General features: G+C 42.4%; 1 protein-coding gene across 6 annotated transcripts; it reads left to right on the top strand.

Moving 5' to 3' along the window:
* The first annotated feature begins 25978 nt into the window (after positions 1–25978).
* MB21D2 (Mab-21 domain containing 2) lies at positions 25979–131576 on the top strand. Of its 6 annotated transcripts, XM_060099294.1 has the most exons (5): positions 26444–26523; positions 76343–76473; positions 77738–77788; positions 78637–78753; positions 128538–131576. In XM_060099294.1, exon 5 carries the CDS (start codon positions 128540–128542, stop codon positions 129800–129802), a length of 1263 nt encoding a protein of 420 aa, XP_059955277.1. In that variant the 5' UTR covers positions 26444–26523; positions 76343–76473; positions 77738–77788; positions 78637–78753; positions 128538–128539; the 3' UTR covers positions 129803–131576. The 6 variants fall into 6 exon arrangements, with proteins under 6 accessions (XP_059955276.1, XP_059955277.1, XP_059955279.1 ...); XM_060099296.1 differs by lacking the exon at positions 78637–78753; XM_060099297.1 differs by lacking the exons at positions 77738–77788; positions 78637–78753.
* Positions 131577–144179: the final 12603 nt, after the last annotated feature.

Genomic DNA, 144179 nt, shown 5'->3' with positions numbered 1-144179 from the left:
AAAAACTCCCTGATGTTCGCAGCCACACCCTCCTCCCACGCTGACCTCTGCACTTACTGATTTGGTCTTCGTTTCTTCGTTTCTGAGCGAGGGCTTTCTCTAGTTGCGGCAAGCGGAAGCCACCCTTTGTTTTTTTCTTTTTTTGCGGTACGCGGGCCTCTCACTGTCGCGGCCTCTCGCGCCGTGGAGGATGCGCAGGCCCCGCCGCCATGGCTCACGGGCCCAGCCGCTCCGCGGCATGCGGGATCCTCCCGGACCGGGGCACGAACCCATGTCCTATGCATCGGCAGGTGGACTCTCAACCACTGCGCCACCAGGGAAGCCCAGGAGCCACTCTTAATTGCGGTGCGCAGGCCTCTCACTATTGCGGCCTCTCTTGCTGCGGAGCTCCAGACACGCAGGCTCAGTACGGCTCTAGAGCGCAGGCTCGGTAGTTGTGGTGCACGGGCCTAGTTGCTCCGCGGCATGTGGGATCTTCCCAGATCAGAGCTCGAACCCATGTCCCCTGCATTAGCAGGCAGATTCTCAACCACTGCGCCACCAGGGAAGTCCCAGGCTTCTTTTTTTGAGAATGTGATATAAATGGAATCATGCAGCCTAGAAACTTTCAAATGGGCATCTTTCACTCCGTATAATGCCTTTGAGCTTTATCCATGTTGTTGCTTCCCTATCTGTTTCTTTTTACTGCTGAGTAGTTTTCCATTGTATGGATATACTACATTTGTTTATTCACTCTTCTGTTGCAAGAAATTTAGATTATTTTCAGTTTGAGGTGGTTATGAATAGAGTTGTTATAAACATTTATGTACAGATTTTTGTGTGAACATCAGTTTTCATCTCCTTAGGGTAAACACCTAGGAGTGGGGTTGTTGAGTTATATGGTAAGCTTAATCTTATAAGAAACTGCCAAACTATTGTCCAGAATGGCTGTATCATTTTTGCCTTCTCTCCAACAATGCAAGCGAGTTCCAGTTTTTCTACATCGTCATCAAGACTTGGTAGTGTTAGTTGTTTTTGTAAATTTAAAGAAAATTTAGCCATTCTAATAGGTGTGCAATGGTAATCTCATGGCGATTTCATTTTCATTTTCCTATTGCATCCCTTTATATGCTTATTTGTCATGCATATTTCCTCTCTAGCAAAGTGTTTGTTCAAGTTTTTTGCCCATTTTTAAAATTAAATTGTTTTCTTACACTTGAGTTTTAAGAGTTCTTTACTAGTCTACATAAAAGTATTTTGTCAGGGATAAGATTTACAAATATTTTCGTTCATTCACTTGTCTTTCATTATCTTAATAGTGTCTTTCACAAAGTATGAGTTGTTTATTTTGATGAAGTCCAATTTATTTATGTATCGATTTTTTTTTATGGATCATGCGTTTGGTGTCATGTTACGAATGAACTCTCTGACCGAAGGGGCAGGGATAGAGAGAAAGAGAGAGAGAGATTGGAAGATGCTACAGTGCTGGCTTTGAGGATGGAGTAAGGGGGTCACAAGCCAAGGAATCTTTTAGAAGTTGGAAAAGACATGGAAACAGTTTCTTCCCTAGAGCTTCCAGAAACACGGCAACCCTGCTGACACCTTGATTTTAGCCCAGTGAAACCCAGATTTTGACCTCCAGAAACGTAAGATAACACATTTGTGTTATTTTTAACCACAATAAAAAGCACTCTACCTAACTCCAGGTCAAAAAAAATATCCTGACTTCTTCTAAAGGTTTTATAGTTACATGTTTTACATTTAGCTCTACGATTCATTTTGAGTTTTCTTTTGTATCAGGTATGAGGTTTAGGGCAAAGTTCATGTTTCTGCTTATGGATGTCCAATTCTTCCATCATCATTTGTGGAAAAGACCATTCTTTCTTCACTGAATTGCCTTTGGAACTTAGCCAAAATCAGTTGGCCATATTTGTATGGGTGTTTCTGGGCTCTCTGTTTTGTTCCATTGATCAGTGTGCCTATCCTATCACCAGTCTATGCCACACTGTCTTAATTCCTATAGCTTTATAGTAAGTCTTTCTTTAAATCTGGAGCTCTGTGTGATTCTTCAGCCAGTTCCTCTTCTGAGCCAACAAACTGCAAGGCACAGGTGGATCAGACTCGGTGCCCTCCTTTTCTTTGCTGCCTGGAAGGTGTTAATAACATAGTTTTTGGTGTACAAAGGGGTAGAAAAGCAATGTACCTGGCCTTCTTTCCAGCTCAAGAGAGAAGAAAGGCTGCCATCTGCAGCTTTTCCTCTGCCTGAACCACGTGGAAATTCCTGCCAAACACACTCACTACGTATTACACATTGCTGCCATATATTTGTCAAGTGCGCTGTGTTGGGCACCCCTACAGGCTCTGAGGAAGAACAGAAGAACAGGACACACATGGTTCTCCCTCCTGTGAGGTTCATGCCAAATGGTAAATGAATAACAACACGAGAACAACACTGGGTGGCTATTCTCCAAAGAACTGCATTTGGGCCATGCGTAAAAGAGTGACTCAGGTATCTTAGACCACATGGCAGGGGAATGCTTCTCTTGAGAGACCTGAATGACAAGAGAAAATCAAATGGGTGAACATCGAGGGAAAGAGTATTCTGGGCTCTTAGTCTGAAGAGACTTAGGTGAAGACAAGCTTGATGCATTTAAGAAACAGAAGAAATGACTGGTAGAGCTAGGAAGGGGTGAGCCAGGGAGAGAGGTGTAAAATAAGGACTGAGAGGTAACAGAATCAGGTTGAGGAAGGGCTTTGTATCTGAGACAAGAAGTTGGGTTTAACTCTAAGTGCCTTGGGGAGCCATTAGAGAGTTTAAACCAAGATGGGTCGTGTGACCAAAGACAGACCTGGGCTCCCAGACAAACAAATGGGGAAAGGGAGTAGAATGAGTCTCCCCAATCCCCATCCCCACAGAAACATGTTCCCTGCTCACATTAACTTGTTCTCTGTACAAGGGTGATGTGCATGAGATTCTAAAGAAGCCAAGTTCAGGGCTTCGATCCTCATAATTTGCATATCACCATTTCCTAGCCTAGACTGCAAGGGGACTGAGAGGAGAGGGGAGAAGTCAGTCTCTCGCTGAACTGATGACTTGCCAAGGAATCCACTACCGAGGAGATTGGTCCCTGAGTCGGGGACAGGAGGCTGCTGTGTCACAGCCCTATGAAAAGTAGAAACAGAGACCCCTGTTCGTGGGTAGTTGTTTCATCACAGCAACTGCCTCATGGTTTCCAATCTTCAGAAACAGTGAATTATAGGAAATTGGCTTAAAACTGCAGTATAAAAAAGGAAAGACCAGGCTTCCCTGGTGGCGCAGTGGTTGAGAGTCCGCCTGCCGATGCAGGGGACACGGGTTCGTGCCCCGGTCCGGGAGGATCCCACATGCCATGGAGCGGCTGGGCCCATGAGCCACGGCCGCTGAGCCTGCGCGTCCGGAGCCTGTGGTCCACAACGGGAGAGGCCACAACAGGGAGAGGCCCGCGTACCGCAAAAAAAAAAAAAAAAAAAAAAAGAAAGAAAGAAAAGACCTTCGTGGAAGGGTTTTCCAACTATGAAGAGTTATAAGCACTGGATTGAATTTCTGAGCAGAGGTGTGTGCAGAGTCTCCAAGAGACTGTGTCCATTCTGTATATTTAAACTCCACTTTGGATAAATAACCACCTCTGGGGAAACATAAACACAGCACCTCTTCCCCATTATAGAGTCACAATTCCAACTCCATGTCATCTCTTCTACCATCAGGGGGTATATATAATTTTTATAGAGCTATAATCCATGTGATGCTTTCTTCCTAGTGCGGTTTTTTGCTTACCGTTGTTTCACATACATTTTTCCATATAGCGGCACCATCTAAATATGTGCCATTTTACAGAGCTACACAGTGAGGCAGTCGATAAAAATAGCTCATACTTACAAAGTAATTACTATAATGTCAGGCACGGTTCTAATCACTTTACCTATTTTTGCTCATTTAATGTTTCTTCCGTTTAACCCTCCAAGGTGGGTACCATCTATCTTAGCCTGGCTTCAAAAGAAAGTAGAGCCTGAAGCCAAGGGTTCCATAGACTACTTTATTCAGGGTGCAATCCCACGGGAGCAGGGGTGAGGGAAAAGTGAAATGAGGTAAGGAAGCAAGGGGAGTCCATTTGAAGGGGGGTTATCAAGCTGGTTACCATCAAGTGTGATCAATTGCTCCATCTAACAAGACGGTCTTCCCATGAGACCATCCTGCAAAAAGCTGCATAAATTGCATCTCAGACGGTCATGCAGGGGGAGGAAGGAGGAACTGTTTATCCACCAGTTCCTATCTGTCACATGAGACTTTTTATTGCCACACACTTTGGGGTTGGCACATGTCACACTTGAGTATCAGCAGGGAAGCCTCAGGGTAGGTGACAAGAGGCAGGCTTAATGCCTCTTGAGGCATTAAAGGCTTAAGGCTAGGTACTCTGTAGCTTGCCTCCACAAAGTCATGGACTCAGTCAGAGCCTGCATATACCTGGTGGGGCAGCAATGGTGGAATATATAAGGGATTCTCTTATTGCACTGGTTTAGCTGATGGAACACAGAGATTAAGTACCTGCCCTAAACAACTTAGCCAGTAACTGGTAGAGCCACGATTTGAACCCAGAAAGCCAGGCTCTTAACGGTATGTTAAACTAGTTCTTTGATTTGGCGAGATCTGGGTTGCATTTAGCTTTTCACTGAAATGCCTCAGAGCATAACAGAAAGATTCTTGGACAGAAATCTAAGATTCCAACCCTGGCTCAGAACCTTGGATAATCATTTCTCTGTGGGTCTCGGTTTGCTCATATGTTTTGGAAAGAGCTCAGACAGCATGATCTTAGAGGTCTCGAATTCTGAATCACACTCTTCTAAAAATCTTTGAACAAATAATGTTCTTCTTTTAAAATTTACAAATCTTTAGGATGTAAGGATTAGACTACTGGGTCACAGGTTAGGACCATTTGTATGACTCATGGTTTAAATTAGCAGATTGCCTTTGAAAAGAATCTTATCAGTTTAACACATTTACTATATCTTCAGTGGATGAATGTGCCTCTTTCCTTGCCTGATCATCGAGATAAAATAAAATTATATATAAAATATAGAATTTTTGGTGAGTGGATAGATGTGAAGTAGTGTCACTAGATTGCTTTGTTTTCTATTTCTTTAGTGACTAATTAAGCCAAACATGTCTCCAAGTGTTTTTCATGTCATTTCCTCTTGCGTTAATTTACTTTTAGCAAGTCATTTCCCCTCTCTGGGGGATCAGCTTTAATATCTCTCAAATGAGAAGGTCGACTGAGATCTCTAAGGTTGCTTTGAGAAGTAAGTGAGACAATACCTACCAAAGTCCTACTTCAATTCTCCAAAATACATAAGGGAAGGCTTTTCCATCTTCAGCATTTGTACAAGTGTAGAAACCAGTAAGCATGTCCCTTGACCAGACTCTAAGACATGTCTTGGTCAACCAGATCTCTTCTTTCTGGGATGGTTCATATGTTAGTCCTTCCTAAAAGAAGGACAGATGAACTTAAATGACCAGCATGGTGTTTTTTTCCCCCAAATCTGAACAGTTTGTAATATTACTGTATGATGAGAACACATATCAAATGCCTTTCCCAAGGTAGTGGTTATCTGCGTTGGCTAGGACTTATAGTTTTTCTCTAAGCCTAGAGCTTCTGAAACACTTGACACATTTGTTCTGAACTTGTGGTAACCTACTTATTCTAAGTTTCATTCTTTTAGCAGCTGAGATTAAAATGGTCAAAGCAATGAAGTCATTGTTGTCATTCTTTGGAGATTTAAAAGAAATAGGACAACACTCTCAGACACTAGGGGAGTTTGGGGCCTGGGGATTGGGAATCTGCGAGCAGATGACCATGTTTCCATTTTGGGACAGAATTAAAAGAAAAAAAAAAAAAAGCAGGGGCTGATTCTTGAAGAGCTCCAGCCTCCTTTTTCTAAGCCTTTTCCTCCACTCTGCCATGCTCCTCCTCTTCGCTTTTCTCTCCTGTGAAAATCTGTCTTCAGAACTAAACTAGGAGGCAGGAGAGATGGGTTCAAGCCCATTACTGACACTTGATAGAACTGTGGATTTTAGTATATCCCTTCTCTCCACTGAGGGTCAGTTTCTTCATCTGTTCCCATGATTACAGTCCCTTTTTATTGATTATTCATGATCTCCCATCAATTAATATGTAAGATTCTTGAGTTAGATGCAGTACCTTGTTTATCTCTGTGCTACCGACAAAGGCTCACTAAGGAATTTGTCATAGAAAGGTGCTCTCTCCTTGTTAGTATATTGAGTTTTTATAAATCTCTCCTTGACCCTGACAGTGATCACCATCATTCGCTCTAAGACTTACCAGGTGGATTAGTTTCCTAGAGCTGCTGTAACAAATTACCACACAGTTGATGGCTTAAAACAACAGAAATTTATTCTCTCATGGTTCTAGGGGCTAGAAGTCCAAACTCAATGTGTCCACAGAGCTATGCTCTCTGAAAGCTCTAGGGAAGGATCATTCCTTGCCTCTTCCTAGCTATTGATGGTTGCCATGGCCTTCTTCCCTCTGTGTATCTGTCTTTTCATGTCTCCAAATCTCTCTTGTCCTTGTAAGGGCAACAGTCATTGGATTTAGGACCCCACCTAATCCAATATGACCTCATCTTAACTTAATTAGATCTGCAAAGACCTTATTCCAAATAAGGTCACAATCATGGGTGCCAGGTGGATGTGTATTTTGGAGGAACACTATTCAACCCAGCAACTCAGGACATCTCTGTGTCCTTACTCCTCCCATCCCATAGCTTTGGACCTTGTCTCCTGCCCTCATCATGAAGAATCCTTCCCCCAGAATGACCCCTCTTACTGGAGTCATGATGAGCATATTCATTGTTCTCCTTGACAATCGGCTCTCCCTCCTTCGATCCATGTTCCACTGGAGCCTGCTGTCAGACTAACCTCATGAAAAGGACAGTTTGGTTGCCTTTGATTCCCAGCTCAAAACCTTTTTGATGGCCTCCATTACTTATAGCATAGAAGCTGCACTTCCTCAGAAAGACATTCACAGACTTTACCACCTGATGCCAACTCTCCTGTCCTGTCATAACATCACAACTCTCCCCCATGCACAATTCAGATTATCCTTTAGCTCTACCATCTGCCCTTTTCCTCCTCCATCATCATGTCTTTCTCTCCATCTAAAAGCCATTCTCTTGATCACAGGATGTATTATTCCCTTCACTCTTGACAATCTACCTCTTTTCCAAAGTCTACCAAGATCCCCACCCCCAACACCCAGGCAGAATATCACTTCTGCTCCAAACCCCCATAATATTTTGTACATCAATTGACACTTTTTATCCTTACATTATTTATGGTCATGCTATTTCTCTTTTGATTAAAACATGAGCTCTTAAGAACAGAGTTCCTTTCTTATTCCCCAAGTTTCTGGTTCTTTAGGAGAAGACTGTATATTTTGAAGAAAAGAAGGAAAGATTCGAAAGTAATAATTTTCAGAAGGTGCTTTAGGCGGTGTGCAAATATTTCGTATTTCATTAATAGTCAAGCTGATAAAAAATTAAAATGCCATCTTTACTCCTAATTTCAAATTTTCGTATTTATAAAAACAGCTCATTTCTTTATACTAAGCAAATGCTACATATTTTGATTTACCATATAAATATACATTAACACAATGTGTTTCTATCTTATAAGTCAGTTCTGGATAAGATTATTTTTGCATTTAAAAAATTATGAAAACCACTGTAGACTTGGGGCCCTGTATTGCCCTTGGAAATGAAGTATTTGCATTTCCTCTTAGATTCTCTTAATCCCCGGAGCCATAATGATGGTTGAGATTTTTTAATCCTACGTGTGAGATTAAAGAATAGGGATGCTCTAAGGCCAGAGCAGAAACGTAATGGACTTTGGAGTCACAAAGACCGTGACAACTTTGCCATTTATTAACTGTGATTTGTGGGAAATTACTTAACATCCCCAAACCTGGTTTTTTCCTTTTCACATAGAAATGAGCTCTGACTCATAGGGTTGTTGAGAGGATTAAATAATATACCTAAAATGAATAACATATGAGACACTCAATAAATGGTATCTACCTTAATTACAAAGATTAGTTCTGGCAAAAGTTGTCTTTTGTTTGCTTGTTTGTTTTTTTGTTTCTTTTTTTCCTTTGCCTGGTGAAATGCTGCGGTAATTCTAACATCAGCTAAGAAAGTGGATGAGAAGGGTCTTAACCTCTAAATTGCCCTAAGGGAGAGTTAGCTAATGAAAAGCCACAGGAGTGAATTATCTGCTGACTACACCCTTTTGCTGAGGTAAAAATTTACTTTTGTATAGATATCCAGTTGGCTAATTATCTTTTAAAAATCAAATGAGAGCTCTTTCTAAAGTCCTGGTAGTGACCAAGAAAATGTATTAAAGGAAAAGTATCGAATTTTACCCAAGAATCAAGAAGAACTCATTCTGAAATAAAATAAGGACTTGAATATTTAATGTTTGGACTGACTCTGGAATAGATAAAATATTTTCTTGATGTGGTCCCCTCCTTTAAGATTTGGGTGGAAAAGTTTGACAGATGACTCTGGGAAATAGAGAAACCCACTTCCTGAATTAATTTGGATCTTTAAGGGGAAATCAGTGACTGATTTCTTCTCTTACTAGCTGGGTTTCAGGTCGTCTTTTTCTCCTTTCATGAGGCTGCCCTTCTCTATTCTTTTGTGGACATTGGTACCTGTGGATGTTGGAGCCAAGAGTCTGTGTAAGCATATGCTCTGCTCTGTCCTGTAAAGGTCTGACTTCTTAGTCCTAGAGGCTCTTATCCACACAGCCGGCAACATCCATGTGCCTGTGGATGTACTTTCACTTTTATGACCAGAGCATCTGGAAGTATTCATGCACTTATAGGGTTTTTCAGGAACCCTCCCCCTGCTACATGTTTTTTTCTCACAGTAAGTCCTCAGACCCAGGATCTTTTTCATCTTCATTGCCTTAGACCTCAAAGAACTTGTGTCTCTCCCTTTCTAAAGGTTCCCACCACTTCCCACTCTATCCCTTGGACAAACCACCAGAGCTCTGATTTTAAATGTTTTACTACCAAAAAAGAATAGGGAACAGATATTAGCTAAGCAAAATTATTCAGGAAAGATGGAAAGTTTCTGGCATCTTTCAAAGTATGTAGAGCTAGTGTCCAGAGTTAGTGTTGATTTCTAACCCTTTGCTTTCCATCCTTTGCTTTCATTATTCCAATAAATCATGATCCTATTTCCACCCACGGAAATTACCCTGCCACACTTACATTCACACACACACAGAAGCAATCAGACAAAATAGATGTTCCTGGCTGCTATGAGTATACCTTTTGTCTCCAAAAACTCCAGATGGGGCGACTCTAAATTTTCCTAGAAATGGTTGACACAGGGCATTCAGTGCTATGGAGGTGACAAGACTAAAATAACTAGGGGATCAGATTATTTAGAGGGACTTTATTCTGCTCATTCTTATACCCAGATCTCTTACCATCCTGCAAAACCCACCATCAAGTTTGATTTTGAATCAAGCCAGCCCCTCCCTGGTTGTTCTTAAGTTGCCTAGCTTGGTGTCTCTGAGAAGTTTGCTGCTTTTCTCCCACCTTCAAACTGCCAGAGGGTACTTAAATCACCAGCTGAACATGACATATCTTCCTGGTCCACAAATTCTACTCAAAGATAAGGAACTTAAAATTCTATCTTTAGATGAAAATAAACACATGTATGTTGTAAATAGAAAGTAAAATTCTTATATTGGACTTTATGCAATTGCCAATATTCAACCATTTTTGACCTATAAAAATGGCAACTGCATATGGTTTAACCTAACATATTTTAAAGGTAACAAATGGTTTCTTTGGGCTTTATCCTCTGGCCCAGGGATAAAACTTCTCTTTCCATTGACATTAGGGATATTTCAAATAAAAGTTTGAAAAGCAGCATTTTGCACAGCATAATTTATTCAATGATTTTTGGAATATTCAAGGATGGTTGGAATAATTCACTCTAACTCAAAAATGGCTAACTGTCAAACTAATCAACACTGGATTCTGAGAGCAAATGGGAAGTGATAGGTTTCACTTTTTGAATTCTCTGAGAAGCATCAGCTTCTTGAGAGTCCTTCCATCTCTCACCCCACACCAACATTTTCCCTGTTTCTCTTTCACGGGTCTTGTTTGTATAGATCTGTTCAGCTTCTCTCATTTTTTCCCCATTACTCAGAGCCTAAGAATTGATGAAACATAGAGAAATCCACATCACATCTGATGTGTCTCCAGGTGAATCTCTCTCTACACTTTCTCCTGGGAGTGAGGCAAACATAGTATTTTCTTAAAGGACTGAGAGGAGAAACTGTGTTGGAGAAAATAAAATGTCTTTATGAAATGTTGGTAGGGAAGACTGGAGGGTGTCTAGAAAACCTTCACTTATTATTCAAGTCTGCTTCTCATTTGCATTAAAGTTTTAGTCATGTGGTAAGGAATCTCTTTCTCCCCTCTCAACCTCTTTTTTTTTGTGTGTGTGTAGAATGTAAGTATTTAACTGAATGAGATCACCCTTCTAGGTTTGGCATTCCAAGACTCTACAACCTAAGAGCATTCACCCTGTTGGTAAAGCTAAGAACAGTGTAAAAATATATCAGGTGGGCTCACCATCAACAGAGGACATCAGCTGTTGTCTTTGGGGTGGGGTCAACACATTCTTTGTCATATTCTACTGCATATTTTCTTTATGTGCCTAGGTTTCAAGCTATTTTGCAAAGATTTTTAATCCATAATATTCACTAAATGCAAAGGCAAAGAAGGTATTGAAAGTGCTAATAAGAAGAGACACATGATAATTATGTAAATGAGGTAGGGTATATTTAAAATTTTTAAGTGGCATAATTCAAAAGACTGCAGAAAATTTTCTGAAGACAAAGAGCTATTCACAAAGCAGGTGCAAGGATTTGTGTCTACCTGGTCAATCAGCAAGAATCATTAAGAACAACAGAAAGTGACTGATGAACAAAATATCACTTGAGCGTAGGACTCTAGTTTTAGTGGCAATGTGTTTATTCAGAACAGAGAAGGCCATGAGTTCGTAAAAGAATTTAAAGGGGAAGCAGGGTAAACTTGCTGATGAGATCTGTTACAAGCTATGAATAGTGTGTGGGATGAAGGATCTCAGTGAAGAGGGAGGGAGTGTAGGCACCATAACTACTGATGGATTCTCCATACTTAGAGGAATTATCAAGGAAGGAGGTGGCCTGACTCAACAGATTTCCTACATATGAAATAAATTGGTTATTTTTGGAAACAATGTTGAAGGAAAGGTATATCTGTAAGAAGAAGGGAATACTTGGCTTTAAATTTTGAAGATCACACTCACGATTGTATGTGGTAGAAGTGAGGATGTGGATGATAAGTTTAAACCTCTTCTGTATTTGTTAAGGTAAGTTGCTAATTCCTGTTGGTTTAACACAATAAAGGTATATTTCTCACTCATGTAAGAATTCAATGTGGGTGATGCTTGTGGGATGACATTTCAGGTTCAGAGAGCCAGAAGCTCTGTTTCTCATGACTAAGCTCTCCTTTAGATCCTAGAAGCCTCTCCATTCACTTAACAGATAGAGACAGGGGCTCTGGAAAAGGCACGCCCACCTCTTAACCATCCCACCCAGAAGAGACATACATCACTTCCTCATGCTTCCCATTGGCAAGAACTAACCAGATGCCTCCCACTCCAGACGCACAGGAGAAGGAGCAAGAAATATAATCCCAAGCTGGGCATCACTTCCTAGTGACAAACTTACACTATGAAGGAGTCTTTGGGGGTCAATTATCTAGCTTTGCTACACCTACCGATTCAGTTATGAACAAAAATATTTACAACTAACTTTCAGAACCCAACCTATCTATGTATAGAGAAATAGGAAACTTCTGTGGTAGGTACTCAAAAATAGGAGCTATGGGGCTTCCCTGGTGGCGCAGTGGTTGAGAGTCCGCCTGCCGATGCAGGGGACATGGGTTCGTGCCACGGTCTGGGAGGATCCCAAGTGCCACGGAGAGGCTGGGCCCATGAGCCATGGCCGCTGAGCCTGCGTGTCTGGAGGCTGTGCTCCACAACGGGAGAGGCCACAACAGTGAGAGGCCCACGTACTGCAAAAAAAAAAAAAAAAAAAAAAAAAAAAAAAAATCGGAGCTATGTCTCACAGCATTGAATACCTATAAAATGAATGAATAAAAGTAATTTTTAAAGGAACAAACTACAGTTTAAAGAAAAGAGAGGTGCTCTATTTTAGACTGTAAATGTCTTCAAGTCAAGCTTGGGTGATACACGTGTGTGTGTGGGGGGCACAGTATCTCTTCCTTTGAGAAACTACTCCACCCTCACTCTGTAAATATCTTACTCACTTCTTGCAGTTAAAGGAGGTGGGGGAAGGACTGACCAGAGTCACTTCCCTACCTCAGGGCTTGCATGTGACCCAGTCCTGGCCAATCAAGCAGCTTCATCCCTCTGGTCACAGTGAGTTTTCGGAGATGAGCATGTGACCTAAGCTGGGCCAATCAGAGCTCACTTCGGTGCCTTTTCTGCAGAGGCTCTTTCTCTAGGGCCATAATCTCTAAAACCCATGTAAGCCTGGCAGACGTTTTAATATTACATGGAGATAGACTAAGAATGAAGCCAATCGAGAGAGCTGATGACATTATTTGAATGCCTGGACAACCAAGATGTAAGTCCATTACTTGAATTTCCTGTTATATGAGCCAATAAATTTCTCTACTTATACTTTTTCTTACTTTGCTTAATTTGATTTATTTCTGATAGTAAAGCCTTCAGAATAAAAAAAATGTCCTAACTATGACACTTGGTTTGGATTTTTCTTATCTTTTCATCATATTACTATTCTAAACCTTTAATGGCCTCATTAATTGCCCACAAAGCCAAATTAAATCTCTTCTGCTTCATTTTCAGAACCTTCCACAAAAAGTGTTCACCTTCCTAATCCAAGAACATAAACCTTAGAATGCCCAAGCATGTCTTTCTCATATTGACATCTGGTTTTGGTCTGGTATTTTAACCTGTCTCAACCTCTAAAATTCCACTTGTTAGCACAGCTCCTGTGGAAATTATTACTGCTCTGAGTCAGGGACCAGGTCTCACAGACAATGATAGTCAACATCACCATCTACACCCTTACCACTTGCAACAATTCAATTCTTAGTGTGGTACAGAACCTATAAAACACTCAGCAAATACTTGTTGAACTACTTTTCCACAGTGATATTTATTTGGGATGCAGACATTAAAAGTTTGAACAGTCTGCGTTTTTTTTTTTTTTTTCTTTCTGAGAAGGAAGTGACTATCTAAGTAGACAATTTGGTGAGTACATTTACAGCTTGAAAAAGGTGCTGAATTGACTGAAGCCTTCTTGGAGGTTAGCATTAGAGTGACCTTTTTCTTTATTTCATTTTGAACACAGTTATAGCTCAGATAGCAATTCAGAGAGGGTTTCCCAGTAACTTATCTAAGCTGTCTTTTAAACATGAAAAAAGAAATCAAGTTCTCCACTAGGTCATCACATGTTTTGGGAGGCAACCAGGAAGGCAGCCCAGTGTGGTGGTCAAGACCATAGAGTTTTACTGAAGTAGATACAGGTGAAAGTCCAAGTGTGCTGCTTACACAATGTGGCCTTGGACGAGTTACATGATCAATTCAAACCTCAGTTTTCTACCCTGAAAACTGGGAATAATCCAATAACCTTTTATGGAGATCATGAGGCTTGAATGACATGCTGTCTGAGACTCAACAAGAGCTTGGCAATCACTAGCTATTAAGGACAAAGTTGTTGAGGAAATGAAGAGTCACGCAGGTACAGAGAGTGGTTACCACAGGTCTGAAAACTGGACCTCGATCTCCCTTTCTATGAACTCAACTAATTATAGTGTCTATTTAAGGCACTGTAAAGGACCAGACCACTACTGTGGGAAATGCTCCCTCTCTGGAGAACATCAAGAAGAAGTTGCTGGCATTCACCATCCCCTTTCCATTGTTTTATCATTGAAATATTATCCCTCGGTGAATATGCAAGGGAACCCACCTGAATAAACTCAGAGTAAAGTCTCCCAAGGAGGGCAATGGCAGGATTAGAATCCCGGGGTGGAGGGGCTGGATCTCCGCTAACCCCATTGCCACCTGGAACTTCCTGTTCCCAAAGGAATTTCTTGCTAAAGCACTTGTTGCACTCTCCCCACGTGACAGCACTTCCTCCTTTAATGATCAGCTACATGGGCAGCTTTTCCCGCCCAGCTTTGTGGTGTTCTCAAGTCCTGGAAGAAACAGATGCCTCCCCCAGCTGCCACAACCATGCCCACCCCACAGATGGGAGCCTGATCCATCCTGAAGTAACTTTTGACTTTTCATACTCTTCTAGTTCCAATATCAAGCAGGTGAGGCTTCTTATTTTCTACCTACCTCAGCCCTGCGGTTTGTACTTTTCTGAGGCCCTCTACCCTGATGATTGTCTTTGAGAATGTACACTCTTTTCAGGGGATACTCCTCTCTCTATCTGAAAGGATGTGACCTTATCCTGAGACCAGAGTGAAAAACAATAAGCTAAACCTTGTTACAGTAGATTAATACCCACTCTTAAAGGAGAAATTTTATTTAATGAAGACCATCAGTTAGTTAGCGTGATTACCATTTATCTTCACCAAGATGCTCCATGTCTATCTCTCCACACAGCCCTTCTGAAATACACACAGGTACCTTCCTAGACACACAGCTAACCAGGTTATTCATGTGCTGTGGAGGGTTGAACTCTGCCCTCCAAAATGTAATCCAATAGTCTGTGAGGCTATGGTTTGCCTGTCCTACAGGATTGTTGTGGAGATTAGCAATAAGATGATATTGTACACAATAAATCTAAAGCATTGTGTAAATTTAAAGTAATGGGATTCTAAATCTTTAGACACTTTCTGATTCTCCCCACCACTGGAAATAATAGGACATCGTCACAAAACAAATGTCCAGCTATCCACTGAGGAAGTTGAACGTTGATCCCCCTTGAGCGGTCCACACATCTGTGAATATCCACTCCTTGGTGATGTCCATTTATCTAATACCTTTGATCAATAACCTCATTTCTCCCCAGCCTCCCTTTTACTAGCCTCTTTGATAGATTTAATTAAAGTAATACACTTTATGGAGATATGAAACCGGACACTTGATGATGTCACTTCCTGGTTTGGGTCCTCAGCTTCCCCTTCATAAAGCGGAAAGTAGAAGGGGCAGAAGAGGAAGATAGGTCTACTTTGCTTCTGCTCAATTCACCGTGATATGAAACTGAGTAAAGACTTGCTTGGCAAATGTCTGGAATCCTCTAATTCCTATAATTCTCTTAATTTTTAAAAATGTTATACTAGTCTCAAAACCAGACACATTGTTTTGAGTGCCATAAAACCATCATTTTGGGGAACAAACCCATGGCTGGTGAGGTCATTAGTAGAAAACATGAATTCCTAGGTTAGCAAAAAGATGACTGACTTTAATGCAGGGATGGTGGAGCCTGGTAGTGGAGTAAGGCACGGCAATATCTATTTCATAGTGACTTGCTAGACCAACAGCTATTCCTTGAAATAAGGGAGGGGCTTGGGGCATGGAAACGTGCAGGCTGAAAGGAACTGTAACAAGTGGAATATAAAAAGCACACAACTGTGAAATAACAGGAGTCCTGGGTGAACTTGACTTTCTGGTTAACACAGTGGCTCCTATATGTACTTGCTTTCTGCATACCATTCCCCTGACCATGGCAATTTAATTATAGCACAAACCAAGAAATACCCTCGACTGAGTGCCAAAAGCAGTAAGTTTTAATTTTATGATATATAAATCCCTGACCATCTTGTTCAGGGCATCGATCCCTATATGCTCATTGAAAGCTAGGACCTAATAAATTTCTTCCACTTATCAAAGAATAACATGACATTTTCAAAGATAAGTAAATTGAAATAACAAAGATAAAGCATAGTCTCCTTTCTTAGGGATGGTAAAAATCATTTTTGAAGCGTCAACTGTAGCTTCTGAAAGAAAATGGCACTGACTTGTATGTGAAAGTTTTCTGTGTGACTTTGGAGGAGCCTCTTGATCTCTCTGTTTCATCTGCAAATGTTTTAATATCTTTGGAATAAGTACTTGAACAAGTACTGAGTAATCACTAGCTAAATAAAAGAGGTTTTGATGAATGCTCTATATTTCCAGCCCAACTGAACCACTCCATGTTTCTATATACATCACACATTTTCCAGACTCTACACTTTTGCTTTTGCCATTTCTTCCACTAGGAAGTCACCCTCCTGTTTTCCTTGCTCTAATTTTACCCATTCTCTAAGGACAAGGTCAACTGTCTTTTGTGTTTTCAGCTTTTCCCAACTTCTTTACCTAAAAGTACTGTTTCTTTTTCCAGACCCTCAAAGTTAGCACTTGTTCTTTACCTCTCTTATAGATGTATAGAGCTTCATATTTTTATGTATTTATTGAATTAAATGGTTTATGCCCTTACTTCAGAGGGCAGGGACTGTGCATGATGTATCTCAGAACTTGGAATGTGATCAGCACTTAATAGATTTATAGGGTAGATGTGTAATGGTTAGTGTTATGTGTCAGGTTGGCTGGGCCATAGTACCGAATTCTTTTATCAAACACTAATCTAGCTGTTGCTGAGAAAGTATTTTGTAGAAATGGTTAATATCTATAATCAGTTGACTTTAAGTAAAGGAGATTACCCTCAATAATGTGGATGGGCCTTATCGAATTAGTTGAAAGGTCTCAAGGACAAAAATGAAGTTTTCTAGAAGAAATTCTGCCTCAAGACTTCAGGATCAAATTTTGCTTGAGTTTCCAGCCTGCCAGGCTGCCCTACAGATTTAGGACTTGCCTGCTGTACAGATTTTGAGTTTGTTAGTCCTCACAACTGCATAAGCCAATTCTTTGAAATAAATCTCTTTATGTACATATACGCTATTAGCTCCATTTCTCTAGAGAGCCCTGACTGATATAGATAAAGAGGTTACTTGCAGCACAATATATCTAGTTTATCATTTAAATTAAGTGACTTACAAAAAAAATCTCATCTATATCCGTATAGACCGTTATTCTCCAAGTAATATTTTCTACTCAACCTGGAAAAAAATTTAAGTGACTTACATGAACTGTAAGCTCCAAGGGGACACAAATTTTTCCTTTGTTCAATGCTGTATTCCCAGTGCCTAGAACAGTGCCTGACACATAATAGAAGTTCAAGAAATACTTGCTGAAAGAATGAAGGAATAAAAAAGACAGCTTTATGGAAAATACCACTTTTGGCTATGTAGTAGGTTTCAACTTGCCCTTACATACTTTGGCTCCTGTGCTGACGTATATGGCAGAAAAAATCCCAGTCCTGCCATTCGGTGCGCTCCCATAGGCAGTCACATGCATTCTTTGTATCAGTGCATCATCTTCTTTATCTGAATGATTAGGATTTTGATCTGGTAGAATTCTGAACTCCCTCCTACCCTTCTTTAATACCTGTGATTTGCATGCATGGCTATACTATCATTAATTTTGCATCTGTTTTTGTTATCATACACATTGGAATATTATTTATTATGTGATGATTGCTATTTCTTTCATGGCTCGTCATGCTACCATCAATTACTACCTGAAATTTAGAAATTTGCTCTTCTCCAAAGTACCTAAAGAAAACTTCAGCCTAGATTTCTGGGACCAGACTTCTTTTATATCTTGGTTGTAAAGAAATAAAAAGCCTCCTTAAAGCTTTTTGCCAAAACCACAATTACTTGTCTTCAAGCGCTTTATAAACTGGCTCTAAAGGCCCATATATACATTCATCCTGCACCTTAGCTTCAGAACATCAAACCTTTGCTTCTAATTTTAGGGTCAGAAAATTATTTTATAACTGTTTTGCAGCCTCTTGTAAATACTTCCTAGGGTACTTTCTTTGGGTACCTTTGTTTCCTCTCATCTTGAAGGGAAAATTTCCAGAGTCTGAACATACCTGCTGAGCCCTGGCTGGTCCCTCAGAGGCCAGAGGCCATCTATCTGTGCCCCAGGGCCAAGCTGCTGAGTGAGTTTCCACAGTAGGCTTTGCTCTATCCCGCCCCCCAGCAGAGAATAAGAGGCTATTAGCCAAGACATGCCAAGGAGGGGTTCTCCATGCACTTATAGATTCTCCTCTCTTGATTTCAGCTTAATTCTTTTAAAAGCTAGGAACCTCAACAAAATTCTTAGGACGTCCAACTATGGAGTGTCCAACTGTGCAGGGAAAGACTGGGGAAACATAAACAAACAAAATGTGCTAGAAAGTGTACTGAGCACAAGATTGCTTTGCTTGTCTTTTCCTGTCAGAATCACAGTCTCAGAATGTCACACCTGGATGACACCTTATTCTATTCATTTACAATTGAGGAAAAGGAGTTTCAGAGAAGAGGGGAGGATTTTCCTCTGATCATGGAACTAACGGCAAAATCAAGATTCGCATCTGTCTCCTGACTTCTGGCCCTTTGCTTTTATATGAACGTATTTATCCATAACGTGTATCCATATGGCTCCACCACCCCCCGCAAAAATTCTGAGGCACAATAAGGTGCGCCTAACTCACATTCGCAGGGTAGTTTAAGTAGACATGATTCATCAGAAATCAAATAGAGAAAGGGGGCTGTGGGGTTTTTTCTGTTTTTTTTTTTTAATATTTCTTTCCTTTTTCCCCCCTATTTTCTTTTGTTTTTCCACTAGATGATGTAGAAGCACTGGATAATTATTTAAGAGGCTTGAGGGTTTTTTCTTTCTTTCTTTTTTTTTTTTTTTTCTGCTTAGAAACTACTAACAGGGAAAGTAGAACGAGAAGACATGGTCCAGGAAGTATATTTATGGTTGTGTGTGATAATGTTGTCAGAGCTGAAGGAATGTCAGCATTTTCCTTAAATGCCCTCTCTCCAGGTTTGGCAACTTGGAATTTAAAATGAACTTTGGACCACAGCTAAACACGCTGGGTCTCGGACAAAGGGAAACAACTCCTTCTGTTCATGTACTGTGCTGGGCATAGTTGAAGGAAAAAAAAGCCAAGGTTTTCAAATAAACTTGTTACAGTGCAGGGCTTAGAGAATCATTTTTTGACAAGCTTTAGAAAACAAAACAGGCATCATTACCATTCCCTGCTCAATTTTATAGGTCTGCTCGGAGAGCCAGCTTGTATCATTATATGAAGTATGTAAATAAATGTGTTGAAGGAAATCCCTTTCTTTTCTTTTTACTGAGAGCTTCTCTGAATGTGAATTTGGGTGTGGAATTTGTGTTTGATGTGTTGGACAGGTGTCTATACCAACAGAATTTCTTTGTAGGCGGTGGAATGAAATTGCCTACTAGATTGGACAGTAGGAAAGCCAGAAACAACGAAATCCATGGATATTTTAAGCCGAGAAAAAGAAAGACACAATCCTTTCTCTTGGGAACTTATGTGAAAATGGATATAAAACACCTTGTGTTCAGGGTGCAGAATATAGTTCTGTTTTGAGGTGGATCCTTACAGGAAACTAGTTCTCAGTTATTGCATTAACTGAAAAAGTATCACAGTCTTAGGTTCTCAGAACTGAAAGGCACCTCGGGGGTCAAAGCCTATGCTCCTTACCAACTCGGTGACCTCTTCTGGTGTAACCCTGACAGTTGGGTACAGGGCTCTCTGAACACCACCCGTGATGGGGAGTTTACTAATTCAGAAGGCAGCATGTTCTGTGCAGAGCAGCTCACGTGGATAGAAAATGCTTCTGTATCCTGAGCTGGAGCCTGCATTTCTGTAACTGCCACCCATCTCTCCTGGTTCCATCCTCTGTAGCCACCCAGAAATAATATAAATTAATTTCCCCTGTGACACGCTTCATTTAATTGCTCACAGCAAACCAAATCGAACGTCTCTGGTCTTCACTGATAAGGTATTGTGCACCCTTCCCCCGGCGTCAGTACCTGACCCAGCACCCAAGGTACATAAAATGCAGGATATGGATTGGTGTAGCGGACCCAGAGCCTGGCCTTTGGGCAAGTTCAAGGGCTAGATGGGGATGGTGCAGTGTCCAGGGATTGCTAAGAGGGGTCCCACAGTTTCCCCAGAACAGTGGATGAGGTTAAGTGATTTGTAAAGAAATAGGATTTCTAGGGCAATTATTCCATTTGCTTTTCCTTGCCTGATGTGTGGAGGTCAAGTAAACTTAAGGTTCCCCCAAAGAAGGACATATTGAATATTTAGACTTAATTTTTTGTAAGTTATTTTGTCATAAAATTTATTCAACAAAGGGCCTTAGCTCAGACTTTAAAAGACAGAGAAGAAAAGGTTTTGTTTGCCATGATGGAACTTGAGCTTTGGGAGCCAATTGTGTATGCGAAATGCTAGGTAAAGTGTAAAGCTTTCAAAAGCATAAGAGATTGTTGGTGTTTTCCTGGAGGCTCGGTGGTTGCTGATAAGAGAGCCAGGGAGGTTTGAGGGAAAGGATCTGGGTCGTAAATCAAAGACCTGAGTTTGGGGCCTGAGCCAGCCACATGGTTCCTTCATTTACTTTCTCCTTTAGCAAACTTGTATTGAACACTTACTGTGTGCCAGACACACTGGTGATCAAGAGAGACAGTCTCTGCCCACATAGAACGTACACCTTTGTGAGGGAGACAGACAAGTTATGAGGCAGCTACAACGAAGTGGTAGAGTCAAAGGCAATGAGTCTATAAGGAGCCACCAGGACCTACACGGGTGTGGGGAGGGGGCAGAAGAGGTTCAGGAAAAGCCCTTAGCAGGAGATGACGTCTAAATAGAGAGCTGACAGACAACAATTAGATGATTTTACAAACATCACTGTCTCTCTGAACCTCAGTTTGTTATCTCTAAAATTGGAATAATAATCACAATCCGGACCAACCTGCTTTATTCAGTAGGAGGTTGTGAGGATAAACAGATTTATGTGATAAGTGCTTTGAACCGGAAAGTGTTCCATCATTGGAAGGAAGACAATTGTTAATAATTGTTATCAGATATTGTTATCTCCCATCCTAGAGTCCATTTTCTTCTTTCCACAGGTACAGATTTGGCTTCCTGGGGCACAGCAGGAGCAGAGAATAAAAGGACAGATTTGGGTGATTTATATGCAGTTTCTGCACAGTTAGACCACCCAGGCCCCCGGGGCTATTAGGGCACAGGGTTCAAGGAGAGGGTGAAATGAGCCCCCATGAACCATGTGAGTGTCAGAGGGGTGGGGCTTCACTCTGGGGTCACCTTGTTAGAACTAAATAGACTAAGTCATGACTTATCCACCCTGCTCTGGGGACCTCACTAACAATTCACTGGCCTAATCTCACAAGAGGTAAAATTAGCAACTTACCCCAGATGGGGTCATGTGCACCTGAACGACTTTGTGAGATACCCAGGAAATTCAGCTCTAGTCCTGATTACTACCTATTAGTGGCAAAAAGCTGTACCTAAGTAATTCCAAATGTCAGCAATTCCTGATATATCGAAATTTAAACTTTCAAGATCAATGAGTCCATTTTGCCCAAGGGCCACTCTCCTCTTGTTTTTATTACGATTCTGGTCCAATTTCCTAGCATTTTTCACACCCCCTCTGGTGGTCTGGAAACACAAGAAATACTTACTAAATTTGAAGTTAGTATGAGAAATAGAACAGCACTGCCTCTACTATATAGGCAAGCCTCCTCTCCTTTTCTGTGTCCCAGTTCTCCTATCTCAAAGTGAAGGTGGTGGATGGAATTTATCCCCCAAGTCCCTTCTCCTGTCAACATTCCACATGTCTGTGGTGTTTGCCTCTCTTTTTCCTGCCTACATTTTCAAATCATAAGAAGCTCGGGCTACCTCCCCTGGTTAGACTTTTATGAAAATGGAACTGCCCAAGAAGGTCAGATCTTGTAGCCTGGGCTGCTCTCAGACCAGAGAATCTTTGTTTAAAATTATATTTTGTTAATCCATCATGTGGGTGTGGAGCTTGCTATTTTTAATGCATGGGCTGCACAGCCCAGTTATTCATGGCTGAGAGTTTGCCACAGAACTTGAGAGCCATATTTAAAAACAAACAGCCCCAGAGAAGCAAGCAGAAGGCTTCTCTCACAAGCTCATACAATTTGGGTGTGGGAAAGTAAGGGACCAAGTTCTGCCTCTAAGTGGGACAGCAGTTTGGAAAAGCAGTGAATTTCTCTGGTCTGTTTGATGTCACACAAGCAAGTAAAGGAACGACCTACCTTAGTGCTTATTTAGATGGTACACTCCATTGACCTTTCCTGAGTCATCTGTCAAAACTCTAGAAACCTGCACTTTTATTACAAGTCCGAGACACTCTTTAGTATCTTCTAATAATTTTCTCTTTCTCTTTCTCGTCACCTTCCTCTCCATTTCCCTTCCTTCTCTTAGGCCATATAACATACACAGGGAAAAATAAAAGGCACACAAATAGAAACATTTCATTAAACTTAAGCAGAAATACCTACATTTATAAGAACTCAAGTGATTGTTGGGAAACCATAGATAGCTTGCATTGAATATTTAATTGTAGCAAAAATCAACTAAATGTTGACTTCCTGGATGTTGAGAGATGGTATTAATTTGTTCATTCATTCATTCATTCAAACACATTAATTAAGGTCATAAGATGAGCCAGGAAATGTATTAAATGTGGTGTTTACAAAGGTGAAGAGACAGCACTCCCCCTTGAGGAGTTTACAGTCTACTAGGTTAAAAAGTCTCCCAAAAGGGGAGTCTCACTATGAGAACCATCCTGTGACTGGTCATTGGCCCTGTTACTACATTAATTTGGAAGGACGTTAGATGGAAGCTGGCCATGTAAAGTGGTCTGGACCTTCTGAGAGCTTTCATTCTGCTATACAGCCTAATGAAGGGAGGCTATCCAGTCAGTGATGGGTTTTTCTTACAGCTTAAGTAATTCCAATTTGGTGGATGAACCAATCTTTGGCAAAAACAAGACACTTCAAAAGATATCTTTTCTTTTGGTTCTGTGGATTGTGAAGGACATCCAAATCTTTTAAAACTAATTATTTTAAATTAGAAGAGTAATACAAGCACATGTAAAGAATTGTAGAAAGGGAGTAATACAAAGTAACCAGTCATTTATAGGTAATCACTGTTGAAATTTTCTCTCTTTAACTCTTATCTTAGTTACCATTACAACTTCTGCCTATTGATTTATCAACTTTGGGTAACATCTATTGACTCCTCACTATGGGATATGAAGTATTATGTGCAATTGCAATATTATTCACATCCCATCTTCCACAACATTCTCAGTTTTTGTTAGTTATATTTAATTATTACAAAGAATATCTTTGTAATTTTAATACCTCTACTTCTTGATTTATTGAAATTAGACATCTATTTATTTCCTGCTATGTTTTGTTTTCCTGTTTCCTGTTTTGTTTTATGATTATGATGTTTTCGGTATTTAGTTTGTAATTTGATTTAAAAAAATTTAAAACCAAAAAAAAAAAAGTCTCCCAAAAGACCAATTCAGGAAATTACGGTCTGATCCTCTTTCCCTATTTTGCCAATTGGACAAGGGATATTTATATCATCTTATCAGAGTTGTATAAGAGCATATAAAAGGTATTTAGTTTGCTATTCAGGACATTCTCCAAATATATAGACTCACTGAAGGTCAATGATTCTTAGAATTCTGATCTGGCTGATGGAAAGTAAACAGAAAATGTAAAAGAACAGAGAGACCATTTGTTGACTCCCTCATTCAAAACATCCAAAACCCAGGGCTGAGGCACAATAAGGCACAATTCCTGCTAACTACCTGTTTTATCTCTATCAATATAAGTATCACAAGGGAGGAGCATTGCCTCATTCACACTTTTGGAAATTAACAAAGAAAAAGTGTCTTGACTTTTTTGTCTGAATTCTTTCAAACTGTATTAGGTTGGAGGTTGTTGCTTGCATGGGTGAACTAGGATCATTCTGATCCATGAAACGACTGTGCCTCAGCCAGCTGTCTCACAGATGCCTACCATTGATCATGAGAGAAGCACTGACAGATGGGAGTGGATGGATTTGTGTTGGAGTTCCGACCGCTTGCATAGCTTATCCCACTGCCCAGTTAATGGTAATACCCTCTCAGATGAGAAGTCAGGGCAGCATAGCAGACCTGCAAAAGCCAGAGTTTTAAGTAGCTCCCTCATCAGTGCACCAACGTTCATGTGGACATGTATCCTCCCTCTTTAATATTGAGTAGGTAAGGAAGCTTGTTTCGAAGAGAAGGAAACCAAAAGCAAAAGAAATTAACTGGTTATGCCAAAGTTCTTCACTCATCACTTGGTTCAATAAACATTGAGGACCTTCCTGCAGGGACAAATCTGAAGATGAGTAAGATGTAGTTCTTATCCTAGGGAAGCTCATAGTTTGAAACTTGCATTAATGATAAAGTAGGGTCAAAATTCATCAGAGGCATATGAAAGTTTCTGAAAGGGTGCAGTGGAGGTTCTAAGGAGGAAGATGTTGTCATCAGCTTGGGGGAGGGTCTTAGGGAAGGCTTTCAAAAAAGGCATGTTATGGAATTGGCATTGGTATAAAGTTGGGAAGGGAGTAAAGAGGAGAAAAATCCAGGAGGATGTCAATACCCAGATCTGTGTTTTGTAAAAATCACCATGGCAACAATGTGGATAGGTTGGAAAGAGGAAAGATTTAAGTTTATAACAACAATAATAGTAAAAGCTAACATTTAATTAAATGTTTATTATGTCAGTCATTGCACTTAGTGCTTGACCCACTTTATTTAATGTAATCCTTGAAACAACATATGAGACAGGAATTATCATCTCCATTTTATAGGGAAAGGCATGACAGAGCCTGGACGAACAAAAGAGTTTGTATTATTGGCCATGAGAACCCAGGTAAGAAAAGGCTTTTATCTTACATCAGGGACTGTGGGATAGAGATGAGTTGGATTTTGGAGAATTAGGGAGGAAGATAACCTTTTTTTCTAAGAACAAATAGGTCTCCTTAGTGTCTGAGTCAAAAACCTCATAAGCACTGAAAACACCTCTGAGATCCTATTCTGTCTAAAGGACCATGACTTGGTAAAATCTGCCTTGTCAAGTGAGTATGACTCCATCTCAGGAACCATGTCCTTTGGCTTATCCCTGTCCACTGAGATTCTGGCACTCTGCCTGGCAAATAGTGGATGCTCGAATGCTGTATGAGAGAATTTTCACCTGTCATTCAACATTCATTGGAACCTGGGGCAATTCATTGTTCTTCTCCCTCCTCCACACCTACTCTTGAGTTTTCCTATCTTTATATTGGAGGGGGCTGAACCGCATTAAGTCATTGTATGTTAAGTTTAATAGGCTGTTATCCAGGAAAAATTAATTACCTCTGGCAAAGGTTGGGATACTTTAGTGGCTAATGGGCGTGTCTATACGGGACGGGGTGGGCACTGTCTTTTTTTTTGATACGCTTAATCATATCGTATTTGGCAATCTGTGCAGAAACGGCAGAAGATTGGTTTATATTCCTTAAGGCAGGTTCCTTCACCACCTAAAGGCTTTGGAGTTCTAGAGATGTAAACGCTCCCATAGGGATGCCCTCGCCCAGGACACCGCCCTTAAAATCAGACAGAGGAAGGCTCCCTTCATGAACGCGCTTGGCAAGGCAAGCCCTGCCCCGAAAAGGGGTGGAAGTAGAGAAAGAATACGTCTACACCTCTCTCGTCTGCCCGAGTACAGATTGGCAAGTGGCCTAGGCGCTCAGACCTCTGTCGTTTATTTATTTTTCTTTCCACTGGGTGCGCTGTCCCTTTAAATGAGGGACGCTGGTGCTGGCTCCGTAACACCGGAGCCGGCAGCTTGTTGATTTCAGAGCTGGTGAATTTCACATTGTTTCCACTTCACTTTCCTCGCCCGGGGGAGGCTCGGGTTGGCTCCACAACCGCTACCGCAGTTGCCAGCTAGGTCCAGGGGAGGGCAGAGACCTGCAGCATCTGGGCGGGCGTGGGGCCGCAGGGAAGGGTGTCGGGGCCACACACGCACTCTCGCTGCAGTCCAGATCCTTCTGAAGCCCGGACGCCCGGAGCGCACCGAGCCGGAACCGCCCGCCTAGACGCCCGCCCGCCAGCCCGCCCACGGGCCCGGGTCACAGCCAGGGAGCCGGCGAGGGGAGGAGGCCCAGGGGGGCTGGGTGGGGGGGCGGGGTGGGTGCTGCCGCCGCCGCGGAGCTGCTACTCGGCGCGTTTTGTATGAAGATGGCGGCTCCCACCGCCAGCAAGGCAGCCTCCCTGGGCTGTAACAACAAGCCTGCGTTCCCGGAGCTGGATTTCAGGTCGGGAGCTCGGGTGGAGGAATTGAACAAACTCATCCAAGAATTCACGAAGCACGACCAGCGGGAATATGACGACCAGAGAGCACTGGAGATTCACACAGCCAAGGATTTCATCTTTTCCATGCTGGGTAAGGAGGAAAAAGAGGGAGGGAGGGATATGTGTGTGTGGGGGGATGTGTGTGTGTGTGCGTGTGTGTGTGTGTGAGAGAGAGAGAGAGAGAGAGAGAGAGAGAGAGAGATGGGAAGCGGGGTAAAGAACCCATTCCCCCTTCTCGCGCGCTCTTTCCTTCTTGATTTTCTTCCCGGAGCCGCCGGGTGCCTGGGGTATAACCCATCTCTGTTCCGCCTCTTTCCTTCTTTCTCCGCGGCAACCTGAGCTGCCTTCCCTCCCCTCCCTACTACACTTTGTGCCGGGTCCCTTTTCCACCCCAGTTCGCTGGCTCTTTTGTTAATTTCTCACCGACGGGGGGCTGGAAGGCAGGTGAAGTGTTCGTGGTGAAACATCTCACTGTTTGGGGGAAGCCCCTGGAAGCCGCGCGGTCCAGGTGAGAACCGGCTGCGCCTGTCAATTAAGGGATCTGTCTCCAGAGACACGGATCTGCTCCTTCCCAACGCCGAGTCTCGGGTCCTCTCCAGAGCTCGGGGCGCGGAGACAGCCTGGGGCTCTGGCTCGGCGCCCGAGCGACAAGTTGCTCTCTAGTCTCGCTTGCGGCGCGGCGCTGTCAAGCCGGGCCCCCGGTGTCCAAACTTGTTGGGTGTTCCCTGGTAACCCGCTCAAGTAGGCTGGGCGCAGGGAGTTCCTGCAACTTTGATTTGCAAGTAGATTTCCCATTGAAGCGGTCGGAAGCATTTCCGGTGCTTCTCCGGGCTTCTTGCTGAGCTCGGAATTCCTAATTCCCAGATCGAAAATGACCACGCTCAGTGCTCTGACCCCGAGGAGCGCCAACCCCTTCCTCTTTGTGTGCTGTCTATGCACCGGCCGAGAGAGGTGTCCTGGGTTTCGAACCCCGGCGACGTCCGGGTTTAGAATAATGCCGCCCCTCCCACCCCCCAGCCTGGCAACTACAGTTCCTTAACAGATTGTTGAATGTTGTGTAAAGGAAAATAATTGAGTCAGGCCGGGGAGACCGAACCCCTCCCCAGGTGTCCTGTCGTTCGTATTAGTGCTGTGAGTGTCCGCTGCTGGGAGCCTCCCGCGTAGCTTGCGGCTCCACCAGTGCAACTCTGGCTGCATGCAGTACGTGGTCTGGCGGTGAACACTCCGCAGAACTGGGACTCCAGTGTAGCGCTGCCCTACCGCGTGTCTCTGTGCGCTTGACAAATACATTCTTAGGCAATTTTCCGGGTAGTGGGAAATTTAATTGAAAAAGGTCTTGGACCACAGAGGAAGACTGAGGTTTTGCCTTCCTCCTGCCGTCTACTTGGATTTCAGCCGGCTGTCTGCTGTCCTTGCTGGTTCTATTATCGGGTATTACCTCTCGGTTTGCTTCCTCCCCACAGCCCAGGTTGGGGGTAATACAAATTGTACGTGTGCCGGCGGTGGGTAGTAACGCTTTGGGAAGTTGGATGAAGCATGTTAAAACTTGGGGCTGGATTTTACTTTTTGCGCCACACTCCCCAAGTGTGTATGGGGTTGAAAAGCTCTCCGTTGAGAGATTCGACCATTCAACTAATATTGAATTAAATGTGGGGTGTGTGTGTGTGTGTGTGTGCGCGCGCGCGCGCGCGTGTGCGTGTGTGTTTAAATAAATCCCTAACCGTGCGGTGGGAAGCTTACAAGCTTACAAAGCTTTCAGATCTGAAAACCAGCACAGTGATTGTCAGAAGGGTGGGACACACAGAGAAGGCTCAGAGCAGTTACTTAAGTTGCTTAATCATGTCCTTTCTCTTTGACGTATATAATGGAAGTCTGCCATTGTGTTGTTATAGCGCCGGCCTCAATTCCAATGTCACCTGTCCTAGGTCGTTCACTAGGAAAAGGTGCTGGGTCACCATCAGTCAGGATAGTCATGGAACAGAAAATGGGAGGCTGTGGGGAGGGGTAAGTTTAAGTGCCCAGCTCATGAGGAAATCTTGTGCTAACCCCACGGCTGATACACTGATTTCTCAAAGCCTTTACGAAGGGTGAATTATTGCAGGGTGCTTAATTTATTTTGTGTTTAATGTCATGAGTGGCATGGTGTTGACAGGTAAACGAAATTCCCTTTTATTCATTTTTACCCAGTTGATCTTGCAAGAGAAGTCTTTCTTGCCCCCTGGGAATTTGATGTTTCCACCTGCGGGAGAGAAAATTCAGGAGAATGTCGTTTAAGCCTCTTGCCCCTCTGGACACTAGAAGGCAGATGGCGAAATGAGCCTGCCTGTGTGTGGTGCTGCATTCATTTGTGAGTTGCTTGCTTTCCTTTAATGAGGTGCTGGCTGCTCTAGACAAGTGAAGGTTTGGCAACAGCAAGGGTCCCTGTGTGGATTCACTTTTCCTAAAGCGGATTTTCACTTGGCTTGAAAACACAAAATCTCTTTTTGTGCACTTTGTTTCACTTGCCGCAGTCCACAGTCTTTCATGAATATGCGAATGATGTGTCTTAATGACCCTCAGCTTGTTAAGGTGTTAACAGGGGTGGCGCCAGGCCCTTATTTCTGGGAGTTTTTGGGGGGTGGGTGTAAGTCCTCTTGGCTTTGTTCTGCTTCTGTCTGAGCGGCACCTGAGGATTGTCAGCAGCCTGAAAACATTATCCTCTCACACAGAACGAAAGGGCAGAGGAGTTTGCTGCAAACCTCTTTAATGGAGCTGTGGATAACGCTACCTCTGTTTTTAGGCAGCTGACAGGGGCAGCCACTTTCTGTATGAGATTGTTAGCCTGAACTAAAGCCCCCGCCCACCGGCTTCCCAGATTCTTTTTGTTTTATCGGGATTGGAGGCAACTTTACTACGCAGAAGGGCAAAGTTGTGGTAGGCTATTGTCATAAACAATGACCTGTCAGCACCAGGAAACTCCACTGTCCTATCAAAGCAGGGTCTGCATAGGCTGTGGAGTTGATCTGAGCCTGCTACTGGTCACCCAGCTGTCCATGGACTGTCCTGACCTTCTCTGATTGTCCGGAGATTCTGATTCCTTTGGAGGCAGGTATTTGCGGGAGTCATCTAGATTCACTATTTATTTCTCTACACCTTGGTCTTTTAGGAGAATGATTGCTGTTATTATCTAGTTAATATGTGAGAGCCCAGATTGTGGGAGAGGCTGGCAGTGCATAATAAACACCATTTATCAAAATTCAGGGAAATTGCCAGAGTTCATTAATATTTTAATAATATTTGGTATTTGCATAATGTCTCTGCCAGCTCTTTTGTTATCTTCATTCCCTGGTGAGGTCAAATGAAGACTGGTTGTGTCCCCATTGAACAGATGCAGAGCAGGGGTTATGAAGAAGCTAGAAGAGCCAGGAAGAAATAAGAAGTCGCTTCCCCTTCAGTCCAAATGTTTGGTACCATGGTGTGGTCATTAAGTAAGTTATCACTTACTGACTGCCTTCTCTGTGCCAGTAACTTCACACAACCTTAGGAGTGGTATTGCTTTCCCATTACCCAGATGAGGATATTGAAATTTACCAGGGTTAAGAATCATCCAGGGTCCCATGGCTAATAAATGGAAGAGACGTTGCTAAAACTCTCTTGGCCCGATTCTAAGTCTTTTTCTATCAAGAATTGATGTATTAAATCCAGAGGAAGGGCTTTGTTTAAAAAAAATATTGTCTCTTCTTTCAGAAATTTGTCTGCTTTCAGCTGTATCAGGGTAATCCAATCAGCATTTGACATGAGTTCTGGAGCAGTCTGAGTTGGAGTATTTTATTCCATAGAAAGATCATTCATTTGAATTTCAGGTTAAGAAACTGATGGTCATTAGAATAAAATGTTAAAATCTATAGTTCCTGTCTCAGTCTGCCTCTTGCTGGCTAGATGGTCTTAGTTTTTTCATCCATTAAACACAGATAATAGTATTTTCATCTATTAAACATGGAATAATAGTAATGCACTGTTTCAGAATTATGTGTGTGAATATGAAGTTATTTTGTAAACTGAAAAGTTTATTATTTATTTAAAGAAATGGGCATTGTTAGAAAATCTAGTGAACTTACACTGGAATTATTTCTGCAGCTTCCTATCAGAAAGACTATAGAGTATGATTAGAGGTGACCTAGGAGAATATAGGCTCTGGCTGGAGAGGGCAGGATTAATTCCAACCCACATTGCCATTTGTTAAGTTCATACTGTATGCTGGCCCTTGTGCTAGCTACTTTGCATAACTATATTCATGTAATTTTCTTCCAGAAACTTTTTTAAGGATAAATACCATCATGCCTGTTTTAGAGGTGAAGTAGGTGGTATTAATCCCCCTTTAAAGATGAAACACTGAGGCTCAAAGAGGTCAAGTACTTATGCCAAGATCATACGGAGTTTGAGTTTGAACCCAAGTATTCCTGACTCAAAAGCTCATGTTCCTCCCGCTGTGTGGGCAATCAGTTTCTATAGCTCTTGGGCCAGACAACCAAAAAGGCCCCACCTCGTGGGGAATGCTATACTCAGTACCCTGCTTAGCCTGCAGGAGCAGAGATGGTCTCTTTTGCCCTGTCTTTCTTACTTTCATGCATTCAACAAATATTTACTGAATGTTATACTGTTTGTCAAGCAGTATGCAGGGTCCTAAGGATAAAATAATGAGAAAAATCTTTAATTCATATGAGCCTGTGGAGACCCTTCCCTCTTCTGCTTTGCCCATCACCTTTAAGAGAATAGTTTGCTGACTCTTGTCTCCTTTCAGGCACATGGTTGTGGTGTTTCTGAGTGCTGTCGGAACTACCATATTTTTAGGTACTTTCTAGATCTACAGAGTAGGCCATTTTGAAGCCCTGTCTTTCGAGTGTTTGAATGTCACTTTTCCTTAATGAATTCATCCAGCAGTCTTTACTGAGGGGATTTATTGTGAATCTTTGCTTTGTGGGCCTCCAAGTCTTGGTACGTTCCTCAGTGTTCTAGTCACTAATGTGCTGTGGTATCTGTATAATGGACGTCATCTTTGAAGTCCGTTCCAGCTCTGAAAACATTATGCATCTGGGGCAGGGAAGTCCCTCTGAACATTTATTTTTGCTTCTGGTTTGAGTTGGTTTCAATTCTCCCTCCATGGTTCTGGGCGTTTGCTGTCCTTCATGACAGAAGAGCCCTGGAACCACTGATGATCCCTGGTCTTCCTGTGATGCCTTGTTGGGCCACCCATTGGATAATGCATTGCTTGTGATTAGACTGGGTCCCTTTTGTATTCACAGAAATAGTAGAGTCTCTCATGTCAAACTAGGAATTTGTCCTTGAATGTTAGCTCTTTAGATTCTCCTGGAGCTTTTTAACAATTTGGAATCTCTGGTCCTGTTTTAGACCTATTGAATCCGAATCCCTAGAGATCCCCAAACTGGCTGCTCAGCACTCTGACATTCTGTCCCATGTTAGGCCTGGCGTTGTTCATTTCCTGTCCAGTAGAGATGCTTGTGCACACGATGAGCTGATCCCAGTTGACTTTTGAGACTAGAACTGGGCTGCTGTGTCTAATGAGCAGATATGTCTGCTGGCTTCTGGTAGAGCTGGAGTCCTTCCCCCTGGGACAGAGGCAGGGAGGCATAGTGATTGAGATGATTATTAGAATGTTTCCTCTGTGTCAGAGGTTGTAATAGGGTTTCACATCATTGGATGTTTTCCCAAGGACACCATAACCCTTTGAAGTAAAGAAGTATGGAGAACTCTAGGATTAGAAAAATTCAGGAATTTGTCCAAGTTTACTAGCAAGTAAGTGGTATAGTTGAGACTTAACTAAGGTCAGGCTGATGCAAAACTCTTGCTTTCAACAGTGATACTATTCTGCCTTCCAGAGGGGCAGGAGAACTGGATTCTAGCCCCAACTCCTCCAGTTAACTTGCTCTGTGATTTTGGGCAAGTCACTTAACAGACTCTGAGTCTCAGAGTCTGAATATGTAAGTTGGGGCAAATAGTTATACCTACCTCCTGTGTTCAGATGCATTCAGTTCTGAAGATGAAGGTACAAAAAAAGGACATTTCTGAGTTCTAGTAAAGCTCTGTTTTGTACTGTGTGGAATGTGTGTTACCCTAAGTCACCTAACCTTTTCTGGGCCTTTTTTTGGCCCACTTTCCAATTGTAGAAAATACAACGAAGAAAGTAAAATCACCTCCAAATTCTAATTACTGTTAATATTTGATGTACGTTTTTTCTGGACATCTATGTTTATAAAACATGCTTACACCCACTCATACTTACATGCTTACAGTTTTACATACATAATCCTATTGGATATGTGGGGTTTTTTTAAGTAAATTTATCAATGTGCTGTCATCTACTACACTTTTGGAAAGGAGCTATAACCTGTGTTAAGATGTTTTCTTACTTCTTTCATTCATCTTTTATTTCAAAAGAAGATACTGTTCTGGAACTTAGAGCACATTCTGTGGTTTAATGATTGGGGAATGAAGAACCTTCTTGTTGGTGACTTCTGAGGGTTTGGCCTGCCTTTCAATGCCATCTCCTATTTGTGTCTTTGCATGTTCTACATGGTCTCATAACATTACCCGAATTTCTCACTTTCTTCTTTTGCTTGGGCTGTTTTCTCTATCAGGATTTCTTAACCTGGGTCCATGGAAACAAAAAGTTGGAATCTGTGAACTTGATTGGGGAAAAATTACCTCTTTATTTTTATTGACCGCTAACTGCAGTAGCATTTACTTTCATTATAAAAGTAGGTAACAAATCATAGTAGTATTAGCAGTACCTCTGTTTTTTGCTTTTGTTGCCAATAGAAATCACAGATATTTTCACTTCACATTACAGATATTACAGACGTCTCAAAAAGCCATTCACTGCTGCTTTGAAATTATGGTAGATGTTAGACTTGCTGCTAGATTTTATTGACTGCATTAATAAAGAATCACATATGGTACTCTATCACAAATTTGTTTTTTAACTGCATTTTGTGTGGTTTTTTGTTTTTTTTCCGGTACGCGGGCCTCTCACTGTTGTGGCCTCTCCCGTTGCGGAGCACCGGCTCTGGACACGCAGGCTCAGTGGCCATGGCTCACGGGCCCAGCCGCTCCACGGCATGTGGGATCTTCCCAGACCGGGGCACAACCCGTGTCCCCTGCATCAGCAGGCAGACTCTCAACCACTGTGCCACCAGGGAAGCCTGCATTTTGTGTTTTAATACCAATTTTCTTTGAAGTCCTATGTAATTTTATCATTTATTTAAATATACTTGTTTTTTTTGCAGGGGTCGCCAGGCTTTTCTAGCTTGTCAAGACATCTGTGTCACAGAAGCAGTTAAGAGTCTCAGCATTCTGACATCTCATCTCTGCTTTGTTTTCTTCTCCCAGCTCAAATGCCACTTGACTCATGAAGCTTTCCTATATCTCTCCAAGGAGAAAAGAAATTTCCCTTCCCTCTGTGTTCTCCTAACACCTAGTCCCCTTTCATAGCCCTTACCACATGTTCCCCATGCTGTAGGCTAAATAATCCCTGCTCATTTACCTTTGCAGCGCCCGGTGGGCTTATGTAAACAGTAGGTGCCAACAGAGTGTTACGTGACTTCATGCATTTTAAAAGAGCCTTTCTGTGCACAGCTTCTGATTTCAGGCTCTGTTTAAGGCATGAGTACTTTCTGACATTGTCTCTTTATGGTTGCTCCCCTCATTAAGCCATATTCCGTCATCTTCTCTGGAGTCAAGAAAATCTTGATCTGATCTCCTCATGTGGTAGGGGAGTTTTTTCCTAGATTCCAATAATAACATCCTTAAGACTTATCATAGGGCAGTTTAAGAAATGTCCCAATTAATTGCTGTAGCTTGTTGACCAGGAGCAGCAAACCGTGACTTGTGGGAAATTCCCCTTTCTTGTAGACCCTGACTTTTCTTCCCTGGGCATCTGGGGTACTTGCGAACCTCCTGCATTCCCACACTTGGGGCGTTAAAGGATGCATAGGAAGCATAAGTCATCTTTCTCATGAAGGTGTTCCTTGTGCTTATCAGTCAACCTCCAGCTGTTTGGATGCCTATTCTGGAATCCTAACTGCAGCAATTATTTATGATTATAAGCTAATTTGCCATCAATACTTTATCTTTGTGCAGTGCTTTATAGATTCAATACATATTAGCATCTGATATGGTGTGGTATTATTCTTTGGACCAGCCTTTGAGAAAGGAACTAGTAACCCCCATTTACAAATGGGAATACTGAGACTCTGGAAGGTGATATGACTGAGTTGGAGGTTATAGAGTAGGTTGTAGAACAGGACTCAACCCAGATCTTCGGTGTCTTCTGCTCCAGCATATAGCCTGCAAAGAGCTTGTGGCTTTTCTACCCAGATATCTTTCATGGTTGCTGGGGTGAGTCTGTGTTCCCAGACCAGGCAAGGGTAGCAGCTTTCATACCTCTCTGGCTTTTCTACTCTCCACGGGGCCAAGGGTACACAGTGGGTAAGGCTGGCTGAGGGTGGCATGGCTCAGTACATACCCTGTAGGCATGCATTCTTCATGTCTGTTTGTTAGCCTCGCATATCTGAGGGCCTGTGACAGCATTCACAATGGACTTGGGTGACTACTTGCCAGCTGAGTGATCTCTTTAAGGACAGTTCATAATTATGCCATTATGTGAGGCCCTGTCTCCAGGAAACAGCTATCTGTTTTTCGTCCACTTAAGTGCCTTTTCATGAATTCCCTCAGCACAAGATAAAGAGACAGATTACTAGGGACAGTGCTGCTATGAATAAAGCTGGCATGGGGAGCTGTTGTTCAGTTTGTTTATTTTTTTATAGTTTTTTTCCTCAACACAGGAAGACATGATTAATACTTGTGAGTTAAGTCAGTAGTGGGAGTTGGTGTAAGGCTTGTTGAGGTTTTTGTTTCTTCTAATGAGTATTTGAATATCTACAGTGTGCATAGAATTAAGTATTCATTCATTAATTCATAAAATTCATTCAACATATGTTGGAGTGCCTACCATGAACTAATGTAATTACTATGGTGAAGTTACTGTATTGTAAGAGCACAGAGTGGTGAATTAGAGAAGCAAGGTCACTACCTCCATAAGACTTATGTTCTCTGGGGAATTCAACAAGATTTAAGCACATGAATAAATAGGGATGTGTGCTTAAAAAAAAAAAACACAGACCCTTATGATGGAAGGTCACTGGGTAGGATGGAGTGAAGAGTGATAGAGAAGGCCTCTGAAGCAGAGACATTTGAACTGGAAAGATAAGAAGGACCTGGCTACCTGAAGACTGATGGAAGTGTATTCAAGTAGGTAGAACAACATGTGCAAAGGCCCTGGGGTGGGTCCATTTGAAAGCAGCTTTCAAGGCTGCTTAAATTATAGCAAGTCTGATTTGGTCTCTACAAGGAGGAATGGTCTATGTTTGGATTAGGCCCACGGGGGAAGGAATGGGCTGCCTGCCTTGGAATATAGTGAGTTTCCTGCAGGTGGAGGTTTTCCAAGTGGGGCCACCCTTTGGCTAGGCTCTTGTTGATAGCATTCAGGGACTGGTGCAGAGGGGGACAGTGTAGAAAGGTTGGATTACAGGTCCTCAAAAGGCCCTTTGTAGCCATGTGATTCTCTGATTTCACCTCTGATAGCCCTAAGCTAACAACAGTGAATTCTGTATTAGATGGTTTACGCGTCAAACTGCAGTTTTCATGGGAAAATGATAAACTTGTATTTTTTCATCTGGACTTCCACAGTCTACAAAATACTTTCATAAGCATAATCTAGTTTTGACTTCTCACAACAACCCTTTAGAGTAGGTATTATTATTGTCTCTATTTTAACATAGGAAGAAACCCATGGTCAAGAGAAGTAACTCACTCAAGGTCACTGAATGGTTGAGGTGGAATCAAATTGAAATCCTTTGAAGTTCACCCCAAATTCTTTGTATTAGGCTGATTCTAGAAACCTCCCTTAACCACGCCACCTCAGGGTATGGAAGAAGGAGGATTTCTGGTCCCGAGAGAGGCACTGAGGATCGGTAGGAAGAACCAAGCCGATAGACTGCAGGTCTGCACGTGCCCGTTGTCGGTATGCAACTTGGAAGCACTTTTCTAGGCTGCTTCAAGATCACCCTTTTAGCAGCTGCAGCTGTTCCTGATAGCAGCTGCTTGTACGGATGATGCTGTGATTAATAAAGAAATCTCAACAGTTTGTTCTCAACTGTGCCCTTGGTGTGCGCAGCCTGCTTTAACACAGGCTGTGTTTCTGATCTGGAACAACAGAATCCTGCTGGCATATGGTGCCCCAGGGGCTCATAGCCCAGTTGTGAGAAGGGGCGGTCCCTCTAGATCTGAACCAGGGAACCAAAGGCGCACCAGGGACTGGGTGGTAAGGAAAGTGCGTGTGGTGTGCCGCGTGGTAAATGCCAGCTGGTTCTTGATGTCAGAGTCAGGGATGCCGGGCAGTAGGGGGCTGCGCTGGTGAAGGAGATCACCTCTCACCTCCCTTGTAGGTCAAACTGTGGCTGCCAGTTTATCACCTCTGATTTGGAATCTGAGGCCCCAGCGAGGGGGCCATAGTTCATCCGCTACTGTACAGCTAGTTTGGGGGCAGAATCATGGTTAGAGCCCAGGTTTCCCATCTACCTGCTGTGTGTGTTTGTGTGTGTTGGTGTTACTTCTTGCATGCCATTTCCAAATAAATTTTCCCTTTGAATGAAAAACTATCTGTGTAACTGAAAATAATAATAACCACACTCAAATAATGTCTACCATATTCCAAGAATAGTTCTAAGTGCTTTATACTTTATGTACATTATCTAAATTGATCCTAGCAACAACCCTATGAGGAAGGTATTATTCTAATTTACTGATGAGCAATCCAAAGCACAGAGAGATTAAGCAATTTGCCCAAAGTCACAAAACTAGTGGTAGACTGGCAATTTGAACTCAGGAAACCTAGCTTCAGGCAGAAAATAACAAATAACTATGGATCTTTTTTTGCCTCATTAAGAAAAAAAACCTTTCCTCCTGCAAAGTGGAAATCATTGATGGACTACTACAATATATTTTTTAAATTAATTAATTTATTTATTTTTGGCTGCGTTGGGTCTTTGTTGCTGCACGTGGGCTTTCTCTAGTTGCAGTGAGTAGGGACTACTCTTCGTTGTGGTGTGTGGGCTTCTCATTGCAGTGGCTTCTCTTGTTGTGGAGCATGGGCTCTAGGCGCAAGGGCTTCGGTAGTTGTGGCACGTGGGCTCAGTAGTTGTGGCTTGTGGGCTCTAGAGCGCAGGCTCAGTAGTTGTGGCACAAGGGCTTAGTTGCTCCGTGGCATGCGGGATCTTCCTGGACCAGGGATTGAACCCGTGTCCCCTGCATTGGCAGGCAGATTCTTAACCGCTGTGCCACCAGGGAAGTCCTGGAATACTACAATTTTAATGCTGTTAGGAAACTTGGAAGTTAGGTGACCTGAGTTGCTGCCCCCTCCATTTTACAGAAGTGCAAACTGAGGCCCAGAAGGGAAAGGGGACTTGATCATCCTGAACACTGATTTTACTTTTGGGCAGAGTGGAGGTGAGTTAAACGTCTGGCAAGTGACTGCTTCCTGAGAAAGGTGTTTGTACCTAAGACTGTCTACCCAGTAGCATCTGCTCCCTGGGGAGCATCTGCCTGGGTTTAAAGTGAAGGGGAATCCCTTTGAGAGGGCTGTGCTTCTAGATAGGGAACATTTCCCTGCTACAGAGCTGCCTTGTAGTTTGAAGGTTTTTTAAGCTATTAGGTGAAGAATGCTGAATAAATAACCTGGTGGGCACAGTATTTCTGGTGTGTCATGTTTGCTTTTTGTCTTTTGATTGTTCCTTGTCTTTCTCTCTGGTTCCCCCTGCCGCCCACCCTGTGACGTGTGTCCTTTTCTCACACCTCTGCTGTCTACACAGCTTTGAGTATCACAATGAATATTTTTGTCTCTGAACAGTCTGTATCTACGGTAAGAAAGGGGACTGGCTGAGTAGACTGTGGGGCGCTGTGTCCAGCCTGTGTTTGGGAGGAGTTGAAGCTCCATGGGCTAGTAAGACTCCTGGCAATGGATCTTCCTTCTCTGCTGCTGGTCTGAGAACTCAGAGCCTTAGGAGGATTTCGAGAGTTGTAATAGGATTCAAAGAATTATAGAGGAGTTAAGCTAGTGGGGATCTTCCTGAGATCAGTTCATCCACCCCATCATGTCGCTGGTGGGGAAATTTAACCCCACGGTGGACAGTAACTTGCTCAAGGTCAAGCTGGTGGTGGTGATATAATGACTGTATTGGGAAACTCTTCCCTGCTGTTTATCAGGCATTGTTCCTAGTGCTTTGTAATCATTAACCCATGTAATCCTCACAATAATACTGCGATGGTAACAATGCTGCTACCATCCCCCTGCTTTACCTGTAAAGCAACTACATCAGTTAGGTCACTTGCTCAAGCTAGTGAGAGGCTGGATTCAAATCTAGGCAGTTGAGCTCTTAACCCCGTGTACCTTTCCATAACATGAGCGCCATCACCATGCCAGGCGCTGTGCTCGTTGCTGGCATAAAACATGAGGTGATGCTAAACATTGAGGGAGAGGATGGAAGTGAGGGAATAGTGGGCAGAGTGGAGAAGAGGTTGGTTTGATTGTCCGGCGAGCCAGTTGCTAATATGGCTCCTGTTCCAGACTCTTTTCATTCTAACACTTGGCCTTTCTTGGCAGCCCTCAGGACAAGCATTCTTTTGATGCTTGTGGTTTATGTTTATTGAAAGTCCTTTGTGTGAAATACCATCTTATCCATGCCATCTCCTCATTTTGAAAGTAAGAAGGTGTGTCTCAGCTAATTGATTGATTTAAGGCTCTATAAAGGTCAACTGGGCCCTTGATGCTAAGTAAATTAGGGCAAGTCTTATGAAGGTACGGGCTCTGCCCCCCTCTTTCCCCCCATGTCATTCCAGATTTAGAACATTTAATTAGGACATAGTTAATGTAGTCTATCATTGTGGGGGGAATGGGAGCTCATCTTTTTTTCAGTGAAAGGCAGATGCCAAACGTACTCTTAAGACAGTTACTGTGAAATCAAAATTTATAAATCAAATTGGGTTTTAAGTGAACTAAGGGATCTGACTCTTCAGTGCAGTAAGTGACTACTTTTGAAAAGGGAATAATTCTTTAAGTAAAAATTGGATCTAGTTGCCCTGCTTTGTAAGGGCAGATGTTTGTACGTTGACTTGACTTACAGCACTGAAGCACATTGGCTTCATGCTACAAAATCAGTCGTTGGGATGAAATCACTTCTTGAAAATCTGGTGCTCATGATGCAGAGGATTGGAACTGGAATCCTCAGAGAAACCTCATCACCAACCTACTTACTCATTTTTTCCTGGAATAAAATCTCAGGGGAATGGAGCATCCGGGATGGGCAAGCCCATCTGGACAGTGTAGAAACTCATGGGAGAGAATTTTTATCATCTCTGGTTCTTGGGGAGGAGGATGGATGGGAAATGATCTTTCTGAGTATCTTTGTGTCATTCAGGACCAACCTACCTCTGTTCCTGTCTCCTGGGTCCCATCCTCTCTGCTGGCCCAGCTTTCTTCCCTGGGGATTATTTCTGCCCCTTTTATCTGCAGTTTCTCCTTCATTACTGATTCCTTCTTAAACACTCACATGTGCATTCTACATATTCCTTCAACAGAGATCTTTGAGAATTTCTGTGCAACAAGCCCTCTGTGAGCAGTAGGAATACAGTGGGGAACAAACCTTCATATTTGGTTACAAGTCTTAGAAGGAGATGGACAGTGAAAAAAAGTTGTAGGTTATGATTAACGTCCTGAAGGAAATACCAACCAGAACAGAACGTGGTGCTGTGATTTGTCATTCCTTCTCCAACTTGACCTTGTTGACCATTCTCTCCTAAACTCTCTTCCCTTGGCTTCCATCCAGCATACTCTTGCTGGGTTTCTCCGTTTCCTCAATCTCCATGTAGGGGACAGATTTGTATTTCTTTGTCCAGCCCTTGGTGATCCTTCTGTCTTTTCTCCCCTCACACTTTCTCTGATCCTCTCGTAGTATCATTTTCCATCTCTCTTGTTGCCTTCCGAGCCTGTGCCCCAGCCCGGACTTGACTGCCTCTTGGACAAGTCCACTTGGTTGACCCAAAGGTGCCACGAATTGAGTGTCCAAAGTGAAATCTGTCTGTGCTTCAAGCCTGCTCCTCCTGGATCAGCCACACCACCTTTCACCAGTCATAAGACAGGAACTCGGGAATCATCCTGAGCCCCTCTCTTGTCCTCCTACCCCGAAGCTGAAAAGGAACTGAGGCCTGTCCATTCTGCCTCATCCTTTAGGCTCTGTTTTCTTCTCTCCATTCCCACTGTCACCACCTTAGTTAGGGTCACTACTGTCAGTTTCCTGGGTTACTGCAATAATCTCCCTGGGTTTTCTGCTTCCAATCCCTTAAACCCATTCTCCACGCTGAGTCACCTTTTAAATAGGCCTAAACCCTCAGGGACAACCCATCATTCTTCACAGTAAAGTTAAACTGCTTAGCGTGTTTTACAGAGTCTTTGGAGACCCAGCTCCTGCTCACATCTCTGGCTTCACCTCCTGCTACCCCTTCAGTTTCACTGTATGTTTCTTATACACCTGCTTTGAGATGGGCGCTCTGTAAGGTGCTGACACTGCAATCTCTCTTGAAGTAAAAGCCTAAACATTCTGAACAGGATTAGAAGGCCTCAGTGCTCTGTTTCCTAAGGCCTTTTCAAGCCCCATCTCAAACCTCAGATGTCCTCACTCTCTTGGTTTCAGCCATACAGGCCTTTCAGTTCCTTGGAAGTACCATATCCCCACCACTGAGGCCCTTTGCTGGAATGCACCATTCCTCCTCCCACACACCCATGCAACCAACGCCTTAACTTCTACTTCCCTAGATGATCTCAGCTCAATCCAAATGTCACTTCTCGAGGAGGCCTTTCAGGCTAGCCCAGGACAGGTCACATTCTCCTAAACCTGCATTCTATCTTCATAGGTGTCTTAGTTGCACTGATCCGTTATGAGTTTGCTGATGTCTGACGTTTCCCATTGTCATGAAGGCTCAATGATAGCTTATCTCGGACCTATTCTTGCTTGTCTTTTTCTACTTGCCTGAAACACCGTTGTTCAATGAACATTGCTAGTGTGGTTGGCTACTTTGCTTTTGTTCTTGAACTTGAACAGTTAGGTAGAACATAGTTCACAATAGGCATTGAGTTAGTCATTGTGTGCCGAGTTTTAAGGACATACCTTGGTGTGTTCAGGGGACTTCTCTTCCTAGACTCCCACCTCTCTGCAGCTTATAGCCATGGAATTATAAAAATGTACACTTTAGAAATTATCTAGTTCAGTCATTTCCAACCTTTTCTAAACATGAGGGTCTTTTTTTTTTTTTAATTAAAAAATGATGAGGGGCTTCCCTGGTGGCGCAGTGGTTGAGAGTCTGCCTGCCGATGCAGGGGACACGGGTTCGTGCCCCGGTCCGGGAAGATCCCACGTGTCACGGAGCGGCTGAGCCCGTGAGCCACGGCCGCTGAGCCTGCGTGTCCAGAGCCTGTGCTCCGCAACGGGAGAAGCCACAACAGTGAGAGGCCCGCATACCGCAAAAAAAAAAAAAAATGATGAGGATTCAAATGGTAGTGGTTATATTTTTACTATCAGTTTATTGGAGAAAAATGAGTAGTTATAGAAAGCTACTATGAATTTAGCTAACCATGTGAATTACTTTGAATTTTTTCATAATAGTGTCTATATATACTTGAAAAATAGTAGTATGTAGGCTTGAGAGGTAGTGCTTGGTGGGCACATGGATTTCTAGCACCAATAACTCCATGCCCTTGTGGTCCCTTAGTTAGGAACTAGCTTGGTCTCGCCCTTTATTATGCAAATTAACATCAGATTTAGAACTGGTTACTTGTGGGTTTGGTTTCCCCTGTGTGTGTTTGATTTGACCAACATGGTGTTTTTAAATATTTAGAGCAAACATTTAAAAAGTTGGGAGATTTTTCACAAAGCCAGATTTCCAGCTTGAAAAATGAGAAGGACTACATTTATTTCCTGTATGGCCATAATCTGGTACTGAATAGCAGCTGTGTCCTTTAGAGGCACCACACTTTCTCCAGTTTGTCACAGTCCTCACTCCATCTCTGTTGCTATATAGCAAGTTCATGGTAGAATGGGGACTAGAAACCCAGTGACTTCACCTGACGTGAGTGAGTGAGGCCAACTCCATCTCCACAGAGGCTTATGAGCAGAAAGAGCCCTGGGCCCAGAGTCAGGAAACCTGAATCCTTGTCTGCTCGCTGTTACTGTCTAGCTTGGTGACCTTGAACAAGCTACATAACTTCTCTGAACCTCAGTTTTGTAATTTGTCATTTTGTAGTAAATACCTCTTAAGGCTCACCGAGTTGCTGGATCTCGAGACGGAAAGTTGTTTAGTCTAATGGAACATGTTTGTTACTAACTCCCTCATCTTCTCTTTCCTTGTCTTTTTTTTTCCTCTCACTGTTATAGAGGAAACTACCATTTTTTGTTGCACCTTGATGTTCATTTTAGAAATATGAGAAGGGAGCTACTGATTTCTCTCCCCAACCCTTTCTTATCCACATCATGTCTGGAGGCAGCTCTAATCCTTTCATCCCATGCCCTGTGCTCCTGCTGGGGCTCCCATGGCCATAAGCAAGCTCCTGCTTGTGACATCCAAGACACCCCAGAGTTGAAGTCCAAATATCAAAGAATTGGAGCCCACTGATTGCCTGTGGAGATGCTCAGTAACTAGCCAGCTCTGTCATTGCTCACATCTATGAAATACTAACAGGATACCAGGCTAACATGGAGGATTTCATTTTTAGTAGCAATATCCTTGTAGCCAGATTTGTGGAACAAACAAATTTCATTGTTTCAGAGGAACCATACTGGTTATTTTTGTCCTTCTGGATCTGGAAGGGAGAGGAGGCATCAGTACCACAAAAGAGGACATAAATAGGAGTGTCAGCCTCTGAGATTACAAGAAGCAGGGTGATCCTGGAAAACAAAAATGGGGACTTTGGAGTCAGGCAGACCTGAGTCTGTTACTGCATAGCTGTGTGACCTTGACTAGCTTGTGTGACCTTGAGCCAACTAGCCTTTTTGATGCTTTTCTTCATTCATAAAGCAGGGATAAAAGAATGTATTTCATCTTTTAATTTTATACTCAGTTTTAGTTTTTAAGGATTTTGAATAGAATGCCAACTTCATAGGGTTGTTTTAAGGATGAAATTAATGCATGTTTAATATGTTAAATGAGCAACACAGTACACGAAACTGCCCTTCTCTTCCAACTTTTGGCTGAAAATCCTTTTTTACTTCCTTTAGATAGGATTAATGGGTCAGCCTGTGAACAGGGAAGCAGAACATAAAGTTGCCTGAATAAAGGTCTAGTGTACTTCTTTGTGCAAACCTTTTGGTTTAACATTTTACGGAACAGGTAGAGTGGAGCTCCTACTGATTTTTTTTTTTTTTTTAAGTTTTGTAAATAAAAAGCTAGGTTTTCCAGGAAACTAAAAGAAATTTCTTCTGCCTTTATTAGTTTCCCAGACATTTCGAAAAGTGTAGGACTGACCAGCAGGATGCTTACTGTGGCCACCCTGTGAACCCAGCCCGAGGGGCCTTTGGAAGGGGAACAGAACACCCCTTGCTTGGCTGGATTAAAGTAATTGAAGTAAAGCTGAGGTTTTCAATCTGATGCTTATACGAACAATTTTCACTTAGAAGAGAGGGAGATAGTTTAGGGGAGACCTGACTTGGAGATGGTTGGGTTGTGTATTCAGCTGTGGGAGAATGTGGAACTCTCACTCAAAAGTCTGCATATGGAGTTTAAGGTTACACTAATCCTTTTGAGAATTTAGGGTGGTGCTGGAGATTGCGCACCTGCTGGTGAAATGAAGAAGGTGGGCACTAGACCGGAAGTAATGGTATTAAGAAAAGGCATCCCCATTTATACGTCCCTTGAGAAGTGAGGGCCGTGGTGAGATTCCCTAGCAGGTCCCCCAGTCCCTCACCCACCCCCCAGTTCTCTTCATTTCCTGAATCTGTAGGAAATCCCTGTGGCCAGCTGGTTGTGGGGAGAGGGTTGATGAAATTGGATTGATCATGAGTTGGATACCGAGAAGAATCTTTTTTTTTTTTTTTTTTTTTTACTTGAAGTACCCTTGATTTATGGTGTTGTGTTAGTTTCAGGTGTATAGCAAAAGTGATTCAGTTATACATACATACATATTTTTTTCAGACTCTTTTCCATTATAGGTTATTACAAGATATTGAATATACTTCCTTGTGCTATACAGTAGATCCTTGTTGTTTATTTTATATATATTAGTGTGTATCTGTTAATCCCAAACTCCTAATTTAGTCCTCCCTGCCTCTTTCCCCTTTGGTAACCATAAATTTGTGTTCTATGTCTGTGAGTCTGTTTTGTAAATAAGTTCATTTGTATCAATTTTTTTTTTAGATTCTACATGTAAGTGATATGATACTTGCCTTTCTTTGCCTGACTTACTTCACTTAGTATGATAATCTCTAGGTCCATCCATGTTGCTGCAAGAGGCATTATTTTACTCTTTTTAAAGGCTGAGTAATATTCCATTTTGTGTATATACCACACCTTCTTTATCTGTTCTTCTGTCGATGGATGCTTAGGCTGCTTCCATGTCTTGGCTATTGTTAGTAGTGCTGCTATGAACATTGGGGTACATGTATCTTTTCAAATTAGGGTTTTCATTTTTTGTGGATATATGCCCAGGAAGGGGATTGTTGGGTCACATGGTAACTCTATTTTTAGTTTTTTAAGGATACCAAGAAGAATATTGAAGAGACTGAGAAGGGCTTGGAAATGTGCTCCAAGATTTCAGACAAAGAAGAGATTTCTTACCAATCCTTATCTTTCTTATTAGTCTTACCTTTTTGCATTGTGATTGGATGAGAAGAAGCCTAAGGGGGTCTTCCCCTTGAGGGATAGCTGCCTCATGAAATGGGGGCATCTCTGGTCAGAATGCTTGCTCCTGTTGCTCAGGTGGGAGATGGAGGGGTGGGGTGCTGGGTGGAGAGAAGAGGGCTTCTTAAAGAACGGAGAGGTGGAGGTTCATCTCCAGTTTGAGGAATAGAAGGGGAAACTCTAAAAATGTTCTCAGGAAAAAAATTAGACTGTACATTATGGACCATGGGCAACAAGTTTATAAGATTCTGGCAGCTTTTAAATGTTCTTGGGTTTGGTGTTCTATTTACCTGTTGTCTCTCTGTTGTGATGAGAGGTTGAGATCTTCCAGGATGAAAAAGATCATGTATTTGTCTTCAGGGAAACCAGGTAGAGGGTTGGTCAGAAAGCTGGGCGGCACTATGCTGTACTCCAGAATCAGCTGGGGAGAGAAGACCCTGGGCTGGGCTCTGAGAGATGGTCAGCGAAGCCTGCCTCAACAAGGCTAAGGATTGTTGAGGACGTTTCCCAAGCATTGCAGGAAATGGAGTATGGTTTTATATGACCGGCATTGGATATCTCATTCTGTTACTGTGTCTTCATCTTCAGCAAGGCACTTCCTCTCTCCAGCCCTGACTTTCCCCAACTGTCAAATGAAGAAATTGGGCTGCCCTAGTCTGTGATGCTAGGATTCCATAAGTAGAATCATCTCTCTCTTAACTGATACCAAAACTTGCATCAAATAGCTCTACTTTTGAATCCTGGGATAGACATGGAGATTTGCTGCAGTGGTTGGTTTGGGGGCAGTTATTTATTTTTCGAGGGAGTGTCTGGAGGGCAGTTTCTGTTCTCATTTGAGGCAGTCCTGGTGTCATGTCACAGGACACATGGGGAAGCCCAGATCCCCTCCTGAGGCTCTCAGAAGAGTGACTTATAGATTCCAGGGGAGTTTGGCCCCTGTCAGGGTTTGGTCCCTTGGCCCCTTCTGCTGTCAGTGGTACAAAAGCTCAGGGCTTTCTCCTGAGCAGCCTGTGTCATTGCTATGGAAGGCCCCAAGGAGGCAGTTTACACTGAAAGTGACAGCCAAATCTTTTTGTGCAAAGTAAGTAGGACACCAAATGGGAAATTCATCTTCATCTTCTTTAAATACTTCCTGCTCATCTGCTAAGGTTCTAAGTAATACAGTTTCAAAGGTTCAGAGGTGTCTAATATAATTTCCCCCCCACTCTGTACATAATTCTGTGCCCATTGTGTAGCTCTATTAGAAGCACTAGGGTAATTATAGAGCTACTTTCTGCTTTTCAATTGCTGTAACATTAGCCCCAGAGTCTGCCCGGACTGGCCGTATTAATAAGCAATGACTGAAAATTAAAAAGAATTCAACAGAATTTTCTGAGGCTTTCTCCCTCAGAATGTGCTACTACAGGCAGGCAGTGTGGTCCACGGGGATGCACTTTGGGTTAGGAGTTCAGAGGCTCAGTTTCTAAATCTTCATCTGTAAAATGGAGACAAAAGTCTCTGAACTCCGAGTCACTTGTGGGTGACTGGTGGGTGAGGACCAACGAGCCTGTTGGGTGTGAAGGTAGGTACTTTGGAAGCTCATGATGGATCGTACATGTGATAAGCAGTGGGGGTTGTCTGAGCAACAAGGAGCTGCCACTTTCTCATGTGCTTCTTATGTGTGTATTTTGTGGAATAGAAATATTATATTTCATATTTGGGCTAATAGTTGTAATATTTGTTTGACACGGAATAGTGTACAAAGTGCTTTTACCCCCAAACCCTGTGAGGTAAGTAGTTTTGTTTTTTCCCTTCGTACCAACCCAGCAATTAAGGTGTAGATGGGTTAAATAATGTGCCTAAAATCAGATTAAACTATTGGAAAGTAATTTGTTAAAATTTTGCCTTGTGTTCACAGCTTTTGGAGCTTTTCTTTTCTCATGTAGCTCATTTTTACTTCGGGAAGGGCTTCCCATCACCTCTGTAACAATAACAATAGTTGACATTTATTGAAGCTTGGTCTATGCTAGCACATTTTATAGATGGGGAAGGTGAGGCACAGAGAGGTTAAGTAGCTTGCCAAAGGTGACACAGCTCATGTGGAAGACCAATTTGAGCTTTTTCTATACTATTACTACAACTACTAAAAACATTAACATTGACATTTCTTGTTAACTCCTGTCTCTGCCCCTCTCTCACAGTCGATTTGATTTTCAGAATCCCTCTTTTGCTTTTCTCTTACTGATTTGGAAACAGGAAAAGTCAGTGCTTTTCTGACTCTCCTATTAGATTTGTTATTCTAATCCAGATGTTTTATGTCAGCTGTCTGCAGCCTGAATTTTGCTTGTAGACCTACTGTGTTTGGCCCTGATTGTATAAAAAGCAAACACACAGTTGAATTAGATGACAACATCTCAGGTGACTATTTAAAACAAATCTAGTAGCTAGTGGGAAGCAGCACAGGGAGATCAGCTCGGTGCTTTGTGACCACCTAGAGGAGTGGGATAGGGAGGGTGGGAGGGAGACGCAAGAGGGAGGAGATATGTATATGTACAGCTGATTCACTTTGTTATAAAGCAGAAACTAACACACCATTGTAAAGCTTTATACTCCAATAAAGATGTTAAAAAAATTAATAAACAATATAAGGAGAATCCAGAATTCAAAGGTGTAAATTCAAGCATAGAGGTAAAATAAAGGGAGCGAATTGGATAAATTTATTGCTACTGCCTAAATGACCTGCCTTCTATTACCAAAGTCAAAGATTATGTAATAAATCTTTTGTGTAACTAAAAAATAAATAAAACAAATCTAGATTTCTGGTTTCTCATGTAAAATTGTGGCAATATGGGATCTGCTTATCCCCACACTACAAAGGGAGTAGCATCACACTACTCTCTTTAGCCTGGAAATGATCTTCATTTTTTTCTCCCTATCTCCTTTCTCCATCCCCCACCTAACTACTAGACTGAGATCCCTAGGAGTATATACTTTATGCAAGAGAAAAAATAAGTAAATTTTGGCATAGAGATGAAATGCAGTAAGTGTATGTTGGGTTGAATTAAAGTGGGTGGCTTAAGAAATAAGCCTAGTTTGGTAACAGAACATTTGCTATTTGTGAGGTGACTTGTTCTTATGGTACTTTTTGCGCAGGTGGGCATATAGGGCTTAATCTGTTATGTAAGGGAATAAGGGCGCTATCCCTCTCCTTGAAGGTCTGTGACTCATCAAAAGTTTTAAAAGGTCATATACTCAGACCTGCTCTTAATAAAAGTACTTGATTATACTGCCCAGCATTTTGGAAATATGAGGAAACTATTTTCTTTAAAACAAATGGTAGAATTGATGAGTTAAATGAGATAACATATGTGAAAGCCCTTTCTATATTGTTGGGTATGAAACCAATAAGTTATTGGAGACGTTTGGAGAGCATTATCCCCTTATTACCATTTCAAGCTCAAGATAGCCTTTGAAATCTTTGCTCACTGCCACTTTGTCCCTGGCTCAACAAGCCACTTAACCTCTCTGAGCCATTGCCACAAATGTATGTAAATGTGGCTAATGCTATCTCCCTCCTCCCCTTTGCCAGTGCCTGGCAAAGACAAAGTGTTCAATATATATGCTGAATAAGCGAATGAATAACTAAATAAATATGGTGATTTTTGAGACCTCATGCACACATTTTTGCGACCGAGCTAATGCACATAAAGCATCAAGCAGAGTGTCAGCGTATATTAGACAGCTTGCAGTTATTAATTTAGGTTGGTTTTTAAACCTTTCTCCTGCATGCAGGCTTGAAAATGATCTAAATTCTTGGATGAAGGGAGCTGAGGGCTGGCAGGTATGCTGGCAGGCAGGTGACAGGAACCAGAGAGCCCCAACTACATGAGAGACATTGGATAGAGGGAAGCAAACTCATACCTGTGCCAGAGCTTCCCTTGATGCTCTGATCCGTGTCTTTTCCCATCCAGAGCATGCTGCAAGCAAATAATTAGGCACGGGCAAGATGAGTTCAGACGTATGGAAATCTGGACCTGAACATGAAGACTATTGGAAATAAAATGTCAGATCTGGAAGGGCCCTTAACCGTCATCAGGCTGAACACTTTTCTTTTTATGAAAGCTGTGTAGAGATGTGGAGAGAACAAAGAGCAAGGACTTTGGAGTTGGACGGTCCTTGGTCTAAATTTCTGCTTTGCCTTTTCCTATCTAAATGTTAGCATGAGTCTTAACTTCCTTGACCCTCATGGCAATTCACTGGATGTTTGTGAGGTTGAATTAAGTATAAAACATTCTTAGCCCAATGCCTGATGTGTAGTTGGTACCTAAGAAAAATGGCCACCATCCTTGTTATGGAAAAGAAATGGAAGCCCAGAGAGATAGGACTCGTTGGTCAAAGGTACCAGCCATGTGGGTGGAGCTGGTGCTGACACTTCCTGATGTGGGAGTGTGTGGTGGGAAAGGACAGGGTGAAGGGGACGGGGGGAGGGGATGTGGACTTACTATGACCAAGATTGAGTTGCCTCTTTGGGGGAGGGAGCTAAGACAGTAAGTTTAGGACCATCAAGGCAGGACCTTACTCGCCTGTTTGAAATAAAATGGCTCAACCGATTAAGTTGAGCAGGAAGCTTCCAGTGGAACTTTCTATGAGTCAGAAGATGATGTGTGTTTTTTAGTCTAAATAAACCTTTTGTTTCATCTTCCCCTGAGTGGTGTTCTTTTTCTTTGAGGTAAGCTGTTAAGAAATGATGAGAAAATGACCTCTAAAAGTACAGCTTTGAGCATGTCACCATCATTTTTCCTCCACTGAAGACAGTCTTTGAATTTTTATTATTAATATGTTAAAATCTCCATTCTTCCTCTCCCCATTGCTCTGCCTGGATTTGATATTTCTGAGAGGCCTGCACATTCTATAACATAACCACCTGCCATGGGAGATGTGAGGGCGGCCGTTATGACTTCACGCCATGTTCTCATGTCATATATCGTTTTTGCTGAAATTCACTTGTTTCAGAGGTTTTTACAAGATAGCACAATCGGGCCTCCCTGGTGGCGCAGTGGTTGAGAGTCCGCCTGCCGATGCAGGGGATGCGGGTTCGTGCCCCGATCTGGGAGGATCCCATATGCCGCGGAGCGGCTGGGCCCGTGAGCCATGGCCGCTGGGCCTGCGCATCCGGAGCCTGTGCTCCGCAACGGGAGGGGCCACAACAGTGAGAGGCCCGCGTACCGCAAAAAGAAAAAAAAAAAAAAAAAAAAAAAAAGATAGCACAATCACTTGGCTTCATGGCTTTCAGAATTTATGATTCTCTGCAGTCAGGAAGAGGCATGGTTTGCCAACTGTTAACTTCATAGGTAAGGTTTTTTCTTTACTCATTTCTTACAAAACAGACTTTTTCAATACCTAGAAAATTATCTTGCAGGAAGCTCAGGTTGTTTTCCTCCTTCCTGTATTATAAGTACCCATATTTCAAGGCCCAGCCTGAAAACCATCTTAATGGAGACCTCCTTAATCCTCTCGTCAGAAGGATTCCCTCTGCCTCCTCTGAAGAGAATTATAGGATGTGCATGTGTGAGGGGGGAGTGAATAAATAATATTTTAATTTTTCTGCTGGTGACATTCCACTTGTCTGTTTGTTGAAGGCAGGGACGATGTGGATTTCTTCCATACCCTTCCTGTGGCTGGTCCTTGCTCTGCCTGTGTGAATGGTGAGGGAGGGGCGTATTCTGAGTCTTTCCCCTAGACTTTGGATCCCTTGGATCTGGAGTTCAAAGGGCAGAGAGCTAGTGCCTTTTGTGCAACATCATTCCCTGCTGAGAAAAGCAAGAATGAACCTTTTAGAAAAAATATTTGCAAAGAGGCGAGGGATTTAGAAGCTTGTAATTAGATTGCAAAAGACAATGAGTGAAGACAAAGCATTTTAAGTGAAATAATTCATATAAACTGCTCAGTGCTTGCCTAGCACTTAGCAAGCTCTCAGGGAGCTGTGAGATGATATGGTAATGGCTTAATCACATATCATACTGGCTAAAGGAGGGAATCCTCGATTATAAATTATAATCCCTGCCCTCTGGGCATGCCTAGTCTAACAGATAATAGAATAGTCTCTGAGGACCAAAGACTTTGTCCTCAAGTTTACCTGATGACCATAAAACATTAGACAAACTAATTGGATTTTGTGGTAGAATTTTTACAGGTAGAAATTCTTTTTTTTTTTTTTTTTGGTTCTTGAGAGATTGATGGTTGTTTAGGCATGCTTAAATGGATTTTTGTTTCTTTTATCAGATGGAATTTACTAGAGTTTCTAAGATATTTTGCTCTTTTAACCTCACAGCTTGTTAATGATTCCCAAGTCTTGCCTTGGCCTCTGAGCTTTGACTTCTAGAAGTGTTTCTTTGGTTTAGTCATTACTTAATAGATTTAAAAGCAGAAGACTATCAGGGCAGGAAGTTTTCATTGTTACTTAATGAGTTTAGGTGTACAGGACTGGCCCTGAAAAAAACAAACTTGATTCCTGGGATTCTTCTGTTCTTGTCCTGTCCGTTTTGGTGGTTACCACTGGGTAAGTAGTGGTGCCTGGTGCTGGGCTGCAAAGGAGTGGGGAGACCTTGCTCCAGAACAGGGCAGTAGTGTTGGTGCCCTTCTACTCCCCAGAGAAGCAATCTAAATAAAGCTTTGCTGACTTCTCCCCTTGCAAACGCTTGCTGCCTATAAGCCTTGCTACTCAAGGTGTGACCCTTGGACCGGCAGCATCACCTGGGAACTTGTTAGAAATGCAGAATTTCAGGCCCTTCCCTAGGCCTGCTGAATGGAAACCACATTTTAACAAGGTCTCAAGGTGAACCATATGCACATGCATTCAACTTGGAGAGGTACTGTCCATTCTAGAACTACAACAGGTGAAAAAGGTCTCAGAACCATTAGCATTTGAAAAATATGCTGCTTTTAATTTCTACTTAAAAGCAAAACAACTGGTTAAGCAAGCTGGGGGGGGGGGTTGTGGCTGGGCTAAACCCTTATTTAAATTTTCTTATTTTGGAGAACTTCAAAGATATAAAAGCAGGGAGACTAGTAAAATGAATCCCCATTTACCTATCACCTAGCTTCAGTTGTTATCAACTCGGCTGATTTTGTTTCATCAGTAACCCCCATCCTACCCTGGATTATTTTAAAGCAAATCCCAGACATATAATTCTCCCCTAAGGATTTCTTTTTCCTTTTTCAAAATTGAGGGTAAAATATATAGAAAATAAAATTTACTAACTTAACCATTCACAGTTCAATGGTGTTCAGTACTGCATTCATATTTCTGTGCAACCAATCTCGGGAACACTTTCCATCTTGCAAAACTGAAACTTTGTAAACATTAAGCAACATCTTTTGCCTTTTTAACATAGCCACAGTACCATCACACCTCAAAGGATGTTCCATTAATTCCTTAATAGCATCAAATACCCCAGCAGTGTCCAAATTTCCCAGAGTGTAGTTTAGCTTAAAGAAATCAAAGGCATTCAGTTTGGCATCTTCTCTGCATGAAGTTGGTGGCCTAGTTTGCTCAGTGAAGAATCTCGAGACAATGGTGAGAGTGGAGGTTTTTCTCCTTTCCCAACCTGAAGCTGAGTAGGATTTTGTGTGAAGACTTTGTAATTACTAGTCTTATTCTGTTTTCAGGTATCAAGAATTTTGCAGTAAAAAGAGCATGGGACTTTTGAATAAGAAGAATTAAGTGAGAGTCAATCACTGTTTCATAGAATTGGGCAAAATATTTACCCTGTTATCATTTCAGGCACAAGATGACTATGAAAATCGAATTAAATTCTAATACCGTATAGCAATCAGAATGTATGAACTAGAGTCATATTTTCAACATAGGACAATGTCAAAATCATAACGTTTAGAAGAGAAAGTTGCAGAACGGTTTGTACAACAACACTATTTAATGTTCAACAAAAAACAATACTATGCATTGTTTATGATTACACATGGAGTAAAAGCACATGAATACATGCTTGAGAATGACACCTTCACATTTCAGGGTAGGAATCAGCACGCTAAATGGAATGGAATAATCGTATCTGTATTCTCTATTCAAAAATCTGAAGGAAATGTGGCAAAGTATCAAGATTTGCCTGATGGATACATGGGTATTCATGGTATCATCTCTGTTACGTACGTTTGGAAATATTGTAAAAGAAAGACTTTTAAAAAGCTGGTCAATTTATGTACACATATTTTGTAAACTCAAGTACTCAAAAATGTTCATGTGATTTATTGATGCACCCAGCTCATCACAAAAAATTGGATGCTGTGGACAAAAATTATGAAAATGATTTAACTGGTGGGGTTCAAGACAAAAAAAAAGTGAAAAGGGACCACTGTGAAGTGTGGGAAATTTGTCTCAAATTTCCGCTGGTCTTCTGTGCCCTGCCCACCTCGTCTACGTAGATTCTGGTGACGTTCCAAAGAGTTATAATGGTGCGCCAGGGCCATTTTGATTTTATTGGAATTTATAGCTGCTTCTGAGGAAGCTTTGAGGTGGCAAAGTCCCAGCTCTGCCGTGGCCTTGAAAGCATTTTACACTCCCCGAGCCTGCACGTTGCTCTCACTTTCATCTGTTGCTGTCCCAGCCCTAGATAGCACTACTTCTGAGTCCTCTGAGACAGATGGTGTTTTTAAAGATCACTGAGAAAGGGGGCTTCTCGGAGGACTGTTTCATGTTTAATCACCTCTCCCTTGGGAATGGCCTTCCTCACATCCGGGTTTTCCTGCTGTGCGAGTGGAGACCACTGATCAGTGGTCTCATTATAATAATCCTTGCCTAGAGGATGTGATAAAGGTCACAAACTTGATATTTATTCATGAGCAGAGTATAGAACTGAAACTGATCATAGTGGATCTTCTTTCTGGCAGAAAGGAGGAGGATTTGGGCTTTTAAACCAAAATACGTTTGCTGGGGGTGGGAGCAGACACGTTGTTAATTGAGCCACATTGACAAAAATGGTAGAATATGTCTTCCCAAGAGTTTAAATACTGAGCTATTTCTGAGGTTGTCTAGCGGCAAGATCCCTTCGTTGTGGATGTTTTATTGTTAGTAATTAAATGGAGCTTGCAACTGTAGTCTCATTGGTATCTGAAGACAGCCTGAAGGTCTGCCTCCGGTCTAATGTAACCCTTGCTACTATGATTTTATTTGCCTCACAGAACCGATTTTTTTCACTACTTAATCATATTTATTGCTCTTATCTCAACTCTCAAATATGTCTAATCTTCCAGAAACGTATATAATTATCTTTTAAGGGTCAGAATCGTGCCAGATGTAGCAGAAGAATTGCTTCTCGGCTCTTGCATGTCACTAAATCTTCCTGTACCAGGTTTTACCTCTTTGGAGTAGGAATGTTACTCTGTCCTTTCCCATCTCTAAGTGATTCATGGATTTGTCCTCTTATTTAGGTATTCATCAGATGTCTTCTGAGCTCAGAAACGTTCATTTGTTCATTTATTTAATAATTATTGAATGTCAGTTTTGTGCCGAGCAGTAGGGTAGGCGTTAGAGACGTGTAACTGAATGAGGCAGATGATCCTTGCTCTCATGGACCTCAGAGCCTACTCCAATAACATCCTAAAAGGGAGGCAGGGAGTTCTTTTCAGGAATTAGAAACAATGGGAATGATCTTTGCTGGCTCTCAGTCCCTTGAGGTCTCAGTGCTTACAAGGCTAGGATAAAGGGCAAATATCACAGAGAATGACAACTAGACCTCAGTACATTTGGGGACAAGAGCAGATAACATTGATGCCACTTCTTTTTGTCTACATCACATTTATACCTTTCTAGTGATAAAATTCCACAGGATCAAGGTTTTGTCATCCGACTTGGAGGGCTCCCACTGGCCCGTCCTGCCAAGTTTCTGAGAGGCTTCCCTCTGTTTGCCTCCAGAGGTACAGATATGCTTATTAATTTAACCAGTTTGTGACATAAACTTCATCAATTTCTGTAGCAAAGACCTGCTGGAGAGCCTGCTTTTTCTCAGCAGGGTTTTGGTAACTGACAGCTCAGATTTCATGACTGTCAGTACAGTTTTCTTACAGCAAAGATATGCATTTATTTAGGGTATTTGGAGGGTTTGTCAGTTAAATTTAATTTTTCATTTCAAAAAATAGTGGTGTGGGAGAGTGGCTGACATTTCTCTTAGAACCATAAAACACTGGCCTGCAAGGACCTGTAGAGATCTTCCAGCTTCCCCCTTCCCCAGCTAACAGGTGGGGAAACCAAGGTCCAGAGTGGCTGGAAATTAGCCTTTGTTCTCCTGGTGAGTCACTATCGGATCTAGGACTTTTCTCTAGTCTTGGGTTCCTTCTTCTATTATGGTGTTTCTCACTTGGATTCATGGGTGGGATATAGAAGTCCAGAAAGGATGCTTTTGTTTTGAGTTTGCATCTTTGTATCTGTTTACAAAGACAGATGCTTGTTACAGAAAATTCAATTAATACTGAAAGATATTAAGAAGAAAGCAAAAATCCTCTGAAATCCCAGCACCCAGAGATAATTATACTGAACATTTTGGAGATGTTCATATTAGGAACATCCTTCCAGGCAATCCTCTATATAATTGTATACATTTATATCTGTCTTAGTATACAGTTACAGATGTATATAACTCTTTATAATTTTCAGTAAATGGGAAGAGCAACATTTTTTTGCAATTATTTTTCCTTTAATCTGAAAAATGATTATCAACTTATTTTAAATGCAAATGGAAATATTCTCCTATTGGTTTGTATTTTACTCATATTAATATATCCCCAGTAATGTAAATTATATTCTTACTATTCTTAAATTTAATCATAAATATCAAGGCAAGTTATATCTTTGAAGAGGTGGCTGTGAAGAGATGAGCCACTCAGGTCCCCTTTGAGGGAAGGGCTGGCTGACAGTTGCACAGAGCGTGGTCTGCAGACAGCCTTGTGCTAGCTGTCAGCTCTGTGAGGGTCCCCTGGGCTGGGCTGCGCAGAGAGCTGCTCACCCTAGGACATGTCTTCCTGGGGCCACCTGCACTGGGGTAATACCTGGTGACATCAGGCGATAAGGAAAGGAGTATGAAGGCTCCCCAGAAACCAGAACACCCCCTGATAGACTGAGGCTTTGGATGCTTTGCTGCCTCCTCTTCTGCCCAATCCTGCTTCCTCCTCCTCCCCTTACAAGGGTTGACCCCTAATTAACATCTTGAACCCCAAACTCCATCTCAGCTTCTGCTTCTGGAGAACCCAACTTGCAACTGTGGATATTGTCCTCGTAGTAATCATTGATGCAGCAGGAATGCCTACTGCAGCCCCTCCTGGGAGCCAGTGGAATCCTAGGGAGCTCAGGAATCTCCTCATCCTTTCGTCCTCTCCGAGTGAGCTCACCCTCTCACCCCTCCTCAGAGGTTTGCCATTTGAAGAATTTGGCCTTGGGCAAGCTCACTGCTCTGTGGGTTTAAGGGAAAGCTTTAAGGCTTTCTTGCTATGAGGTATTCTCTGCAATAAAGATCTATTTTAATTGTTTATGACATTAGTCAGTTAAAGATTCATCTACTTTGGGGACTTCCCTGGCAGCCCAGTAGTTAGGACTCCCCCTTCCAATGCAGGGGGTGCGGGTTCGATCCCTGGTCGGGGAGCTAGGATCCCACATGCCTCGTGGCCAAAAAACCAAAACATAAAACAGAAACAATATGGTAACAAATTCAATAAAGACTTAAAAAAAAAAAGACTCATCTGCTTTGGGAGAAATTTGTCTAGAACTGTTGAAAGCTCCTGCCTAAGAGTTGATTAAGAAGGGTTTGTTGTTGTTGTTTTTGGTTTTTTTTTTTTTGCCTCCAGCAGATACCCCTTTCTTTAGCTCTCCCCTTCTTCCAACCTGCTGCATGGTGATTGGCTTCCTGTCTTGAGGTTTCCTATTTGCATAATCTCTCCAATCATTCTTTCATTTCTGGGAGAAATTAATAATCTCACTAATCAGCTAGAAAGGAATACGGAGATGGAGGAAGCAGTGAATGCCTTTTCGAGGCCCGATGGGGGTTTGTTCCAGTTACTGCCTTTGCTCAAATGCTGTGTCGTCTTGGTTATTGTTGGGAGCATTCGTGGGCCCCGCCTCTCCATCTTCTTGGGGTCCCCTTGGAGACTTTAATTTCAAGGCTGTTTGTGCTGCCACCCCTTGTGCTGGTGGCATCTGGCTTAAAAAGAGCCACATGTGCTCTGTGGTCCCTTGGAATCTCTCCTTTCTCTTTATTAAATACTACTGGGGGCAGAGAGAGCCGTTCTTGATCTCTCCCCTCCTAACCCCTAAGATACAGTTTTTTTGGCACTTTTAATCTTCAGCCTTAGCCAGCAACTGCTGTGTGCATTTTGGAATCTGTGAATTTTAGGGAGATAAGGAATGCTTGCGGAAGGTTTGGTCACTGCTTCTTTACTACCTATTCTGTCTCTTTTTTCCCCTGGGGTGGGGGGCTGGGGCAGGTGTCCTTTCGTATTTTGCTGACACCATGATCCTCTTCTTCAGCACAAAATGCCCACCATGTGATCAGCGTGCATGTAGCTTGGGCTGAAGAGTGGAAATGGGATTCTCACAGTAAGGCCTGCAAGACACAGTTCATATAAATGCAGACATTCAAAAGCCTCACTTGCCTAACGGATGTTTTTTAAGGCTATTAAAAAGTTAGTTTTTCATGAAAGGGCAGACTAGACCAGAAGATGCTGCTGAGTAAGTCTTTATTCTATAGAAGGTAATAGGCAAAAATCTGGTTTCAAAGAAGTTGTTAAGCTTTCTATTTCTTGTCCAGTTTTCTCTATAGGGGGAGAAAGGTCTATAAAGGCACTCAACCTGTGTCCACCTTTTTAATAACTTAGCCCTGCCACTGAATTTGCCTGGGGGAAGAGAACTTATAAGTAGATGATGCACCATAGCGTCAAAAAGCTTTTTCAAGTCTTTTAGTTCACATTCACCATTTTGGATGTTGAGAGATGGGAAAAAGGGGATGGTAAACATTTGGTTGGGGGACAGTCCCTACCTAATTCCAGGGTTTTTTTCTCCACCATCATGCTGCCTCTCTGCGTTTTTTTTCTTTGGCAACAGTAGGTTTGTGTGAAAAGGGCGTTATGATTTTCTTGGAAACCCTGAATTCCCAACAACTGGTATCTTTGGTCCTTTCAAGTTCTGACAACAAAAATGCCCATCAGAATTTTGACATGGAAATACCTGGAGAGAAAGATGTGTAAAACCTGTGCATCAGTCTGTAATACTTGCATATGAGTAGCCTGGTGTCACTCAGTTGTCACTTATTCTTGTTAATAAAGATGCATTGGCTAGGAGTTTGAGCAAGTATTTGAATAACTACAGATAAGTGTTGTAAAATATGTATGTACAGTATGTAACTACAAATAAACAATGAATATTTGAGTAATTTCAGATGAACAGTGTGGACCATGAGAAGATCTCTGTATGAAGCTTTGTGGGAGGACAGTGAGGGTAAACTCTACCTTTATTCTCACTGACATGGATGGCCGGGGAAGCTTTTGTGGATGAGTTTATATTTGAGATGGGCAGAGCTTGGAGTAGAGAACTGGGAATGGCACTGAAGAAAGGTTCAGATACTGAAAAAGTACATATATCACCTGTTTGGTGGAGGGTACCTAGTTTGAAATGGTTCTGAACACTCAGAATAATTGTCAGACTTCCTTACTTTGAAAGCTTAATTTCAGATTAAAAAAAAAAGTTATGACCTAGATAGTTATGAGTGTTACTTTAAAGATGAGCTTGGAATCATCTGGAATGATTTGAGGGTAATACAGCTTGAGCACAAAATAATAGATGTAGTAATCTCTGAGAATTCATTCCATCTCCTAAATTAGAACTCTGAGAAAATGTTAAGTGTGCAGCCAAGGCCTTTATGGAATCTGTGGGGTCCTGGCTAACATGAATCCTGTGTGGTACAGGGTCTTAGACTTGCCTACAAATCAATTGCTTTTCATCTCCTACTTCTTTCTTCTTTCTCCCTCTTTCTCTTTCATGCATTCATCCATAATCATTTTTAATTACCATGGGCAGACATAGTTCTTGATTCTGGAAATAAGTGATGAGAAAGCCTCTCGAGTTTCACTCATAAAACAGGCTATTGTATTTCTGAATAATAAGCATAAGGTGCTACAAGAGCAACATAGGGAGACCATCTAACCCAGATTTGGAGCCCTAAGGAAGTTTTCAGAGAAAGCTGGAGCCTTAGGGACCAGGAGTAGGAAGTAGCCAGACCAACATGTAGGAAAAATGTGGAAAGGAAGACCGTTCTAACCAGAGGGCGTGTTGTGTTCAGAGGCCATGAGCCCAAGGAAAACGTGGTCCCTGGTGGAGCCGCAAATACCTTAGAATGACTGACAATAGAGGGACAGGAGGAAGTGGCGGGAGTGAGGCTGAGAGTCAACAGGGGCTAGAAAATGTAGAGCCTGTGAACCGACCTCGAAATATAGGGCATTATCCTTAAGATAAAAGGCAACTGAAGGGTTTTTTAAGCAGGGGTGTGAACTGCTCTTTAGGAAGACCACCGTGGCTACCATGTTGATAACAGATTGAATAGACTAACTGAAGAAGACCGGTTAGATGTGTGTTGCAATGGTCCAGGAGAGGGATGATGAGAGCCTGAGCTGGAGTAGGAGCAGCAATTATGGCAAAAACAGGAGAGGGTCAAGAGACAGGGGACTTCCCTGGTGGCTCAGTGGTTGAAAATCCACCTGCCAATGTAGGGGACATGGGTCCGAGCCGTGGTCCAGGAATACCCCACATGCCGTGGAGCAACTAAGCCTGGGCACCACAACTACTGAGCCCTCGCTCTAGAGCCCGTGAGCCACAACTACTGAGCCCGCATGCCACAACTGCTGAAGTCTGCAAGCCTAGAGCCCATGCTCCGCAACAAGAGAAGCCACGCAATGAGAAGCCTGCGCACTGCAACAGAGTAGCCCCTGCTTGCCGCAACTAGGGAAAGCCCGCACGCAGCAACGAAAACCCAATGCAGCCAAAACTAAATAAAATAAGTAAATAAATTTATTTTAAAAAAAAGAGAAAGTGAAACTGATCAGTTGAGGGGGTTTGATGTGGGTGGTAAAGGAGAGGCAGAAATCTAAGGTGATGGCCAGGTTGCTCTCCTGGGCACAAGAATACATGGTGGAGGCATTCACAGCAAAGAAAGAGAGCAAAGGGGAGCAAGGTTTTGTGTGAGATAGAGAGGTTGGCATTGGTCCTATTGAGTTGGCAGTGCCTTGGGAATGTCCTAGTAATTGTATTGACATTCCATCTTTGCCATCAGATGTCCTAACACTCCAGGTAGTGAGCGTAGAATGTCAGAAGTATAGGGACTTCCAAGTTTGGCATGGATCCTCTGATTTTCCACATCAGGGAAGTGGAGTCCAGAGTGGTAGAACAACTTGCTGAGTGTCGGTCACACAGCTACTTACTGATTGATCTGGGCCTAGTATCTTAAGTCTCCAGCATCTGTGTAGAAGTATTTCCACTCTGACTGTAGCATCTGAAAAATGTATAGAAGTAAATAAATGCGTATAACCATGTAGTCCCTTGCTTGGGAAGAACTGCTGGCAGTAAAAATGTGGGCCATTGGGCTTCCCTGGTGGCGCAGTGGTTGAGAGTCCGCCTGCCGATGCAGGGGACGCGGGTTCGTGCCCCAGTCCGGGAGGATCCCACATGCCGCGGAGCAGCTGGGCCTGTGAGCTATGTCCACTGAGCCTGTGCGTCTGGAGCCTGTGCTCCGCAATGGGAGAGGCCAACACAGTGAGAGGCCTGCATACAGCAAAAAAAAAAAAAAAAAAAATGTGGGCCATAAATCCATGTGGGGACTATGCCCTGTTTGCATCTCATTTGCTTCCATCTGCCTTGACTTAACATGATTATGGCAACTTTGTTAGGCAAGTGGTTGCTTAACACAGTGGAAAGTCTTAATTACTCTTTAATGCTATGTGTGGTGGGAAAGTCAACTTTAATGTTTAATCATTTGGCTGTCTCTTATTTTAGTATTCCATTTGTGTACCCATAAAATATATAAATGGATTTTTTTTTACATTTCCCTTCTCATTCCAGATTTCAGTGACACAAAAATATTTTCTTTTTAAAGTATTATTGCTATATAAACACTGCGACTTTAATGAAAAATTAAAAATCCACCCATAGTCTTTCCATAATAACAACAACAAAAAATCAAGCTTTATGTTCTTTTACTTCTTTTCTCTCTACATCCATATGGTAATTCTAATTCATATTCAGTTTTCTGACTTTTTTCTTCCATCAGATATTTTACCATATTGTCCGTTTATCCATTCATTCATTCATTCATTCATTCATCCATCTCTTTGGCAAGCATCTGAGTATCTTCTAAATGCCGGGTCCTCTGCATGGTATTAGGGGATACAGCAGCATCAGTCCTCGCAAAGCTGACATTTGGAGAATAGGGGAATGGTTGGTGGGTAACATATTAATAAGTAACAAAACCTAATAGAAAAAAAAAACTTACAATTGAGTTACTAAACATGGTGCAGGCGGCTGTTTTCATGTTGTAGATGTAACATAACTACTTTCTTGTTGTTCAACATGGTATCAGTCAAGGTCTCAAGAGGAAACAGGTGGCACACCCAAATTAGGGAACACAGAGGAGCGTTTCCTAGAGGGAAATTTACAAAAGTGTGGTCAGCGTGTAGGAAACCCCCAGGGTGGTGCAGTACTCCAGGGCTGGGGACCATAAAGCACATATTTGCCTGAAGGGGCCATAGGAGGAGACATTTTAAATGTAAACATTTAAAAAGCGTCTTCCGGGCTTCCCTGGTGGCGCAGTGGTTAAGAGTCCGCCTGCCGATTCAGGGGGCGCAGGTTCGTACCCCTGTCCGGGAGGATCCCACGTGCCGCGGAGCGGCTAGGCCCGTGAGCCATGGCCGCTGAGCCTGCGCGTCTGGAGCCTGTGCTCCGCAATGGGAGAGGCCACAACAGTGAGAGGCCCACGTACCGCAAAATAAATAAATAAATAAATAAATAAATAAACAAAATAAAAAGCATCTTCCAGTATTGTGCCCAGTGCTGAAGAGAAGGGAAGGAATGTTCTAGGGGAGTCCTCTGCTTCCAGGGAGTGGAGCTCACAGAGCAGGACAGCAGATCAGAGAGCGGTAAGGGAGGGATAACAGGGGAGAGGCACTAAGAGCTGCTTGGTCTCTTCAGCTGTGAAATTGGCTGAATGGTGGGCGTGGGGGGATGGGAAGAGAAGGGAGGGAAGCCTGGGTTGACCTCAGTGGTTCCTTCAGGCAGAGCTTTTCAGATTGGGGCAATGGACGGGTTATAGATGAGGAGGGGGAATGGGCATGGAGGCCTCCTGGGACTGGTGACTTCTGGTCCTGGAAGCCTCTTCCCCTTAACCCCAGTATCATACTCACTCTCTTCTGTGTGCTATGACATGGTGAAGCTGGGAAGTATCCAGGGGCTCCTTGAGTTATTAAGTACTGTCATTCTAGAAATTCTCCCTGTGGTGTCTGAATTTACACCCTTGAGTGCTGGTAACCATTACTCAACTCTAATGTAATCATATCAATACAGTTACTTCCTGTACAGTGGCTTTCCATTGTCGAGATGGGGGGAGGCAGATGGTGCCAGGGGGAAGGGCTTCATTTTGCAGCGAAGCACATAAGCACTGCCCCCCACTCTTGGTGTATAGGACAGGGGTGGGGGGTTGCTTCTTTGGGGTTTGTGTCTTCTAAACTGGTGAATTTCATGCTTGGAGCTTTGCTGAGCATTGCCCGTTTGGGGATCTGTTTGGCTTGGGGAGCTAATCACTTAGGCTGAGCCTCAAGGAAAAGGCAATAGAGGTCAGGATCCAATGGCATGTTTAATAGCTGTGCCTGTGTGTGTGTGTGTGTGTGTGTGTGTGTGTGTGTGCACGCACGCGCGTACCTTTGTCTTTCTGAAAGAGGGAAACCTTGGCTGTGGCCTCTGTTTTCAAAGACATAGTGTGGGATCTTTAATGTTATCAAGTTATTTATTCGTCTATTGTTTTGTTCTCTTTGGCTCTTCTGAAGGAGGGAGAGGGGTTTGTCCAGACATGAGCCTGAAAAGAACCTGGAAACTGATTCTGTGTCTTCATTTCAGCCATCCCTTGACCCACGATTCTTTTCTCTCTATTGAAATGTTTGGCCCTAAAGTCAGAGCTTTGCCCTTTTGATCCAGAGGCCTCCACGGGTGGTGCAGAAGGTTAGCAGTGAGCTCCCCTTTACCTTGGGATACATTTTGGTTTTTTGGTCTCTCTTTATCTTTTTTTATTATTGCCTCAAATCCTTTTTGGAAACAGGTTGAGCAGTAAATGAGTAAATGTTCCTTTATGGAAATCTAAACAGCCAAAAAGCAAGACAAGCATTATTTCCATACTTCAGTATTATGAGACACAAACTTGGATCATGATTATAAGAAAGTGGGTGAAATGTCTGGGATATGTCACAAGATTAGGTCAGCTCTTTGTTTTTCTTTATATCTCAGTACCTTGTGATGTCTCTGTTTAGTACCCAAAGGTATTTCTAGTTACTAAAATGCCTTTTGAACCATCCAATAGAGTCTAACTGATTGCTCTCCCCGTAGAGCTTTGCCCCCATCATGTCACTCCTCTACTTGAAACCTTCCATGGTTCCCATTATCATGAAATTGAAAGTCATCCCTGTCAACGTGTCTTTAGGGACCTCCTGGCCTCTGCCCACTCCCCCAACCTCATCTCATGCCTCTAGCCTCTTCGTGCTCTCCACTCTGGGTTCCTTCAAGGTCCTTTAACCTGGCTCACTTCCTCTTGACTTCAGACCTTGGAACATGCTCTCTCTGCTCTCTCTCTCTCTCTCTCTCTCTCTCTCTCTCTCTCTCTCTCTCTCTCTCTCTCTCTCTCCCCCCTATTCTTCAAGTCTTTCCCTAACCCCATAGATAAGGCTAGATTTTTCGGTTCTATTCCCACATCTGTACCTGTACTTGTCAGCTCTTCTCCATAGAAGATGCTCCCCATGAGGACAGGTTTTGTGTTGTTCTTGGCACCATTGTATGCCTAGCTTCCTTCACAGTGTCTTTTTTTTTTTTTTTGCTGTACGCGGGCTTCTCACTGTTGTGGCCTCTCCCGTTGCGGAGCACAGGCTCCGGACGCGCGGGCTCAGTGGCCATGGCTCACGGGCCCAGCCACTCCGCGGCATGTGGGATCCTCCCGGACTGGGGCACGAACCCGTGTCCCCTGCGTCGGCAGGCGGACTCTCAACCACTGTGCCACCAGGGAAGCCCCACAGTGTCTTTTTGTTGAGAAAAAGGAAGCATGTTTTACAGTAGTCAGGTTTTTTCTGACATTATTAATCCATGTTTAGTAGGTCCCATCACCTCCTAGAGAACGATAATTTTTAATAAGTTAGTACCCTTCCTTTTCCAAAGAACCTGGATACCTTCAATCTGCAAATAGCTGTAACTTTCCATGCTGGGGGACTGTCAGCCTGGGTGGCATGGGCAGAAGGTGGATTGTGTATAGAAGTGACTGACTCCTGAGCGTGCTCACCTTCCCTGTGAATTAAACCTTTATAATTGGAAATTCTTCTTTGTATAATATCCACCGGTGGCCTCATAATAACCTCTGAAAGTTCTTTATCCACATCTTACCACTAAGAGATGCTCCTGGTAACTGAGTAGTGTCTGCTTGAGAAGTCACATTGGATATTTGCTCTGGGGATGGAGATGACCAATTAGGCCACATTGATTAGAAAGAGAGCAGTATGGAGTTATAGAAGGAGACCATTCTGTTTGGAAGTTATATATATATATATATATATATATATATATATATTAATATAAACATTGAAGAGGTACATTTTTTTTTTAATGTTGAGCCTTCTTTTAATTTATTTATTTTTATTTTTGGCTATGTTGGGTCTTCGTTTCTGTGCGAGGGCTTTCTCTAGTTGTGGCAAGCGGGGGCCACTCTTCATCGCGGTGCACGGGCCTCTCACTGTCGCGGCCTCTCGTTGTGGAGCACAGGCTCCAGATGCGCAGGCTCAGTCGTTGTGGCTCACGGGCCTAGTTGCTCTGTGGCATGTGGGATCTTCCCAGACCAGGGCTCGAACCCGTGTCCCCTGCATTAGCAGGCAGATTGTCAACCACTGCGCCACCAGGGAAGCCCTGGAAGTAATATATTTTAACCTAAACAAGGCGTGTGATGAGAAGCTATCCCTGGACCTGCCTGTTTCAATGTGGGTTTTGTATTTTTAAATATAAGGGTAACATGGTCAAAACACCCAACTGATCTAGGGCACTCACTCATTGCCATCACTATGCTGTAAATGTTCTGGTTTATTTACCCATTTTACAGATAAGAAGCTGAGAGTCAGAGGATGTCATTTCTCAGGGAGACTCAGTTGGGGGGATGGAGTTTGAGGTTCAGATCCAGGTTTCCTGACTCATGTTGGGGAAATCCTCTCTGGACACTTGAGAATAAAGGGCAGCCCTGATTGCATGGTTTGGGGATCATTGTGTGCCTGAGCAGTTCTAGGCCAAGATCATCAGATTTGGTTGTATGAATGTATTTCATGATGGCTGTTAACTGGTCTCCTCCAGAAAGTCATTCTGACAAATCTCAGGCCCTTGTTCCACTTGAGCATCATCCATCCAAGTACTATTGCTGTACAATTTATTTTCCTCTGGGAATTGCTTTGCATGCCTCTAATAGAACATGAGTGCTGCAGCCGCCCTGTTTCTTGCTGTTCAGTTCCCTTTCCTTGCTTAGTTCGGCAGTTGTAGACTGTGCTGGTGGCTTCCCAGAGAGCCGTGGTCTTTTCCATTATTCATGATGTTAGTGGCAGGTCGCTTGCTTTGGCCTGTGCAGGCTGGAATAGATCCATTGATGGCAGGGGGTGCAGCTACTGCTCTTTCCTGTGGAACTGGCCATCACCCCAAGTGCAAGCCAAGGTCTAGGGCTATTGGGGTGGGGTTTGCAGAATGAAGCATCTCATCTGGGTAATTGACAGCCTTCACTCTCCCTTGGCACAGCCAGGAAAGCCAACTGTGATTAGAGTCTGGGCAGTGTAAGTCACGTACTATGTTGTGCTTGGGGTTTATTCTAGTGATGTGGGAAACGGGATTTGAGCATCAGACCTCAGCTGGAGCCAGCTTTCGGATTCTGGATCTCTTCCTTCACTGTGTCTTGTCTCCTTCACCACCCAATCCAGCCACATTATTTTTCCTCCTCTTATCCCATTACTAGATCCAGTACATTTATTTTAACAGCTAGTCTGTGGCCTACTTACTCAGTTAGTGTTTTATTAGATGGACACATTTTCAGTTAGTAACATAGTCCCCAAACTCTCTGTTTCATTGCCTCTGTCATTTCCCACTGTGCTTTCTGTGGTAGTTTGCTTAGCTATCCACTAATACCAGTCTGCTGGGTTACCTTCAGTTTTTAATGATTATATGATGTAGTGAATAGCATGGAAGTGTTGCCCTCACAGAATCCCAGGGATGTTCTTCCTAGGATTATTCTCTCCTAAGAAAGAAAGAATTCTTCCTTCCCTCAACATAGCTCAGTCCAATCTTTCATTTTAAAGACCAGAACGTGAGGCCCTGATGTGTTTTAAAATGTTGCCTGTATGACTTGCCCTACTTTATCTACCTCCAAGATGATGTCTTTCTCTGCTACTGATGCCTGATTGGCTAGGAATGGAAGAAAGCAAGGGCCAGCGATACCCCTTTCTCCATTAACTGGCAGTTAGGAATTTCAGCAGTAGCAAAGTGTCAGAAAACTCAACATAAAGTTGCTTAAGCAAAATGTGAATTTATTGACATGCATCACTGACAAGTCCAGGGGTAGGTTGGCTCTACCTGCCTCTTCTGTTTCAAGTTCATGGGGGGAACCTCTGCCTTATTTATGTCTCATTGGCTCTGAGTAAATCAGTTACCCACTCCTGAAGCAATCACTGTCATCAGAGGGATAGATAGGGGGTGGGATTACCCCTGGAGCAACGGAAGGTGAATCCCTTCCTTTTATGTGGACTGAGAGTGGAGAAGGGGTGGTTCCTCAAATGAAAATCTTGTTCCTGGGCTATGGGGAGGATGGACGCAGACAGTGATGGTCCACCATAAACATGCACCCAACCCTTCTAACTTCTGGATTTGGCTGCCCTAGCGAGGATGGGGTAAGAAGTGGAGGACCACCAAGATGCATGAAGGTCACAGAATCAGAGTTGTTCGAGCTGGAAGGGCTTTTATAGGTCTCTGTTTTAGGTACTGGTTGCTGCATGAAAAACTACCCTAAAACCTAGTAGCTTGAAGTAAGGACTTTTGTATTAGACGACTCTGTGAGACAGGAATTCAGACTATACATAGGGGATGGCTTGTAATTGCTCAATGGTTTCTGTACCTCAGTTGAGAGCTGGCCAGACACCTCTCTGCCTTGCTCCTACCAACCTCTCCCCCACCTCTAGTCTTTCTTTGTGACTAGTTTGGCTTATGTCATAGCATGACAGACTCCATGTAAGTCAGGCTTCTTATGTGGAAGATGAAGGTTCCCAGAGAGAATGCTCCAAGAAGCTGAAAGTGGAAGGTGCTAGCTTCCTAAGGCCTGGGCCTGAAAGCCTGCAAAGCATTCTTCCATGGTATTCTGTTGATCAAGTGGTGGCAGAGTCAGCCTAGATTCCAGGAGAGAGGTCCTCTTCCATTCATAGATAAAATAAAACACCTGGGGCTTCCCTGGTGGCGCAGTGGTTGAGAGTCTGCCTGCCGATGCAGGGGACACGGGTTCGTGCCCCGGTCCGGTAGGATCCCACATGCCGCGGAGCGGCTGGGCCCGTGAGCCATGGCCGCTGGGCCTGTGCGTCCGGAGCCTGTGCTCCGCAACGGGAGAGGCCACAACAGTGAGAGGCCCGCATACCGCAAATAAATAAATAAATAAATAAATAAAACACGTGAAGCCCTACAGGAAGCAGTGATTAACCTCATTTCTCAAGAGCCCTCTTTCCAGAAATAACATGGAAACAAACAACAACCTGGACCAAGTCCACACCCTCTCCAGCCAGAATGCCTGCCCTCACCACATTTTGCTGCCTCTCCTTGTGCCATCTGTGAGCCATGGGGCCCAGAGAGGGGGAAGCCAGGGCATAGGGTTTCCTCTCTGCAAATAAGATGCTGACAAAATGCCGCTTGGTGGTCTGGGGAGCCACTTTACATCAGCCTTAGGCCGCTTGGCTCTGCTGGGACTCCTTCCTTAGCCAAGAGCAGGAGCCATGAGCCCCTGAGCCCGTTTGAATTGTGCTGCAGAGGATTCCTTGTTGCATTTTTCCTCCCTGCAAGGGTTGTGGGCGTCGGGTGTGAGGGACTGAGGGTTCCACAGCTTGGCTTATCTGAGCTGCCTTTTCCTCCTTTCACCCCAGCGCTGCTCCCGCTAATTAGCGAGGCACTGACATTCCTGTTTGAGTTAGTCACTTCATAACCTAATATTTCAGTCGTTTCTGGGTTTATCGTCTCCCTGCAACCCCTGGCTTCACACCATCTTGTGTGTACGCGCTCGGGAGAGGAGATGAGGGGGAAGGGGAATGGGTTTCTCCAATCCCTTTGTGTTCTCCCTTCTCTTACGGGAGGAGGGAAAATTTACAACCTTTCTGCACACAGGGTGAGACATCTATTTCTAGGTATGTGGGGCTGGATGAGAAAGATGGTCAGAAAACATAGTTGTGCTTAGTATTTCAGCAATTTCCCAGGAAACCAGTGGGCTCCTCTAAAGATGAGAACCATCTTCTCTCCTTCTGAATGATCTCATACCTAGTATGAGGACAGATTGTTTTTTATATCCTTATGTTTCATGCGATCACCTAAGTGCCTCAAAAGCAGGTGCTGCCTTCATGGAAATGCAAGACAATTAAGTTAGTTCAGAATTCATTTACAACCTGGGGCACCTGGAAAAGAATACATAACAATTCAGGATGATATGAGCATGTGTGTGTGTGCGTGTGTATATGTGCACACGCGCATGTATGCTGAGATGCACTGTGTCTTTAACATTATAGATTAGGCAAAAATAAATCCCTGAAACACACATACTGGGCGATGGGATAGGATGAGGTAAGGAGATTAATTAAATGTAAACTTCATTTATTTCCTTGCATTAATTCCCTTTTTAATCAGAGAGACGTCTTCAAACCAGAAGGTGAGATCTAATTGATGTTCTTTTTGTTTTTCTAATCCTCATAAAGCGACACCACCAGTAGTATTCTCAGTTCTTTCAGGAAGAACGTGATTCTGGTTTATGCTTGTATGTTGCAGCTTTAGTCTGTTTAAATTTAAATTTTGCAGTTACTTTCTTAACTTGAGCATTTGGGAGAAATTCTGAGCCCTGGAAATGAACAATTAGCTTAATAGAGTGATACTTAAGGAAAAGTCCATGAGCACAAGGGTCAATGACTCTGTTCTCAGTTTCTGATGAGTTGATTTCCTCATTACCATTGGTATCAGCAACTTCAAGCAACCTCCCTTGCTTTTTAAAGGAGGCAAATATAGTCATATATTGGACACAGAAGTCATATCTTGAACATAGGAGCATGGCATGGGTGGCAGATCAGGGAAGGGGTTAGAGGGGTCTGCTGGACCAGATCTGCTCCCTGAGCTCTATCGCAGCTACATGCATCCCACATCTTCAATTCCTACTTTACCCTCAAGTCGTTTCTTAAGACACCCACATTCAGAATGTGGAGATGTAGTTATTTTGATGGTATGCATGAAATCCCTCTCACTTATAAGATGGAGGAAAGCAGAACTTGCTCTTTTTGCTCTTCCAGTAGACTCTTCGTGTAAGTTGAGTAGTTTCCGTTTACTCCTGCTGAACCATCCTAGGAGTCTTTTTACATGCTTCAAAAGTCAAATACGTGCTTCCCTGGTGGCGCAGTGGTTGAGAGTCCACCTGCCGATGCAGGGGACACGGGTTCGTGCCCTGGTCTGGGAGGATCCCACATGCCGCAGAGTGGCTAGGCCCATGAGCCATGGCCGCTGAGCCTGCGTGTCCGGAGCCTGCGCTCTGCAGTGGGAGAGGCCACAACAGTGAGAGGCCCGCGTACTGCAAAAAAAAAAAAAAAAAAAAAAAAAAAAGGTCAAATACACAGAGCTATGAAGGCAGGAGCACTCTGGGGTCAGGAGACTGAGGTCTAACCTTGGGGGAGCCTCCAACTTGCAGTTCACCTAACCCCTGGGCTACCTCTTAACCTCATAGATGCTACTCGGCTCCCATGGTTGTTATAGGAATAAAACCCAGTGACACGTGAGAGTGCTCTGGAAGTGGGGAAGCTCTCTACACCAGAGCTTGTATAATTATGTTCTGAGAATGCTCACAGCTGTCATGTGTGACACACTGACATCTTCTTATTCTCCTCCACTATTGAGAAGCAGCTGTTAGTTTCATTTCTGCTTCTCCCATCTCCATATGCCAGAGTGAGGAGAAATGAATGGATTAAAAATCTGGTGGGGGAAACCATCTGATGCGTCTAGCTTTTCATCCATGAGTATTTTAAGTGTTGACATCCCCATTAGAACTACAAGGTGGATATGTATATGTATGGCTGAGTCGCTTTGCTGTGCACCTGAAACTATCACAACATTGTTAATTGGCTGTACTCCAATATAAAAGAAAAAGTTAAAAAAAATAAAACGCTGAAAAAGAAAAAAAAAAAAAAAAAGAACTTCAAGGTGGTATATAACCAGCCATGGGTGAAGGAATCTAGCACTCCAGTTACTCTAAAATGAAACAATAAACATGACATAATGTTCTGGGTGTGAGGGGGGATAATTGAATAGGACTCTTAAAAATTGGAGTCAGGGTTGTCCAAGCACTTGTGAGGTTTCCTAGACTATTTCCTGTACAGGTTAAGATGCTTCCCCATAGCTCTTATTTTTTGTCCCTTCTTAGGCCCTAATCTACCCATATCTGGAGGAGTTAGTCCTCGGCCTTTGTACTGGGCTGTCATGTCTAGAAAGCACTTCCTTATCTGGTTCACCTGGAGAACACCTACTTTTTAAAGATCTAGTGCAGATGTAACCTTTGCAAAAAGTCTTCCCTGCCACCCACTGTCACAGATGACCTTCTACTCTTTTGCTTACCACTGTGTTTATAAATGCCTCTGTTACAGCACCCATCACTGATGTAAAGGCATCTGTCAAGTTACGGTAGAAGGTGGATGGTGAGTTCTCTGAGGGCAGGAATCATGTCTCCTTTTTCCTGTGTCCTCAGGGCTTAGCAGAATTTTTGTCACATGTTAAGCACTCAGTGAATGAGTTTTAAAAAACCCAACTAGGGCTTCCCTGGTGGTGCAGTGGTTGAGAGTCCGACTGCCGATGCAGGGGACACGGGTTCGTGCCCCGGTCTGGGAAGATCCCACATGCAGCGGAGCGGCTGGGCCCGTGAGCTATGGCCGCTGAGACTGCGCGTCCGGAGCCTGCACTCTGCAATGGGAGAGACCACAGCAGTGAGAGGCCCGCATACCGCAAAAAAAAAAAAAAAAAAAAAGAGGCTTCCCTGGTGGCGCAGTGGTTAAGAGTCCGCCTGCCGATGCAGGGGAAACGGGTTCGTGCCCCGGTCTGGGAAGATCCCACATGCCGCGGAGCGGCTGGGCCCGTGAGCCATGGCCGCTGGGCCTGTGCGTCCGGAGCCTGTGCTGCTCAACGGGAGAGGCCACAACAGTGAGAGGCTCACATACCGCAAAAAAAAAAAAAAAAGAAAAAAAAGAAAAAACCCAACTAAACCAGTTTCCTGCCATTCCTTCTGATTCAAAAATTAATGTTACTACTCCATCAAAATTCCCACTTGGAAAACAACTTTCAGTTCCTGAGACATAGATAGAATGTCACCGGGTTCAGGGATTGCTGCGTTTATCAATTCTGAAGGGCTGCAGTAACACATTGTCACAAATTGGGTGGCTTCAAACCAATTTATTCCCTCACAACTCTGGAGGCTAGAATTCTGACATCAAGGAGCTGGCAGGGCCGTGCTCCCTCTGAAGGCCCTAAGGAAAAATCTTTTCCTTGCCTCTTCCTAGCTTCTGGTGGTCGCTGGCCATCCTTAGCATTCCTTGTCTTGCGGCTGCATGATTTCAGTGTGTGCCTCCATCTTAACATGCCATCTTGTCTGTGTGTGTCTGTGTCCAGCTTTCCCTCTGGTCATTGGATTTAGGGCCCACCCTAATTCATAAGGACCTCCTCTTCACTTGATTACATCTGCAATGACCCTATTTCCAAATAAGGGCACGCTCATAGATAAGGGAGTTGGGGGGGTTAGGACCTGATCTTTTTTGCAGGACACAGTTCATCCCAAATTGCACTTTGACCTCTTATGGAATCACGACTCCTTAACTCCTCAGCCTCTTTTCTCAATGGTTGTCCAGCCCCTGCTTCAGTGCCTCTAGCCCTGGGGAGTGACTCTTGCAGAGGCAAATTTTCTATATTTGGGTGGCAGCCTTTGGGGAATTTCTTTCTTTAATGGGGGCCCATTCTCCCTCCCGCCATCTCCATCATTCAGCAATGAGGGTGAACATGGAGTAATAAGCGTCCTCCTCTCGAGGGAGGAGGGAGGGCTTTCAGGCTTTGAAGATGGTGCTCCTGGCTTCCAAGGCTTCTCCTCTTTAAATCTTCCCAGTTTCTTCAAGTCTTCGTCCAGGTATAGTTTCATCACCAAGCTTCCTCCACACTAATGGAACTTCCTATTTGTCGGTGCGTTGGGTGAAATGAAATGAGAATCTTCCAGGTGTAGTGTGGGCACAAATCAAAGCAGACACATCTACTTCCAGAGAATCCAGTTCTGTTCATGCAGCTGCAGTCACACAATCTTAGTGGTCAACACACACCCTTGAAACATTTGAATTATTCTCCGTTGCATGTGGTGCTGCTAAGCTCCGTTCTTCTCATTTAGCATTTTGGCCCCTAGAGCAGGGCCTGGCCCTAGGGTGATTATACTTTTCTCTGCTACACTTGGCCTGTGGCCCCAGCCTATGGAAACAACTGTTATCACAGAGTTGTCATTGCACATTGGATGATAATGTCGGATGATAATGGACTGTGATGGGGGAGGGTGATAGGAGGGGCTGTCACTAGAAATGGGTCTTTGTTAGAGGTCATGGTACTGCTTCTCTGTCCCCAGACAGCTAATCAGAACAGAGCCCAGATATTATTTGGGGCTGTAAGGAGCTTTTCACTGCTTCTCTGATTTGCTACTGAGGTGGCAGACACCTTTCATACCATTAGGTGGGAGGTCTCCTCCCATACTTGGGTGCTATTTGAATGCAAGTAGACTCTGGTGGCCTCAACCCTTTCTATTTGAATGAATTTACACAGATGAATAAATGAGTGCCTTAGGTGGTCAGAGCCAGAAGGAGCTTGGAGGTGATAACCTGAGGGCAGTATAGGGTTTGGATTAAGAACATGAGACTGGGAATCAGGCAGATTCGAAGTCCTGGCTCAGTTAGCAGATATTTGATCCTGTCCAAAATGCTCATAAGACATTTGGTTCATAAAACATTTGGTCCATGCCAAAAGGGTTTTGATATTCGGTCATATTTGGTCCTGTCTAAAATGTCCACGGAGATGGAGACAGTTGATCCACACCCAAAGGTTCTTGATATTTGGTCCTGTCTGAAACCATTTGGCATGGAACAAATATGTTCATGGACGTTTTGGATAGGACCAGCTTTTAAGGACCCTTTGGCGTGGACCTAATGTCTTATGGATGTTTTGGACAGGACCAAATGTCCAGCGAGGCCCGGCTCTCCCTTTTGCCTGTGCGTTTGCAAAAATTATTTTGTTAAATGGGGTTAATAATAGTATCAACTCAGAGGGTTGTTACCATTCAATGAACTAATAGTATCCATTTAATTCTCAGTCAGATGCAGTCAGGAAGGGAAGCTGAGGCCCAAGGAAGCCTAATGATTTGCCCAAGGTCACTTGGTGTGCGCTGCCCCAAAGCAGGAACGAAGTTTCACCTTTTGGTTTTTCGTTTAAGGCACTTTCCTCTAAACCACTCCGGCGCTTCAGAAATCATCAGCTTACGTTATTTATTTACCCATCTGCTTTCGTTTACAGAATAAAGGAAGAGAAATAAAATTGATATCTAAAACCTTCCTCACTAGAACATCAATTGTATCCCTCTGAGTGTCTGTGGATTTATTTCAGGTGTGTTTAGATTACTTGTGGGAAATGGCTGCCTTCTGAGTCAGGGACATAAGTGAAGAAGTTGCCGTAGACGTTGGTAATGTCGCCTGATTGTCCTGAGTGGCTCTAGCAGTGCTGGTTCCTGGGGCGGGCAGGCAGACAGAGCCCAGAGGCTGTCTGTGCCCACTCAGCAGCTGCCTGCATCCTGAGGCCACGTTCTCTCCATTTAATATGCAGTGTGGACTGTATTTTCTCTCAGTTTCCTGTGAATCGGAGAGGTACATTGTGCCAGCTTTCCTAAATTGCCACAATCAATATTCTACTGCCTTTATTTTTTAGGCATGCTAATGACTTTTCTCCTGTTCAGATTTACTTGTTGCCCAAATCAGTCTTTGCAGCGTTAAAAAATATATAAATAAAATCACTAGAAAAGAAAAAAATAAAAAGCCCTTTGCATCCCCTTGAGTTTCTGCCCAGTTTTGTGGCGTGAACCTGAAATGGGGGTGGAAACCAGGGCAGGAGAGGCCCTGGCTGGCCTTTCTGGGCTGGCCAAGGCAGTGTGAAGAGCGAGGCAGCGCTTTGGCTCAGGGAAACACTTGGCCTCGTGAACAACAGCTTGAGGGCCTGTGCTACATTCGGTGGCTTCAAGCATCATTCTCTCCCCTACCCTCCCCGCCTCCCCAGCTGAATTGCTTTTTAACAGGGTCTGTGTGAGATTGGGGCTACCAGAGTGGCCTCCTGAGATTGGGTGGTAGCCTTCCAGCTCTATTTATACAGAATTATGCGTATACACTGTTCCAGACATTTTGGGTTTCCGTGTACGGTATCTCTGCTTTAGTTTTCTTTAACCATCTTGCATTTAGGACAGGGAACCCCTCACTGGTGTGACACTGCTTGCTCCACCTGTAATGTCTACTCTGACACCTGCTCATGTCAGCATCTGTTTTTTTTTTCCTGAATACCGTGCATCATTTCAGGATGAGGGCAAATGATGTTTTCTTCATGAAGCCTCTGATTTCTGTGTTTATTCATTGTTTTCAATAAACATTTCATTGGGTGTCTAATACACGCTTGGTGCTGTGGATGAAACTCTGAGGAAAACGGACAGAGATCACTGCCCATGGCCCTTCCATCCTACGCAGGGGAGAGAGAGAAAAAATGTGTGCATAGGGTGTCAGATGGTGGAGCAGGGATGGGGTTGTCCTTCATCAAATGGTCCAGGAGAGAGGACCTCACTGGGAAGGTGATATTTGAGTTGGGATATGAAGATGGAAATTCTGCCTTCTTCTCTGACCAACCTTCAGGCACTCTCTTAGCTCTGTTGTGGGCAAGGAATCCTTTTGGGGGTGGGGGGAGGAGGGAGAAAGAAAGAAACACGAGAGAGCATGTGCATGTGTCCGTGTGTGCACACACTTGCCACGCTGTCTAGCATTTTGTCTCATGGTGGTTAATAAGTGACTTTCTAGTAAAAATTGATAGCCAGGCTTGTTTTACTGCTGTTCCCAGTGAGGTGCAGTGAGACCTATTCTGTATTGTACAGTATTGTTCAGCGAGGGTCCATGGTCTTTGGTGGTGGGGCTGCCATTGCTGTGTGAGCCCACTACCCAAGAGCCCCTTCCAAAGCCTTAGTTTTCTCAAGCTTAAAATAATGGAGTTGAATAACTGACTTTTTAAGAGCTCTCCTAGATCCATCGTCCATCCATTTTGTGTTATGAAATCCTGGTTCAAGTGTCATCCTGTGTAGGATCCTTTGCGGATGAGTCCAGCTCACAAATTTCTCCGCTCCCTATGCTGTGGTCTGTATCCTGTAAGTAGCATCTGGTGTATCGTCTTCAGCCCTGCGTGTCCTGAGAGCGTGTCTTCTCCAACTAGATTGTGAGTACTTACAAGATAGGTCCAGGAACATATCTTGTCCCATTTATAACCTGCAATAGATGATACTAAATTGAGGGTTAGCTGATTCATAACTTTATCCATTGATCTCCATTATTTATTGAGTGCCTGGAAAATCTGTCAGGCTCTGTGTTAGATCCTGTAAATACTCCTCCTTGAGTCCACTGGAAGTTCACAACATATGAGATGAATAATATTATTGTAAAGCACTTGGTTGTTTTCACAGTGCTTTCACGTCTCTTTTACCCTCTTGGTCTTTAGACATCCCTCTGATCGAGGCAGAACTTATAATATGATGTTATATTTTGTGCCCTTTAATTACAGAAGTGTAATAATATGACTTGGAAAAAAATAGAAAGAGGACAAGCAATTTAAATGGTGCTGGTGACTTGGAGTCTGGAGTCCCACCAGGAGGCAGTGTCCTCAGGGGCAGGAGATGGCAGATGGAGACAGAAGTGTGCGCTCTCCTTTGGCCTCAGGTCCCGTGTGCTCTCATGGTATATGCATTAAGACATGTTGACCCTACCATCTGGGTGAGTGTAGGGATATCCAGGGCTGCTTTTTTTTTTTTCAGTTTTAATATTTTTAATTATTTTTTTAGTTTTTCTTTTAGTTTTAATATTTTTTAAATTGAAGTATAGTTGATTTAAAATATTGTGTTAATTTCTGCTATACAACAAAGTGATTTAGTTATACATAATATATATATATATTCTTTTTAAAATATTCTTGTCCATTATGGTTTATCATAGGATATTGAATATAGGTCTCTGTACTATACAGTAGGACCTTGTTATTTATCCATTCTGTATATAAAAGTTTGCATCTGCTAATCCCAACCTCCCACTCCATCCCTCCCCCAACCCCCTCTGCCTCTGTGAGTCTGTTTCTGTTTCATAGATAGGTTCATTTGTGTCATATTTTAGATTCTACATATAAGTGATATCACATGGCAGTTGTCTTTCTCTTTCTGACTTACTTCACATAGTATGATAATCTTTAGTTGCATCCATGTTGCTGGAAATGGTATTATTTTGTTCCTTTTTATGGCTGAGTAGTATTCCATTATATACACCACATCTTTGTTTTCCATCTGTCGATGGACATTTAGGTTGTTTCCATGTCTTGGCTATTGTGAATAGCGCTGCTGTGAACACAGGGGTGTATGTATCTTTTTCAGTTATAGTTTTGTCTGTATATGTGCAGGGCTGCTTTTAACATATTTGATTTTTGCCCATTGACTTAGGAACCAATATCCTGATGTGATGTATTCCTCCTGCCTTTTCCCACATCACAGGTGAGGAAACTGTCTCAGAGGGAGGAATTTCCCTCCTCTCTCTGCATGAGGGGCAGAGTAAGAATTGATCTCATGCCCTCCTGACTGCAGCCAGGGCTTTTTCCTCTTTAGCCACATTTCTGTAATTCCTCAGCGATAATGGACATGTGGACTAGCAATGCCTATGGGAGGAAATGAGCCCAGGAGCTGGGTAAGATGCACAGACTGGATGGGTTAATCAAAGAGTGGTTTTCCTTTGAGTCTTCAACCAGCTCTGGGCTGCCTCGGGCTCCTCCTGGCCTGGGCTGGAGATGCCTGTTCAGAAATCTGTGGCTGCTTCTCCTCTGGCGTCTAATGAATTCCAACTCACTTTGAATGCTCCCTCGGCTCAACTGCAGTTCTTTAAAGCCCATCTTCCACGTGGAATTGGCAGGTTCATTTAATTGTTTGGGAGCCAGATAAAAACGCTTTGTTCTTTGTTCCTAGGTTATGCCATTTCAGAATATTTCTTCTCCCACAAATTGCTGAGACTGTTCAATTTGGGCTTTCAATCAGTTCTCTCTGAGCAGATCTTTCAATTTATATTCCAAGGCCTGTTCTTTTTGATTACACGTTTAGGCTATCAGTTAGATTTCTTAATTTATTCATATTTCTTTTTGCTTTCTCTTTTCTTCCTTTATGTCTCTTCCATTGTGAAAAGTGTGCAGTCATGGTAGCTGTAATGAAATGCAAATACTTCTTTTTCCTGTTTGCCTGCTGTAGGATATTATTTTTTAATTTATTTTTGCTTAATTTCTTTTCCTTATGTTTTAGGGTGGTGGTAATAACGATGATGACGAATATGACGATGATGTCTTCATTATTTTTAGATATCACGTAGGCAGCAGATTATTAGTGGACAAGAGAAACACCCAGGAAACCATGATTCAGACTTCAGAAAATGTGCCAAGTGCAGTGCCAGGGGCAGGGGTAGAGCTGTGTAAAAGGTAAACTGGATCTCTTTCCTCGTGGTGCTTGGGGTCTGGATTCCCTAGCGTTTCCTCATTTCTCCTGTGAGATAGGCATTGCGATTCTCATTGGACCCATGACGTAACTGAGACGCAGAGTGCTGAAGCGATCTGCACCAGCTCACAGTGTTAAAAAGTCTGGAAGCTGGGGGTTAAAGCCAAGTGAGGAGGCTCCAGAGGTTGTGCTAAAGCAAGGTATCCCACATCTCACCTCAAACCTGCCCTCTCATAAGACGTGGTGGGGGCAGCCCGTCCTGAGTACAATCAGAAGCTCTTCTGATTTCCTTTATTCTGAGCATAGATCTCTGGCGTCTTTGTCTTGCTTTACAACCTCTCCAAAGCTCCATTTTCTATCCATTAAATGGTAGGGGGTGGGGAAGGGGGAGGGCAAGAGAGAGAGGAGGTTAATGTTCAAGAGAATGAGTTCTTGAATCAACAGACCTCACACAGAATCCTGGCACTGCTGCGTTTTGACTCTGATCTTAGAAGCTGGAACCCTAGTTTCCTTATTTGTAAAATGGAAATGATGGTACTTACCTGAAAGGTCATTTGAGGATTTAATTAAAACGCACCCCCCCCCCCAAACACACACACAAAAACAAAACCAGAAACGTAGGTGAAGCATTTAGTATAACGCCCGTCATTTAGCATAGTGTAAAATAAATGTCCGCAGACGTCGTATTTCTGTTGGGGTCCCTTATTCATTGACATAGTCAGTGGGCATTTATTGAACGGCGCTCAGGTTGTAACCCCGATACTATGGTTGTAACCCTTGTGTTGGCCCATCATAGGTACTCAGTAAGGAATTGTAAATAAGACATGGTTACATTTGTGGGGAACTGAAACTTGGTAAGCATCAAACGATAAAAGTCTTATTGCATTAAATGCTACCTTAGTGTGAAAAACCACTTGCCACAGAAGTGCCCTGCAGAGAAAGGAGTGTTGAATTCTGACAGGGTCATGACGGAACAGAATGGCTGTGGAATGGTGTGGAGGTGACAGTCAAGTGGCCTTAAGTGGGAGAGGAGCGGATGTGGGTGTGATTGGTCTAAAGGTCAGGTTGAGGACTTCAGGCTTCACTCAGGTATGCACACATGTATTCATTCATTTGCTTATTTGTTCATTTATTTATATTGGGTTGTGTAGAAGATGGATCAAAGAGCTATACAGTAAGATAAACCAGGTCAGTGGTGATTCAAATAGTCTCGGGGGAGGGATATGTTGAGGGCTGGATTCAGGGTGATAATGGGAAAGAAAAGTAGCTGAGAGAAATCAGAGACGATGAGATGGAAGCACTTTTAAGAGTCTGGATTTCTGAGTGCTCTGGAAAATAGAAACAGGCAAACCCAGAGTAACTTGGAAATGGAATAAGATTGCTACAGGCAGAGAAAATGGGCATCTTGATGAAAGTGACCTGGAGACACCGTCCAGAGAGTCTATGGTGAGGAGTTAATTCTGAAAATCCTAAGGCACAGTTTGAGGATTTGCTGGATGACTGGGCTTCACCTGTTTCTTTATCCATCTTCTAATTATGTCGGCCATATTGACACATTTTCTTTGTTCTAATTGTTTTAAATTTCCTATATGTAGAGCCTTTGGAGTCTGGAAAATGCAAGAAAGAACATTTATTTTTTCTCTCCATCATAAAAGGAAAACACTATTTTCCTTTTCTTATTTGAGACTATAGCGCATTTCCCCTTCCTCTGTTTATTTCCTCCTTAAAAAATTTCTGTGGGGAAAATGACCGCTAGAACGTGTGTATGGGGCAGGTGGCAAGGATGGTTCAGCTGAGCGCTAGAATATATTTAAGAATTCTTCACTGCCCGCGGGTTCCAGAAAAGAAACTGTTGCTTTGAAATATGTGCCAGTTTGTTTCCTATGCATTCTGTCCTTACAACCCTCCTTTCCAGTTCATTTATTTTTGTAGTCATTACATTGATTAAAGGGAGGCAGTATAAATAGGTCTGCATGTTGAAAATTGAGGCTGGGCACGCTGATGGAGGACTCTGATTATGACCCCAACTGAAAGGATGAGATAGGTTCCCCCTCCCCCTCCCCCTTTTTAATCCTGAACTGATGCGTCCAAGTTCTGTTGTTTGATCGTTTCCCCTGTTGACACAACCTGCTTTGACCCTCAGCCTCAGTGAATGAGTGTGTGCTGGCATGACTCCAAATGCCTGGGAGACCAAACTTGGCCCAAGTCGGCCAATCATTCCTCATAGCAGCTCAGTTATTCTAGTCTTTGTTGATGTTTCCTAGAAAATTTTGGCTCCACATTTGTCATCGGTTACTTAGTTTATCTGATGTTTAGTTTGTCTTGCTTTTTGTTGGGGACTTTGAGGGATACGATGATAAGACTTGGGCATAGTTCTGGAGGCCGTAGAGGAGGAAGAGGGGGGATAATGCCCTTTTTCTTTAAAGTGTGCAGTTTAGTGGTTTTAGTCTACTTACAGCATTGTACAGCGATCACCACTCTCTAATTCAAGAACATTTTCATCACCTTGAAAAGAAAGTCCATACCCATGAGCAGTCATTTTCCTTTCCCTCCTCCATAGCAACCCCTGGCAACCACCAAATCTACTTTCTGAATATAGATTTGCCTATTCTAGACATTGCATATAAGTGGTATCATATAACATGTGGCCTTTTGTGTCTGGCTTCTTTCATTTAGCAGGTTTTCAACGTTCATCCATTTCGTAGCACTTCATTTCTTTTTATAGCCAAATAATATTCCATTGTGTAGATATACTTCATTTCGTTTATGGGAGTATCTTGAGTATTTGCTTGGGGTGTTTCTATGTTCACTGTTCCATGAGCTTTGCCTTCTTAAGTTCGTCTGTCCTCACACTTGACCTATGGTAGGTGCACTTGCAATCACCATTGTAAACCTAGTAATTGGCACAGCTAGTAACTGGCAGAGCAGGCTTGTTTTAACTACAGTCTGTGTTCTTAACCCCCACCCGCGTTACAAGTCAGAGGATATGAAGCATTTAAAAGTGATTATAAACATGGAAGAAGGTTGCAAAAGTCTTAAACTGCTGTATGGGTCAGTAGCTCAGAGTCTGGGGTGGCTCATGGTTGGAGGGTGGCTGATACAATGTGTGTTGTACGCTGAATCGTTCTTACATGCCCTTTGGATGATGGTGCACTGTGGATTTAAGTCAGCAAAAGTGATCCAGGCCGCATGGCTGACTCAGGCAATGGGCGGGGCTGAGCCTGAGGTTCTCAGACAGTCTGTGCACGTAGGTGGAGCTGGGGGCAGGCAGGGACAAGCAGCTTTTTCGGTGGAATGTAGAGGAGTACATGCAGGGCTAAGGGTGATGCCTGGCTCACCACACATGTGATGAGTGACGGAGTGAATGAGATACCATGGCTGGGTGCCAGATTGGAGAGCCTTGAACCTCGAATTGAAGAGTCCACGCAGTAGGGCGCCTTGGAAGGTGCTGAACACTGCAGGGATGAGATGCTTGCTTTTTGGGCGGTGTATGTCTTGTCCAAGTCTGTCCATATTTCTGTTACTCTGCTTGAGCTTTTGTCCAACATCTGCCTGGGGTCCTTTCCAGGAGTCCTGTCCAGGTCCTTTCCTGTGGCATTGTAGAGTAAACGCCCTAGGAGATGGAATCTTCAGGCCTAGTCTCTGCCTTAGCAGAGCCTCAGGGAGTCGTTCTGTCATAAAGCACTTCCGTCTCTGGCAATTCAGTTATTCAGACAATATTTGAGGTCCTACTATGCATCAGGAAGTGTTCTAGGCACTTGAGACACACATCATTAAATGAACTGGAGAAGGACTCCCACTCTTTTGGAACTTAAACATTCCAGCAGGGGAAAACAGACAATAAACAATTGACATGATAATAAATTATTTTGTTTTTTATTTATTTAAATTTTTTATTGAAAAAAATTTTTTTTGGCTGTGTTGGGTCTTCGTTGCACGCAACGAAGTTGCGGAGAGCAGGGGCTACTCTTCGTTGCAGTGTACGGGCTTCTCATTGCAGTGGCTTCTCTTGTTGTGGAGTATGGGCTCTAGGTGCGCGGCCTTCAGTAGTTGCAGCATGTGGGCTCAGTAGTTGTGGTTCACGGGCTCTAGAGCGCAGGCTCAGTAGTTGTGGTGCACAGGCTTATTTGCTCCATGGCATGTGGGATCTTCCCGGACCGGGGATCAAACCTGTGTCCCCTGCATTGGCAGGTGGGTTCTTAACCACTGTGCCACCAAGGAAGTCCCATTTTGTTTTTTATTGAATACAGTAAGTGACATGAAAAAAAAGGAAAAGTAGAGCAGGGTAAAAGGCAATGGGAAGAGGTTGCAATTTTGAATAGAGTAAGATGGTGATACTAAAGCAAAAACTAGAAGATTGTTAAAGATGAGCTGTGAGAACATTGGAGAAGAGTCTTCTAGCCAGGGCAGAATTCTAAAGATGTTCAAGGAACAGCAAGGGGCAAGTGTAGCTGGTGTGAGCAGAGCAGAGGAAAGTGGTGGGCAAGCAAGGCTTGTCACCCCTCTGGCCATTGGGAGGACTCCAGCCTTTCCTCTAAGTGGGATGACATTTCAGGACTGAACAGGGGAGTGACACATTTGCACGTGTGCTTTAAAATGACCTCTCTGGCTGCAGCATTGAGAGTCTTATAATGGTATTGAATCTGTAATAACGTTAAGTACACTTCTTTGTGTAGACAGATTAACTACTCAAGAAATAAAAAAATCATAACTGTGGTGGATCCAGATCTTGGGGGATTCTAGAGTTCTCTGTTAGGCTCCCAGGGGCCCTCTGAATACATTTGCTTTTCCTTGTCTGTGGTCATTCAGAGCCTCAAGGGGAAATAACACTTTCTATAGCAGAAGCTTATCCAATGCCATGGTCATGGGGATGGGTTACCCTGCTGCTGGCTGTACATGACCAGGCTTTGGATTTTATTCTAGGAAGATTTGGCAATTAGTACTGAATCACTTGAATACCTTAAGTGTATACTTTAAGAAATAGAGATGTGTATACACACACACACACACACACACACACACACAGAGTATGTAGTTCCTGGATGCTAGTGTATTAAACTGTTGTAGGTTGGCTTATTGCATTTTACAAGGTTTTCTTCAGGTTAGAAATATGAACTCAGAAGTATACTTTTAGTCTGCAAAATAGTGGGTCTGTCACAATCTCAGCTTACTTTGTTTGGAGTAGGAAGTGGGTCAGGAATTATCTCCTATATGAATGGACAGCCTGTTGTGGCATAAGTGTATAATAATATTAAAGTACTGATGTCACTTTTTAAAATCTGGCTTGATATTGGGCCTTCTCTGGGCCAGAATATTTTTGAAGACACCTCCAGTGTTTGAAATTCGTGTATAATTGTTGTATTCCCTTCTCCCCTCCCCGTTAGAGATCTGTGGGATAACTCTTTGGCAAAATGTCAATGCAAATGTTTGTAGAGGTGGGTGAATGAATGAGAAAGCAGAGCAGGCATTTAACTGGAAGGTTGAAAGGAAAATGTCAGTTTTTGTGGGTTAAGCAGTATCTTTGCAGCATATTTGCACTTGACTTCTTCCAGATTGGTCTACATGAAATAACCTCTGTGTTTGCATATAGGAAATATTTGCATAACTTTAAAATATGTGTGTAATGCTGGGTATGTGACCAGATGGACGAGCATTTTTTGGCTGAGACATGTAAACAAGCCGCCGCTAATGTTAATGTCACAGCTGTAGACATAAATATATTTTGGTTGGTTATATTTTATTTTTGGGAGTGTACAGTACTTTGAAACTAAGCCCAAATGAAGTTTCTATTTGAATCTTGTTGATGGAATTTTCATTTGTTTATAAATTTTGCCTGCTCTGACTCAGCTAGAGTATTTCAACCCCATGTTAAATGGATGCAACTGTTTACATTTTTCAGATTGTGTCCAGATAATCATTTCCATCTCTAGATCCCTGGAAGACAGCGCTCTGCAAACAGCTTTAGGATGTTGTAGTCAGTGAAAAGTAAGTTGTCGACTAGGTTGATGGGGTTCTGAGTTTGTAAAAAGTCTGAGCAACTGATTTGCTGCTGTGTTGAACTGGGAATTGTTTGTCCTGCAAGAACTCTGATTTGGGATGTTATGGTGTTCCATTGTTGTATAACCTGGGAATGAAGGAAGATGAAGTACCTACTATGTAACAAGAAACATCCTGTCATGTGCTATCTTATTTAATCCCAGCTCTTCATGAAAATTGATATTATTTCTGTTTCATAATGAGGAAAATTACCCTTTGAGAGACACAATTCCCAAGATGCTTAACTACTAGTTAGTGGCAGAGCCAAGATTTGGAATCAGTTCTAATCTCCTCAAAAACCCCTGTTCTTTTTACTGTCTTTGGTTGACTTAAGGGAGGGAGCAATCTGACGTTTGTCAAGCATGTCCCAAAAGATTGGGTCTGACAGGTCTAATGTTTCTTAATCTCTGGATAATTAAATGAAGAACCTATGCCTTTGCCTGATTGTGAGTTTATTTTCAACCCTTAATCAGCAAAGTAATATTGGGTCTCTGATACCCAATCATCTGGATTCTGTTTTGACAAATAATTGTGCGATTGTCTTGGGGACTAATAGAGCCTTAGGTTCTTTCCAGCTCTGTGACCCTGAGACCGTGAAGACTCAGGAATGGCTTCTCCCAGGGGATTCCCGGAGACTCTGCTTCCATGTGGTTAGTTTTCCCTGCATCTGGGCTCTGGTTGCTACCTCCAAATAAAGGGGTTCAGGGAACCCTGAAATCAGGTCATCTGGGAGAGCCTAAATTAACTGGCATTTAACAAAAACGTTTGTAGGAATCAAGGTCCCATGCACACGGCGGCCTATACCATAGTCTCACAGGCCATTGCCTGAGTTAGGGATGGTGTAATGTGCTTCCTGAGACTAGTAATGAATGAAGTGGTTGGAGTTGCTTTTTCCCTGGCTCTTAATTACATATGGAAAGAAAAACCTTATTCAGTAAATTATGTCATTTGAAGAAAGTGCCAGTCACCCCATAATCCTTTTTTTACAATTCTTTAGGCTTCTCATCACTTAAGTCTGCAACTTCTGAGCTTCCCAAGGAAGTAGGACAATGCATACATGTGTTTCTTTTACTTTTGAATCCTATTTACTTAGCAGTCAAATCTTTGGTGAGAAGAGGATCACTCTTGTTAAGAGGCTGTTAATCACCCATTGTAAAAGTTCCAAGTGAGAACTAAAGGGCCAGAGCTTTAATCTTGTTGCCCTCCCTCTGGAGGAAATGAGGGAAGAGGTTGCCAACTGGCTGGCTGAGGGATGGGAGGCTTGGAGGTAGACTTTCTCCTGCAGATCAAAGGGGGGCTCTTTGCTTATTCAGGCTTCTCTTTTTTAGGCAAAACATGGGCCGTGTGTGAATGGTGTCCTTGTGAAGGAAGAGGCTGGAATGGGGCCCTGGGGTTTAACCTGGGGAAGGGGTCATGCTCGGTGAAGGGTGTTGAAGCATTTCATCTCCCTCTGGGGTCCCCAGCCTGTCGGAATGTGGGAGCTTTGTCACGGAGGCACTTAAACCTCCACCCCGTCTCCCTCAGGGGGTTTTGCTGGCTCCACTTGCCAGAGGAGAGAAATGACAGGGGAGAGATCTGCTGGGGAACAGAAGTGGGTGATGCCATTTTGTTTACCTTCATCACCTGTGTTTCTGGATTGCATGGGCGCTTTGGTATCATGTTAGCAGTGTGGTGTATCTGCCCATCAGTCTTTGAAAGGGCAGGAAAGGGCAAGGCGAGCAGCACCGCGGGGGAGAGATGAATGGAGATTGCCAAAGGTTTTAGGGAAAAGGTGCTGATGTCTCTGAAGTAACCACATGCTTGAGGGCATCCAGCTCACACCAAGGCAAGGAATAGAGAGAGAGTTAATAACATGAGCACTAACTAGCCTTCCAGGGTAACAAAAATTGTCTAAACCCATTCTTTCCAAGGGTTAAACAAACTTGAATGTCGATGGGCATTGTGTATCCAGGCCCAACCATCGCAGAGACTGGGACGAGGTAAAGTGTCTCCTGAGACTTGGCCGGTGGGGAGGACCCCATTCAGGCGGTTTCAGTGTAGGTTTCTGACCAAGGGAGGCACAACTAGAAGGAACACGACTGAGCAGAAATCAAAACCTGGACGACAGCAGCATATTTCATAATCAGCAATGGAGAGCGGTCGCTCCAGAGCTGGGAGGACAGGAGCTCTGGCCCAAATCTGGCAGTTTGGGACTCAGTCTGCAAAGGGGGAGTCCATTTCAGGAGGCCGCTTGTCTGACTCTGCTAGGAGGGTAGCTCCGGCTGCTTACATCCTGGGCTGGGCACTGCGTGAGCACCTTTCTCCCTCAGGCTTCTTGACATGTGGGCAAAGAAGAGGGCATTTATTTCTGTTTAACGGATGAGGAAACCGAGGCTCAGGAAAGTGAAATAACCTGCAGGTTAGGCGGCTGCTAAGTCGCAGAGCCAGGATGGAAATACAGGCGTTCCTTTCCAACGTCTGGAGCTCTTTCTTCCCTGACCCAGCTATAGTTGTTTATATGTATGTACTGTACATGTGCCCTTTGGCAGATTTCACTGTTTCCCAAACAGATGTTTCTCTTTCTGTGACTTTATCAAGCCCAATTTTCAGGAGCAAACATCCCTCCCTCTATTGCTTTTGAACCGAGTAGGATGCTTGGCATCTCTTTGGTCCTGATACGGCATGGTGTTAGCAGAGTTGTCCCTAAGTGGTGATGACAGTCCTGTGTCATCACAGCAGGAGGAGAAGCACAGTTACTGAAGCTGGGTTCTTTGCACCTTCACTCCCTGGAAGGCTAATTGGCATTCTGCTAGGACATGTCAAAGACAGGAAGGAGCTTGCTTTCAGTCCTTGTCTTTTGTAGTTCCCCTGAAAGGACAGCCTTAGTGACAGTTTAGCAAGCTACAGATGGGGCTGATGGAGCCCTGCCCTGTCTGGGGTTGAATAGTGTTACTCCCTTTGTAAAAGAGTCCATGTCTCCCCATTGCCTGAGAGATAAAGTTCACATTTCTCTTGGAATTCCAAGCCTCCCTGTGCACCTGGACTCTCAGTCATCTCCTTCTCAGGCCTCCCTAGAGCCAGCCTTCCAGTGTGCACCATGGCCTTCCCAGACTTTCTGAATGGCCTCTGCCACCACCTCCCCGTTAGGACCCTAACTGCACTCTGAATGTCACCTTCTCCAGTAAGTTTGCTCTCCCCTCACCCTTGATAGTCAGCCTGTGGTTAGTCGGCTACGACCATCTTCTGCCTCCACTAAAGTACCCCAATCCCTGCTTCCATTTGCTCACAGACTCATCTCTACCTCACAGGACCTGGCAGAGTGCCGGGTGTAGGGTAGATGCTCAAAGTGTGCTGAATTGAAGGGTTCAAGTTTTGTTTCTGGGTGGAAGTGAATGTCAGAGCACAGTGCATTCCCTGGAGGCTCGAAGAATCTGCCTTCATCTTCTTCTTCCTGTCCACCATGGGGTGGAAGGAAACGAGAAGAGTGCCGGGCTGGGGGTTAGAGAAACCAGGATGTAGTCCCAATCGACTTTCTAGGCTGCGCGACCTGGGCCAGTAGCTTTAAGTCTCTCTTAAGTCTCTCTCAGCCTCAGTCTCCCTAGCTGTCAAATGGGTGTGGGCCAGATGACCTCCTGCACATGCTAAACCATGTGGGCGTTAGCCTTGTAGGTCTGGGAAGGGATAGCCACGTGTGCTCTTCCCACCATGTGTGGCATGCTGCTCCCTCTCCTCCGGTCCCTTGGAGACTCTGTGAGTCAAAGACAGTCAGCCAAAGGGTGGGGCACCTTTGTCAGCTGTCCTGCTATAATTTCACCAGAATGGCCCTCACCGCTCTCAACATTAGCAGCAGCTTCGGCAGCCTCTGAGTAATTGGATGGTGTCACTTCCCAGAGAACCCCAGGGATCCCACAATGTAAATGTTGTCTGAATCTCCATTGGCATTTTGGTGATTTTTCTCCTGTTACATAGATGAATGAGCAAGATTGATAGTACTAATATTGTTTCTTAGGGCTTTCCTCCTCTGACCTATCGCTGGCGTGAAGGATTGTTTTTGAATTTTCTGAGTGTCACTTACACAGTGTCCTCTTTTATTAGTATTTGACATTATTAAGGATAACAGTGTAATCTGGAGTCCATTCTTGCAGTCGTGGTGACTTAAAAGGAAACAAAGCTTACACATTCACTCTAATTTTGTGTCTAAATCATCTCCAATATTTATGGCATTAATTTCGTAGTGCAATGTGTTGTATGCCAGGACAGCATGTTATATGAATGACTGAGGGATGTGTCCCGTGGTAGTTGTGTCCTCAGGCATGTAACTGACTCTGCACACAGATTAAATGACCGAGTGGAGATTCAGACACCTCAGGCTCTGGCAGACGGCCATGTTTGACATGGTGGACCATGTTCATGATGTATCTCACATTCATTTCTTCTCTCCATTCTTACTTCAGCTGCACTCTAGGGCAGCTCCTTATTTCCTCCCCTGGGGCATTACAGAAGACTCCTGCTTGACTTCCTCGCCTCTGTTTTTTTTTTTTTTTTTTTTTTTTTTTTTTTTATAATGTTGAGCCTTCTTTTAATTTATTTATTTTTATTTTTGGCTGTGTTGGGTCTTCGTTTCCATGCAAGGGCTTTCTCTAGTTGTGGCAAGCGGGGGCCACTCTTCATCGTGGTGCACGGGCCGCTCACTGTTGTGGCCTCCCTTGTTGCGGAGCACAGGCTCCAGACGCGCAGGCTCAGTAGTTGTGGCTCACGGGCCTAGTTGCTCCGCGGCATGTGGGATCCTCCCAGACCAGGGCTCGAACCCGTGTCCCCTGCATTAGCAGGCAGATTCTCAACCACTGTGCCACCAGGGAAGCCCCTTGCCTCTGGTTTTGTGTAGCTAATTCATCTTCTACTACATGCCCACCAGTGGGAACTCTCAGCCCTAGTTACTGCCTAGGCATCTCCTTACTCAAGGATCTGTACTCACCCCTCCACGGTCTGAATTAGAAGTGGCAGATGCCCTGGCTGGCATCCTGTCTCTCTCCACACTGCACGTTGAACCTGTCTGATGCTTTCCTGCCTCTCTGCCTCGTTCACTCATGTCTGCAACCCAGGGCTGCCCCCTCACCTGTCAAACTCATCCTTCCTTCCAAACTTAATTCTTTGACAAACAACTCCCAGACTTCAGGGATTTCTTCCTCTTCCAAACCTTACAACTTTTAGTGTAACCTACTGTATTAGTGATTTATTGCGGTGTAACAGATTCCTCCATAACTTAAAACAACAAACATCTATTATCTCCCACAATTTCAGAGGGTCAAGCATCTGGGAGTGTCTTAGGTAGGTGTTTGGGTCTGGCTCAGGGTTTCTCAGCCAGGGCTGTGGTCATTTGAAGGCTTGACTGAGGTTGGAGGATCCATTTCTAAGCTCAGTTGTGAGGCTTTTGGCCAGAGACCTGAGTTCTCCACTTGGTCCTCTCCAGAGGGCTGTGTGATGATATGACAGCTGACTTTCCCAAAGTGAGTGATCAGAGAGAGAGAAAGAAACACCAACTTAGATGGATGCTGAAATGTCTTTTGTTACCTAATCTTGGAAGTGAAAACCATCACTTCTGTTGGTCACATTGACCTGCCTTGGTACATTGTGAGAGGTGACCACTCAAAGATGTGACTACCAGAAGGTGAGATCATCAGGGGCCACCCTGGAGGCTGGTTACTGTACCTGCCTTGTCTTTTTCATTCATATACTCTGTTTTTCCAGCTAGCCTGGGGATTGTGGAAGATCAGAAGCTGGTGTCATTCACTGTTGTGGCGTCATTACTTCATTCAAAGTACTTTTTCGTGGAGATGCTTATTTTGTCTTCACAATAAGCTGTTGGCTTTTAAAAAAAAAAGGTGGGGAGGGAAATGTAAGAAACTAAGGCCCAGGGGGTTTAGTTATCTAAGTCAGTCAATCAGCTACTATGAGGCAGGGCTTGTGAATTCAGCCCTAGGTCCTTCTGATCTAAGACCTGTGTTCTTTCCAGTATACAAGTGGTTTGCTGATTCTGATTTCTGTAAAATATTTTCTACAACCTGCTTCCTGTCTGTAAGCTCTGGTGAAAATTGAGAGACAACTCAGCAGCACCCAGTGATGGCAGGAAATATTTGTATGTAGCAATCCCAAATTGTATGAAAGTTTCTAAGAGGTTGTGCTAATCGACTGAAACCTCGTCTTCTAGGCCTTCATTTATTCAGCACTTGCTTCATCAAAGCCTCTGATATCTGGCTGTTCTACTGGACAAGGTCGCTTAAGAGGCCCTTACTAGTGCCGTCTTTCAGCAAGACTTTTCTTATTTGGTCATCTGGGGAGATCCAGCCAGTCACCTCCCACCACAAGAAACTTCCTACCGCAAAACCTTGCTCATCTGTTTTAAACAACGAAGGCTCTTGAGAACAAACTCTAGGTTTTTTAAGTTTGGTAGGATTGGGCTATAATTTAAATGGGAATAACTCCCGATCAATTGCCCCAGATACTGTGTGACTTAACTTCTCAGGGAGGGTGGAGGGTTTGTGGGGAGGGAGGAAAAGCAAAAAGGCAAAAAGGAAAAGTCCTTGCTGTACCCTCAAGCACAAAGTTATGGTGGTTGAATTAAAAGAGCTTTGATTTTCTTTTTCATTTCGAACACACTCTGTCCCCCTTCATTGACTTTGAAACTGTGGGATGAGTATAAGCGTTTCTAATTTCAGCCCTTCTCCCTTTATTCTCTGCAAAAAGGGGAGCGTGGCAGGTGGCTTTCTAAAACTTGAACACCTCCAGTTTTTGTGTTCCCTCTCATGATCACCTTTTATGTCCGCAGGGGACCTTTACACGTATTCTTGTAATGCTCCTTGAATTTTTGACTTATTAACTAAAGATACATTAAAAAAAATACTTTTGATTTAGGTATGTCCTCCAGGCCTCAGTGCTTGGAAGAGTTTTGAGTATTGTTTTTCAAGCTCTTTTCTTATCTCTGCATGGGTATGCTTTTTGTTTTTTTTTTTTTTCAAGGCCACGGGGTGGTTTAATATTACATGCCTTACCACAGTGAGTTTCCCCCAAACGGTGAAATTTCTTGGATCTCTTTAATGAGTCTGAAAACCCTGGGGAGGAGGAGAAAGGGATTTGAAAAAGAATTGGGAATGAGCTTTCTCAGATGCGTTCCTACACCTCATTGTTTTTAAGTTTGTTTTCTGTGTAGATTGACGTTTCCTTTGGCAGCCGTACTCTGAATCAGATTCTTCAGAGCTCCAAGGAAGTTCCCATTCTGATTACAGTAGAATTCTGTCTCACTATTTTGTTTTATTTTTGCATGTAGCAGGTTTAGATAAATAATACTTAAATATGTATATATAGACATACCCACAAGCACAAGGTATTTCCAGATGTGTCCATACTTATTTGCAGTTCTTCTCACTCTCGCCTTCAATATGAATGGGCATTTACAAATTCAGGGGCACAAATATAAGTCCTTGAGAGGCATTACCTGATCAGGTAGCGTTAGGCAGTTTAGATACATTTTGCAGGGCCTGTGCAGACATAATTGCTAGGAACAGCACAGGTAGGATGTGTCCGCCAGAAAGAATTTAGAGCAGGGAGATGAGTGTCCCTGTGGGTGGGATTTCCTTAGAGAGTGCTAAGGGGCTGCTTTGCACCTAGAAGGAAGGTATACAAATCCAGAGAGGGACTATGCAAAAGGAATTAAGGTGACCTGGGTATATTGGCCTCATCACCTTCTGATGTGCATACCTTTGCTTATAATAAACATGCTAGTAATCATAATTATTAATATGTCTAGCACGTTGCTGTGTGTCCCTCACTGTCATGGATTTTATCTGCTTTGCCTTTGTAGAGTCTCTGCCCCCAACTCTGCCCCTTCACCACTAGTGAGTAATAAATAATTTTCATTTTGTAAAGAAAGAGGGTAGTAGTTCAGTGGCTAAGTGAGGTACAAAGCTAAAGCTGGGCAAGTCGGGTCTCACACCCAAGTCTTTTTGACTTCTAATTTATTACATTTATATGCCTCTGCCCCTAACCTAACTGACTGTTCACTAGCTTGACTTCATAAAAGGAGAATAATGTATTGGGTGCCCTAGTCCTTTCTTCTACCCCTGGAATGGAATCTACTCCCAGATTCCATGAGGGCAGCATGAAGACCAGAGATGCTTCTGTATTTCTAATTTCTATTCCATTCTCAGAGTATGACATATATTGGAAATTGTAGTAGTTTAAAATATGTCCACAAATTCTTTGACACTTCCTTTAAAAGGTGAGGCCTAGGGCTTCCCTGGTGGTGCAGTGGTTGAGAGTCCACCTGCCAATGCAGGGGACACGGGTTCATGCCGCGGTCCAGGAAGATCCCACATGCCACGGAGAGGCTGGGCCCGTGAGCCATGGCTGCTGAGCCTGCACATCCGGAGCCTGTGCTCTGCAACGGGAGAGGCCACAACAGTGAGAAGCCTGCGCACCATAAAAAAAAAAAAAAAAAGATGAGGCCTATTCTCCATGAATGTGAGTTGGACTTAATGACTCATTTCTAATGAATAGAAAAAAGTGAAAGTGATAATGTGTAACTTCAGGGACTGGATCATGAAAGGAACTGTGGCTTCTTCCTTTCTCTCTCTGTTGGATTACTTTCTCCTAGGGGAGGTACCTGCCATGTCATGAGGACACATAGGATGTCTTATGTAGAAGCCTAGGTGGGGAGGAACTAAGGCCTCTGCCAGCAGTCAGTGAGAAACTGAGGCCTCAGTTTGGAAGTGGATTATTCTGCCTCAGTCATGCCTTCAGATGACTGCAGCCCCAGCCAGTGACTTAATGACAACCTCATGAAAACCCTTGAGCCAGAAATACCCAGCCCCACCACACCTGAATTCCCAACTTACAGAAACTGAAAGATAAGAAATGTTTGTTGTTACAAGTCACTAAGTTTTGGGATGTTCTGTTATCTAACAGTGGATAAGCTAATATAAAAACAGATGGATGGTACCTCAAAGAACTCCAGTATAGTTAATGATAATGACTCAATGATATAAACTATGATTTGTAGACACCGGCTACTTCTCAGTTGTTTTCTTTCAACTCTGAGAAATGTAGAGTGGTTTTGAGTATTTCCCAAATTTTATACTCGCCCGAGGATCACCTAAAAATACACAGTCCAGAGCCCCACCCGAGATCCGTGAAATAGCACAGCCTAAGGATGAGGTTTTGAAGTTTATATTTTTAAAAGAACCCAAACCTTTTTGAGATGATTCAGATGCAGACAGCCTGAACATGTCCATTTAGGAACTAGTGAACTAGGACCTTTCCCTTTTTCCTTAAGCCAGTTTTGATAATCAGGGTTTGCTATTGATAATTTCATCTGAGTTCTCTTTCAGGGCCTCCGTCTTCTGTGGTGGGGGAACATGCAGCTAGGTCCCCCCTGGAGCCTCATCTCAGGCTTGGCATGGAGCCCATGTCAGCCCAAGGGCCCAGGGACTGCCTGGTCAGGTCTTGTGTGTGACCAGGAGTAGAGAACGGAGATGGGTTCCAGTGCAAATGTTGAGTCTCATGCCTGGTATTAGTCTCAGAAACAGTCATGCTTATGTATGAGTGTCTCTCCCTGTACACAGACTTCAGGAGGCCCCTTTGGGAAAGAATAGAGCACATAGGAAAGTCAGTAGCTAAGGTGAGCACTCCCTGGAGGAAAGTTATTAGCCTTCTAGAGTAGAAGTCCTAATACCTCCTGGATGCTGACAGAGTTCTGGGTAAAACAGGGCATGTCTTAAACATGTGTTTTCAGTTCAGTGAAATACCATAATTTATAATTGGTCACTCAAGCATATTATGACTGTACACTGGGTATGAGTTCTCTGATGCATATGTCTATGCCAAGTTTCAGTGTTTTATTGTATGACATGGATTGTTTTTAAGGAAAAAGTCCAGGCTGTTGAATATACCTATTTCCCTCTATAAGCTCTGTTCTAGTGTCTCTTCAGGCACTAAGTACCTGTGTGACCTTGGGAAAGTTACTTTCCTGCTTTAGAACTGAAGTCTTTTCATTGGAGAAAGGAGAGATATAGACAAGAAGATCCAAGTTCTTATCTAAACAGGTGAATCAGTTCAGCATTGTATTAGTTGACAAGGGCTGCTGTAACAAAATACCACAGACTAGGTGGCTTAAACAACAGACATTTATTTTCTCACAGTTCTGGAGGCTGGAAGTCCAAGATCAAGTGGTCAGCAGATTTAGTTTCTCCTGAGACCCCTCTCCTTGGCTTCTCAATGTGTCCTTACATGGCCTTTCCTCTGGGTCTCTTTGTGTCCAGTTTCCTGTTCCTATAAGGACATCAGTCTGCTGGGATTAGGGTCCAATAGAGTCACATTTGGAGGTACTGGGGGGTTAGAGCTTCAAAATATGAATTTGACGGGAGCACACTTCAGCCCATAACAAGCATCCAGATTACCTTTGGATGTTAGAGGTCCACTGTGAAGCAATGGCCAGGGTTAGGTGCAGAGAACCCATGGGGCATCTATAGCAGAGGCAGAACAGACAGTAGACTCCCCTCTAGATACCTGGTCCTTTCTCTGCTTTCCCAGAAGCAAGCTCTGAGGTTTTCTCTCTGTGTTAGTAGGGTCAGAGTTAGAGTCACAGGATGCTAGTGATAACCGGGACCTTTGAGTAATGCCCTTTATTTAATAATAGAGGAAGGTGAGGTCCAGGGAAGGATGGTGCTGTGTTTATAATTAGGTCTCTTGATTTATGACCCAAGTCTATTCACTCAAAGCCTAATCAGAGCACATAACCATACTCGCTGACATCACTGTTGCCTCACTCCAACACCTCTGAGATACCCCAGCTTAGGAGAGGTAGGACATTTTTTTCAGGCTCCAAGGAGGGGAAGATATAATGGTTTTTCATAGGGAATGTGCTAAGAACATTCCAAAAATAGTGACATCCTGTAATCAAAGCTTTTTGTCCAAGGGAGGGCTTTTCTCACCACTTTGTTCTCAGTCTTCCAAAGGAGGGCAGGTTTTTCACCATGAGTTGTAGGATCAAGGCTAGTAAACCTTCAAACTGACAAGAGTTTTGTTATATTTAAAGAGGTGAAGAAGAGAGAAACAGAAGTGAGCCATTTACTTCTTTAGTTTAATTCCAGAGTTAGAACTGGAAACGATGTTTGATATCTAATTAAACTGTTTTAGACCCAACAGATTGTCAAAATGTTCTAAGCAATTACATCAAATTGTCATATTTCTTTCTGGAATCTGTAAGTGACTTGGGGATTAGAGACGTGACCTGGCCCTTTCTCTGGGTTAAGTGGGAAAAAATTGCAAATATTGCTACACGCTTTTAAGAAACTTTTTAAAGATGCAGGGGCAAATTGAATTAGAATAATCCTCTCAAATATCCATACCTGTTGTAGAAAGCAGTTGTCTACATAATCCAGATATTTCAGTCTATCCTGGGAAAGAAATTCTGTGAGCATCACACTGCTGGTCCCAGTTTGTCTTAATCTCATGCTAAAATAACTAGCATTTCATTGTGAACCCATTGAAAGAAGAAGGCTGCCCAGGTTTTTCCCAGATTCTGAAACAGGGACATCTGAGTTTAAGCATCAGTTCCATGTTATCTATAAAGTGAATTATCTGAATGCAAAAACAGAGATATCTTTTAATATTGTACAGGAAGGGTGAGCTGCTTTTGTTGTATCTCTGCTATTCATGAGACAGAATATTTGTACGACTGACCCACTCCTTATTTTTGGAGAGTTTTTAAATGATTTATTCATTCAACAAAAAATTAGTCGAGGGCTTCCCTGGTGGCGCAGTGGTTGAGAGTCCGCCTGCCAGTGCAGGGGACACGGGTTCGTGCCCGGTCTGGGAAGATCCCACATGCCGCAGAGCGGCTGGGCCCGTGAGCCATGGCCGCTGAGCCTGCGTGTCTGGAGCCTGTGCTCCGCAAAAGGAGAGGCCACAACAGTGAGAGGCCCGCGTACCGCAAAAAAAAAAAAAAAAAAAAAAAAAAAAAATTAGTCGAGTGAGGCTTCCTGCACTAGGGATATAGCAGTGAATGGCAGCAACAAATACATGTTTCTACTCTCAGGGAGTTTAGTGGGAAAGCTGGACCTTCATAAAATAGTTTCACTTTTGAAAGTATAATTGCAGGCTGGGATACATTCTCCACAGGAAAGAAGCATGATTCGAGGAGGTATGGGAGCAGATACTGAAGGAGCCTGCCCCAGGCTGGAAGGTTTTTCCCTGAGGACCTGATTCTGGATTGAGAAATGATGGATGAGGGAGAGACTAACTAAATTGGAAAGTCCAAGAAGTGGTGGCAGAAGACAGGGATCTGACAAATAGGTCAGAGGTCGTGTAATAGGTCCCGTAAAGGAGAATCAATGGGTTGGGAATGAGAAAATTTGGATTTTTGTCTGTCTTGTTTCCTTTTTTTGGTGTAACTCTGGGAAAGATGGGTTCTTTGGGCCTAATGTCCTTATTTGCATAATGACTGAATTTGTATCAGAGAATCTGAGGGACCTCAGAGTCCCTGAACTAGATTCTTTCATTCATACAAATTGACCGAGCACCTGATGTGTACCGGGTTAATCTGATTGGTCCTGCAGTTCAAAGAGGAATTAACTAGGATCACTGACCTCAAGCAACTTGGTCCAGCAGCGGAGACAAATAGATAAGGCAATCCATTGTGTTGCCATGTTGTGAGTGTCACAGGAAGACAGATGAGAATGGGATTAACCCTGATGGGAGGAGAGGGGCAGGTGGGAAGACTTCACAGAGTAAAAGGACCTTTGACCGAAAAAACAGGGTGAAGTCAGCTTGGGTAGGCAGATGGTATGAGGAAATTCGTGGAGATTGGAAATATTTATTGGAACATCAATGAGTTAACACTATTCCATACTCTATATCGATAACTTAGTCACGTCCTTTTGAGCCTCTACGTGCACCTCAGACTCCAAGGTTGGTTATGAAAATCCTTGCCCTGAGTCTCCTTGCTCCATAAGGCTGGGGAAGAGTAGAAGCAATTTCCATGTTCTGTCTTGGTATCCCATCTGTCAGAAAATGCCCTTTACACAGCAGGGTTGTGGTGACTTAATTATTGTTTGGGAGATATTTAGACATTCAGGTCAAGGATGAAATTCTGCTGTAAAACTGAAAGCACATGAGTAAAATGTTGGAAAATGAAGTGGAAGATTTTTGTGTGTGTTTTGTTCTTATAGGGAAAGATTTTAAATGGCCTGACTGCTGCCATAGTTGGATCAGATTGTCAGAAAATTATGTTATGCACCAGAGTAAACAAGAAGAGGCTTTTGAGGAGGTGCTCTAAAATTATTTTCTGTTTTTTTGCATAAGTATTTGGCTTGAATAGGAAATCAACATTCCTTGCCAAGATGGGGTTAGCATTCCTATGATGTTTTAAAAGCTGGCCAAGGGAATGGCATGAGAGGAGACAACCCATGTAACTCAGCGAAGAGTTGCTAGACATTGGGTTGTGGTCATTAAGTCTAAATGTGATTAGAAACAGAACAAAACAAAACAAACAGTATTCATTTTAAAATCTGTTTCTTGCCTACTTCCCAAAAGACTTGTGAGTATTAAGAAAAAACACATGACTAAAACATGACCATTAAAATACACAACAAACTCAAAACCTCCCAAGAAGCTTTGTGCAGCAGCAACTATGTTTTTGCCCCAAAATATTAATTATTTCTAATGTTATTATCATTTGGGGGGCATGGATTTTAGGTGAAAGATTCCTGGCAGTCTAAGCAAAAAAGGAAAATATGGTTGCTTAGCAACTCTTGTTGACTGATAAAAAAGGAAACAGGTCACAAACTACTATGTATAAAATAAATAAGTGACAAGGGTATATTGTACAGTGCAGGGAATATAGATAATATTTTATAATTATAAATGGAGATTAACCTTTAAAATTGTGAATCACTATGTTGTATACCTGAAACTTATATAATATTGTATCTCAGCTATACCTTAATTTTTAAAAAAGGAAACAAATCAGCCTGTTAGGAGATACATTCTTTAATATATCTCCTCTAATATTATGCAGATCTTTACACTATAAGCATTGAATAGTATAATTTTCCATGACTTCAGTACACTTTCTAGTGATGGCAAATGCCTTTGTAGACAGTTTGTTTGTTTTTACATTGACCTTCAGTAAAATCTTATACCAGATCGAAGGCCTTTTTTATATGGGGACATAGCTAAGGCATTCCAGACTTATACTTTCCTATTATGCTTTGATGCAAGGAGAAATATTAATAAGGGATGGGTATTATCTTGTTTTGATCAGTGTTTTAAATCTTGTGTGTTCATAAGAACTGCCTGGGGCCCTTGGTAAAATATAGATTCCAATGCTCACTCCAGATTTACTGAATCAAAGTCTCTAGCAAGGGGCCTGGGTGTATATTTAACAAATGCACTGAGTCATTTCTTATGCTCCAGCAAGTTTAGGGAGCACTGCCATAGACGGTTTTCCTTAACTATTTTTCCCTCTCAGTTGGGCTTTGTAGCAGTCATTTTGAGCATAAATTGTGAAAGGAGCCCGAGGCAAGAGCATTAAAAGTGAAATGATGAAGCCCAGCAGAGCCAGTTTAATTAGCTGGTCTGGAACCGTAGTGTCATTTCCCTTTCTCAGGCAGTGGTGCTTCAGAATGCCGCCCATCACTTCCCGCCTTCTCATCTGCTGTGCCATTGATGCTTTTACCATCTCCATGTGGCAGGCAGAACGAACATCATACTGTATTTCATCAATTTTAAGATGCACATCTTCCCACAATTTTACATCTCTAAAATTTGTGTGCATTTGAGGACCTAAGATGTACTAATTGGATGACATCTTGTTTTCCTGTCTTAGTGATATATAAAGTAATGGTGCATCTGTATGTTCAAAGGGGTTGAAGATTGGATGAACTGTGATTGTTCCTTTTGTAGATGAGGCATCTGAGGCATGAAGAAGGTGATGTGAGTGTGGAAAACCACTCCTAGTAGAGGGGGAGCCCCGTCTCAGACCCAGCTCTCTGTCCTTGTACTAGTTGTCACTGAATAAGCAATACTGCAAAATTCAGTGGCTTAAAACGGCATTAAACATTGATTTGCTCACACGGTTTCTTGGGATCAGGCATTTGGGGGTGGCTTAGTTGGGTGGTCCTGGCTTAGGGTCTCTCATGAAGTAGCAGGTAAGGCGTTGACTGGATCTGCAGTCACCTGAAAGCTTGGCTGGGCCTGGAGGTGCCACCTACAAGTTGGCTTGTTCCCGTGACTGGCAGTTGGTGCTGGGAGGCCCCAATTTATCCCCATGTGGGCCTCTCCACCAGGTCTTGAAAGAGGCCCCCACATAGTGATGGGCTTTCCACCCACCTCCCCTCCCCACACCAGCAAGTGATCCAAAGGACCAAGCCAGGAAAATGTTGCGGTGCCTGTTATGACCTTGCCCCGGAAGTCTCGTGCTCTCACTTCTACACATATGATTTGCCACACAGACCAACCCTGACTCCGTGTTCGCGTGAACTACACAAGGGCATGAATATCAGACATTGAGGGTCTTTGAGGCTGGCTGTTTCCTTCGCACCACATTACCTTTACAACATAGTTTTGTCCCGATCTGCTTGGCCATCTTATATGCTTAGGTCAGGCTCTTGGAAAACTCTTTGGGGTTTATACCCCATTCTAGCACTTCTGAAACTTTAATGTGCCTACACATACTTGGGGTCCCCTGCTTCAGTAGGTCTAGAGTCTGGTCTGAGACTCTGCATTCTAATGAACATTCTAATATAATGCCCTTGCTCCTGGTCCATGAACCACACTCATAGTAGGAAAGTGAACTGAGCCAGGCAGGCCTCCAGTGGCCTTCTGTAGGGCTGCCCTGCAACCAGAACTCCTCTCTCCTCAAGGGGTACTTGCCCCCTCCTCTTATTTTGGCCGAGAGACTAATGGTTTGGGGGAAGGAACTAGGGAAACCAGACCACTTCACTAAGTTGGTTAAGGGAAAGAGAGGCATGAAGTCGATAAGAGCCCAGGCATTACTAGGTAGACAGCTTGCTGCAGCTGTGTGCCTCTTCACAGTGAAGGTCAGGTTTCAGAGAGCAACAGCTGGGTGCTCAAAACAGCAAGGCAGTTAGCTTGCAGGGGGGTGGGGGGGGGTGGGATGAAACACAAACAGTGCTTAAAATGAAACGTGTTGTTGCATTACTCAGAGCTCAGATGCCCATCAGTGGAATCCCCGTCCTCCTTTCTTGCCTCTCTCCTCTCTCCCTGTTTAACACACACGTGCGCGTGCGCGCACACACACACACATTAGCATTTAGGAAACCTTTGGACCTACGGTATATTTCCCTGAATAAAATGGAAGTTAGAGCTGCAGCAATCCCATAAATGCTGCCACACTTTAAGCTGCTTGGCTGAGATCTAGAATGCTGGCCCCGGCACTCTGCCTTTTTCCTTGCCGATGGCAAAACTTCTGTCCTGTGTCTTTCTACACATCAGTTAAAAGGAACACATTAGACTCTAAGCTCAACAAGAGAGGAACTCTTTCTTTTGTTCATTTCTCTCTCTCTCTCTCTCGCTGTATGTACGTATTTAATACATACACGTATACACACGTGTATACATTATAAATAAGGAGAAGAATAAATACACCAACATAATGCGTGGAGAGAGGGAACTCTTGAACCGTTTGAATCTATCGGGAAAACATGGTGAGGCCTCTGTAGTGGAACACAGGGCACTCCAGTTTCACATTCTAGTTGTTGTTGGGGACTTTTGGAAGGGGGTCAAGTTTATCACCTACCATTTCTTTATCAGCCACGCCAGTCTATAACTGTAGAAGCTAAAAATTGCTATTTACCGGGCACTTACTGTGGGTTGAGCACACATAATTACATCATTTAATCTTCCAACAACCTGCGCAGGAGCTCATGATCACCTCCAGTTTGCAGAAGAGGAAATCAAGCCTGTGAAAGTATTTACCATACACAGCTAGTAGGTGGTAGTTTTGCAGGCCGTCTCAGACCGATTTCAGCCTAAAGCCGGTGTTTAGTGTCCACTGTCACAGAACAAGATGTCCAGAGAAGGAAAAAAGAGAATGATAGCGCTATCAGACCCGGAAGGGCTCCCAACACTGAGTCCGTGCACTTACTTTGCATCTGTCCTTGGTGCTGTGAAGGCTACTGAGATACATTTCATGGGACCTCTGCCCTGGAAGAGTCGATATATTCATGGAACATTGATAGGAATCGCAGTCATCTGAGGCTACCTATTAAATAGCAACCAGTCCATATACATGGCTGGTGGGAATGCACAATGGCACAGCCACTTTGGGAAACAGTGAGACACTTTATAAGAAAGTTAAACACACACCTCACACATAACAAACGGCACAGCTATCATACACCTAAGTATTTACCTAAGAGAAATGGAATTTATGTTAACAGAAAGGCATACAGTTTTATTCATATTAGCAAAAACTAGACACAACCCAACTGTGCATTACCTGGTGAGTAGATAAACAAAGTGCATCATATCCATACAGGGAAATACTGCTCAAGAATAAGTAGAAGCCAGCTATTGATTTGGTGAATTCAACAACATGAATGAATATTAAAAGTTCCATGCTGGGCTTCCCCGGTGGCGCAGTGGTTGAGAGTCTGCCTGCCGATGCAGGGGACACGGGTTCGTGCCCCGGTCCGGGAAGATCCCACATGCCGCGGAGCGGCTGGGCCTGTGAACCATGGCCGCTGGGCCTGCGCGTCCAGAGCCTGTGCTCCACAACGGGAGAGGCCACGGCAGTGAGAGGCCCGCGTACCGCAAAAAAAAAAAAAAAAAAAAAAAAGTTCCATGCTAAGTAAAAGAAGCCAGCCATGAAAGGCTATATACTTTGTCACCTATGTGCCCTTCAGGAAATGGTAAAACTATAGGGATAGAAATCGGATCTGAGATTGCCTGGGGCTTGGAAAGGGGATTGACTGCAAAAGGGCATGAGGACATTTTGGGGGGTGATGGAAGTCTTCTGTGTCTTAATTGTGGCTATAGTTATCAAACTGTATACCTTTGTCAGACTCATCAAACTGTATCTGTCAAAGGGGTGAGTTTTATTGTAGATAAGTTATACCTCAATAGACTTGACTTTAAAAAATACATCATTCGGTCCAAACCCACCATTTTCCAGGTGGGGAAACAGGCCCCAGATGAGGGGGATGACTTGGTACAGTTATGAGTTGGGAATACAGGTTTCTCGGCACCAGTCCTGAGGCAAAAGCAAGCTGGAACCTTGGCCTCCTGTCTCGGTCCATGGCACATTCCAGGGAGGACTGGAGCACTGATCCTCAGCTCTGAATGCAGCTCCATGGGTGGCTTTCTAAAAACTCACACTCCACTGTGCCGCTCATCAGGCTGTTGACCTGCAGTTTGGCTAGAGGTCTCCTCATTAGAGAATAAAGTAAATTAGCATTCAGCCAGAACGAAAGCACATAAAGCTCCAATGATGAACTTCTGTGTACATATTCCATTGACTCTGTTGGGAAGAAAAGGCCTCAGTGTAGTACCATTAATTTATTCGGAAGAGTGCCTTGCAAGGCTTTGTCATCCAGTCTAGAAAGAACAAAATATCCCAGAGATTCACACCAACATCTTGTTGCAGAAAGCCGGTGAGATTTGGAGTGAGCCAGACCTGGTTTTAGTTCCTAAATTTCTTACTTCCTCACTTTGTGCCCTTGAGTAACCACTTCTCTGTCTGCAAAATAGTAATCCTAATACCTACCTCTTATAGTTTCTTCAAGGTTTAGGTAGGAGATTGGGAAATTAAGCACCTAGCCCGGCTATGATAGACTTCAGCGCGCAGCCAGCCGTGGGCTTGTGCTTGACACACATTAACTATCATCCCACCCATTGTGGAAATGATCAAGCCCAGGGTAAGTAATCTGTCAGCCATTGTACCACCTGGCCAGAACCACTGGGCTATGTGTAGACTTCAGTAAATGGTTATGGATCTGAGTCAAGTCCTATTTATAAAATAATTGATTATAGAGTTTGGAAAGGAGTGGAATTTTGCTTCTTAATTTGAGAGAAAGCCTTACTTTAACTTTTTTTGCTTTTTAAGAAAGAATGGGAAACCACTGAAAACAAAATTAGGGCTCTGAGTGAGTGCCCAACTCCCAGTTGAAGGGAGGGTATTTTTCCCACTCAGACTCCTCTATCTTTGCCCAGAAAAAAATACCCCAACCACTCAAGAGACCTTGAGCTATTTAGGGCCCAGGGAGACTTCCCTCCCACCCCTCAGCAGGGCGGCTCTCTGGGGACATTCTCTGTAATCACAAATCATTTTGCCTTCTAAGATTGAGTCTGCTTTAACACTAATGGAAATAGGGTCAACTAGGCTTAGGGTTGACTTTTCTTAAACTTAATTGTTTTTCCTCTTTTACAATTGTACTAATATACCAAGTAAGTTTTTCATCTTTACTTGAAAATATGTCTCATTCTGTCACACAGCCAGATTTACAAAACACCAACTAGTTTTAATAACCCAAGACAACTGGTAAAATACCAACTGGCAAACTTACCAAAGACAGTAGAATTTTTCTTTTTTTGTTTTAATTTTTATTGGAGTAGAGTTGATTTACACTGTTGTGTTTCAGGTGTGCAGCAAAGTGAATCAGTTATACACATGCACATATCCACTCTTTTTCAGATTCTTTTCCCATAGAGGTCATTACAGAGTATTGAGTAGAGTTCCCCGTGTTATATAGCAGGTTCTTACACGCTGTCTGTTTAAATTCCTCCATTATATGCTTCATGTGTGTGGACTCAATTTTCCTTTCCCGACTACTGTCCTCCAGTATGAAGTGGTCAGTTACAGGCTCTAGTGCATTCTCTCAAGCACAGTAACAACAATGGTTTAGGTGCCAGAGATTTCTCCGCTGCTCAGGGCAGAATTATCCTCTTGGGTAGTTAGGAGCCTGAGGACTAGAAAGACTGAAGTCAAGGCTAATGGTCAAAGTGGGACAGTCTCCCAACACCAGCTCGGAGCTGTTTCCACTAGCCCACACCACATTCCCTTTGTGTAGGTTATTTAATAAATTCATTTCACAACCCGTAGAGCACAGTAGGAAACAATGCAATTACTGAACCATAGGAACACAGCTGCCAACATCTTGTTGATTCAGAATTGTCCAAACACTTCCATGTGTGGGCGGGACTGATGCAATTTGCTGGTTCAACAGTTGACATTGATAAATTGGAGTTTCGTTTCCTCAGCCTTCTGTTGGAGGTGCTAATGAGCATGAAAAGCTGGAGAAACACAGGCGGGAGAGGAAGAGAGAATCTTGCCTGATCTACATACTAAGTAATTGAGCCTGGATGATGTAGACTTGACACTGCCAGGTAATAGATGGACACTTTTGAAGGCACTAATAGAAGCCAGATAAAATTAGCACTGTGAACATTTTAATTAAGTTCTGCTTGCAGATTGTGTGGGCTGGTATCTTCCTTCATTAGAGAGAATGTTTGCTTTTCCTAATATTCTTTCATATGTTTTCTGAAATATTCTTTTATAGTTCATGCAGCACTAAGCCAAGATTACTTGGCTTCTGGAAGATGAGGAGGTTGGGCCAGATGATCTCTGAGGTCTTTTCTACACTCCATGTTTTTACTTCCTTGGCAAGAGAATTTGTCTGAAATGAATTGTATTCCTCACACATACATTCATCCAGGCCTCTGTTCTCCCCATTCATTGTTTCCATTCATCCAGTAAGCACTTGGATGCTTTCTCTGTGCCGCTTACTGTGCTAGGCACTAGAAGTAAAGAAGGGAACAGGCCACAACGCCACCAGGTCCCTACACCCAGGAGCTGACATTCTCATTGGGAGCTAGGTAAGTAAGTAGAGTGTATCAAGGATATGCCTGGGGCAACACATGGCAGCAACTAGTCGGAATCAAGGAGGGCTGCTCAGAGGATGTAATATTTTAAGTTGCTCCTTGAAATAAGGTGGAGACTGGGGGGAAGAAGAGTGTTTGGATGGACTTTGCTCTGTGTACCTCCCAGGACTTTTTGCCCTAAAGGTCATTTGGCTATCTGTGGGATGTCCTTCCAGTGGAAGTATTTCTGTTAATGCTTCGGCATAGGCGTCAATGATTACTTCCATGACTTTTATATTTTCTCAACTGCTTAATCTTAATTTTATTCAGAAAAAAATTGATTTGAATAAAATGGGTTGGCAAAAGTACTGAACTTTTGAAATTAACCTTTTACGTATACATATGTGAAGTCCAAACCAGCCATGAGTAATCTTTTTCCTATCCTTTCAGCTGTCAGCCAGGAGAGTACACTTATCTTGGAGAGATGCATTTTGTTAAGCCGTGATCACAACCCAGTTAGGAATCCTCCAGCTACAAGTCATTTTAGAGATTATCAGACATTTATTGACTCAATGTTTTTAAAGCAAATTGGATTCATTTTTGTATGGCATTAGTCAAAATTAAATCTGTTCTAAACAGAATTTCTTTGCAGGTAATCCTGATTTTTAAAAAGAATGTTAAATGTGTTTGGTTAAAGTTACCTATGAATAGAGAACTCAGGATATTCAGTGTGAAAGTAATGTTTTAAAAAATGCCAATTTAACTTTGAACAAATACTATAGTAGCTTCTAAATGTGTCAAAAACAACTTCTATCATATTATTATATTCTATCATAGCTGTTTGGTAGAAACCAGAGAAATCAAATGTGAACTGATTATTGGCATTAGTGTGATGGCCAGGCTGTCCTGTAAAGGATTTAGGTTTGTATATTTATAGCCCATCTCAGCAACTCTGTGTGGTCATACTTAACTCTTATACCAGAGTGTCAGTGCTGATCCAAGAATTAGGAGACCTTGACCCGCTCCAGGCTCTGACACTCACTAGCTTTGTGGGTTTTAAGTACTTGTAGTCCTGCTTTGGCGTCCTTGTCCATAAGTGTTCTCATCCCTACAATGAAGTGGTGAGACTAGATGCTCTAAGGATCCTGGTACTTTTGAGATGGATGAATGTGAGTGATGAATGCTTCCTTCCCATTTGCAGGCAGAGAAGCAAAGCCATGAAAGAGAAAATGATCCCCTCGTGGCTGTGGGGAGCGTCACTGGCTCAATAAGAATAGGTCAGCATGCTCCCTTTTAATCACCCTGATAGCACTTACTTGATATTGGATTTTATGGTTCACAAAGCCCAGTGATTTGCATTTGGTCTTACGTTTGTGGGATAACTTCTAGGTGGATATTTAAAGGGCACGAGAGTAATAAAGTTAGTTGGCAAGATCTTGTTTTAATAGTGAATTCTATCCCACCATGCCTATCAAAATGGGTGTCTGAAATGAACTAATATTACTTTTTTTTTTTTTTACTGAATCTTATTTCGAGGAGAAACGAATAATTAAAATGAAACAGTAAGAGTTACTCTCCAGGGTATCACAGGTTCTCCTCTTCAACCACATTTAGAAACAACTTCCTGTAGGAGTGAAGTATTTAAGCAGATTCCCCCACTCCCCATTGCCTTTGGATTGATTCTGTTAAGCTTGTTTGTGCTCATGTAATTAGCTTCTGTGACTTGCTGTGAATAATGTCTCTTGGTAGCCTCACATTTAGGAATGTGATGAATATATATTTGTTTGTTTGGAATCAGATCACATATTTCCATGTAAAAACACCCCAAATAATGCCTGGGTTCATTGGTGCCATTTTAACTCAGTCATCAGCTGAGCCCTAGTACTTGTCTTCTTAGCGTGGGTTGGGGGTAGGAGTCCGTGTAGTAGGAAGGAAGAGCAGTTTTGAAACCGGCACATCATTTCCTTGGCCCAGCCTCTGGAGGCCTCCCTGTCTCTGACTTCTGTCCTCAGGACCTTCCAGCACAAATCACAGTCCACTGAATCAAAGCTCCCATCCCAGCCAGGCAGGTGGTCTCCACTGTGGTGAGAATGTCTCACTTCTATTGAACACATTTATACTAAGGAGGAAATGGTAATTAGCACCTTAACTTCCAAGAAGCAATTTCCATTTTCTTTTTTCAATTGTGAAAATGAACCTGATGGGTAGAATTTCAGGCAAGAGGAGAGGGAAAAGACAGAAAATCCAGGCCTGAAAATCTGTCTCCAGGTTCAATTCTCCCCAGATTTCCCAGCTTCTTTCATTTCTTCACCCCTAGTATTAGAAAGCTTTAGTCCCTTTGCCATCTCCCTGGAGCTGTGAGAAGGAGCTTAAGAAAAGGGGGAAACGGGATGTGGCTAGTCGTTCCCACTGACCTGTGTGAGATGTTTGTAAGTCAACTGTCTTCTTCTTTATATATATATATATATATATATATATATATATATATATATATAATATATGTTGGTGACACTGCTTGGCATGCAGGGATCCCAATTCCCTGACCAGGGATCGGACCCGTGCCCCCTGCCTGCAGTGGAAGAGCAGAGTCCTAACCACTGGGCCGCCAGGGAATTCCCAAGTTAACTGTCTTCTGAATCAGACACCTGGGTTCAAAGGTCAGATCCACAGACTATGTAACTTTGGGTAATTATTTAACCTCAGAATCTCCCTTTCTTCATACCACTCAGGGGCAGCGTAAAGGTGAACAGTAATACATTAAAAATCCTTGGCTCAAAGTAGATGCTCAATAAATGGGCTATGTTATTAAGAGGCTAGGAGTGGTTGGATGATGGCATGAGCAATATCTGGAAGACAGCAGCATCAAGAAGAATTTTCATATCAGTGACATGGACATTGTTATTTCAAGGAGGCATAATGTCGGACTCTTCTGTGTGTGTGTTTGAAATAGATTTCTGGGAATGGAAAACAGGTGGTGAGGCTGCAATGTAGGTACCCCAGGGGTGGTACCTCCAGATGTGTGCAGGTGCGGCCAGCTGAGCTGCTCCCGCAGGGAGGGGGATGGGCCTTTGCAGTGACAGCCCGGGGAGGGGGTGTGCGGGGGCCAGGATGCTGGGGAAGCTTTCAGACACAAGCTGAGCAGTCACCGAGGCATGCGTGCTTTCATCTGCAATCACTTGTTGTCTGTCTGAGGCGAGAATCAATACCAGAAGGAGAAGGCGACGAATCATTCATCGCTCAGAGACTGGCTGTAGATCCAGTGCCCGTTGTTTTCTTTCTAACCGCTTTAAAGAAACTTCCACGCACGTCCTTTCCCTGAGACATGGAGCCTCACCACTGGACGCGGAGAGGTCCTTGGAAAGATCTGAAACGAACTTTTGTGTTGTTAGACATTACTCTCTCGGGGGGAATTAAAGATAGATGTATTCTGTCCCATTCTGCTTCAGTTATATCAGCACTCGTCATATTTCGCTTTCTTTTTTCGCATCTGTTCCTTACTACTCATGACGTTTAGAGAAACAACCCATACGAAAGGTCTGTATTTGCCTCTGCGTGTGTCTGTGGGGCATGTGCTTTACACCCATTGCACCCATTACACCCATTTGCTTGCTATATAAACTCACTCTTAAAACATCTCCCCCTCCTTCCCTCGGCTCAGAAACACACTCTTCTCAGTCAGGAAGAGCATTAAAGAGCATCCTGTCCAACCAGCTCTCTTGGTGGCAAGGAGCCGGCCTCTCTTAGGGAGCACAAGGACTGGGCCCTGGGGGTCCTGCTCGGGTTCGGAGCTACTTCGGATCCACCTTCTCCCTAGGGCATTAGCTGGAGGGTCTGCCCTCCAGGCTCCTGCACCTCTGCCAGCCCCCAACCTGCCTTGCAATGTCTGGAAAGGGGTAGAGAGAGTCAAATGAGCGAGTAAAGTGGGCATAAAGTGAAGTCTTTTTAGAGTCTTTTTGGAATGATTAGAGCAGGGAATTGGGGGGACCCCCCCACCAATCCCACAACAGATTCTGTGTAGAGTAGATCTTTTGTAAGCAACTGATTTATTTTTCTGCTGAAGGCCAGCCTCAGGCAGAATTGGGAAATAGCCAGCTTGATAGGATGCAGTGATTTTCAACCCTTTTTATTCCTCCCTTTTAAAACTGTAGGACTCTTACTTCAGATAGAAGCATCAGAGGAAGCCCAATATGTAAAACAGATAAAAGTGGTTCTAGCGGGGGCGGGAGGCCCATCTGGCGCAGGCGCAGTCTCCCTTACCCTTCACACGCCCTCACCCTCCACTCGCTACAGGACCTGAGAGGAGCACTCTGCCCTTGGCACTCAGTTTGGAAACCACCATAGCAGTGAAAAGCCCACGGGGCTCAGGCAACCCTGTGTGAGTCACCACAGCAAAACCCTTAACCACTGAGTCTGACTCTTTTCTTGTAAATTGAGGGTAGAATGTCAGACTGAAAGATTTTGCATATAAGTAGTGAGATAACATATACTTGGTTCGTAGCAGACACTCAGGAAACAACAGGGCTTGTGGGGAAAACGGTTAGGAGCAGATCCCTCCAAGCCTATTTGAGCTTGTAACCAGGAAATTAACAAAAGCAGTAGCAGTACTGAACAAAAAAAGACAGACTACTCTAATACAGGAGTTTACCGTTGAAAAAAGGTTGAAAGTGGCTTCATGAAAAGGGTTTTAGGGGGGAAGAAAAGGGGGTAAAGTTGTTGAATTGTGGAGACAAAGATGAAATGCACTAAAATCATACAAAAGCATTTCCATGACAGATCACATGCCAATTTGAGTCTCGAAGAATTTGAGTGTCATTTGTTCTGTGGGTTGATGCATTCTGCTGTGTTTGAGCATGTTTTGTTTGATGGCTATTCCTTGGTTGTACAAAATATTAACATTCTTGGAAAATTGCATATGAACTAACACTACTTTTACTGTGCTGACGTAATTTCTCTATTTGCAGTCCAAACTAGTTCATATTATAAAGACATTCTGTATCAGGATGGACTGTTTCTAGATCTCAGTAGCCTAACCCCCAGGACTCAGGGGGGACACGGGTGAGTCCGCAAAAAACTTATCTTGTGTGAGGCTTGGGAATGAATTCAGATAGCTGTAATACAAGTCACCTCATAAATCTCATAAAATATCAGGTTAATCAAAAAGATCGTACAAAGAAAGAAAGGAAATAACATGTGTGAACGTGGGGGGTTAGGAGGCAGAAGCTTTTAGATGGAGTTGGCCGGATTTCAACAGGCAAGGATGGAGGGTCAAAAGGAGAGAATGAGCAAAGGCTTGGGAGCTGGAAAGCAAGGACATAGTTAGGGGACCAGTAGAGTTTGGGGGATCCACTTTGGGGCTGGAGCCACTGAGGAAGATAAGGGAGCAGTAAGACCCATGTTGAAATGGAAGTTGGCCTCAGAATGTGGGAGGCCCTTTTTAAAAAAATTAATTATTATTATTATTTTTTGCGGTACGCAGGCCTCTCACTGTTGTGGCCTCTCCCATTGCGGAGCACAGGCTCCGGACGTGCAGGCTCAGCGGCCATGGCTCACGGGCCCAGCCGCTCCGCGGCATGTGGTATCTTCCCGGACCGGGGCACAAACCCGTGTCCCCTGTATCGGCAGGCGGACTCTCAACCACTGCGCCACCAGGGAAGCCCAATTAATTATGTTTATCAATATTTTTTGGCTGTGCCTCATGTCATGTGGGACCTTAGTTCCCTGACCAGGGATTGAACCCATGCCCCCTGCAGTGGAAGCACCAAGTCTTAACCACTGGACTGCCAGGGAAGTCCCCTGGGAGGCCTTGGCTACAGGGATGGTGGCCACCCTATAGGATTTGGAGCAGGTGAGTGATGCAATCAGATCTGACCTTGAAGGAGCTCCTTTTGGCAACTTATGCTGGGTGGTGGTGAAGGGGAGTGGAGTCCAGTTAAGAGGGGTTGCAGTTGTCCTTGTGAGAGACATGAGGGCTTAAGTTCAACTGTGACAATGACATACAGTGGCAATAGGATGTATGGGAAGGGCATGACACAGCAGACATTTTAGAGACAGAATCTCAAGCGTTTGTCAACTGAATGGATGGCGTAGGGCTCTGGTGATCTAATGATGACAAATGTACTGTTTCAGTCGTGATAGCCAATACGGAGCTTGGTTTTGGAATGTTTGAGAGCTCAGGCTGAGGGCTGGCAGGGCTATGGCACACCTGGGTTCTGGGACTGGTCTACACTGAAGTGTGGGCCAAGGTTGTGGCCCTTAGGTTACTGCTGGGTGATCCATGCAGACAGAATAAAAGAACTTGCCCTCAGCTCTGGGAGGGGAGATGGTGTTCCCTAGATTGAGACCTGCCCGAGCCCCAATCACTGCTCATGTTCTGATCCTAGGACCATAGCATTTTCACATTCGAAAGACCTTAAGGATCATCTTATCTCTAAACCTCTTGCTAGATGGAAAACTATGACCCATGAGGGTTAAGTGTGTGTCCAGGATAAGTCAGAGGCAGAACCATACTAGAACCCAGGACTGTCACTTTCCAGTCTTTTAAGGAAATCTTTTAAGTAATGGCTGTGTATTAGAGTTCTCCAAAGAAACAGAACCAGCAGGATATAAAAGGAGATTTATTATGAAGAATCGACTCATGCAATTATGGAGGCTGAGAATTGTCACTATCTGCCGATTGCAAGCTGGAGACCAGGAAAGTTGGTGCTATAATTCAGTCTGAGTCTGAAGGCCTGGAGGGGAGTCAGTGGTGTAAATCCCAGTCTGAGGGTGGGACGAGATGAGATGAGATGTGCCAGCTCAAGGAGTGAGGAAGGAAAAAGAGGGTGAATCCTTCCTTCCTGCACCTTTTTGTTTTGTTCAGGCCCTTGACAGATCAGATGATGCCCACCCACACTGGGGAGGGCCATCTACCTTACTGAGTCTACCAATTCAAATGCTAATCTCATCTGGAAACACCCTGCAGACACCCCCCCAGATTTCAGCATCCCCTGATGTAGTCAAGTTGGCATCTCAGGTGAACTCTCATAGGCTGTTAGAATTGTTGATCCGTTACTTTGTTCCTCCAGAGTAGTTTCTAATTTTTCAAAGTTTTAATTTACCCATTTCTTCTTTTTACCCATTTCTCTCATTTGATCTCATCAGTAGACAGACATTGTTCCTCTTTCCAGGTAAGCAAATTGGGCATGACAGGTAATGAACCTTCCTCACCACACAGTGAATTAATGGAAGATCAGGATTAGAGCCTAGATTCCTTAAACTGATTCCATTTTCTTTCCTGTAATTGGATTGTAAATTTTGTGATGGTGCTAAACCAGTTCTAAAAGAGTAATCCTGGACCAGCATCAGCATCAACTGGGAACTTGTTAGAAATGCACATTCCCAGGTCTTCCACCAGAACCACTGAATCAGAAACTCTGGTGGCCGAGGCCCAACAATCTGTGTTTTAATAATTTCTCCAGATGATTATTCTGCATGCTCATTAGAGAACCACTGTAGTTACAAGACAGAATCTATTCAGTATCAAGGATTTCACTACATTTTGTTCATATACCAAATTCCCAGAGAACAAAAAAGATGGTATTAAGCTAAAACTGACCATAAAAATCAGTACGTCTGTCTTTTCTTGTTCCTCCCATTTCCCTCTCTGCATCACTCCTACCAACCAGGTACTTTGCACTGACTTTTCATTAAAAATGCTTTCTGTCCCCTACAAAGCTGGCAGAGTTGTCATGAGCTTTGATTCATTCAACCCACATTACTTGACAAACGTGGGGAAACTAAAATCAAAAGAAGAAAACAAGAAGGGAGGGAGGGAGGGAGGGAGATGGTTGAACAGATAGGCAAATACTGGAACATTTCCTTAAAAAAAAAAAAAATCACATGCCCAAACAGCAAGGTAAAAGCCAGTAATATTAATTGACCCAGAGAAGTGTGAACAGAATGCTATTTTAAAAAGAAAATTACAATTTCTCAGCATCTGCAAAGTTCCAGAAATTGTATTGGGGGCTTTATGTAACTGTTTCAGGCAAGTCTCATAATAGCCTTGTGAAAGAGGTAGTATTATCCTCATTTTTTTTTTAATGGGGAAACTAAAGTTTCAAAATGTTCAGTACACTTACCCAAATGTCACAAAGGTAATAAATCATGAAGCTAGGGTTCATATTCAAGCTTTTCTATATCCTAAAATTATGATCTCCCCATCACATCATCCACATTATCTCTTAGGGTATCTTCCTTTTCCATATGCCTTCTTTACCTTAAAGCTGTGGAAATTTATCAGTGAATGTATGACATCCATCCCACTATTTCAAAAGAATTGCTGCAAGCAGCACGCGGACACTGGGGATTCACTGATAAGAAACACTGTATCTGAAACCCAAATCCATTTCGGACTCACTTAGAAAGCATATCAGTAAAATCAGGTATGAATTTTAAAAATTTATATCCAACCTTCAGGCCTTTCTCCAGTCCTTTGGCTTGGAGCCAGTCTGAAACCTTAAAGAAAAAGGAAGGCACGACCTCTAGTGGAAACATGGAAAATGTCCTATGGTTTTGCTCGAGGGTTTCTCCCCAAACCACCCTTCCCCCCTTTTAAAATGAATTTATGGAATTTTTCATCTGAAAGGTACTCTCATGACAAGACTTGGGTCAGTGCACAAATGTCATTTTCGTAACGACCTTAAAATGAGATTTCTCCATCTCACAGTCACATCACACTTGGGTTTGAGTCCTTAAATGACCTCTCTCAAGTTGGCACTACTTTTCAAAAGAATGCTTCTCATTTAGTCTTTTTCCCGCTTCACTAGAAAACCTAATCTCACTGGATTTTTGGAAGGGACACAGTATGCATATGGGTGTCTGTATTAAGTCTACCGTGTCTAAATTCACCTCCCGGGCAGTTGATAGCTTTGGAGATTGTACACTTCTGTCTAAACGGTGTGATCTTTGATTTCAAGGACTGAGCTGTGATTGTGCCCATAGCCACAGGTGTATGGCTGGGCTGCTGAGTCATACCCCTTGACCCACATACGTGCTCCCGAGTGAGGGTGGTGCTTGGGCAAAGTACCCTTAAGGATTTCGGTCGATTCCACAGTTGCTTTGTCCAAGCTTAAGATTGAACAGAAGACAAAAATCAGCCACTGTCTGATGGGTAGAGGGAGTTAGAGGGGTTGAAAAAATAATTGGCAGGAATCTAACAAAAATATCTTTTTCATTCAAAGCAAACTGAATAACTTGGAGGTTGGAGAGGTCAATGAGTTCCCCAGGTGTGAGGCATGAGAGATGTCTCGTCTTTCCTGAATCTCAATTACTGACATGTTTCCAAAAGTCCCACCAAAGTTGTATCTCTCCTGATTTGAAGGGTGGTTAATCTCAGCTCTTGAAGATTTTAAAGTATCACTGGTCCAGTGAACCCCTTCCTCTAACCAGACAGCTCTGCCTTTTCTTGAGTCCATGTAATAAAACTTCCTGCTTTGAAATTGAGGGAGGGAGCAGGCAGTCTCCATTTTTAAAAGCATTTAAAGATTTGCTAGTTTAAAACACATATGTCTCCTTAGAGATTATGCTTCAGTCCTTCTGGTGTGGGATGGGGGGACCCATATTTTCCCACCGTTTGGTTAGTGACCCCGGCATGGAGTGGAGAGAGCCCTTGACTGAGGGTCAGGACTTTGCGTTTGCTTCTCAGTACCTGTGCCAGGTCCTGTGCTGTGTCACCCTTGCCCTTTGGGCCTTAGCAACATGTTCTGTCCCATGACAGGTGGAGTACAGAACTTTGGAATTCATTTCTGGCCCCAATAATCTATGATTCATCCCATTCTTTGTGCAGGGTACACACAAGTTCAGCTTCATCCCCTGGAGTCCAAGAGTTACCGAATTGGCAACTGATTGAAACAACTCCTCCAACAGTATAAAGCTAAAAAACAAAAAACAAAACCAAACCCCTTTATATCTTTCTTAGCCACCATTTTAGTTTACAGTCTCTGGCTAGAATATCGAATTTCCCTTTTCATCCTCATACCACTGACTCTTGCTCTAGTTTTTGATGGTTGGAGGAAAAGTAGGCGAAAGAAGCCATTTTCAAAGTATCACTTGCGCTTGTCAGCATGAAGAGACTCCCTTTTTGACTTTCTCTTTGACTTTTTTTTATTGTGCCAGCCTGGATTTAAAAACACTGCAACAAATTGACCCTCTTTCAAGTGATCTACTCATGCTTTTAAACTGCAAATTTCAACCTCCTGCACAGGGCTTTTTGACTAGTTGTTTTTTAAGTCTGAATTCTTTTTTTTTTTTTTTTTTTTTTTTTGCGGTATGCGGGCCTCTCACTGTTGTGGCCTCTCCCGTTGCGGAGCACAGGCTCCGGATGCACAGGCTCAGCGGCCATGGCTCACAGGCCCAGCTGCTCCGCGGCATATGGGATCCTCCCGGACCGGGGCACGAACCCGTGTCCCCTGCATCGGCAGGCGGACTCTCAACCACTGCGCCACCAGGGAGGCCCAGTCTGAATTCTTTTGATGTGAACATTTTCACGCTCAAACAATAAAGTATGGTTTCATCCAGTCATTGAAAGTAATTATCAGGTAGACAATTGTGGCTCAGAAGTAGATTCTGCTCTTTATTAGTGTGTCAGGCTGTCAGTACTTTTTTCCAGGTCTGTTTTCCTTGGAAATATTTATTTGATCCCCTCGTCCTTCCTTAAATTTTAGGTACGGGTGTAATTGTACTAATCTGAACTTTTGTATGGAATGTTCCAGCTTTATACAGTGGAAAAACTTTTAAGGCTTGTTAACTGAGATGTTATTTTTTGAAGTAGCAGATATTTAGGATGTTACTACTTTGTTCTTTGGAAACTTGATTTGAGGGTATTAGTACAATGAAATAACATTTTTTTCAAGTTAAATGAAGATAAGACAATATAGACAAGGGGGTCATTGCTACTAATAGGTGTTATAACAATATGTGGAAAATTAATTACTAATTTTAGGTATCTCATTATTTGAAACTTAAAGACGAATTATTTTCTAGGAATGATGTGTGCTTGTTTAGCAGGTGTGGTTAAGGAAAGAGGGGCATTTTGTCAGTAACCCAGTCAGTCTAGGCGAAACTCAGACCTCTAGGTTTATCGTCCGTAGATTGCCCCTGGCAGAGCAAGCTTTACATTTTCAGCCCTTTCTTTCTCCTTCTGCAAACTCTGTAAGAAACAAATTGATAACCTGGTAAAGAACTCAAATAACACCCCCTTCCTTCTTTCAAAATAATTGTATGTGATCAGACTAGTTTTTAATCTTGTTCAGGCCAAAGAACTCTGTGGATATTTTGTACACTTATCTTGGCTAGTCACTTAGCTGTCAAGAGCCAGCTTCCACACCTGTACAATGAGAAGAACTCTAGTGTTCTTCACGGCATTATTGCTAGGAACAAATGAGAAAAGGATCTGGGAACTGCAAAGCATCATACAAAGTAAGGCAGTGTTTATTTGGATTATTTATTGATTGAAGCCAGGTTTAAAAAAATCAATTCCATCTTGGCTCCTGAAATCTTTGAGTGTGTTATTTATAGTCAGAATGAAACAGTTTTGCAGAAAGAGTGGTGCCTTGAACCTCATACCATCAAAAACTGTTTACTCTGCCTTCTCTCTCCCTTATTCCTGGCACCTGAAGCTTTATTCATGTTTTGTTTTGTTTTGTTTTGATCTCAGCTGCCACCGATGAGAGCTGAAACTCTACTTTGCAACAAGGTCTTCAATATACTCTTAAGAATTGTTTGCCAACCATGTTGCCTGCCCAGACAAAGCATCTTTCAGCCTGGGCTCCACGTAGGTGGAGCACATCAGCTCCTGAATAACCAGATTTCCTCTGGGAGACCAAAAGACAAGGTTTTGAGTCGCTGAGGGCAAATAGGCCCCGGAGTGGTGCTTTAATATAGTCTTATCGAGTCTTAGCCCTTTGCTAAGCCTGTTTCCCTAGAGCTTGCTTTGGAGGATTTTATGACTTTGGTTCCAAAAACTCTTAGTAAATGAATGGAGTATGGGCGCCACCTCCTGGCAGTTATTGGGAATTGCTTTATAAGATGGAATCCGTTTATTTACCTGGTCTGTTCTCGGGCATCAAAGGAAAAATGCACTGTTATAATCTTTTTTAAAAATCAGATATTAGACTATGATTTTAGCTCACACTGTAATTATATAGTAGCTTTTAAAAAATCTCTGGCTAAGGTTGTTGGCTGCAAATTGGTGCTTTGGAAAATGTCCTAGAGTTAAATTATTCTCAGAGGACAAGAGGAGATGCCTTTAAGTAGTTACCATGTTTATAGTCAGCTTATTAACAGGCTCCTAGTTTCTCCCTTCCATCTCTTCTGAGTATGTAATAGGAGTCCCTTGGTTGCAGATATAGTGGCTCTGGGGTCTCTCATCATGTCAGGAAGTAACAGTGTCAGACTGACAGTGTCAATCCAAGTATATCACTCTGAAAATTTTCACCCTTGAAGATTCCAGTAAACCCTTGATGTGGTAGCTCACCTGGGAGGTGATTGTGAGAAGCACGAGGGAGGGAGTAGATCAGTTGAGATGGAGAAGGGAGAAAAGGCAATTAAGGGACTGTTCATGAGCAGATTCATCTTGTGGGACCCTCTGGGAAGTTGTGTAGAACTCAGAATTGTCCCACCAGAGTCTGGGGAAGCGGGGCACTTGTCTGCTGATTCCTGCCCTCCCCTGCTGTTGGATTAAAGTAAGTTCTCCTGCATGAACTCCCCTGCACTTCCCAGTGGTGCCAGAGCAGAGATGACCCTCAGGCCAAAGAGCAGAATCATTGGCCTTAAGGAGGGAAGTTGCCATCTCACAGGAAACCGCCTGCCGTGGCTGCAGGTGCAGGGCATCAACAGCCTGTCCTACACATACACACACTCATATATTCGCGCATATTAGGAAAAAGGTAAAATCAGTGAAGTCAATAATAGTAATAATAAGTAATCATCTTAAATCTTCTTTAGATATGAAAATGGTGGTTACAGTTTTAAAAGGTTTTGTCAGTCAGACAAACATTTTGAAGTGTTTTATGGGTGAAATGGTATAATATCTGGGCTTTGCTTTAAAGAACTACAGCCAAAAGTGTGTGAATAAATGAAACAAGCATGGCAAGCATAATTGTTGAAGCTGAGCAGTGGGTACATGGTGATTCATTATACTGTTAGCTCTACATTTCTGTATGTTTGAACATTTCCAAAGTAAACTAATTTTAAGACAGGACTTTTGCTAGCCAATGAAGTTTTAAAATCCTTTAGCTGGGTCTTTATATAAATTGCAACCATTTTTGAGCTAATGTAGCAACTTTGAGTGTGTCGTGTAGACCACAGCTACAGTACACTGTGGAGTCCCTTTTTAATCAACAGTGACATAGTTTCTCAGGCTGCTGAGTCACAACGGGCATGTCTCTTATTGAGACTCAGGATAACAGTTAGGTTGTTTAGATTTGATTTGGGTTTGGGTTGCTTTTTTTTTTTTTTTTTTTTTTTTTTTTAGAGAAGGCACAGAATTCGTCATGTTTCTTTCCCCGTGGCTTAGTGTGCCTGAGCTGAGTTTTGCACAGAGGAAAAAAGTGACGGTGGTAGATACTGCTGTGTCCACAGATGAAAAAGATTTAGAACTCAGTAACAGCTTCTGGCTTTGTGGTTAGTATTTCCCTTGGTAATGATGTCCTCAGCCACTCCCAGTCTAGTAGTAAAAACTTAGGGGATAGGACTTTAAAATTTAGGCTTTGCTGTTGGATTAAAGTAAGCAAATTAAACTATGCATCTGAATATATAGGAACATTTTCAGAGTTTGTCATGGGGGACTGAAAGAATTCCAAGGATGCCCTTGGAACTAAAATACTTGTGGAATGCTCTTTCAGAATTGTCTGAGTTAAGTATGCAGCACACATACGTGCATGCACACATGGCTGTGTGTCGCAGCACTAGATACTCACTTTTTTTAAAAATAAAAAGTCATCTATAATCTTGTCTTTCCCTATAATCCTTGACCCATTTTGCTTATAATGCTTCATTTCCCAGGGATGGCTAAAATGAGCTTTTAATCTGCTTTAAAAATCATTTTACTCCAAAATAGAATTTGTTTTATTTTTGGACAGAGAAATAAGCTTCCACTAACTGTTTCTTACAGTGTTTCATGTGGCAGTTTTAAAGGTCCAAAGATATTAAATTATTTATCCTCTCAGGAGAGCCCATTTAATGCTGGAAAGCATCACTGGGATAGTGAAAAGAGTATGGAATGAACCTGAATTTTCATCCCATTTCCGTTTTTATGGCCATGAATGATTTATTCGACTGTTATTTTTCTTGATTTCCTCATCTGTAAAATGGGGATAGGATGATCTACTTCCAAGTGCCAAGAGGATAGAAAGAAATGACACAGATGAGACATTCAGCCTATGCCTCAATGCATAGTAGAGCCAATCAATGTTTGTACCCTTCTCGGAGAGCCCTTGATATGAGATGTACATACTTTGAAAGTGTGCTTTGTAAAGTCAGTCCTTCTTTTGTTCTGATGTGTGTTATTGCTACTACTGTGATCTCTTCTTTTAAAATCGGTGGAGTTGGTTGGAGGATTGTGATAGCAGCTGGGTTGCAGGTTAGAAACAACAGAGTAAAACAGATGAGAGAGAAGACCTAAAGTCCGTTTCTCCTTTACCAGGACAACTCATCACATATTTGAAGATAGATCTCACGGTCTTCTTGAATTTTTCATTCTCCAGGCGAAACAATTTGCAGTCCTCCTCATCCTCTTCTATGTTTTGGCTAGGACCTTTATTCACTTCGTTCAGAGTTATTATCTCAGCTTATAATTATATGTTCATTAGTGTGTGCTTATTTGGTTAGTCTGGGAGTTGTTCATACTGCTTATCAAATATTTCTGGCTCTCTGCTTTCCCAGCATGAGGTAGAACTGCAGTTTCTTCCCTGGGGTTGGGTGGGACTAGTTTTGGCCAGTGATGTGTGAATGAAAATGACATATGTCCTTCCCAGGCCAAGGCATTTAGCTGCCGAAAAGAGATCCCCCAGGGCTTCCTTTTCCTCCAGTAGAGGGCCTGTGAGTTTCTAGATGAGGGGTACTGTAGCCACTTGGGTCCTGGATGAAGGAAAGAAGAGCGCTAGCCAGCAACCTCCGATGGTCACGTTGCCTCCTGACTTCGTTGTTTGAAGTCACTGAGGTTTTAGGTTTGTTACTCAGCATAATCACATCTCTCCTGATTGATACAAATGTAACTGATACAAATGTAACTGGCTTTCTCGCTCCACATAAGGACCATGCAGCGGAGACAGTGTGTTTCTTTTCACTGTTGTGTCTTCACTATCTGGCATAGTACTGGCTCCGAGGAGGCACTGATACTTATGGGTCACATGCATGAATAAGTCAAACCCAAGTTTTGAATCCCACCACCATCCTTGCAATTTCCTAGACTTGGCCTCCTTTATTATTCCTCTTCTAAAATCTAGATCCTCCCCACCACCCATCAAACCCAGGCTTCCAGTTTCAGAGTACTTAAGTAGTTGCCATATACATCCCCAAATGAGAAAGGAATACAAACCGGACTCAGCTGGGTCACAGGCTGAAGGAGGGTACATTTGACTTAATGCTGAACATCTCCATTAGAAGCTTCTTGCTGCTTCTGAAGATCAGGAGAGAGGTAATCTGGTCATCACTGGTATATTTCTGTATCCTTAGGTAGCCTTATGATACCGTATTGGCGTCACTTTTCACTTACTACTGTTTTTATCTTTCAAGAATGAACCTTCTAAAATGATCACTCCTTTTGTAAACTAACAACCTATCTTTCATGCCCTCCCTGTTATAGCTGTAGGCGGCTGCTAGGTGGGGCTAATGAGACACTCCTTTGAGTCTTGCCAATAAGTCTTGATTGGCAGAAACCATGAGTTTTTAAACTATCCTAAGAACTAAAAGGAGGAAAAGGGCAAGACTTATTGGATGGGAAAAATATTTTGCTAATGTGGGCACATGCGCAGAACCCTCTGTTTATTGACTGCCAAGTGAGTACCAGACCACACACTAAGTAATTTGGTGTGCATTTTCTTGTTTTATCCCCATGGCCACCCAGCAAACTTTTAATTGTTATTCCCCAATGTCATTTAAGGAAACCTAGGCCCACAATGTTTAATTAGGTGGGTCCTGGATGAATCGGACTGGGTCCACGTCTAACTCATGTTCATTCTGTTCAAAATAGCTCAGTAGCGCTTTCCTGGTGGCGCAGGGGTTGAGAGTCTGCCTGCCGATGCAGGGGACACGGGTTCGTGGCCCGGTCCGGGAGGATCCCACAAGCCGCAGAGCGGCTCGGCCCGTGAGCCATGGCCGCTGAGCCTGCGCGTCCGGAACCTGTGCTCCGCAACGGGAGAGGCCACAACAGTGAAAGGCCCGCGTACCAAAAAAAAAAAAAAAAAAAAAAAAAAAAAAAAAATTGCTTAGTAAACTTTGCCAAAGCCCACCAGTTTTTAGAACTTGAGTTTTAATTTTTAAGAAAGAAAATAATGAAAGATTAGAGAGGCTTTTTTTTTCCAACCTGACTTTTGGATGATTTTATAGAGATATGCTGATAGTATTTTCTATTACATTATATGGCAAATCTCATGATTCCCAATTTATGATTGATGATGTAGTCAAGTTGACTGAGCCAAATGATGCATCCAACCCACAGTTGCCTTCTAATCCCAAAGTCTGTATTAGCCCCTGCAGTAGTAAAACCTTGACTGCAGGAGCTCATAGACTATTGACTGTGAGAGCATCTTTCATTTACTGACATGCTTTGCCAGTTACTGTGCCAAATGTTGTTATCTCATTAAGGAAGGACAATAAGCCATGAATACAACCCACTATGATTATAGGTGTAGAAAGTGTTAGGGTAAGAATTCAGATCAAGGTCCTTCACAGGGGTGTATAGGTTGTTCATTTTGCAGGGCACTTGTTCTGAGGGAACACAAAAGGGCTGGAATACAGCCCACCTTCTACTGGCCAGGCTGTGCACCATGCTACCCAATGGCAGCCACTAGAGGAGGCATCCCTGGGCTAGCTTCAGTCTGGGTGCGGCTGGAGGAGAGGACGCTCCGTTCGTTTCCCTTCATCTAACATGTTTTGTAGGCCTTACACATGCTTAGAGGCTTTAGATAGATTATCAACTCTGTGGAATAGGAGTTGTTTGGCCAAGCCAGTTTTATAGATGGTGAAGAAAGGGAAGACTATATGGGGAAAATGAACTAAATATCTACAGTGTGCTTAGGCATTTCATATCAACTCTAGAAGTGCGGTTTTATGGTTTTTGTTCATTTTGAATAGATGAGGAATTGGAAGCTCAGAGAGGTTAAATAACTTGTCAGGCTTACTTAAGTAGTAAATGACAAAACCAGGATTCAAATCCAAGCCTGTCTTGCTCTGACTCCAGTGTTCTTGCAGACATAATTAGTGTCAAGATGCGAAAAGATCAAGGAAGACTTCTTTGAGGAGGCATCTTTTGAATCGGTCCTATTACTATATATATTTGGTCAATAGGTTATTACCATACATGAATTAATCAGGTCTCTAAAAAGTTTAAATAAAATTACCTGCAGTTGTCTCAGAAGTTATGCCAAATAAAACAGACTCTTTGACTTATAAAACATACTATAAAATTGTTAATATTAATGATCACTCAGCAGATCATTGAAAAGCTAGGAAGCTCCACTGGTGTTTTACTTCTGTATTTCCTGTGTCTTATAGTGTATTTATTTGGGAATATGGGTAGCTTCTTGTAAGACAGATCAGGTGCATTCTTCCTTCTGATAAATGTGGATGATGGGGCATGTTCTGCTGATGGTCCAAGGTCACATGAAAGCTTTGACCAACAAAAGTGCAAAGCTGACACTTTGCCTTGAGACCTCTGCTACTTTCCTTCCCAGCCATTCTACATTCATGTCAGGTCATTGTCATAGGGAGAACAGTGTGCATTTGCCACTCTGACCTTCACAACAAATGTGGGAATTAAAGGCAATGCTGTTAATCTGTCCCCAGGGCTGTGTGACCTTGAATGAGTTATTTCTCCTCTCTGAACTCAGTTTTACACCTATAAAGTGAGGGACTTCATATAGATGATTTCTGGCTGTGAATAAAGAAAATGAAAAAACTTTCCCCAATTTGAAGTCATTAAAAATCTCATAGATTGGTGACTTTTTTAGAAGAAGATGGCCATGCCTACTTTTTAGATTGTTGCTCAGACTATCAAATAAGTTTGACAAAAATATTTGAAACATAGATTGTAATATTTTTACTGGAAGGTTTATATTGTTTATTAACAGCTAAGGAGACTGCTACCCTAAGGGAATGTATCAAAATCATAGAAGGACTTTGCAAAATCATCCCATTCTGTACCCTTCCTACTATAAGGATCAGTGCTATAAAGGCACCGTTATTGGTGTTTCACATGAGTTGAGGTGAAAAACGTAATACTTTTTTTATGAAACAATGAATATTATTGAGATATTCAGGTCTTTTTTATCTACATAGAAATCTTTTTTATATACATAGTCAAAGATATAGAGAGAGATAAAATGTATTCTGTAGCTTTAATTACAAGACATAAAAGCTTTCTCTCTTTGATAGATCTTTATCTCTTCAACATAGTTAAGAATTCTTTTTTTTTAAAGGAATCTATATAAGTACTAATTTCACTTATCTATTTACTAATTGAGTTCTCATAGATGTACTTGAGGGAAACTGTGAAGATGGGAGAAGACAAATGATACTTAGTTCTTGTGCTCTGGTGTCAACCAGCTGGCATTATATGTTTGAGTGATGGGAATTAGTAATCTGAACTCAACAGAATGTGATAAAGTTTTGTTCACCAGAATACAAGGGAGTCCAGGACAGACTTCAGTTTTTCACTTGATATTCTAAAGGCAGTCAGCAAAGAACTAAGTGGATGATAGGGAACTCATTCCTTAAACTTGGGGCCCCAGTACCTAAAACAGTAGTTTTAAGGTCCTCATAAGTAGACATTATGAAATAAACTGAAATCAAGGAATCAGTTACAGGAAGAGAGGCTGGGAGGCACTTTTGCTTTGTGTTTTTAAGAGCAAACATATGCCAGTGCTTCCCTGAAAAGAAGAGACCCACCCAGGGGAATAAGCTACTTCTCCATCTCTCCTTTTCTCTGCTGCTAACAAGCTCAGTGGTGTGTGTTCAACCTTTCTTTTGTTCCCACTCACTGTTTCCGATAATTTACTGATAGCTAAACAGCCAGAGGCACGTGATATCACAAAAGTCTCCTGTAATTACACAAAAAACCTTGGATCAGTTCAGAGATGGCACTTGTTGGAACTAATGCCTACAGCCAAAGTGTACAGTAGAATTTTTTTTCCCTCTCAGACCCTGCCTGTGTTTTAGTTGCCTGGCAACCCATCTGGGATGATAGCTAATGTCAGCTGATTTTTACTTAAACTTAGCCCAGGGAAGTTTTCAAGGAGGGCCTTTGAGTTTGTGCAGTTCTGGGGAAGGCTCCAATTTGTGCTACCAAATAATCTGTAAAACTGCAGACTAATGGGCTCAGGCAGGCTAAATGTAAATGTGGAGGTCTCAGGGGATCAGCTTCCTGGAACAGTGTGGCCTTAGGGATTTTGTTTCTAGCTCCTAGGAGCTTAGCAAATGAGCTTCAGCTGTATTCTCACTACTGCTCAAGTTCTGTGTGCCCTTTTTAAAGGAATAAGAAATGTCCAACATTATCCTAACCCCTGAATATTAGAATTTAGCCAAATACTTTATACGGCTCTTTTGAAAGAAGGGCCAACATTTTAGGTGCATAAGCAGCAATTGGGAGGAAAGTGGAATATTCTAACAAGTGAAAATATGTTAAAACTTCTTCTTTAATCCAGTAGAGGGCAGAAAGGAATTTTAGCTTTTTTCTCACCCTTAATTATCCGAACAAAACTGTGGCAATCCAAGGCAAAGTTCAGTGACACGTTTGTTAACAAGTTATCCCCAGCCCATTACTACAGATGTTATTCTGGTTGTGTAGACAGGTTCTGGCTAGTGTGCTCAGAGCCAGTTGGATCCTGTCTAGGAGAAAAAGATGTATATAATTTTGAGTTATTTATGCCTAAAAGGGGACAATTATGTAGTGTGCATATAACAATACTACTAATCAATTCAGATCTTATTTACTACTTACAACCCAGCATGTCATGGTTTTCCCCATGTGTGTTTGGGGCGCTCCAGATGCTGGAATAAAACAATATATGAAATAATGAGTAAATTATTTCAAGATCAAATGTTTCCTTTTGAAAGTATCTGTACCTCCATGTGAGCCTGTAAAATAGTAAAAGTGATTTTCACCACCTGCTCGGGATTCTGAAAGTTCCATCTTATCCTTTTAGAGCTACAGCCAAAACTTGTGGAGGTGGTAGCTATTACTTTGTAAAGATGAGGTTAATACTGAGACATGATGACAGCTGAGAAATGAATCTTTTTCTCGGTGTTACAGTTTCCACACTGGTTGCTGTCTGGCTTTTAAAAACCACTTTTAAAAGGAAAATAAATTGTTCACTGCTGATTTGTAGTGAAGGCTGCTTGGGTTAGTATGTAGTGTTTGAGATTGGGTTCCTCAGGAAGCATCCCCTGAGATGGAGTGAGGATATTTACAAAGGAACACCCTTGGGATCTGCACCTGTGCAAGGGAGGGGGTGGAAGCAGGGTCAGGAGGAGGGGGAAGTGTGGTGTCCTTCTCAGCGGGCCCTAGTGGGAACTCTGGATGCTGGGGACTCATCAGAGTACCCTGAACTGGGGCACTTCCACACTGATTGGTTACGGGATGTTTACCTCCTACCCTAACCCTAACCACAGCCCACGGTCTTAGTTGAGGTGGCTCTTTGCGGTCAGACCATCCTTGAGGGATAAGCACTGACAGCCTCAGCAGCTGAGACAAGAAGTCTTTATTGAAGAGGGATCTGGGTGCCACATCACAGCACAGGGAGCGTGAGAAACAGCACCACCACCACCCCAAAAAAATCAGGTACACTGAATTCTCTTTCTGATGAATTGTTGACTCTTTAATGCTGGATAACTTATTGATTGCTTTAAAAAGAAAGTGATCGTTCGCTCTTTGTTGTTTGGAAAATAGGATTTTAAAGAATGAAAAAGAACACATTTTTATCAGAGAGTGTCAGATTCTGAAATATAGCGGTAGCATAGACACATATACATGGTTTATTTATTTGCATTGGTATTGCCTTATGAATAAAAAACTATGCTGATTAAAAGTAACTACAATGACTAATGGAATCATAGTTTGTGGTCATTCTTTTTGATCTTTCAGGAAAAGTTGTTAAATAAGTCATGGAGTGATGCTGGTAGTTTGTCAGATAATGAAGCACAGGTAAATCCATAATAAAAAGACAGGAAGCAGGGAAGGGAAATTTGTATGTTGGTTGTGGAACAGTCATTTCCGTCTCGCCTTTATGTATTTCATATTTAAGCCTATTAATTTCATCTCTTTGTTCCTTTGTCATTCAGTCATAGCTTCAATTGTGTGCCTGCTGGGAGCAGACCCCTGTGACTGCTTCATACATCTTTGAGACATGGTTCTCACTCTCAAAGAGCTCATAATATCATCCCTAAAAGTCACATTTGTTCTATCACCACCAATCTCATTAGAAAAGTATACAATTTGGGAAGATGTTAAGTTTATGGTGCAGGAGATAAGTTTTCTAAAATAATGTTTTTTTTTTCCTGAAGGGTCTGATGTTTTCATTGGCAATAAATATTTCAGTTGTTTTTGTGGAGTCAGTCTTAATTTGTTCAGTTTTTAAGAAAATGTCTATTACATACTGAAGTCTAAATACCCATAGTTTATATGTAATTCTTTAAATTAAAAATGGCGTTCCATGAAGAAAGCAGCTCATTTAGCCTCCAACTCAAACATGAGTGCTTTTGTTGAAGACAGAGTTTGTATTTCAGTATGCAGCAGAGGTGCTTTATGGTTACTTCCTATTTTGTCACATAAAAAGGAGGTTTGAAAGTTGGGATTCAACAAAATTAATCCAGTTTTCTTTTCCATTAAGGATTTTAAGTGAAACTGGATTATTACTAATTTTTAAATGCTAGTGCATGCCAATAAAAAAGAATCAAATGACTGTTAGTACGGTTGGTGCCACTGTCTTGACTAATGCTAAGGCACCAGCAATTTTGCCCTCCTTTACTTTTGTACCATTAAATGTCAGCTTAAGTGTCAACACAGTTTAAAAGGCAAATAATGTATTAGTATTATGAAAGGAGTTATGACCTCACTGTCCTCTGAAAGTGTCTTAACTTTCAGTGTCCACAGCCCACATTGAGAATCATCGGAACAGAGGAAAGTTTAAGCAGGGGGAGGGTGTGGGGGAGGGAGACAGCTTTGGCAAGAGATAGAAGAGCCAGGCATTATATGATGGCAGCAGAGATGGAGAACAGGGCAGGAACAAGAAATGTTGCAGAGGCTATATAGATAAGATTTGGCAGTAGAAAGGCAAGTAAGACTTGAAACTTACTAAGGTTTTTCAGCCTGGGTGACTGAGTGGATGGCAGTGCCATTAACCGAGGTGATGACTAGGGGAAGAGGAGCCATGGTTTATGATTGAAAATGATACTGCTCTCACCATGAGAGAAGAATCTGCGTAATTCTCCCATTTGGAAAAGGATGGATTCTAGCACCAATGAAAATGAACAATGTACTGTTGGCTGGGTCCGTGCAGCAGCCTAAGATCTGGTTTTGTATTGATAACGAATAGTGGCTCTTAGAAGCTCAGCACATTCTCGATTGATGCATTAAGACTCTTGTATCTGTGCTTCCTGTAATAGTGTTTTCTCCTTCTGTTTTTAGGAATGGTGCAAAAGCTGGACCAAAAACTTCCAGTGGCCAATGAGTATCTATTGCTTTCTGGAGGAGTCCGGGAAGGCGTGGTAGACCTGGACTTAGATGAGCTTAATGTCTATGCCCGAGGGACCGACTATGATATGGACTTCACTCTTCTGGTGCCAGCCCTGAAGCTTCATGACCGTAATCAGCCTGTGACACTGGATATGCGCCATTCAGCCTTGTGCCACTCTTGGCTGAGCCTTCGGCTCTTTGACGAGGGGACGATTAGTAAGTGGAAAGACTGTTGCACCATCGTAGATCACATCAATGGTGCCACCAACTACTTCTTCTCCCCAACCAAAGTGGCTGACTGGTTCTATGACTCCATCAGCATTGTCCTATCAGAGATACAGAAGAAACCCCAGCGAGGGATGCCAAAGGTGGAAAAGGTAGAAAAGAATGGGACCATCATCTCCATCATTCTGGGTGTGGGGAGCAGTCGCATGTTGTATGATATTGTCCCGGTGGTCTCTTTCAAGGGTTGGCCGGCAGTGGCCCAGAGCTGGCTCATGGAGAACCACTTTTGGGATGGGAAGATCACTGAGGAAGAAGTCATCAGTGGGTTTTACCTGGTGCCTGCTTGCTCCTACAAGGGAAAGAAGGACAATGAGTGGCGGCTGTCCTTTGCCAGGAGTGAGGTGCAGTTGAAGAAGTGCATCTCCAGCAGCCTCATGCAGGCCTACCAGGCCTGCAAAGCCATCATCATTAAACTCCTGTCCCGGCCTAAGGCTATCAGCCCCTATCACCTGCGGAGCATGATGCTCTGGGCCTGCGACAGACTTCCTGCCAACTATTTGGCCCAAGAAGACTATGCAGCCCACTTTTTGCTGGGCCTCATTGATGACCTGCAACACTGTCTGGTCAACAAGATGTGTCCCAATTACTTCATCCCGCAGTGCAACATGCTGGAGCACCTGTCCGAGGAAACGGTCATGCTCCACGCACGGAAGCTCTCCTCCGTCCGCTCAGACCCGGCGGAGCACTTGCGCACCGCCATCGAGCACGTCAAGGCAGCCAACCGGCTGACACTGGAGCTCCAGAGACGAGGGAGCACCACTAGCATCCCCTCCCCGCAGTCCGATGGAGGGGACCCCAACCAGCCCGATGACCGTCTGGCCAAAAAACTGCAGCAACTAGTGACTGAGAACCCGGGGAAGTCGATCTCCGTCTTCATTAACCCTGATGATGTGACAAGGCCCCATTTCAGAATTGATGATAAATTTTTCTGAGCGTTTTTGCTGCCTTTTTTTCCCCTCTGGTTCTAAAACTCTCATAATATGTAGTGTGGTTTGTGATGCCGTCTTTCTGTTTTTTACATATCCAGCCTAGATTGGATCTGTTAAGAACACATTTTAAGTTTCCTGGTTCTGCAGGATGGTGCAGGCTCTGAAACAGTATATTACTATTTCATATTCTGCCTCTGATTTTGTTGTTTACTTTTTGTAGTTATTACACATTGTTTTGGTGTTTGGTTTTGTTTTTTTTAAGGAGAACTTGAGCCATAGATGAAAATACCCATGAACTCTCTCTTTTTTCTGTTTCATACTTTGTGCTTTCATACTTTTGTTCATGGGAGTGGGGAAACAAATCTCTTTCTCATGCTTCAGGATTCTCTTATTTTTTTGTTTTCCTTCTTTTGTCTTTATTTTTTTTTTAATTAGCGTTCATCACCACAGATATTTAAAAATCATCTGAACCTGGGAACTACCTGGTACGTTAGTTGGATTTATTTCTTTCGACCAGTGGCCAGGGTATTTTCTCCCTCTCTGCCAAACAATGTAGACTTTGAAAGTGATAATGCTATAAATTGTGTCTGGAGCAACTTCATTGAATGTAATTGTCCTTAAATCAGAACTTTGGATGGTTTGGAAGGGTGTCTTTGACAACTTTCCAGATAGAATTAAGGTTTCCAAATGGTAGTTTTAGTGTGTGTAATTATTTGAAGCCTTATTTAAATCCTATTAAAGAATATACCATTATAATTGTTATTTGCACTAATGAGATTTTTGCCATTGTCGGAGTTCCAATGCGTGTATTTCAATATAAATTGACATCCACTGTTGAGATGCTATCATTTCTTCATTTAGCCCATTTGTCTTAATCAATAGAATGATTCTTTGTATTTGTTTAGTTCTTTAATTGTGGGGTCCTGTTTTGCCCTCCTTGATATTCCTGGTTCCTATCTTACTGAGAAATTTTTAAAGCTTTATATCTGCTAAGTGACTTTATCTGAAGCTGGGGAAAGTACATGCTAGATAAAGTAGTTGTCTTTGTATGTACAGTTGATCCTTGAACAACACGGGTTTAAACTGCGTGGGTTCACTTATACACGGATTTTTTCCACTAAATGTGTTAGTTGAATATATGGATTTGGAATCGTGAATAAAAGGTCAACTGTAAAGTTATATATGGATATTCAACCTCACAGAGGTTGGTGCCTCTGACCCCTGCATTATTCATGGGTCAACTGTATTTCTTTTGACATTATAGAGGTAAGCTTTTTTGTAAAGTCTCTTTGCTTCTACAGAGAGTTTTGAGGAAAACTGGAAGGAAAAATTAATATCAGTCCCCACATAGAAGATACCATGCCTGTTCAAAAGCAGATTTTTCTATAGAGCAGGAACCAGGAGATAACTGTGGGTGGCAGCCTTGGTGTAGAGGTGTCCTGTCTTCATGAATGAAATTACTTGCCAGGTTTAGGTGCTGCAAGGCATCGATCGGCTCCCTGTTTTGGTATGAACTCATGGCAAACTGTAGTGTTTGGGAGGTCAGGGGCCTGCCGATCTCTCAAAGGATGACCGTGATGTCTACTATTGGAAAGGTCAAGCAACATTTTGATTTTGATCTTGAATGTCCAGTCTCATGGGTTGGATTTTGGCCGATTGCAATTAGGCATATACGGTCTTGGTTTTTGCATGGGAATTATTGTAATGCTTATAAATGAAAATGAAATCATTCAACCATCTTAAGTCAAACAAAAATAATAATAATAAAAGAAACATACTGGCCTTGGAATTTTGGTGTTGTTTGTTAGTTTGTAATCTGGAAACTATTATTAGTAATCCAACAGTAATTTTCAGTATATATAGCCCTGGGCTTGCTGTTATCTTTCAGGCCAGATGTCTATGTAGTGAACAACCAGTATTCATTCTTCCCTTTATCCAATTTTCCTACTAGTATATACCTATCCTCCATATAATCTGTGTCCTTCTTGGGAAATGACTTCATCCCCAGCTTCAGACATGCACCCTGATTGGTGTAGGCCAATCAAAATAACCATTTTCCTGGCCACAATCATTAGTTAGGGATTGGGCATACAATGTCAGCTGCTTCATTTGGGGACATGCTCAGGATTCTAGCTTGGGATGCGGGGGGAGCAGCATGCACCCTGGATATGGAAGAGGAAGTACTTGGATTTGCTATCAGTACCATAAACCTAGGGCTGGTAAGTCAGGCATTGTTGAAGGTGAGTAGAAATGAGATGTAGTCCGATACCTTTTCTTGTCTGAAACATAAGCAAATCATTGACCTACTAACCCTCTGTCCTTTTGAAGCCCGGAAGGTTGGTTAAAATAATGTTTCAAGTACAATATAAAATGCCTCAAGGGAGCAGTCATCATTTTAATGTTACCTACATATACTTCTTTGGGTTGTGGGAATTTATAAGCTATAACTCAACAGGATTCCAGTTCTCTGATGGGACATGTTTTTACATATTTTAAGAATAGATTATTCTGGACGGTATGGCTTTCTCATCTGAAATGGAAGATCCAAAGATGCAAGTAAAGGTTGGTTTCAGAGTGGATGGAGCCAAACAGGACCAGACATTTGAAAAATAAGAATGTCCTTGAAATTACTGTGCAAAGTTATTTCAGAGAAAATGAGAGGCAGGTATATGTGGCTAATTTTACTTTCAGGTGGAGATGTGAGCAAACAGGGAGGAGGCTTTGGGGGCTCGTTGAAGAGCCCCTAGTGACTTCTTCACCAACCCCTTATAAACATACACACACACACACACACACACACACATTTGCTTTCACATCATGAATTGTAGGTTTCTTTAGGGTGTTTTGTAACACTTCCTGGAAGGATTAAGCCCATCGGCTGGTCACAGCTAAGTGCTGATTATTTTGGATCAGATCATTACCTTGCTGAGAAAATTTTCCTGACTTGGAGTTCAGCCTTGGACAGGATGGCCGGGAAGGAAAAGGAAGGCTGTGCTTAGCAGCAGCTGCTGGGTCAGGGAGCTTCCTGCTGCTCCATACCTCAGCAGTGGTCTTCGGGGAAGGTACTGAACTCCATCCTTATAAGTTCTCTCCAGAACCTCTTCCTTTGAGTCACCCAAGGGACTGCTTGTGTGGCTATTCCATTCCCCATCTGGTCATTACTGGGGGTCAAGGAAAGACTCCCCATATTCTTATCTGCAGGTAAACCTTTTTACCATGAAATGGAGCACTAACTACTACCTATACTAAAGGAAGGGGATGGACATTATTTCCTGTTCCTGTTATTTTATTAATATCAGGTAAATATGTATATAGTTTTAAACTGATTGAATCGATGTAGTTAATGCTCCTCTCTGAGAAAAATAGCCAATTTTGAAAATGTACCTATTATGCTGTAATTTTCATTAGGTAAACAAAAAATGTATGATCTAAACCTTGTTTAGAATAAATATTCACCAGTGGAGTATTATTTGCAATATGTCTAAAGTTCTCTAAATTTCTACCTTCTGTTAATTAACTGGAAAAATCTCTTTTTTTTTCATTTTTTAAGAAAATATACATGGTAGAAATCAAGCTATAAAAATTTTAACTAATTCTGTTTCTTTCTCTATGCCCATTTTATAATGATACCCTATTAGCAGTAAGTTCAAAAGCAGCATGTTTAATAAACTGGGGCATTTGCCATATGGCACTGAACTCATACTAATGTAGTGTGACCCTGGCTTTCTAAGTGTGGGCTGGCAGTTTTCAATCCGCACTTGGGTCCTGACATTCATCAAATTTCAGGGCGTCCATATGCCTGGGTCTCTGTGGTTTAGGGTAATGAAGAAATTTCAGAAAACTCAAATATTAATCTCCCATATAAAAGCATTGTTTTTCAAAGATCTTTAAAGACACATTTAGCTTTCATTTGACATAGCAGCTGAGATGAAAATATTTGCATTTCTAGACCACATTCCCTCTCTTTTCAGGATGAATGGATTCTTAATGTGGCTTGGGAAGGGAAGACACATTTTTCATCTGCCATCTTCTGTTCCACCAATTTGTCACAGATGCTTAAGGGGGGGCTAAGTGTGGGTAGAAGCAAAACCTTGTTTCTTTGACTTTACATTCTTATCTGTAAAATGGAGAAATGAGGCTGTTCCCTGCCTTTCTGGCTTTCACAATCTAAGATTAATTACCTCTGTTTCCAAAATAATCTCAATTTTAGATTTATAAATCCATCTATTTACACACATAGAGTAGTCATTTCTGCAGAATGTCATTTTAAAAAATCTTATTTATTACACTGGCATATGTGGGGGGCCCAGCAAACATTTATTGAATACTTGCTGGTGCAGATCTTCTTGCTAGATGCTTTTACTCATGAACCTGTTTACACCTCACAATAACTCTAAACATTTAGGGAAACCACAATTCAGACATTAGATAACTTGTTCAAAGTTCCAAAGACAATTAAGTGGTAGGGCAGGACCAACATTTGAAACCATTTGTCTGTTTCCAAAATTAAGAACTTTTTACTATGCCACTCTGCCTCTGATATTAGTATCTATTATTATTATTTAGATTAAATTCTGTGCATTTATACAGGACCTTCATTTATTTAAAAGGTAAACCATAAATAACAGAACCTGGGGTAAACTTTTCTTCAGAGCTTTTCATCAGCAGAGTAGATGGATCATTTAGAGAAAGTTAATTTTTTGTCACTGACAGATCCTGGGAGAAGAGAGATGACCATGGTGGGAAAGTTTCCAGCTGGGATAGGAAATGGACCAAATATGAAGTAGCAGTATCACCTATGAAGTATTCTTGCCAGTAGTGAGTTTATTCAAATTTTTGTTACACCTTCTACTTCATACAGAATTCAGAAACTAGACAAACAACTAGCACCACAAGGAAATAAACAAATCTAGGAGGCAGGTCATCTTGTAGACAACTGGTCTGGACTTTTCAACAGTTAATACCATGGTACAAAAGAAGAGTGGGGAGGAGGTGTTTTAGAGTTACATAATGAGCAAATGCTATCCGTGATCCTTCAGAGGATACTGATTTGAACAAACCAGCTATAAAAAAAATTTTTGGAGCAATTTGGGATTTTTGAGTATGGTATTAAGGAATTACTAATAAGTTTTTTCAGGTATGATAATGGTATTGTGATTATATAAGAAAATATCCTTATTTAAAGACACATGCTGAAGTATTAGGGAGTGAGATGTGTCTGTAACTTATGTTAAAATATTTCAACAAAAATTAAAACAAATATGACAAAATGCTAAAGAAATTTATTTTAATTCCTGAGCTCAAAGGAATGGGCAGTAGGAGAACTACTATTAGCAAAACACTACTCATTTTTCAAGATGTAGGGAGAGAGGTATTGTCTTTGAAAGAAAAAAAATGTGCAGTTGGAAACTTAAGTTACATTTAAAAATTAACTACTAATGATAGGTAACCAACAACTTTAATAGATCTTTCAGAGGCATTGATGTAAAAATGAAATACATGTAAATAGAACAGCTTGTATTTTTAGAACTGTATTTTGGTAATTTAGGTTTTTTTGTAATGTGATGGTATTTTAAAAATTTTCTGGTCATTGGTTAAAACTTTGACTAAACCTCTATAAAATCTTACCATTTACATTTTATAAACCTATACATTTATTATTTACATTCATACATCTTTTCATAGAAATCACACTCTTAAACCAGATTTTATAAAACCAGCTATCAGTAAATTAAAGACATGATTTTAGTGATAACTTAAGGGCTGGCCCCAAGGGGCAGGATGGCATTTCTTGGTTATGACTGTCAAAGCTATCTTGAAATAAACAGGTTCGTTTGTGATCCTTGCTTCTTCCAGCCTCAACACAGGCTGTGCTTGGAAGACTGAAGTATCTGTCATCATGAGCCAAGCTCTTCCTTATTTATGGGAATGAATAAATGCAAAGAAGCTTTCCATTTCATGTGATAATAAGAATTATTAAAAATAAAATAAAACACTTGGTTCGCAACCAGTGGAGCTTCCCGAGTGAAATCTGAAATTCACCCCTGTACACAGAGGGCAAGAGGCTGAAGAAAGGGCCAAACGACTCCAGGTTGGTAGGTGGCAGACTTAATAAGCAAGGGAACTTATATTTGAGGGTAGGCTTGTCTTGGGTGGCTGCAGGAGTAGATCTCTTTAAGTTTCCATAGAGGCCTTCACAGGGTTCAGTCAGTATCCAGTCCAGATGGTCTCAGCAACACTTTACTCTCTCAAGGCTTCATCCTTGCTCTTAGTGTGGGAATGGTGGGCGGAGCATACATTACCAGGACGAGAGGAGGGGTGAAGAGCCTCCGACTGCCAGGGTCCAGCTCTTGGGTCAGATGGAGGTTTCATCCTCTTGATAATCTCCAGAAAACACACCAGATCTTCTACGGTGATTGACGGGTACTTTCTATAATGCTTATTGAAATTCACAGAGTGACTGTCCTCCCCTTTTCTGGGTCTTGTTTGCTCTTGTCATTTATAAATTGAGGATTGAGATTTGTGATCTCTAAGGACCCTCCTTGAAGAGTTCTTGGCTGTAGAGGGAGAAAAAGCACAAAGATAGGAGCTGGACACGAGGGAAGATTAATTGATGACACTTTATGACTGGTAGATGGAATTTGCAGACCCCAGCAGGCGCTCCAAATGAACTGAGGTGGCTGGACATTTGGGGCAGTGCTCCGATAGGCTAGGTTAATGAGAAGACGCCGCTTTTGCTTATCCCATCCTTCCCCTCCTCCCCTTCCCCCTCCCCTCCCCCTTGTTTTAAAAATTTCACTCCAGGGTGGCATCATTGTTCTGAAAGTTCCCCAAGGCTAGTCTCGTGGTCATAGGTACAAATCTCTCTGTGCCCTCCAAACAGCTGTGTTTGTGACATTTTATAAAGCTATTGCTTACAAAAGGACTTTATTGGAAAGTTGAAACTGTTTTTGTTCTCAAGTTGCTAAATATAGCATTGACCCTGGCTAACTCACACATCAGTTTTGTTCAGCTTCTTTATACAAGAATTCTAAGAGGAAAAAAGCCATTTGGGGGTTTGTGTGACATGAAGGTAGATTGGGTGTATAATCCACTTAAATTTGATCTCTGACTACTATGTGTTCACCTCGTGGTAGAAATCTTTGGGGCATGTCTTCCATCATAATTCTGTGACTCTGACAAGATCATAGCATGACTCCAGCCTCATACTGACCTTCCAGTCATTTTGTGTTTTTCTATGCTGATAGTGTGGGAAAGAATCATAACAGAAGTATAGCAGAGAGCCCAGGAATGGTTTCCTTATCTTCACAGTAAAGGTCCTGGCCTACATCTCTGGCCTTTGACATTGGCTGCTTCATTTTCCAAATGTTCGATGCCCAGACTCAATCCTCTTTCAATTGTTTTTAACACCAGCTACGTAGAACGTTGAAAGGTCCCAGGTCATTACATGAAATTCCCTGTGTTCTACCTCCCACTTTTAAATATCTTGCAGTCTTCTGATAAACACAAAACCTCATGCTCCTTGTGAGATTCTCTTAGACATCCCTTTTCTACTTTCCTATTATTTGTTAGAGAATCACTGTCTTCTAAGTATTCCCACCAGCCAGCCAAAAATATTTTGACAAGTTTTCTGAGGTATGTATTACAAAAATTATAGGTATTGGGGGGAGGTTAAAAATAAATTTACAGGCTATGCTTTTTCAGACTACACATTCTCCTAATTCCAAAATCCCATTATGCAACAACACTCCCCCCCATTAAGAATCATTTATTTACACAGAAGGGCAAGTGGGTGTTAAAGGACTTTAAAAAATTTTTTCCTCTCTAAATTGATCTCACATAAGTACCTGTCTCACTAGAAAGAAGGATTCATAAAGAAATGTCTCTATAGCTAGTTGATCCACAGATTTTGTTCATCTTGAATTTCCATGGTGGCGAGGGGCCTCATGGAGTTTTTAGGAGGTGAATGTGGTAGTGGGGGGAATCAGCCCTAGTTGCTCAGATATAAACACACACACATATTAGCATAGTATAATATTAGGTTAGTTCAACATAATAGGAACCTTTGTTCTGCACCTGTCTTTCAGGGTGCTTAATGAATGAACACAGCTTCAGTTAGTGACCTACCACTATCTAGCCTTCTGACTTTATTCTAGTTACTTTCACTTTCTACTTCAGTTTTCCTGATTGTTATTTGAGTGTAATTTGAGTGGGTTGGTTTCTCAATGTCCACCTTAGGGGTGGACTGGCCATTGGGCTCTGGATCCCTCACCTTGACTCAATGGAGCATCTCTATTTTTATCTGCCTTCCATGTTAGAATTTCCCATAGGAAGTTATTTGAAGAAAAGTTGCCACTGTCTTGAATATTAAAAAGCACATGATGCACTTATCTCTGAAGGTCCTTCTAGATTGTTGAAGGGTCAGTCATTCTAGAAAGCAAGTGTTAAACAAATGTGTTGGGAAGAATGGATAATATTTCAATACTTCATTATCCATTTAACAAACACTGAGCACCTCAAAGAGGAGGGCCAGTTTCCAGCCTCATGAACGTATTAGTCTAGTGAAGTGGGGGTGAATGGGAGGGGAGAACATTAGCCCTAGATTCACAGATATAAAAAATAAGTCATATGAAAATGTCATAATTCAGAAGATGAAAACAAATACTGAGAACTATTTTTATATATCTCAGCCCACATTGGCACAGAAAATTAGTTTCTCAACCTTGGTACTATTGACATTTTTTTGAGCCAGATAATTCTTTGTTGTGGACGGCTGCCCTGTGCATTGCAGTGTGCCTAACAGCATCCTTGGGTTCTATTCACTATATGCCAATAGCATCCTGCACCTCCTGGTTGCCACAAACAAAAATGTTTTCAGATAGTGCTAAGTGTCTCCTGGGGAGCAAAACTTCCTCTAGTTGAGAGCCACTGCAGGAAATAATTCTACCTTACCTTTTTCTGGGAGTAGAGACAATTTCAGGTTTATTTCTGTGACTAGCCAAAAGTAAGTGAATACCTAAGAAATGTTAATTCATTAAATTTGTAAGAGCAAAGTGTGGATGAGTCTTCATTTATTACTTTTATGTTTGCAACTAAAAATACCTGCTCAAGCAGTTAATCAACCAACAGTTTCCAGTGTTTCAAGTATTGCCAGCAGGGGCTGTGGATTGTACTCTAAGATGTAACTTTTTCCCTCAAGAACTTTACAGCATATATGGGGAGGTATTGATTGTGTAGGTGGATATATAATAAGCAAGAAAAGATCAATACACAAAGGGTCAAATGAACGACCAGATAATAGTTATTACAGGAGTTGAACTTAGGGAGAAATCTTGGGCCGGGATATTTAGGGAAGCCTTTGAAGGTTAAGAGGATTTATAAAATTATGAGGATGGTTGGGAAAGTCTTGTAGAGGGAGAATCTTAAAGCAGGAGGTATGGTGGGGCCACATATGGGAATAAAAGATAAGAAACACATATAGTTCCATTCTTTCATACACTGAGGTCTGGAAAATACTCCTGGAACTGTAGTTTGAACTTGGAAAATATATCTGCAAATTTGTGTGGAAATGGAATTTCATTTCTTGTTTTATCTTTGGCCAACATGGGAAGTGTAAAGCAGTTTGAATGTACTTGAGATTTAAATATTAGTTGTCAATGAAATGACTTTAGTATTGAATAAGTTTCACACATTAGCACTGTTTTGCCCTGTTATTTTTGGTTGAATTCATTAAGAAACATTATCAAATTTGTAGTAACAGCTTATTTCCAAAGCCATTAAAAGTTTAACAATAGCCAATGAGGGCAGTTCTTATTCAAAAAAATGTCAATCTCAGCCCTGTGCTCAGAAAAGTCAGCAAAATTTTACTAGTGTTAGGTTGTTAACGTTCTATATGGTTGGGTAACTAAAGCTATTCAACTATTTCTGAACAAAAATTATCAGAATTGCCAGTGATTAAGTCTATAAGAGCACATAAAGTTCACTGTTAATGCCACTGTGTTCATAACACACGATCGATTCAAATATCATCCTCAAAGTCCCTGTTGATGAATCATACAATGAATAATAAAAGGGTTTAAACATTACATTTTTCACAAGTTTTGCAAATTTGTCAATCTAAGCTTTTGTTCTGCTCCACATGTATTTATGCCACCATCAGTTGTAATACATGTTGGCAGATTCCACACTTCAGGTTGTACAGAATTAGTGTTTTTCTTAACTTTGAAAATGTTCTCACCTGTAATTCTTCAGTCACATCAAACTCTGCATTGATTCCTCAAACAAACAACAACTCAGCAGTATTGATAAACCTTTGAACACATCAAGAGCCAAGGAAAACCACTCAAAATCCTTTTCTTATTTTTGACTGTTGGCTTTGCTCCCAATGTCATTTTCTCTTCTGTTACGATTATCCCTCCCATGTTTTTTTTTTTTTTTTAATTTTCTCTAACATTGAAATTCCACATTAGAATAGGTTTTGGTTTGACCACTCTGAGAAATATTTACCAGTTCTCTGGAGTTTTACTTCAGCTTATATATTCAATACTTTATTTTTAATTTTAGAAAACTTTCTTAAGATATAGTTTTAAATATTTATTTTTGTTTTGATTTTTCTTCTTCTGAGATTCAGTAGTAACTATATTCCATTTCCTGGTTGGTTTTCCATATCTGTTATTGTCTTAAAATCTTTTTGTATCTAATTTTTAAAATTTATTTTAATTTCTTAACCATTTTTCATTTTCTTTGCTCTGCTTTCTGTGTCTATCTATTCTTATCTTCCTTCTAATTTACTCTTTTCTTTTTTTTGAAACAATGTCAAATTTACAGAAAATTTGAAAGTATAACACAAAGACATTTTCCCTTGAAACTTTTGAGAGTAAACTGTAGATATGATGCCCCGTCACCACCAAATGCTTATGTGCATTTCCTACTAACAAGGAAATTTTTCCACACAACTACAACTGTCAATTTAGAGAATTGACATTGATATATTGTTACTATTTAATATCCTGCCTCAATTCAAGTTGGACCAATATCTCTAGCAATGTCCTTTACAGCAAAGAGGATCCAGCTCAGATTCTTACATTGCATTTAATTGTCACATTTCTTTAGTCTTCTTAGCTATCTACAACCATTTCTCAGTCTTTCCTTTGTTTTTAGGGCCTTGATGCTTTTGAAGATTACAAGATAGTTAATTTAGACAAGTCAGTTTAGACTTGTCAGTTTTTCCTACATGTTTATAATTCATTTTTGCATCATTGACTGTAAAAACAAACTCTGTGCTGTTGTATATATATATATAAAAAACGTCTTCTTTATCCATTCATCTGTTGATGGACACATAGGTTGCTTCCATGTCTTGGCTATTGTAAACAGTGTTACTATGAACATTGGGGTACATGTATCTTTTCAAATTAAAGTTTTCATCTTTTCCAGATATATGCCCAGCAGTAGGATTGCTGTATCTTTTTTTTAGTTTTTTAAGGAACCTACCTACTGTTTTTCATAGTAGCTGCACCAGTTTACATTCCCACAGTGTAGGAGGGTTCCCTTTTCTCCACACCCTCTCCAGCATTTATTATTTGTAGATTTTTTGATGATAGCCATTCTGACTGGTGTGAGATGATACCTCATTTTGGTTTTGGTATGCATTTCTCTAATAATTAGCGATGTTGAACATGTTTTCATGTGCCTGTTGGCCATCTGTATGTCTTCTTTGGAGAAAAGACCTATTTATGTCTTCTGCCAATTTTTTTATTTTTTTTAATTGAGTTGTATGAGCTGTTTGTATATTTTGGAAATTAAGCCCTTGTCAGTTGCATCATTTGCAAATATTTTCTCCCATTCCATATGTTGTCTTTTTGTTTTGTTTATGGTTTCCTTTGCTGTTATGCTGAGCTCGCAATGCATCCCATTCCATAGTATATTATTTAGATTTTCCTATTACTGGTAATGTTAACTTAGCTACTTGATTACAATGTTGTCTTCCAGGTTCCTCTACTAATTTTTTTCTCAAAGGTATTTTGTAAAGAATTACTTTCAAACTATGTAAATATTCTATTCCTCAACATGTTATTACTTAGTTCATTTATTTAAATTAGGATGGATTTGTGGATTTTTAAGGTCTTATAATCCATTATCATCATTGTTTATTATAAAGTTCAAATTGTCCCAGATTTGGCCAGTGGGAATCCCTTAAAGATGGCTTCTGTGTCCTCTCAAATTGACCCTATTACTTCTTTGTTTTCATGCACAACAAGATATTCCAGACTTATTTTGTACTTTCCCTGCCCTAGGCCTGGAATTATTCATTTTTCCAAGGAACTCTGATTTCTTTTACTAGAAAATGGTATTTAAAAACCAAGATCTGGGTTCTGAGTGTGCTAATTGCTACTGGTATGTCACTTCTCCCAGGCCCTCCCAGTGGGGACATGAAGCAAGAACCAAGAGATCTCTGAGAATAATTAAGAAAGAAAAAAAAAACCCTCTTTTTGAACAATTTGGTCCAAAACTATTAGATGAAGCCAAACGTGGTAGAGATTCACATAACGTATGTGTGTTTGTGTGTGTGTGGTGCATATTAGCTTGAAGGACTAATTTCTGAGATTCTCTATTTCTGATTTGTGCTTTTCTCTCAAAGGTGCAATAATTTTCTTAATGTGTTTTAGTTCATTTTGTAATCTCAGTTTTCATCTGCTTTGTCAGCCATTTTTCTGTGTTCTCATAATCAGAATATTATGAAGTTCATTTTAATATTTTTTCTTATAATTTGTAATTTATGGGGTTAAATTGTATCCTTTGTGTTACCCATGTTTAAATAAGGTGTTTTTCTGGGCTATTAGGAGTTTCCTGTTGAATGGGAAGGATGGAGTAGGATATATTTCCTAGCTGCTCTGTTATTACCATAGAAAACTTAAAATATGGCCTCTCTTTGTAGCCTTGTTGGATTCAGTAACATCGGATTCAAGAGACAAGTTGGATTCAATAACATTTTCTGCCTCTAGCCCTGTGTGCTCCAGCTTCCACCCTATAGGCCTTGCTGCCAGGTTGGTGCTCTCCACTTTAGACTGTTTTGCTGTTGCACTACTTTCTGGGATCTGCTTCCTTAGAGCCTTTTTTCTTTTAGTCTTTTTTGTCCTTGCTCTGTTCAATTTGGTATGTTTACAATATTTTCTCTCAAGATAGAGCTTTATCCTTCTGGAAAATAACTCTTGGTGGTTATTTCTGAGATCCTCAAAGGCCCAGACAGCCTTAGCACTTTTTCATCCATATGACTTTTGCTGCTGCTGCTGTTGTTGTTGTAGTTACCAAAACTTGGACCTCATGAAAGTCTTTCCCTATTGCTGTTTATCAAGTCCATACTGGTTTTCCATCAGGATGGTGTTTCCCTTCTTGTGGATGAGCACTTATTGGTAATTTTTTAGTTTTGATATCTTTTAGGCTACAGTAGTGAACTTCCACCACACAACAGTTATTTCATGCAGATCCTACTGCTATTGATGGTTTGGCCACAGATGCTTTTTGGGGGGATCTTGCTGAAAATGTTGTCCATGTCTTTTCCTCTCCTATACTGGTGGATGTATTTTCTTTTCAGGAAATTTTGGTAAAATTAAAAACTACACATGCGGTGCCACCCCACAGCAAGTGCCTTGGATTTTGAATGAGGTAAATTCTTCCTTGGCTAGTTATCTGCAACAGGATAGTGTGGAAAACCCAGGAATTCTCTCTAATTCAGAATGAAGCTCATGTAAAACAGGGGCTATGGTTATAAGGGGTTAAGTCCTGTTCATTTTGGCTGAGAAAGATTAGCAACTGCAGAGCTTCTTGCTCATCAAAATTCTTTCCAACTCTGGCACATGGTAGCAGATGTGGCATGTTGGAAGCTTTTTTCTTCTGTCTCTTTCCTCATTTGTCCTTACTTCCTTTGCCTCTCTGTGATATTAAAGGGGATTCAGTGAGGCTCTCAGATGCTGCTTCCTCATCTGCAAACAAAAGTTCATTGATTTTGCCCTCTTTTATGTCCCTCACATTTTAGAATCTGCTGCTTCCAATTGAGCTCTGTAGTGAGCATGCTCCCTCCACATTCTCCCTTCCCTGGTCCAATTTTCACCATTCCTGGCAGGAATTCTTCAAATATATGTGACTATGGGCATGGGTGTTTCCTAGTTTTATCTCAGAAAGGATTTTTTTTCCCCCACTTCAATTGTTGCTTTCAATTGATTGCTTTAAAAAGTTAGCAAAGATATCTTTATTACACCATTTTACAGCTCTTTAGCTGTTATTTATTGTCTTTTCATACACAGAAGTATTGTTTTTCTTTACCTAAAACCTACCAATCTTTTCATTTATGATTACTAAAGTTATTTTTAGAAAGGCCTTT

Source organism: Mesoplodon densirostris, chromosome 5, assembly GCF_025265405.1.
Source record: "Mesoplodon densirostris isolate mMesDen1 chromosome 5, mMesDen1 primary haplotype, whole genome shotgun sequence".
NCBI classification, from domain to species: domain Eukaryota; kingdom Metazoa; phylum Chordata; class Mammalia; order Artiodactyla; family Ziphiidae; genus Mesoplodon; species Mesoplodon densirostris.
The sequence above is the reverse complement of the archived record's forward strand: the minus strand, read 5'-3'. Positions and strand labels throughout refer to the sequence as shown.

Bases quoted from the DNA above. Each gene is read 5' to 3' on its own strand.
- MB21D2 (XM_060099293.1), top strand. From the start codon at position 26,313: ATGAAGATGGCGGCTCCCACCGCCAGCAAGGCAGCCTCCCTGGGCTGT. The intron at 26,524-128,537 runs GTAAGGAGGAAA...TTCTGTTTTTAG, and splicing joins TTTCATCTTTTCCATGCTGG to GAATGGTGCAAAAGCTGGAC.